General features: G+C 36.8%; 2 protein-coding genes across 6 annotated transcripts; one reads left to right on the top strand and one right to left on the bottom strand.

Annotated features, from left to right (window-relative positions):
• Positions 1-10,689: 10,689 nt before the first annotated feature.
• LOC139147465 (nuclear pore complex protein Nup50-like) lies at positions 10,690-28,031 on the bottom strand. 4 transcript variants are annotated; one of them, XM_070719705.1, is made up of 8 exons: positions 27,698-27,737; positions 26,548-26,654; positions 25,847-25,961; positions 25,279-25,325; positions 20,871-21,814; positions 18,191-18,272; positions 12,717-12,832; positions 10,690-12,409 (listed from the first exon to the last, which is right to left on the bottom strand). In XM_070719705.1, exons 3-8 carry the CDS (start codon positions 25,913-25,915, stop codon positions 12,144-12,146), a joined length of 1,524 nt encoding a protein of 507 aa, XP_070575806.1. In that variant the 5' UTR covers positions 25,916-25,961; positions 26,548-26,654; positions 27,698-27,737; the 3' UTR covers positions 10,690-12,143. The 4 variants fall into 4 exon arrangements, with proteins under 4 accessions (XP_070575806.1, XP_070576495.1, XP_070575048.1 ...); XM_070720394.1 differs by lacking the exons at positions 26,548-26,654; positions 27,698-27,737 and adding an exon at positions 27,949-28,031; XM_070718947.1 differs by lacking the exon at positions 26,548-26,654 and having other exon boundaries at positions 27,698-27,833.
• A 218-nt stretch (positions 28,032-28,249) lies between these two features.
• On the top strand, positions 28,250-100,366 carry LOC139149933 (PHD finger protein 21A-like). Of its 2 annotated transcripts, XM_070722392.1 has the most exons (12): positions 28,250-28,444; positions 28,860-28,892; positions 29,043-29,108; positions 42,631-42,708; positions 44,247-44,531; positions 49,868-50,002; positions 56,613-56,747; positions 57,080-57,140; positions 57,956-58,062; positions 71,148-71,291; positions 83,571-83,741; positions 96,926-100,366. In XM_070722392.1, exons 1-12 carry the CDS (start codon positions 28,376-28,378, stop codon positions 97,031-97,033), a joined length of 1,392 nt encoding a protein of 463 aa, XP_070578493.1. In that variant the 5' UTR covers positions 28,250-28,375; the 3' UTR covers positions 97,034-100,366. The 2 variants fall into 2 exon arrangements, with proteins under 2 accessions (XP_070578493.1, XP_070579248.1); XM_070723147.1 differs by lacking the exon at positions 71,148-71,291.
• Positions 100,367-101,774: the final 1,408 nt, after the last annotated feature.

Here is a 101,774-nt window from a genome sequence, read left to right as displayed (position 1 = left end):
ATGAGTCGATCAGACTAACAAGTGCAGTAACACGAGTAGTGGCACAAAATCCAGATTTGGTAGAAAAAAATCAAATTATTGGTTCCATGAATTTCAGGAAGTGATTGTGGCATGAAATCTGAGAATTTGGAAAGAACAGAAAGTATGCTTTCTTGTTAAAATTGCCAGGTTCATCTTTCAGACCTTTTTAGCTCCGCTGTCAGCGACGCGGAGCTTATCAAATAGGTTGATTTTCCGTCGTCGTCCGTCGTCGTCGTCCGTCGTCGTCCGTCAACAATTGCCTTCTCCTCTGAAACCGCGAGTCCGATTGCTTTGAAATTGTATGTGCAGTTCACTTGGGGTAACCTCACTTGAGTTTGTTCAAATCGTGGTGAAATTTGCATATTTGTATTTTTGGGGCATTTTTTGGTGTTTTTGGTAAAAAAATCTTCTCCTCTAAAACCGCTTGTCCGATTGCTTTGAAATTTGATATGCAGTTGACTTAGGGTGACTTCAGTCAGATTTCTTCAAATCGTGGTGAAATTTGCATATTTGTATTTTTAAGGCAATTTTTGTCATTTTTGGTAAAAAGATCTTTAAAAATCTTCTTCTTCAAAACTACCAGTCAGATAGCTTTGATATTTGGTACATATGTCCCTAGGGATGATCTTTTTCAGATTTGTTCAAATTGTGGAGAAATATGCAAATTTGCATTTTTAAGGCAATTTTTGCCATTTTTAGTCAAAAAATGTTTTCTCAAAAAGTACTGGTCTGATAGTTTTGAAATTTGGTATACAGGTTTCTACAGATGAACTAAGTAATATATATTGAATCTCTGATGAAATCTGTAATGTTGTAATTTTGGGGTAATTTTTGCCATTTTTGGTCAAAAAATGTGTATTTTCAAAATTACTCATCTGATAGCTTTGAAACTTGGTATACAGGTTCCTGCAGATAAACTGAATGATATTTATTGAAATTATGATGAAATCTTTAATTTTGTATTTTTGGGGCAATTTTTGCCATTTTTGGTCAAAAAATGTGTATTTCCAAAACTTGTCATCTGATAGCATTGCAATCTGGTATACAGGTTCCTACAGATCACCTTAATGATATTTATTGAAATTATGATGAAATCTGCAATTTTGTAATTTTGTGGCAATTTTTGCCATTTTTGGTCAAAAAATGTGTATTTCCAAAACTACTCATCTTATAGCTTTAAAATTTGGTATACAGGTTTCTATAGATGAACTTAAAAGTATTTATTGAAATTATGATGAAATCTGCAATTTTGAATTTTTGGGGCAATTTTTTTCCATTTTTGGTCAAAAAATGTGTTTCTCAAAAAGTACTGGTCTAACAGCTTTGAAATATGGTATACAGGTTTCTATAGATGAACCAAATTTAATCTTTTGAAATTATGATGAAATCTGCAATTTTTGTTTTTTGGGGCAATTGTAGCCATTTTTGGTCAAAAGATTTTACTCTCAAAAAACTACTCATCAGATAGCTTTGGTTGACATGTTCTTAGGGATGATCTGATGTGATATATTCAAAGTATGATGAAATCTTCAATTGTGTATTTTTGCAGCTATTTTAGCCACTTTTTTCTGGCCACTGCATTGAGCTATCAAAGATTTCCACCTTCTTCATCAACATGTATCAAAAATAGTTATTCTCTACATAAACACAGCGGAGCTATATCGGCCGCTAGGTCGCTTGTTTATAAATTAGGTTAAGACGAGCCAATTTCTGTAAACTTGGATGATTCTCATTAATGTAGCAATTAAATGTGTACATAGGGTGAGATGAAATAATGTTAGCTGCTGTATTTAAAGATTTAGTTGGCGATTCTGAACCAAAAGAGTCCTTAAAATTCAAAGCTTGTAGTTTGGATGGAACAACAATAAAAGGTGGGAAGTGGACTGTTTTGCTAAATTTTTAAACTTGACTAAACAATCAGTAGAATCATAAGACAATTTGTTTACAGTATTGATAAAGTAAAAATACTCATTAAAATGCTTTAAATGCGTGTTTAGATTATTGATAATTATGTCAATATCTAAGGTGAGTTTGCTAGGTGTATTTGACAAGTTTTAATAATGGTACAAGTTTATGAAGTCATACACAGTACTTATGTCACAAGATGAAAGAAGGTTGTTATAGGACTGTGATTTGGTTCTAGAATGAGCTTTGACTCTGCAGTATCAAATACTTGTATTGATTTGAATATCATTTCACCAATCAGGCTAATGTAGAATGGCTGACATGCTTCTGTTCAAAGGGGAATGTTTCAGACATAAATAATTGTGTCCACACTGCAATGACATCATCAGGGTAATCAAAACATGAAGTTCTAGGGGACTCAAGTTATTGCAGATCCAAATCAAAGTTGTCAAGAATAAAATGTTTTAGATGCCAATAGGTGATATACCGGTAGTCCTCTGTGTTTTCTTGGTGCTGTGACAATAATTTATGTGTGACTCACAGAGAATGGTTACTGATGTTGTCATTGAGTAGGAAGGACTGAGTTGTAATCTCAGTATGAGAGACAACAGTGTTGTCTGTGGTAGACTTGATGGTGGCAGTGATTCTAGTAGATTCATTAACAATTTTGCCAAAACCATGATCATTGACATAAATCACAACAGTTATTATAGACTCTGAGATGATTTATTATCTTTTCTGGACAAATCAATGTTGAAGTCTATAAGAACAATGGTTTTCATATCTTCTACAGATATTTTATCCATTGTTTTAGAGAAAGGGAGAGACACAAAACAAGTGTTATGATTGACATCTGGAGTACAATTTTATATACGATAATGTGTTTGGAGTAATAGGTTAATTCCAATGGCAATCATCTCAATTATGTAAGGATTGGATGTTTGAGATTAGTTGGAAGGTGAGTATATTGCCATTACTCCTAAACAACACCACCTCATCTTTTTTGCATAGATTTTCTCAGATCTATCGTTTCAAATGCAATCTATCACATCAAATGTCATGTCAAATTTTCAAGACCAGTCATTTCAATACCCAGCAATGATTCAGTGAAACCAAATATTGAAATTTTATCAAGGATAGCTCTTATTTCATCTTTTTCATAGACTACGTATTAACATGAACAATCTACTGAGCTTTCTTGAAGAGCGTGGATATTAATCTTTACGGCCCTGATACGGCTTTTGCGGCCCGAGGTCGTACGCTTGGGCCCGTACGCCGTACGACCAAGGGCCGCAAAAGCCGTATCAGGGCCGTAAAGGTTTTATCATATACCTTATGAAATGGTAAATGTGTAGTTTACATAATATTCAACATTGTTTGGGAGATAAAAATGCGTGCGATATCAAAAATTCATCGCCATTTGTGTCAGTTTTTCATAAATACGATGGCCGCTTCCCGTCGCGGATTGACATGCATAATGACGTCATTTGTTTACCAGCAGAATTCTAGAACGCGCAAAGCAACATCCGTACTGTACGTGACCAACAGAGATCAAGGCTGAAATCGAGATGTTAGAAGGACAAAAGCGTGTTGTCAGTTTCTGGTAATTTATACTGAACAGGCACGCACTTAGTATACACAGGATTTCACTAGAATTTAGAAATAAAAGCCGATGTCACCTGCACGGCTCCACTGTCGCCACGCGCAACTACGATCTGAACGAGCAGACGTTTCCTAATCTCGCGCTGGCTTTGTGTACGAATGGAACGTTTGCAGATAGCAACGCGCGTAGTAACCAGAATCGAAATAGTTCGGAAATGCACGCGATTGCCCATATTTGGGCACCGGGCCGGGGCGTGATACGTAAAAAAAATGCACGGATCTGAGGGCGCTTTCTCCCATAGCTTTACACAGGCACGTGAATGTAGGTATATGATAATGTCAATCAGAGCAGATCAGGTACATATCAGGTACATATCCGTACATATGGATAGATGCAGGGACATGGATGTAAAGATTAATGATAACAGCATCCAAGTCTTTTAATTGTAGGCAATACAGCTAGTTTTCAATCGGGTTCGAACCCACAACATACGGCATCAGTCGCCTAGCTGAGAGGCCACAGAGAGAACCACTCGGCTAAATCTCCACTCCCAAAAAAGAGTGGTTCAATAGCAGGCTAAGCTGTTACATTTTTCTGACTGAGACCACTCCACACGTTGTAGAGTTCGTGAAGCACTCACGCACGCATGCTCACTATCACACATCGCACATACAAACTTTATCGAGGCGAAGAAACGAATTTCATCACTTTAACTGGGTGAACGATAAGTTATCCAGTAACACAGCATTGCATGTTGCACATTGGTAATTAGGAGTAAAATTGTTGATCCCAGGAGGAGTGTTAGCACTATGTGACTGTTAACTGCATTATTAGTTTCACAATTAAAAGCTGGGCAAGGGTTTGGCTCAATGTTCCAGCAATGACACAAAATGTATAGTTAAATGAAGCAAGTGAATTAGAATAGAATTTGGAGATTTGGAGTGAGATACTTGATGGAATATCAAGTTTGTTTTGTACAGGATATTCTTGTACCTCTTGGTGGCTGGTGAGGTGACTGACATTGAACAAAGTAACGATAGAACAATGAAAGAGTTGGTGAGGCAGGTTCAATCCTATGTGGTGGTTGGTGAGTAGTGGTAATAACAGGTGGTTATAGTATTAAAGCAGGTGCTTGTTACCAACAGGTGGTTTAAACAGACTGATGGAAACGATGAAGTATTCACGACAAAAATAAGTTGAAATCCTGGTCTTGTACACAGCTTTCATGTTGAAGACTGTGTAAAAATAATAGGGCTATTATAACATTATGGAAGACCAGTCACGACGTGCGACATGCGAGTTTTTTAAACTGCGATCTGCGGTTAGGGTTAGGGTTACTTTCAAGGGGTTAGGGTTAATTAGGGTTAGGGTTAGAGTATAGGGTTAGAGAAGGGTTAGGGTTAGGGTTAGGTCGCAGATCACAGTTTAAAGACGCAGGTCGCATATCGCAGGTCGTGACCGGTCTTCCATATAATATGAACAGATTACATGCATGAGGCCATGAGCATAACCCAAAGGGATTGACTTTCTTGTGTACTTTCTTGTTTCATGCATGATCTCTAGATGCATCACATTAAAGCAGCCACATTTAAATTTCACGATGTACATTCTGACAAACATGTTTTAACTTTCATCAATCACCGACACATCATGGATACAGTATTTACATATTGGTCTCATATGAACTTTGACCTTTTGCACAGTACAATAAATTACCCACAATCCTGTTTGATTTGTACCAACGACGTTAGTTTTCTATAACTTTTTCAGTTCTGCATAAACGCAATAATGTGCCGTCTCAAGATAATTGATAAATTATATTAATTAAAAGTACGTTGAAATATTGTAGTATAAATTTCAAAGGAACCGTTAGATAACGATAAAAGTCACATTCTGCAGGTACTACACATGTCACAGTTTTGGGAAGCAAGTTTATATGACCAACTGAAGGGGTCTTTATCTGAAAAAAAGTTAGCATGTAAATTTCTTTAGTCTTTTCTATTTGGAAAAAATCAATACCCTTTGTTTCATAAAACAGGTGCAACTCGTCTCCCTACTTTCAGTCACTTTATTCTGTATGGCTGAGGACACAATTAGTGGAAAATTTACAAAAATACTATCTCCTCCTTGTAATCCTTTAAAATGGGAATTTAGAAGAAGAGTGTACTTAAAAGTACGTTTTCAGAATTTTTACAACTAGTCCGGGTATTTGTCTACACATGGGAGACATGGTAGACTTAACACGGGGAATCTACGTTGGTACAAATCATGATGAATTATGGGAAATCTCTAGGACTGTGTTTTGGCGCAGTTCCAATAACCCCTTCATTTAGAACCCAATGTGACTCAAAGGCTACGGTATATAGGTGATTATATCGGAGTTAATTCATACAGACTTTATGATATTTTCATCATTACATTGTTATACATCTGTTATCTGTGACTGCAGGGGCATCACATTAGTTGTGAACAACATAATTTTATAGTCACAAACAACATTCAGCTTCTAATTTCAAACATCACCGTCCAAGCAGCTGGAGTGGAGACTCGCATCTGATATAAAATATCATTTTTGAGGTGAGGAAAAATTTTGGGAATTGCCCAATGGACCCCAGAAACTATTACCCGGTAGGTAGGAGTCCTGTTCATGGGATTTTAATTCCTGGAAATGTTCAAAGTTATCAAACAGATATTCCATTTGGTGTACAATGTTTATGTGTGGGAGATCATTAGATTTAAGTGCACAACCCTCGATATTACGTACGGTATTAGGAGATTCAATGAAAATTTAGTTGTAAACTTTACAGCTGCACTACAAGTACGTAGTCATATTTATCATTGTAAACTGAATGGCCAAACTCCAAACATCTTTGGCCTTCTGATCCTTTTGAAAAGAATCTATGAAATTGGATTGTCAATAGCAACAAAAAACAAATTTGGCTTTCTTGTATGTTTGAAAAACTGAATTATCTATTTACACGGTACCAGATTTTTTTTTTCTGCATGTGTATTCTTTTCGTTGATCTGTTGTTACACTCCATCAAAAACAATTAAAATAAATTACTGATGTAAAATGAAATCATGTATGCTACTCTGTACTGTGTACATGTAAATAACAATGAGCTGTACCTATGAAAATCAGTGTTTTTGATAATCATGTTTACAGCATTTCAATGATCAGATTTTATAAACATTTAATGAAACGACACTTTTGTAAAAATGATATGATATTGTCTTAGCTCCTTCCAACAATCAGCATTTCAAATTAATTCAAAAGGGAAATCCTGGGGAATATTTAAAGGCAATTAATTAAAGTGATGTCTCATACATTCAGTTGCATTAATAAGAGTGAAAAGAGGGGTCGTTTTTATTGTGTATTCATAGATTTTGAAAAGGCGTTTGACAGGGTTAACAGAATGGCTATGTTTTACAAACTTTGTAACGCTGGTATAAACGGGAATATGTATCGTATATTGTACTCTATGTACCAGGAAGTAAAATCATGTGTCTTGACTCCTTCGGGTATAACTGACTTTTTCAGTTGTCCCGTTGGTGTTAGACAGGGTTGCATTTTGTCACCTTTTCTTTTTTCTTTTTTCATCAATGACTTGCATGAGGAGTTACGTACAGATCATATTTTAGGAGATGATGTTGGATGTGCAGTCGGTCTTGTTAAACTCTTCTACCTTTTATTTGCAGATGATCTTGTTCTTATGTCCTACAATGCGATTGGATTGCAGAGATTAATTTCAAAGTTGAAAGTGTATTGTGATAAGTACAAATTGAGGGTTAATCTAAATAAAACTAAAGTAGTTGTATTCAGGAACGGTGGCACACTTAGACGTTATGAAAAGTGGTTCTATGGAAACCAGGTTATTGAAACCGTTCCATACTATGTATATTTAGGATTAAAATTATCATCTAGAGGTACTTGGTCAAGAGCTGTAGAACAGCTTTCAGACCAGGCATCAAAGGCTCTCCATTCATTAGTGATTAATTTAAGGAAACTGGGTCATGTTCCAATACATCTGTGTTTTACAGCGCTGTAAGATATTTGATGCAAAGATTATTCCGATTCTGCACTATGGTAGTGAACTATGGGGCTATATTGAAGCACCAACCATAGAGAAAATACACATAAAATTTTGTAAATTTTTACTCTCTTCTTATTCATCACATATCCATGCCTCAATAAGAGGCGAATTGGGTCGGCCAACGTTAAGGGCCATCCGATTGGTTAGAATTGTCAAGTATTGGTTAAGGATTTTAAGGATGCATCCAAATCGCTATGTTGTTCATTGTTATCGTTTTCAATGTAAACTGACTGATGGTAACAAGGAATGCTGGGTAAAGAATTTGAAATCAATTTTATTGTATTATTGATTTTGGGAGCTGTGGTATAATCATGGGTTGGGGAATGAACCCTTGTTTATTAATTGCTTTCGTCAGCGATGTCTTGATATCGATTTTCAGAACTGGTCTGACGAAGTTGATTCTTATAATAGACTTGTGACTATAGGTTATTTAAGACAGACCTTGTACTTGAGCCATATTTAAAAATTGAAATGAAAATGGTTTTTCGATTAGCACTTTTGAAATTTAGAATATCTGCCCATTCATTGATGGTGGAAAAAGGTAGACACTTAAATATACAAAGAAATGATAGAAAATGTCCAATATGTCTTGATCTTATGGAAGATGAATTTCATTTTTATTCATTTGTCCGCTTTATGAAGATTTGAGAGAACAATATATCCCTAAGTATTACACACAGCAACCATTATCTCAGTATAAATTTATTCATTTCATGAGAAATAGAAAACCAGATGTTATTAGGAACACTGCTCGATATATATTTTATGCGTTTCAAAAGAGACAACTGTTTCTAAATGAGACTGACTGTACTTAAATATTTTCATATACATTTTGTAGTTCACGTTAAAGTTCATGTTGATCCCCTGACCTTCAGCGTACTAGAATCTTGTATTTTGTTTTTCTATACTGTACATTGGGCCGGTGGCCTGTAGTGCTTTAATAAAGAACTAAAAAAATAAGAGTGAAAAATATCTTATCATTTTTCCTTTGTAATATATATTGACTGTTTATCAATGTATTACAAAACACAAGTTCATGTTGCTTTTTCATACAGTTCTCATAGAAAAAATCTATGATATATAACATGTAGGTGCTTAAAGCATCAAAACTACACCAAAATGATTCAATGTGTGGGTTGTACGCCATATCTTATGTAAGTATGGGCTGGTTTTTTATTGTCAAAACATAGTGACCAAACCCCTTTGAGAATTTCCAAAACACGGGACCTCCCATCACCAAAATTGAAAATAGGGCGACATCCTTCTTAATTCACCCTCCTCAGAAATTGACTTGTCCCTTTTTGCATATATGCATCAATGTTGAACTCACTTATACATGCATCAATGTTAATGCCTACATATACATATATGCATAGATATCAGAGTAGAAACATAAAAGAAGAGGATAGAATTCACTGGCAGTCATGACGAAAAGTGAGTTATGGGGGGCATTCTGTTAATCAGAATGTCAATGCAGAACTATGGGACAAAATCATACATTTACCTTTTATTTAATGTAGTAATAATTAGTTTGGTAAAAAAATGTCTAAGATAATCCTTGGTGGTAATTCTTGAACTATATCCTAAAATCATGTGATAAATCTTGAAGGTAATCTTTTCTTGGCCCTATTGCTTTCTTTCTTGTTGATTCCAATTTCTACCACTGCGCTTCAGGTTTTCAGTAGAGTCATCAAACTATTAATGTGTCTGTTCACTTTTCTCAAAATGCTGTTCATAGATTCCTGGTTTACTTTGTTGCACAACTTTCTTGCTAATGTCCCTTCATGTTTGTTGATGTCAGATCTGTCCACACAATTTGCCATTGTATGTCTTCATCACGTCCATTTTCATACATGCTAAAGATTCTTACTGATAACGTGTTTATAGCCCTATCGCAGATCAGAGTAGTGATCAAATTACACATTGTTCTCTGTAGCACATATATTGGTGACAACCATTTACATGTCACTATTATAAAGAGAATCCGCGTTCAACCATGATTGAGTTTGCATCAGATGTCATGGCTTTATTGATGATATTGGCTTTTTCAATCAGAATGTATTTTGTAACTGTTATTTCAAAATTGACGTAACCTGCACTTATTCAGATTTTGCATGTGTGTGTTTGTCCAGGCATTTGACATGTGCGCCTAATAATTTTGTTGGTCAAATCGCTCCATCAGAATGGTCAAATCACTCCATCAGAATGGTCAAATCACTCCATCAGAATGGTCAAATAAAGCAACCCATACTTCCCATGATTCTCATTTTCTACTGGACCTTCTACTTTAGCCTTCTCAAAGAAACACCACTGTCTGGACATTGACACAAACCTTAGCAGGGCACCACCATGGCATGGACACAGACCAATTAGGGATGAAAAATGAAAAATAGATACAGAGAATTACTCTTATCATGTAATAGGCCTCAGTAATAGCAAAAGATCTGCACAATGAGGTCACTCAAAGCACCAACTTGGCACAACTTGTAGTGATGTCTATTGAGTTGACTAGTACAATTCAACTCTTATATAGAATGGCACTATAGTTGGTACAAGGTGTGGCAGGCAGGTGTATCAATCAAGGTTGCAGTGATACATATGTGGCAATGAATTTCATAGGTTCATAGATCCATACACATCTATATACAAATACACAATACATCACTGTAAGAGATTTATGTAAAATAACAAAACACAGAGACAGGCAAATAGAAGAGTTCCTGCCAAAGTAAAGTAGCATCTTATCGTCTTATATACTGTCAACCTTGTGTAAGCTTGCCTCTGATCTAAGGAAACAAAATTATTTCCACTTGTCAATCAGGAAGGCAGCTGTCAACAGCAGAGCAAAAACTTTTCTTGCATTTATTTCATACTCAACATGCATAAATATGTACACATACATACACACACAATCAACAGAAAAGACACAACAAAAGGGTTTGGCAGTATGACTCTAGATAATTACTCCCTCAGAAGGGGCTCTACACAAGCGCCCCTAAATGGACACATACACTATACAACAACATATATACACACATCTGAGTATCTGGCCAAACAATGCATGACTAAGATACTAATGAATTTATTTCAAAATTGGTAACTACAACATGGTTCGTGTTTTCCTTTATTAATATTCTGGAATTTGAAAATGTGGTAACATTGATCTCAAATGACTGAATTAACATGTTACCACACTGTCAATTTTAACAATTATTCAGAATTCTTTAAAAAATCTAGAAACAAGGCAGTTATCAAATTCTTTACAAATACGAACAATTAACAGCGACTTTCTACATACACAAGTGGCAAGAGGGGACCACAAGTTTGATCTATAACATCTGAACTTATCATTGATTCTATGACCCTTACAGTCTGCACACTAAAGCTCATGGAGACACAGATCACAGAGACCTGCTGCTAATTCTGCTATATCAACAGCAAAATATAAGAATATTTCTAAAAATATAAGAGTATTTCTGAAAACATGGTGATAAGAATTAAAACCCAAAAATGTCTACGCTGAATATATGTCATTACAAATCATTCTACAGCAACATTAGTCTTCATGATTTTCAGAGTTTTAAATATCAGAATGGACAAAGTGCAGTTTGCTTGCTTCAGTGTTCTGATTCAATTAAACAATGCAAGAGATATCAGAGAAGAAACTTTCCATTTTATAATCTGACACAAATTTTGAAACGATAGGATTTGTACAACTAACAGATTCAATAGAAAAAATAAGAGCTGCATTTATTTGAGGTATTTGTTCCCTGCATACATTTAATAAGCCATTCATCAACTAAAAAAATCATAGAAATTCATTCTTTTGGACTTTTTTTGTAAATAAACTTACAATGCCACAGGAAAATCCTGAAAACGAAATGACACTACAGTATCAAATGGTGGACTACCTGATTCTCATGGCTACAACATTTTATGAAAATAAGGCCAGTAGCAAACAAAACATGTCAAATGTTTTCTGTAAGTAGATGTAATATGATAAAACATTAAAGAGTAAGTCGTGTCACATATATCACACCTGAGACAATGTGTATATGATATTATAGTAAGATATCTCAGTGTGTTCTATCTCAATTAAATGGCACTAGTAAACATTGTAGATATTTGCAGTAACTCCTTCATTATTGTCACTTCAATGTAATTGTTATTGCATCCAGTTGTAGTACACAATTTATTGCCAGAGGTGTGTTGACACAGATTTTGAGGTGACATTGTACAATACCAACTAATGTAAAGAATATCATGGACAATAATCAACATGTATAGCTATTAGTAGGCACATGTACCAGGGACAGTGAACAGTTGAGTGTGTATTTAACATGTAAAGTACAAATTTTGATAAACCAAACACATTAATCTTTGTGAAAGTATTACAAAGGTGGTAAACTCAAGGTATTGTACTTCTAAATGATTGGAAATTGAGGATGATTATGACAAAAAATTAACTAGTATCTACCCAGTATGACTCACACAGTGTCTGTCTCTGACATATCTGATCATCAATCTGACTTTTTAAGTTTCTCCACTTGCTGTAAAAGTTCATCAGCCATTTCACTTGTTTTCACTCGTATGAGGATTGGCATTGCTTTAGCTTGACATCCATTGTTGCATACGTTACTTTCCTGTGGATTGCTGTATTTCTCACCACACTCAGGACATGCCTTGTAAATTGGTGGATTTGGAGCTGCTATTAACATCACATTATTTTTACCTTGTTTTGTAAAAGGTAAGGAAGCTGGTATGCCTATGTTTAGTAAAATATTACCTGAAATGAGAAATATGTGACAGCACCATGAATACATCACAATTTACACAAGATATATCAATATATAAACTTCTCATAAAAGTAACTGACTGAGTGCTCTTTACAAACTAGTCAAATATCACTACATCACTCTTCATTACAAAATTTCTGCTACAGGACATTGAAAAATGTCAACTTCATGAATTGCATTGTCTTACCTTGACATACACTAAAGTATAAAGAGATAACTACAAGTTGCGTATCAGGAAAACATTCTTGGAATGTTATTTCTAAAACGATATTGGGAAAGTCAAAGTTGATAACTCACCTAAATTGGTATCAGCTCTGATAAGCATCTGTAAAACATTAGCAGTCCGCTTTAGATGTAACATACCAACGCCTTTGTCTACAAAACTACCATCCTTCTTCACAAACAGCTTACATCTGTGATTGGATAATAATGAAAAGTAAAAACTTTTACTATTTGTGATTTTCATACATACATGCATCTATAAAGTGTAAGAAACATTGAGAATATTTTTATGAACAGTGTAACACCGTGTTCTCATCATGTCATTCCACAGTGATTCTGTTCAATATACATGTATATGATGTGACGCAGGAGTTATATAGTCATTCTACTGATTAGTCAATTTGAGAATATCTCTTGAAATTTGTGTGTCCTAATAAACATATACCATTTAGGACATAAATTTGTGTCCTAAACCCCAGCGTCGCTCACGTTGATTGGTAGGTCTTATGTCCCTGTGTCCCTTCTGCATTCATTCATTGGCTACCTATATGTCCTCAAGTCTCATTAATATTTACGGTTCCGAATCCAGTTCATTCATTGGCCGCCTTATGTTCTTGTCCCTGCCTCACTTTCGAGTGTTACTTGTCTCGTTCTGCCATGTGCTTATTACTGTAATGTACAAATGTATCAGTGCCCTTAGCAAAGCACTCCCAGACTCCAGGTGTTTCATTCATCACTTTCAAACAATGACTGACAGTAACCTTTGTGAAGCCGCCAATTATGATGGATTCAAACACAACGTATCGCCATGACACTCTTAGGTCAAATACGCACCTCTTTACGATTTCTAAATGGTCATATAATCCACCACCCCCCCAACACCCCCCGTCTTTGTTTGTCTCTGTGGTTACCGCAGCTCCTCTACCAAAAGCATAGTCAACATAACGAAAAAAAGAAAATCGTATTACTGCATGATCTCTACAATACCAATTTCTGTGTGTGCACACACACACACACACACACACACACACACACACACACACACACACACACACACACAATGTCGGCGTAGTTGCTTACTTCAATAGTACAACATACACGGAAAATATGTCATGATTTATTTCAAAGGCCTTCGCTTGTATATTTGCGTCAGAAGTCAACGCAAGACACGATACAATCTGATATGTCGCTGGGCTAGGAATGTGTATATTTCAACTATAATAGGCATGAACCAACGTGGTTAATAGACAGAAGTATCAACAATAAGATAACAGGGGCAGCAACATTCGCAAGAAATTAAAAAGAATTCCTCTGTTGAATGTATCGTGTTCTTTTTCAAAGTCTCAAGTTTATTCGGGAAACGCGCGGCATCTAGCAGGGTTGTTTCTGATTGCCTGGAGTTTTGTCAAAGTTACTTCAAACAGGTGCACAACAGGCACATGAATTGCCCTCCACAGCTAATGTCTTGTAATCTTTGTTTCGCATCGAACGGATCACAAGCAGATTTACCTTGATCATTTCGATGATATATGTACACCGACATTGGATCTGTAGACGATTGCGAAAATAATCATCAACAGACGTGAATGTCGGAACAAACTAATGAACTAGTCTAATTAAAGATGCTGACTACGTTATACATGTACATGGATCATCTGGAATCAATGATGCAGTCCTTTATTGTCAATTCGGAATTAAAGGGACATGAGCTGTAACTTTTGACTATTTTTTCAGTATTTTAGTTCTGTAAATCTACTATAGTTTCTCATCCTAATACCTGTGCTGTGCTAATTTAAAGTGTCCATTACTCTGCTTGTCAACACACCCAGTACATGTGTAATGACCATTGTTATTGTTGATAAATGATTCTAGTCTGGCCTTGAATACAGCATTCAACAATAATGCCTGATTATATCCATTTAGACTGCATCGACAAGGTATGCACTTGGTATTTATTTCACCATAGCCCAGGGATTAACACCAGAAACTGGAGTCAAAACGGAGAAAAATACTGAAAAAAGCTAAATGGGACAGCTAATGGAGCTTTTTTAATACACAATCCGATGGCAAGCATTTTGTTGTACAAATGAACCTGTAGCTGAAGAGTGTAACTCCAAAGTTGTATATTTTTCATTTGGTAAGAAGCAGCATATTTTTACTGACAGAAATATTTACAGCTAATAAGACCAATATTTCCACGTGTCGCATGTCCACGTGTCAGGGGAATGTAGACAACTTTGATGCCGGAGCTTCCAGACAATGAGATTAAGTGCAGCGCAGGTGCAAAGACAAATTTGTCTTCATAAATGTTGCTACTATGCTCTAGCTGTCTAGTAATGATTGGCTAGGATCACAGATGCGTTACAGTAATAAGCACATGGCCGAACGAGACAAGAAACACTCAAAGTGAGGCAGGGACAAGAACATAAGGCGGCCAATGAATGAACTGGATTCGGAACAGTAAATATTAATGAGACTTGAGGACATATAGGCAGCCAATGAATGAACGCAGATGGGACATAGGGACATAAGACCTACCAATCAACGTGAGCGACGCTGGAGTTTAGGACACAAACTTATGTCCTAAATGGTATACGTCTAATAGAACATGGATAACCTCAGGTTCAAGTCAGAAAAGAGACACAGATATTCTGAATATTCATTGCAGAAGGCAGTTATAATCAAAGTTAATTTTCCAACATATTATCTGCATACTGTGATCAATGAATATTGCTGTAGGTTCTGTGATTTAAAATTATTCACAGACTTTTTTGCAGTACCTTAACTGAAAGTTTTAAGTGGTATTCCTGTACATTAATGAGTTGATGTTCTCCAATTTTGTTAAATTTTTGTGTATCATACATGCTAAGAAATGCTACAAGATTGTTACTTCACAATACAGTACTTTACACTTTATTTTGATATTTACAAAAGCCATGAGTCATTCTATTATTACATGCCTTGTATATCAAACGTCACACGCTCTATGGCATTCAACAGTAACTTGTCAATGACATCACAGGCCATATAGCTATCATTTGACTGTAAGTGAATTCAAACTATTTTCAACTTGATAACTTTGGGATTTCATGATGTTCAAATGACATATTTCACGTAGAAATTTCGGTTTTTAGGAAATTCTGCATGAAAAATCAATACAGCACACAACATTCATTTAAATATATATCAATGCGCCATTCAAGAATGAAAATCATTGTATTTTTTGACGGATTTTTGTCTGACATGGAAATACAACATAGGACTTTCATTTGCAAATAAACTCAAACATTCGGAGTCAAAACTATGTAAGAGAGGCATGTAATAAAAATGGGCCGACTTGCAGCGATTTCGAAGCTGTTATCCAATTGGTTGGCAGAATCGTACCGTTATAATGAAATAATACAAATAAACTCCCTAAGTTGCTGTGAATAGTGACAATCGACCAATCAGATATAACCTTGCAAACACGCTGCGAGTCAGCCGATAAAAATACCACAATTATACGGTGTCGCTCAATTAATTTGACCAGAATTGGTATATACCAGTATGATCAACAATAAATGTTGTTTCTATCTGTTCAGTGGAGGAAAATTCTACGTTGATGTTATGACAATGATTTCTGCACAGTACAACCAGAAAAACAACCAGAAATACTTAAACCAGAAAAACAAGAATGACAAAAGTAATTAAGGTCTGAAACTTTAGGTAGTGGAGGTGAACTTTAGCAACATGCATAGCAGAAACAAGCCCCTCTTAGTTTGAGTATAGATGGTCTTCCCCCCCCCTCTACTGTCTATGGTTTCAGCAGGTCTGTTAATATGTAACAGTTCATAAACAATGACAGGAAATGACTCAAGATCAGTGGAGTTGGCCTGTTTCTTACTGGCATGCCATCACTCCTGCACATTTGCAGGATTTCACTTTTTCTTACCTCATTTGCACATTTTTGACACTGATGTGTTCATTTGAACAAATTCACATCTCAACCCTTGCATCTACCTGTACACCAAACACTGAGATGGTAGCTCTGGCGGTATGGGAGCCTTTGTGTCTGACGGACATACATCCGCACATACATGCCCACAAATATACAGACATACAGACACCACCGACTCATCATATAAGCTCTTTTTGGTATTTATATACAAAACCAAATATGAGCTAAAAACATTATAGCCCAAACAAGGAACTAATTACCCTTGAGGGAGGAGACCATTTGACCAACGTCAGCAGGGCAAATGGTCACCAACCCTCAATCACATAGTTCCTTGTTTGGGCTATAATATTATCATCATGCAAATTATCAATGATGACATAGTTCTGACCTATAATTAGTCATTACTGTTGGGAATCACGTGTATGGTGTAGCTCCGCCCACCAACCCTTAACTAATTATGTAGATTATGCATTGGGCGTGTCATTAGTCGTGTCATTCATTGATTCTAATGATTATTAATACTACACTGTATATATGGACCTGTGATAGTAATAAAGATATAGATTTGAACTCGGTCATACTTAGACACAACACAAAGCTGTCTCCAGCCTATTCTATCTCTCTCTAACCCGAACCTATCCCCAAGTGTGTACCCCACAATTACAGTAATAGTTGTTGACTAATAACTCCCTTTAAAATGCATGTTAAAAGGTTGTTCTTTTTATATGGAGCATTTCATAAAATGGGCACACTTGAAGAACACTAACATCTTCCTCATGATATCAATCAGAGTTTGTCTAAGGGTACCTTTTATGATGAATAAATACATGTACAAACATACCCCCTAGGATAGTGTCAAATTATAGTGTGGTTAAAGGCCAGGGACTGGGATCAAGTTTGTTCTACTCTGCAAGAGGATTATGGAGGTGTCATAGCCTTTTGTTTTCCACTGACATTGTAATCTAGTGAGTAAATTTCCTTGCAAGACAATCTGACGCCAACACAGGCCTTTAATCCTCTTTCTACCAGGCTTCATAGACAAACCATAGAAATAAATACCATTTGGGAGAAAGAGGATTAAGCTATACAAACATACCCCGTGATTTGTTACCCAAATGTTGTAATACATTACCTAAAAGTTACAATACGTTAACATAATGTTGTAATATGTTAACATGTTGTAATTGTTACCTTAATGTTGTTATACATTACCCAAATGTTGTAATGATATTACCTATGTTGTAATGTAGTGATACATTACCTATGTTGTAATTTAGCGATACATTACCTATGTTGTAATTTAGTGATACATTACCTATGTTGTAATGTAGTGATACATTACCTATGTTGTAATGTAGTGATACATTACCTATGTTGTAATTTAGTGATACATTACCTATGTTGTAATTTAGTGATACATTACCTATGTTGTAATTTAGTGATACATTACCTATGTTGTAATGTAGTGATACATTACCTATGTTGTAATGTAGTGATACATTACCTATGTTGTAATTTAGTGATACATTACCTATGTTGTAATTTAGTGATACATTACCTATGTTGTAATGTAGTGATACATTACCTATGTTGTAATGTAGTGATACATTACCTAACTGAAAACAAGGCATCATTCTCCTGAACTTCTTTCACTTCAACTTTTGGAACTTCACAATCTTCATCATCTTTTGCATCTAAAACATTCAAGTTACATTACATGATTTGTACTTCAATCATCAAATCTTTGCACCGTTCTCAAGGAAACAGTGTTGCCAACATGATTTGAATTGTGGTCTTTGACTCCGAGTCATTTTGTCCCTCAAAAATAGAGTTAGACAGGAATATTTCAAACCAACAGTACATGAAATGAGGATGTGAACTGCTCCGTTACGGAGTAATTGCCCTGCAAACATCACATTTGCTAAATGTAGCCAAGGCTCACCAGCCATTGGGTTCAGTCAGTGTGTGTGTTCACATGTGAAGTCATGATCACAACTCATTCAAGACCTCTTTTACACAAATACAAGCTTTACCATTTATGACATCATTATGGTAAAAAATTAGATCCTTAGTGGAAATAATGTGTACAAGACAAACATATAAACTTAGAATTCAATGTACTTTTGAAATTTGTCACTTTTTGAGCAAGGTCTTGGAGTTTGATTTGTAAGGATACAGATGAGAGCATTCCATGTCTAACATGCCACTACTTTTGAGGGCAGCAAAACTTGAGGTTCATGTATTGAACTCTGTTAACCTTTGTTAGGATATTTATAACAAGGAATACACGGACAGAATGTACACTGATTGACTTGTCACTGTTTGCAATGGACAAAGGTGCCATAAGTTTCACTCCTTGACTCCCTATTGCAACTTTTTCATTTAAAAATTTGGCACATATGAGTGTAAGAGCGTTACTAAAACCAAAGTGGTCAGTGTTGGTGTGAGTATGGCAGGTTTTGATATATATTCCAGGATCACTGAGAGCCCAGTGACCACAATACTGTCAGTAGAACAAAATGGATTCCTTCTCAATGAAATTACATGAAAAAAACAGGAGTAGAAGAGTCTCAGCACCAGGATATGCCTGTTATAGAATAATTTTCAATAATAGTGACAAACTCGTACATTTCTGTAAGCAATGGTGACTTTGTATGCAAATGAAGTATTTGAAAGTTACTGGCCAGTGCAAGTGTTTTGATTGCATAAGTTTCCTGCTGGGTGACCTGCTTATATCAGACACTGGACTGACTGTGTTCCTATATTGCTCTTTTAGTTTTTTTATTTCTTTTTATTTATCGTATTTGTTTGTACGGTAAGCAGGAATGCCTTTACATAGGAGCCAGTCACAAGTGCATCCCAACCTGATTTCCAGTCAAAGTCAAATAAAATAAAAAAATATGTTTACCCTTGGAGTGTAAACAATATAATCATTTACATAATACCTTTGATTATTGTTCCGGGCAATTTACAAAATGTCAAGAAATCAAGATTATCAGTACTTCAGTCTATACATATCACAAAGACATAGTTTTATATATCACAAAGACAGGAAAGTACGCCTATCAGTAATTGTGAAATCAAATCTTTTGTGATCTTTTCATGTATGCCAACATAGGTCACTGTGACATACTATGATAATTTGTCATCTAAATGCATAAACAATAGGAAAGTACTTTGTATTTTATTCAAAATTTATCAATAACATTTGCATTGTCAATTCTAGGGAGAATAGGTATATATGTACAGGTGCAGTGTTTCCGTTAACGCAAAATCCTGCGTATTTTACGCAAAATTGTTCGGAAATACGCAAAAAAAAATCATGACTGCGTAAACAAATACGCATTGAGAAATGCCGCCCAATGACACGACGTACTTGGCCCGCACTACATTGCCTGAACGTGGTTCAATGCAGGACAAAAATAGAACATATGCACCTGCTTGCAAGTGACATTTATCATGATATTGCAACATTTTAGACTTTAGCAGACCGCAGCACTTTACGCAACATTGTATTTCATCATCACAAAACGTCATGTCAATCAGTTCTGTATAGACAATGGCACTACAGATGCAAAAAATTCGAGAATCGATCGAGTCTACGTTGTTGGTAACACAATACAGTTAATGGTCATTACGTCGCATGTTATTTGGAAAGTGTTTACGGGTAACCATTTAGACTCTGTCGGGTTGCATTCTTGAGAGGTCCCGCTAGACTTTGAATAGTATCTGCTTTTTGTTGGCCCTTTGAAAACACTAATTTCATAGTCAGAAGGTATTTTCTTTGAACATGAACTCATTGGGCTGCTCAACGATCATATACGGGACATGCATCACGGCATGGCAAAACGTTCGGCTACACCTTGAAGTCCCCCAGGTTGTTGTTTTTTGTTATAGAGCATGCGCATTACAGGAAACCCCCAAGTTCTACAGAAAAGACTGCCCAGCACACATCAGATACTGATTCCTACCGTACGCATTTTGAATACATTGTACGCAAATAAAAACCCAGTTGCGTAAAATCGTACGCAAGTTTTGAAATTGTAACGGAAACGCTGCAGGTGGCAAGATTAGATAACTCATGATAGATAGACTGCAAAGTTTCACATGGTGATGGTGCTAACTTAAAGGTAGGGGACTCAATCCCAGGGATCAAGTTTGTTCTAGTCTGAAAGAGGATTATGAAGGTGTCATAGCCTTTTGTTTTCCACTGAAATTGTAATCTAGTAAGTAAATTTCCTGGAAAGACAATCTGACGGCTGAATCATGCCTTTAACAATAGAAAAACTTACCTGTTGATTGCTGTTCAGGATTGGAGTGTGGTTTGGTGAGACCAAATGAAAAGGTCGACTTAGAAACATCACTGCCCAAACTGCCAGTCAATGGATTCTGCTTGAATGAAAATTCCTTTTTGTCTGTTGAAAACTGAAATCCAGTTTTGCTCCCCGTGTTGACTGCTTCTGTGGATTTGGTAGAAAAGCTGAATTTGGAGGATGGGAAGTCTTTGAAGCTCTCACTCTTTTGTGCAGATGGAAAACTTGTAGCACTGAATGCAGTCTTTGCAGTGATAGATGGATTAAGAGAAATTGATGAACCACTGTCCTCTGTCATTTTACTTTGAAATGTAAATCCAGTAGAACTTGTAGAACCAGGAGTTCCAATATCACTTGATATAGAACTAGTGTGAACTTCAATCTTATTAGGCAATTCCTCCTGGGATTTTTCCACTTCACTGTCACTACTTGAAGGTGGGTACTTGGTTTCAAGAACTTTCAGATGTTTTTCATAATCTCTGAAGACTGGAGTCAGATCACAAAGTGGTGTTTCTTTCACATGTTTTTGTATCCACTCTGATACAGACTGGTTTAGATTTTTCAACTGTTTCCAATATTCTGAAGTGTAGCTAAGCTTGCCTGCTGATGAAATTTTTGGCGTTTTGCTGTCATCCACTTTGAAAGGTGTTACCTTCGTTTCAGAAGTGCTTTGTGTTACAAGTGGTTTAAAGTTTGTTGGAGCTGTTGAAATGGTGCTTTGAACAGCAACTAATGGTTTGGTGTTTGAAGCTGTTCCATTGCTAGTCGTTGTTAGTGCTTTGAAATCAGAAAGACTTGTCAAAGTTGATGTTTTACTGCTTGTGAAACCAGCAAAACCTGTGAAAGGTTTGAAAACTGCTTCAGGACTAGCAACATTGGTATCATCTGTCGCCATACCAACACGACGCTTAGCCTTCTTGATTCTGTAAAAGAAATAATGGCTACACTTTAATCAATAGATCACAATGTCAGAATGCTATTTCAGTACCAAACACATGTAGAAAATGCTATCAAGAAAATAACTTGAATACAACAATTAACAACAAAACAGACCCCACTTTCCTGCCTATCAGTGTAACTCCCTATTTTTATGTACGATAAATGGAAGGTAACAAGAAGCAGTGTTCTCCCCAGGCCGTTTAACAGGATCGGCCCCGATCCTCTATTTTTTTCGCCCGATCCTTTATTTTTTCGCCCGATCCTTTATTTTTTCAAGCCGATCCTGTTTCGTGTCCGCCGATTCTCTTTCAATGTGGCTGAAGACCTATTGTTTCTCGGCAGCGATTTTGTCACTTTTATTTCAGCGAGCGTATCAAGTGTGAAACGGTTCTAATGTTGCGATAACATGACGTGCCAGATGATTAAAAGGTTTATTCCATGGCCAAAATGTGTGAAATGGTTAGACTATTCTCCTTTCATGTCGATGCTTTAGGTGTTTTAGGCAGGGTTATCGGGTGCAAAGCACCCAAAGTCGCGCTTGTCCGCTTGTCTGTGAGGAGAATAAATAGGCCGGCCGTATTGCAAATGAACATCGGCTAAGAAGGATGAAACTTAAATTCAAAAAGCATGAAATGTGTTATGCTGCCGATCGTACAGATAACTGCCATTTTATACTACGGACATGGAGTATACTCAACGAAAGGCTCGGTGTTTCATCTTTGCAAGCGGGCACTCAGTCAAAGCATCTATACTATAGGCAACTGGTTGAACTGCCGTTGCCACCAATGTCTCGCACCGGTAAAAATCCGAAGGTCAGGAAAAGTGATTTCGATCAGAAGTGGCTGAAATCGTACGATTGATTGAGACAAAAATCAGATGCAAAAATGTATGGTACTGCCGTGTGTTCAGATCGTTGCGTGTCCGAGTTAGCCATTTCGAGATCTGTGTAGCAGTACGTCAACATGACGTTGAAGCCATGTGTGTCACCTCGTGTCACGCATTCGTAACTTGCATGGATTTGTTCGATTGACTTTATGAAACAATTGCACTTGATCCAGTTTCAAAACCCATGACCCGTTTTACAATATTCAAGGCACCATGAAATGAAAGAAAAAGGAACTACATGAGCTAAAATAATCATTCGTGTGATCATCTGAATACAGCAGCTATGTACGTACGGTTAGGGTATACGGTATAGGTTCAAAGGTCGCGTGTGTTCAAGTGTGCTCCACACAATGCACGGCCGCCGCCGCCGCTACGCAGTTGTCAAAGTTTCGTACGTTTGTCGAAGTAGAAGTCGATGCAATTTCAAATCTTGTTCTTGAAAATACCTGGTATCAATATTTTCGGGCTTCTCTTTATTATGAATTGAGTTTTAAAGTCAACATATTTCTCTGCAGGCATGCTCCTGACTCCGAATTGTAAGTGCAATATTCAGTCCCGTATGAACTTGTCCGTGTGACTATTTTGCCATGGACCGTGACGTTTAAAAAAGACATCCATGGTTTTAGAATAGCAATCTGGCTACAGACAAACATGTACCGGTAGTAACAGAGGATCACATAAAACGTCTGATTTTGAATGTTATTCTAGAAAGAACTGGAAGACTTTGAATGAAAATATGGATGTAATATATGAAGTGCTTAAAGTGCATGAAAGATCTTACTTTATCCTTTTATTGTGGGATTTTTTCTGATGCTATGAAGTGACTTTTGTCATAATTAACATAAAATTTACATAGTTATTGTTATGCAAATTAGCCGATCCTGTTTCAGAAATTTCTGGGGAGAACACTGAAGAAGTATTCTAATATGGTTGATTTGGTTAATATTCATACTTGATGGTGGTTGAGAAATTCCCAGGCTTGGAGAGGGTGTCACTGAAAATAAACTTTGGCAAAATGTTTTGTTTTGTACCTAAGATAATTATGTCATGAACTTCAGAGATAAACAGGAAACCTAAACTGTGATCATATATTCAAAAAATACCCCAATTATACGATGTTGTTCACATTTGATCAGAATTGGTACATACAAGTATGGGTACCAAAGATCAACAATAAATGTTGTTTCTATCTGTTCAGTGCAGGAAAATTCTACGTTGATTTTATGACAATGATTTCTGCACAGTACAACCAGAAAAACAACAAAAATATTTAAACCAGAAAAACAAGAATGACAAAAGTTGGACATGCTGCTACAGAGAAATAGATGTTTTGATCAAAAAAGGGCAAAAATTGTCCTAAAAACACAAATACTGAAATTTCACTACATTTTTTGCAAACAGTTTCTCAGCTTGTCAAAAGATGATCTGCAACATTTCGCGAAATCTAGCAGCAATATAAATCATAAGGCGATGCGTATGTTGTATTACATTGTATTGTATGTTGTGGTATTATCTTGAAATAAAAAGTAAACGTGGAACGAAGACATCATGTATGCTGCCGATCAACAGCGTAGCATAGCTTATTGGGAACTGTCTGTCACCGCACCGGCATTCGTTGGCTGCTCTCTGTTACCTCCATGGCTGCACGTAAAAGCAACTCAACTCAACTTTCAAAGATCAAACGGTCAGTATCTTGTGAAAACAGCAACATAGCAATGAAAATTGTTATTGTCAGCGGTAAAAACTCTTAACAGATGGAGCGTTAATTGCTTTAAACAAATGAAAATGCATGTGATGAAGAGAATGAAAACCCAGATCGCGTGCATGAATGAAAATATACTGTACACAATGGCGGATATGACATCAGAGTGGGACTCTCCTATTTTGGTACCGGGGGTATGCAGGGTCAGAGAACCCTGATAAACGTACTGAAAAACGTAGTATTTTCCTAGCGATGCTGTCATGGGAACTTTGATGTCTCATTGTTTTACATTTTTTAATAGTTTCTTTGATCTGAGCAGTTTTACCAACTGTAACGGTATATTTTACTCTCCTAACCTTTCTTTATTTGAGTTAAACAAGGGTAGGAGCTTATGCAACTTAGTGAGGATATACTAAATTTTGAAAAAATCAGTGGAGGGCTCTGCTCCATGAGTACCCTGTTTTGTCAATTTTTGGTGAACACAAACTCTATGTAAATATTATGCAAATGATTATGCAAATTAGCCACCCACTTATTTTTTTTATTTGTGGAGAACACTGAACATTCTAAAATAGTGTGATTGTGTTTCTGCCAGCCTTTTACTTGATCATCATTGACACTTATCTAGTCACTGTTTTTTTGCTGAATGATAAACCTTGCATACTTTTTTAACCTTTAACCTTTGTCCCTGGATTATATCTGCACAAACATTTGAATTTCAACCAAATGGAAAATCTTGGTGTACCACCTATTCCACTGTCAGCTGCTGCTGATTTTCTGATACAAGGTAACACAAGTGATATATTACAAACCACATTTACTTGTACACTTCTTTCTTAGGAATTAGAAAGCAGTACTTACTGTCTCTTTGCTAACTGGTCTTCACTAGCAACGACATAGCTACCTGCCTAAATACAAAAAATTAAAAAACAGTTATTTTTCATGTGTGGTAACTTGTATGTATATATACACACAGAGAGTAAACAAACCAAGGAGACAATTAACCTTGAACAGGCACCTCCCCTATTAAAGCTGGATTATCACAAGTGTATGCAAATGTACAAAAAAGTCACGCAACTGATTGGGCATGTTGTGTTTGGTCTCAGAATCCCATAATTTTGTCATGTTTCAGGCGGTAAGCATTCGCTATGGCTAAGGTGAACACACTCACTCATATGTTCAATTAGTTATGTCATTTCCGGTGGCAATGCCTGAAAATTCCGAAACGACCCGAATGGCAGCCAACTTCAAAGTTGCACAACATATTGCATTTTTATAACATTTAACCGTGTCGTTTCCTTGGGGTGATGCATTTATTTGATAAAGTAGCGATGGCAAAATCATATAGCATGGCTCATTTTAAGCAAAATTAACTTTGAATTTATGTGGGACATACACTTTAAGTCAGTCAAAACAAAGCTAGGCATACCTCTTCTTTTGGCTCCTCTTGGTCCCAATTTCTGTCAGTTAACTGTCTTTCAGCTGTTCTTTTTGCCATATTCTGATCTTCTTTTTATACAGAGATGAAAGAAGACCTTATACTCCTGTTGGGGGATATCAAAACATCAGTATCACTGGATATCAATTCAATGCCATCTGAAAATTTTCCATCAGAGGATGTAATATTTAGTACATGCCTCGTATGTCAAACATCATACACCATAGTATTCTATGGTAACCTTCAGATGACGTACTAGAGCCAATGTGATCAGTTCAGTACTGGCAAAATACAGAGTCAATTGGTAAGGCCAGGAAGAAAAAATAAATTGTTCATCGGAATCACCGCTTCTACTTTGGCATATTTGGATTTATTTTTTTTTGATCGCGGCAAATTATATAACTTCACTCTGATCACAGTACAGTGTTGTTAGACCATTGTGTAAAATGTGTAGAGACAGTGGTGAAGAGGCCATAACATGGGGCTAAAGTAAAATGAAAAAACTCAGATGCTAGGTCCCACCAGGAGAATATTAAAGTACAATACTGAATTGTTGGATTTCAGTGATTTGCTGTACATTTCAGTTTTATTCTGAGAGAATGTTGAAATACTCAGAATATGTTGTGCAAACACTAACTGTGAATGTAATGGCCTATGTTATTGTTGGGAAATATAGTATAGAATTCAATTACCAGTATCAGTGTTTCTTGTCTGAGATATTTCTGGTAAAAAGGGAAACAATTATCTTGCCTTGTCTGCATCTGTGCAATAATGTCAGAGAACCGCGTTTACCTTCGGCCTAAAAAAAAAATAAAAAAATTTTGGTCCAAAAAATCCGATGAACAAGATTTTTTTTTCTTTGGCCTAAGTGGTTAAATATCTACTGCCATTGGATCAAAAGTCAGATATACCAAATTACTTCATATAATACGAGTCTTAGTCAGTTCAGCTCAGTTCAGTTAGGGATTGAATATCCGTAGATAATAATATACTGTCATAGTCTTGAAGTGGTCCGGAAGTGTGCAATGATATTCCTCTTGAAGGTGTTAACATCTTTGGATAAAACAACCTCATCAGGTAAAGCGTTCCATTCGCTGACAACACGTATAGGAAATGAAAATTTTCTGATGTCCATTCTTGCTGTTTTCTTCTGTAATTTGGCGCTATGACCTCTGAGGGCAGCTTTTTGTGTGCATATTTCTAAGTCCACTGAGCAGCTATCAATATCATTCAAGATTTTATTAACTTGCAGCATATCACCTCTGACTCTGCGTGTTTCTAAGGTTGTATTGTCAGTCTGTCAGAATATGATTTCCCTTTGCATTCGCTAATGATTTTCGTAAATCGTTGTGTTCATAATTGTTTCTGTATACCATGGACAACACATAATACTGAGCAGAGGATTCTGTGAGAGTAAAAACAGGACAAAACTCGACAGACGATTCCGATTAGTTCTGTAGCAAACAATTTCTGTGGTTGGCGCAAAAGTGTTTCTCATCACACAAATTCGTAGGAAACTGTAGCGGTAAGACGAGTTAGCTACTGTCCTATACTCGAAGTCTGCAGGTGTGCAACTACTTGAAGACTACTGATCCTACGTACACAATGCATTTAGTTACTGCAGTTCGTAACATCGCAGGGTGAACACTATTACTGCGCAAACGCCAGCCATGTGTCCACCACATCTACAACATCCTTCATTTCATAATGATTCGATAAGCTAAAAGGAGAAACCAGAATTAGAGGAAGACACTTGAAGAAAATCATTCTCGTCGCAAAATTCAATACCGTCAATCAGTGTTACGTTAGCCAAATGTTTTTCCCAATCGCCACGGTACCTACCGAAAAGTGAGCTTACGGTTACAATTTCATGGAGGCCGCCATTTTGAAATCACGTTTACAAGTAGTCCTGTGATAACGAATGATCTATGTGCATGCGCGCAGTCTGTATCGAGAAAAACCCATCGTGAAATAAAGCAAAAATGCCCCTTAATCTTATAACTGTTAAATAATTCGAAAGGGAACTGCTGTGAAATTACAGCTAACTACCCTGTCATTCAACTTATCGAAAATGATAAATTTATGTTGCTCACCGGCGCAAGAAGGTAATCCGGACAAAGTTGTGAAAAGTTCACTCATCCGGGAACTTTTGACTTGGACACCGGTGCCGTTTTACTCAACTGCCCTGCATAAAATTAAATTATTCCGCTTGTAACTTAAAAATATAGTTCTATCATGTTTAAATATCAAACACCCCTGAAATCTCAAAAAATAATATCTTCTCAAATGAATTCAAATAAATTAAATATCATTACAGTAATTTTATGAATACAAATCACTACGACCGCCCAGAGGGGCTGAAAATGAAAGTTAAAGTTTGGCGTAAGATTGTGCTGCGGTCTTTTGCACTGTCTGTAGTATTACTTTGCTTCACTCCAGAGATTCCCCGGCGTTTTAATTTTACCAAAAACTTGGAAATTTAACTCAGATTTCAAGTTGGAGTGTGCAGGAGTTCTGTCCATGAAGATGTCGAACACGGAGCTTGAGGGGTTGCAGTCGCAGCTGAGAAAGGAGATCCAGAGTCATCAGGTAGCAAGTTGTTGTATTTTGTTGAGAATGAATGGTGAAAATAAGTTATGTGGGCCAGTACAGTGGAATTATGGTGGCCGGTGGTTGTAGTCTCATCGAAGAGAATATCATAATATATGCGTAACTTCGAGCCATGGCTAGGTATTATTCTTGCCGATGTGCCTTTGGACTTCTTTATCAACGATGTTTTTGAGCGTTATCTGGTAATATATCAATCGGTGCAACGAGTTCGGATGAGGAGTATCGAGTATACGTATTTCATCCGAGTTCGGAGAGTGATCAGTGAAGCATACATCATCAGATGAAATTTACATTCTCTTTTGTCCACTTGAAAAAATATATAAAAAAACTTGTTTCCCAGCGTCGTCTATCACCTTTACTGTCGTACTCTAATCAATGTATCAAACTCTTTCAGGTCATAGTTATGAAGATTCAAAACGACCCACAGGTAATTTTACATTAAAATTTTGATCGCACTGGTTGTCGAGGAAATTCTGCGTATTTATTGTGAACTTTGTGTTGACCTTTTCGTCCTCTCCTTTTGTTGTCACGTACAGTGTAAACAACTAACCAAAGTGTTTCTTTCTGCATCACATAGAATCCGGAACTACAGCGGCAACTCCACGAGCACCAAGCTAAAATTATGGCGCTGAGCGACAAACAAGTATGCCATATTTTCTTTTTTAATTCAAGACTCCCCGTAAAACATAAGAAAGACAGTGGCCCGCTACGTTACCTAGTAAGTTGATGTCAGGGTGGGCCTACAAATATTTGTTGTGTCTATTAAAATTTTAGCCAACATAAAAGGCTGTTTCATATTATCTGTGTATATTACCAAAATAATAATGTCATGGTTTGTCAGAGAGAGAAATAATCCACCCCAAGTTGTGAATTTAACAAACTGATGGTAATATATTCATAGTTGTTAACTCATTAACATATAGAGTTCAAACATTCTTTTAAGTGGTGATAACTCCAAATATTATTTCATGGGGGGAATTTTCATTCACGGTTCCAAATTTTTTATGTATTTGTGACACAAAATTGTTGTGTGGCTACGGTTTTTATGAGAGCAATATGATCAGTCACAAGGTAATACTGCATGCATCCACCAGTGCATGTAAAGGGTTGCATCAATATCATATCTGTGATCAGAGAGTTACAATTAGCAATTTTAGGTTAAAATGCATTGCTTTAAAGAAGCATATGATTGTATAGCATTTAAAGGTTAATTTTGGAATGTTTTAGGATCGTTTTACAGAAGTTTTATTATCCATTACATGTAGATATGGCCTTGGATACATGTAAAACTGACCAATGTCATTGAAATATATGAATTTGTAAATTATTATGAATATTGTGTTGTTGAGTTGTTGCTGCAAGTCATAGAACACATAAAGTGAATATGAGAGGGAATTGTGGTTGTCAAAATGTAAGTAATATATAATGGTGGTTCATCAGGAAAATATTGTCATGGTGATCTGCTGCTAGGTTGAAGGTCAGCTTTTGTAGAAGACTGCTCCTACAGTGACAAAGATAATAACAGGCCAATTGAATAGTAATATATACCTCTTATCAGAAGCATAACAAAAATACATATTACTGAACTTACTGTCGCAAAATTATTTCTAATTTTCAGCACACAACACAGTCTATTTTTATAGGGAGGCTGCAAGAATGTACTAAAACTTTACTAAAATAGAATGAAAAAAAATTTATGACTGTAAATATATTAATAAACATAATTAGATTTTGATTGTGTACATTTGTTCAGGAACACAAGTAGATATAATTTTTCATGACATCTTCAAAATATGAGAAATAGATGTTCTGAACTACCAAATTATGAATATCAATGTGCATTGAAGTTGTATCAAATCAAGTGCAACATTAGAAGCTACTGTAGAATGTTTTTTGCAAGTTCATGGAAAATTGAGCATACTTGAGATGGAATTCTGTATTGTAATGGTGAATGCCTACGTTATAATTTCATGTTTCTTATGAAGAAAAAGGTTACTTAAAACTGGTAATTCTGTAGTTATTGTAGTTGTCGTAATGCTGGAGGCATACTTGCATGATGTAGTTGTCAAATGCTGTATTATCAATTACAAGTTTTGTGGATTGTAATCTTGGCTCAACTTGAGTCCTTCCTGAACCTTTGAATTATATCTATGTTTATTTCAAAGCAGTATCAATAACTTCTGGCCAGCATTAGCAATTTATACTTTTTAGTTTCATTATTGTTTTACCTCATCAAATTTCAACCCGGATAGTTCTATTGTTTTTCCTCAAATCTTACAATATGAAAGTCCTTTTCGTAGGGTAGCCTTGCTCCGTCTGTTTGTCCTTTATTTTATCAAATCAAAGCAATTGGATTTCCATAATGAATTCTTGTCAAGGTAGTTGCATGTTTATTACATGATTGTAACACAAAGTATTTTATAACATGATGTCCAAATCTTCCCCTGCAAGTGAAGAGGCTTATGAGAAGTCCTTAGTCATAACACACATTTGAAGGTAGAGATAATCACATAACTTTTTATGGAGAGCGCTATGTATTATGTTATGTTATTCTAAATTAGATTATGTGCAACTGTACAAATTTAGATGATATTATTTACATACAGAGTATGTGACAGTGCTATTTCATTTAGCTGCAACTTCAATCACGAAGTACACATCTTTTATCAATAATTAAATCTCACACAGTGAAAGTAATATCACATGCTACTAGCTGTACTGAACAGGGTTACATTCAATTTGTCACTTGCTTCACTTCCAGTGCCATAGCAATGTGCAACCAATATGTATCCCTTTTGATAACAGTGATCAGTCTCAGTATTCCACTTCAACATCAATCTTTCAATTTTATAATGTGCTTTCTCCCTTTTGGATGCAAAACGTACAGAGGACACCACTTGTAAATGCCAGATACAAATGTTTATGTAATATGATAGCAATCACCCCCTCTGTAGGCCAGTATACACTTGATTTTGGTACACACGCATGCTATATATGTCTCGCATTGTACTCAAATATTGGATATATCCGTAGATATTATTGCTTAATTTTAGAACAATTATGCATCAATATGATGGCTCTACTTCATCTGTCAGACTGGGGGAGAATTGTGCTACATATATATGTAATAATGCTCAGTATTACCTTATCATAGCAGGTTGTTTATCCAACCATAAACTTCTGTTTTTCAAAACAAAAAAAAACTAATAACATCACAGTCTATGAGTGTTCTTGGCTAATAATCATAAAACTTCAATTTTATACTTTGGCAACTAATGATAAAAAGGCACTTCTTGAAGTGTTTGTATGGAAATTATGACATTTTGCAGGTCAGTTCAGCAAATGTTAACTTGACCTTGGAATAGTGTTATTCCAGATAGGGGTCCTGTGCATGTGGTTGCACCGATATTCCAGTTCCTTTATGTTGTTGTACATGTACAAATACTCTGTGCTCTTGGTGAAATAAGTCCAAGGTTCATTCATATTTTAATGATTGACTGTTTGTTCTTGAAAGCATTTGGAACATTGCAAGCATGATAGCCCCAGGAGTTCAATCCATTGGTGTGACCTTCAAATTACCCTATAGATCTTGTATGTTTTTCTCAGATTGTCATACTGCATGCTTCTCCAAATTTTGTCCAGATGGGGCAGTACTCTGAAGGTTATAGATGCTTTCTATAGGCCACAGTTTATTTGGTTTGAAAGATTCCCATGCAGCAATCCCAGTGACCTTATTAGCATATTTTATCTAGTGTCCAGAAGATGAAGTCTGATTTGGAAATTAATACTGTTATACTTATGTTGTATAGAGTAACTTGATATCATGAATAGACATTATTAGATCTTGTATGTTGTAAAATCTTTAATATTCACTGGTATAGTAAGTAAGTAAACATATGAATAAATCAAACTTTCAGCATATCAATATTTTGTCACAATATGTCCAAATCTTAGGTCTACTTTAAACCAGACAAATGGCACTCTATTTAATGACGATTTGCAGGTATGGCAAAAGTCTGTCTGGATTCACCTTCTGTCCATTTTTCCAAGAGTTGCTTTTTGAGAATTTTTCAGGTACTGGAATTTATGCCTTGCAAGTTGAATGTATTTTAATGAACAAGTATGTATTTTGTCGACAGACAAAGACAGAGAGAAGAGTTGGTAAACTTAAAATTGATTTGGACTGAAAATGTTTCCATCAACTTAAATTTTAGAAATACCATTTATGTCATGGAAACCCCATTCCAGGTCACGTACCTCATTTTAACTTCGATTAGGGGAGGGGGAATTGAAGGTAGTAAAATGGCAAAATATACTTGAACAAAATGGGATTCTTGTCATGGAATTTGAGTTTCTGATACAAACAAATTGTTGTTAAGATATTTTAAGTTTATATGATATTTTTAACATAATCAAAAAATTTAATTAATATTTATAATATAAGGCCTTGAAGGCATAGCTATACTATAAGCATTATTTTCACTTACCAAACCTGCTGTAATTACCATGTCAAGTGGGTGAAAATTCAAATAGATTTTGGCACAATACCACTTTTTACTAAATTGCCAGATTGGGAAGTTATTACATAGTCTAGAAGCAAGTGGGTTACAATATCAAACCATCTAGAAAAGCATTGCTGCCCTAATGCAGACATGTACATGTACTGTACAGTTCTGCATTATTTTATCATGTTGTAATTCTGTAAGTTTAAGGTGCTTGGTTGAAATGTGATAACGATGCATTGATTGTGTCATTGGATGGTTTATTATGTGAAGTGAAAATGCTTTATCATAAGTCACTTAACTAGTACATGATTTATCAAATATCACTCTTGAATGTATTTTATTCTTATTGACTGGAGTACCTCAACTTGAGCTACTGTAAGTAAAAGAGTAAATGTGATTGATCATAGGCCACAGAACTTACTAAATGATAATAATGTGAAATTTTATGACTTCATATTAAAGAAAGAGAGAATTTCACCAGTGAAGCAGGTATTTCTAAACCACCATTACAATGGTAGGATAAATTTATATAAGCAAACACAGCACTGCGCTATAACAGGGCTTTGGAACAGGTTTGTGTATAAAGTGTGCAGGATATTTCTTTATACTGTACCATACAAAAACATGTTTGCTGTGTTTTTATTCGCTCTAATATTTCCTTGTAAATTTGGTTTGAAAACGTCAAAGTTTATCCAAACCAATGGTAAGCTTAACACTCTTTTTACTGGGCTCCATAGACAAACCACAGAAATAACTACAACTTGGGAGAAAGAGGATTAATTATACATTGATTGAGCACCAATCTCCAACTATCAATAACTTTCAATCAAAAATCTATTCATGTCATTTAGAAATTGTAAAAGGCAAACAAGTACACTGAAAAAAAATAATTGAATGTTATCATGATTTTATGAATAGATGAACAGGCAGGACACAATAGAGAACATTGCCAGAAAGTATACCGTAGTAAACACAGTCACAATTTCTCAGCCTAACCATGAAACTCATTCTGCATTAAAAGTGGTATGGATACATACACTGTTGTATGGATTGTGTGTGACACTTGGTTTGTCCCTGTTGTTGCAATGCTATAAGATATTTGTCATGCGCAGGATATTGAAGTCCAAGAAGTAAGTCACATATTCATGTCATCACATTACAATCTGGTCATCCTTGCATTACCAAAGTAGTTGTACACCAGATAATAACAATTGATGATGTCATATTTTATCTTTGGCTTGGCAAGTGTAGCAAATTTGGCAAAAGTCTCCTTGCCAAATGCTACTTTCTTCTCACATTTTGCAATTTGGCAAGTAGGCAATACTGCTTATGGCAGAGACTTAACATTGCTAAATCATCAGTGTTATTTAATTTACAGTACTCTGTACTGTAGTAGCATGAAAACAGGCAAGGCAGCTCTACATTTGTAAAAATATTTCAAAGCTGAGTCTCATTCTGTGTTTCAAATAATATATGTGACAACTTGCACACTGTGAATCAATGTGCACTGGCTTTCCAGTGTGTGCACAGTGTACAGTAAGTGAGGCTACCCACAATTCCCGGTGATTTGTTCACTCAGACATTTTTTGCTAAAGGCTTTTTCAATTTTATCAGTTTCTTAACGATTTTTAACTTACAATTTAAGTTCAGGATTATTTGTTAAAATTATGTTCCAAAATTATTGATTATGTTTAAAATTCAAGAGTAAATTGAATGAGAAGTCGATGTTTCGAGGTGCTAAAAATTGCACACTTGCCTAGATAAAGTTATCAGCAACTAAGATGGTCTCATCATACCACCTGTCAGACATGCAAATTTCCTTTGTTACAAACATTAAAAAAAATCAATACCCTTTCTTTTGCCAACACAGATGCAACTTATTCCCTTAGTTTCCTTGGAAATATTGTGTATGGCTGTCAAAAATTTATGTCGACAAAATTACAAATTGCTATCTCCTCCGCGGAAAAGGTGTTGATCTTCTCATTATTGACAGTGAGAAATCAGAAAATCATGATAATCAGAACTATGTTGCCCGAAATTTGAAATATGGACCGAGTTGTTCTCTGTACAGAAGAAATTTGCTTCACTTCAGTGAGTGATCTCCGTGTGTACTGATCATGGAGAATTCTGGGTAGCCTCACTTACTGTGCAGTGTACAGAACGAATGGGTTACATGTTTTCAATAATTTCAAGTCATCTCAGCATCCCACACAAGTACTTCATCTTTCATTCTTTCAAGGTCATATTGCCACATTGTTTGTCTTCAGTATGTTTTGCCATCTTTACTATACAGAGTAATCACAGAGCAACAGGCTGCTTCCTACATGTATGCATCCAGCATACTAGTGAGGTACTAGGTGCATCCAGGTTTTTCCTTGAGCCCTGTGAGTCTGCATACAGATAGAATTATGTATGTAAAATATACTGTAAATAAATCTGTAAAGTTTAGAGACCCTGCAACAATCTTTATAATTCAACACTTGATATAGTTTGCTTACCAGTGCTTCAGTACTGTGGTCACAACTACATGGTATGAAGACATCCTTTTAAGATGGCCTATCGTTAACAAGTCTTTAGTCTGCCTGTAAATTTCTTGTTGTGTATAGAATTAAAATGAAATATTGGAATAACACTTATCACATACCTCTTCCAATATTTGTGAACTTCAAAAGTTACACTTGACCTCTGATATCTAATTCAAGAAATGAAAGGTGTATGTACATTTCAAGTGATTGCACACATATTTGGAATGGGAAAAAGAGCTTCAAATTTTGTTCTTTTGACTCAAGTACACCTACATGTGTACAACATTTCAGTCTTTGTAGATTGTTCTACTGTAGATTGCTTACTGTATCTGTGCTCTATGCTTTACCATATAAACAATATTCTCTACATTTTGATATGTTTGTGTATACCATTATGTATCTAGCTATTTATTTGTTTTTAGCTCACGTTTGGTATACCAATGTGAGGTTATCGTATAAGCTGAATCAGTTCATTTGCATCTGATTTGCATGTCTGTATGTATGTATGTATGTATTTATGTATGTCCGTGCACATCAAAAACACCTAAACCGCAGCACCTACTGTCTTAGTATTTGGTGTACAGGTGCACCTAGGGATGGAGATGTGAATTTGTTCAAATGAACTTGTCAGTGTCAAAAATATGCAAATGAGGGGAAAAAAAGAAAAAAACACTGCAAATTGCTAAAACTCTGTAACCGTTGGTTAGATTGGGCTGAAACTTGGTGTGCATGTTCCTTTATAGGTATTCTAAATTAGGTCTATAATTTGGGATGAAATTTGCATGTTTCTATTTTTGGGGTAATTTTTTCAGTTTTTAGTCAAAAAATGTTTTTCTCTGAAACTACTCATCTGATTGCTTTGAAAGTTGGTATACATGTTCCTCAGGATGACCTCAGTCAAGTTTATACAAATTGAAATGAAATTTTCATATTTGTAAATTTGGGGCAATTTTCCAAATTTTTGGTCAAAATGTTTTTTATTCAAAAACTACTAAGGCCAAAGTAACTAAATTCTTTGTTTTGCGTCCACTCTAAATGGGAAAAGGTACGCGTCTAAGCTGCTGAAAAACACACACAAGAAAATTAACACAATGTAATTTGATTGAGGCAAATAAAAAATTGTAACAAAATTTTAGTTCAGAAAAGCTAAGCGGCCATGTCCTAAAATTTCCTATTCAAATACACTGTGTGTGTTTTGCATGAAAATCTTAAAAACCTAAGCAGATGGGGACGCAAAACAAATAATTTAATTACTTTGGCCTAATCTGATAGCTTTGATATTTAGTATACAGGTTCCTCAGGTTGATCAAAATTAGTTTTATGAATATTGTGAAGATATCTCCAATTTTGTATTTTTGCTGAATTTTTTCCTTATTTTTCTCTTTTTAAGTAAAATTTCTTCTTCTCTGAAAGCGCTAGCCCAATTGCTCTCAAATTTAGATTGGATGTTTGTGAGGATGTTACCCTTCTAATTGTTGAAATTACGACAAAATTGGAAATATTACTGTTTTGGGGCAATTTTTGTCATTTTTGGTCAAAAAATCTTAAAAAATATTTTCTTTTTAAAGCCCCTGAACAGACAGCTTTCATATTTTGTGTACAGATGTCCAGGGATGACAATAGTTAGATATGTGGAAATTGTCTTGAAATATACAAATTTGTATTTTTAAGACTTTTTTGTCATTTTTGGTCAAGAAAACTTGTTCTCAAAATTACTTGTCTGATAGCTTTGTAATTTGGTACAAAAGTCCCGAGGAATGTTATTAGATAAATTTTCTGCTCAAAGTGTTGGGAAACCCCCAAATTTGTATATTTGTAATTTTCTCAGTTTGTGACCTTAAATGACCTACACCAACCCAGGATATGTTGTAAGACAGTTTTGAAGGCTGTGAATATAATTTTGTCGTATTTGGTATCAATTTGTAGTAAAATTTGATCCAGAAAACAAGGTAAGGTGAATTTTTTCATTGCGGACCAATTTTTTGCAACTTTTCTATGTAAGACACACAAGAACTGATGAGAAATTTGGATCTAGGATAATTCCAGATGTTTTAATCACGGCCCACAGTGGAAGGCATTTCACTATCTGTAACTAACTTAAGTGCTGTTTACATTAGAATGATAGTACTCATAGCAGTAATTAAAACATCCCAAAGGTTGTAAATACATTTCCTGCCAGCTGGTCTTATGTAAGGGGTTGAACATTTGATATTCAGGAGGGGGTAGGGGTAGAAGATTGATGAGGTAGCATTACTAACCAGATACCTTGTACATTTTTTCCCACTCTTTATTTTTTCCCTACTCTCCCACCTTTTCTTTTGGCTAATTTTTTTGTTGACATTTGCTTATGTATATAAGATCTGCTTGTCCCATTGCTATAGAAGTTGATATGCATGTTCCTAAAGATGACCTCCAGTACCTAAGTAGCAGACCTTATTTGCTTTTGTCATTCTTGTTTTTCTGGTTTAAATATTTCTTGAATTTACCAATTCAAAGCGAATTTGGCACACTGTCCTTGACGGTATTTTTGTTATTTTGTAAACTGAAGAATACCAATGTCTTCACAAGGAAGTAAAATGTAACAATCTTGAAATGATGCCTGTATGTTGTACATTTGCGTACATTTCTGCTCATCTTGATTGTGATAGATAGGGAAGCCTTGTCAAATCAGAAATAACAGATCTTATAAATGACAAAACTGAACAATAAAAATAGTAAATAACAATTAATTGTTTGGAAATTATTAATGAAATTGATGAATTTAGAATACTGTTTAAAAAGAACATCTTGACGATGATCTCTCATATACATGTATATTCAGGAGATTAATTGGTAAATGATAGATCGGCAGCTGATCCTTAAATTATGAAATTTGATGAAATTTGTAACATGACTGGAAAATATTTAGCTTGAAGTTGAATCTATCGGGGAATAATAGCTATGTCATACAGTAGTTGATGGTATTTGTTCAGTTTCTTGTATATTTAGATTAAAGCCCTATGGTGATACTCCTCAAAAGAATGATGACATTTCGCCCAATTCTTCACCAAGTTGCCAAGTGTGGATTGACAAGACTGCTTGTAACAGCATGTGTTTTTTTGGATGCCATGGCAAAACTTGCGTAGATGTTCTTGAGCATGCACAGCAGTGTGGTTACTTTGTTAGCCGGGTTGGGCATGAATACTGTGTGATTCAACATCATTTACCATGTATTATTAGCTACTATAGACTATAGTCTATAGAAGCTATTGGGATGGGTATCCGTCCGGCGTCCGTCGTCAGTCTGTATGTATGTATGTATGTATGTCCGTTTGTGAGGCGTCCGTCCACTCAAATATCTTGAGAACCGCAGTATTTACTGATTTGATATTTGTTGTGCAGATGAAAAATATGATTTCGAGAAACTAATTTTTTTAATTTTTTGATATTGTTGAAAATACGCAAATTAATGCCAAAAAAGGTGTTTTTGGTAAAAAATCTTCTTCTTCATAACCGCTGGTCAGACAGCTTTGTTATTTGGTATACAGGTCCCTAGGGATAACCAAACTTAGATTTGTTCAAATTGTGATGAAATATGCAAATGAGTATTTTTAAGGAATTTTTTTGTCATTTTTGGTCAAAGTTTGACTTACATTGTATGTAATTCTTGTACTGTATAAACCCTATCAATTCACCCAGAAAAAAATAATTAATATGATTTTAAATAATTGAATTAATTAGGAAATCATCAAAGCCAAAATAATTTTAGTGTGGAATTATCAGAAAGTACAACTTTTTTTGACAGTTCATAGTGAATTGAGGATTAAAACATGTAAAGGCAACTTTCCTGAATCCCACTTTGATATATTCTGAACCACCATTTACGTTATCTAAAAGAAATTGCTCATAATAGTTTGTCATGATAGGGTGGTCAAATAAATAGAGATAGAGAAAGTTCTAATTCCATTTATGGTTGACTTGGTAAGGATAAAATAAGATTACCTTTTGAGGAAAAAAATAGAGTGGTCAATTAAAAGAGTGGTCAAAGTGATAGGGTTTTTATGGTAAAGCTGGGCTGTATAAAGATTCCTCATGTGCTATTTATAGCAATTATGCAATCTGTGTAAACAGTGCATTGAAAGTGTAACATGATTCCTTATAATGCTTTTGATGACCTTGAACTTCTTAAGTTTCAAACATTTGTCTCTTCAGTGTGCTTTCTCTGAGTACGTACAGTCTCAACTTATTCAACAGAACTTACTTACAATGTTAATTTGAAAGTTAAAATGTGCTTGGTTAAAAGGATGAAAATACTGATATTAAAAGATTATATCAGCTCAAGATTCTTTATAACCTGACAGATATGCTGTTTTTTTATGACGTAAATCTTGATTGAAGCAAATCTTGTTTACTTTAATTAGAATGTAATTAATTCTCGTTTATTTGCTATTATAGACTAATATAGTCTGATGAAATATGCAAATATGTATTTTTACAGAATTTTTTCCATTTTTGGTCAGGCCATCCTGAAATGAGCTATCAAAGATATCCACCTTCTTCATCAATACATGTGTCACAAAAGGTTATTGTCTACATAATACAGCAGAGCTCTGTCAACTGTTGAGTCGCTTGTTTTTTTCAAAACCGCTGGTCAGACAGCTTTAATATTTGGTTTACATGTCCCTAGGATGACCTTAGTGAGATAATTTCATACAATCAGGATATACTTAATTTTGTATCCATGTCTATAGTAGCTTCAGGGACTTTGGCCCTATATTATTATAAATTGAAGATGCCATTTCAAACAAAAAATGAAACAAATGGACCAAAGTTAGCATTACTTGGGCTTTTAATCTTAATACTCAGGCAAAGTGCGCCACCAACAATGTATGCCACTAGCAGTCATAGCCGGCACTGATGTTGGACTCTTTCCCAAACAAAAAAAAAGTAATCTACAGCATATTCAGAAGTATTCAAATATGTCCCATGTTCATTGGTACATGTATTTCCTCAATTTACTAACCAGCTCACACCTATAACCTAAATTATTTCAAATATAACAGTGGAGTTATATCGGCCATTAGGACACCTGTTTAAACTATTAGTTGGCTTTGCCAAGATGTACACAGGTAAATGGGATGAAAAGCTTTAACCCTTATTCTGCCAAGCCTATCAGTTCCTGTCTGCTGAGTCTGTAAATTGTAGTGTGATTTAGTCAAGGTTTAGAAATATTGTCATCTGTGTGTTATGGTTATAGAAGGTTAAGTCAGTGAAATCATGGTTTCAGAGGCTTTCAAATGTTCAAGTTTTCATTAAAATATGGGACACATTATGCTCATTGGTTTTAATAAACTTGATCCGACTGTGAAATATGAAGTTTGGAGGATTAGTGTTAACATGACTGCAAAACACTCTTGTATCCAATTGAGGATGCCTCCTAGGGTGAAAATTATATAGTATATTGTGAGATTTGATGCCCCCTGTTTTTTGTCTCCAGTGTGTGCTGGAAGTACAAACTAGGGAGGCCAATGTCAATACTCTTTGAGCATGTGTATTATCACCTGACCTGTGTAGTAGACGGTTAAGGCAGTCAAAATCATGTTTATAGTATCTGTTTTCAGAGTCCTTCAAATGATCAAGTTTTGTTAAAGTGTAACAAATGAGAAATTTTATACCTCACTGGTTTTAACAAACTTGATCTGACAGTGATGGAGGATAGATGTTAACATGACTACAAAACTGTTAAACACAGTTATTTCAAATTGAGGATGCCACCTAGAGGTGAAAATTGTACATGTAGTATGTTATGAGATTCGATGATTATAGAATATTACGAGAATTGTTTTGGTCCCCAGTGTGTGTGCTTGAAGCACACATTAGGGAGGCCAATTGTCATCACTGTGTGTGTCCCTCCATGTGCACTTATTGTAATGTTTGTGGAGCTCATAAAAACTATCAGGCAGGAAGAGATGATTTTCACCAAAAACACTTTGTAGGTGAATATCTGGAACTGAGTGGATTATTTTGGCCATTGCTTGCACAATTTTAATACATGTAAGTGAATCTTGTCTAAGTTGGATATTCTTGAACAGTAACAGAGTAATGCAAAAAATTGGTGGAGTGACTGATTAGGCATCAGTGAATAGGCTGTGATGATGTTCTTGTTCATGGTTAGTTTTCACATTAGAAGTGATGGCATTTTCGAAAATTTTGCTTTGTTTGTGAGTAAACAAAGAGAAGTGATGAGCCTGCATAAAGTGATAAATCAATGCAACTGAGTTTAACTTACCATTGGGTAAGAGAGCAATTGTCTTCCCTGGAACCTTTATCAAGCCAAAATCAAAATATGGGAAATCACACAACAGCACACTGTTGAAAAAACACTGTAATATCCCCATGTATTAGTCATCATGAAATGCTAGACTTTGAAACAGTACTTATGTTTCAGTGTCTCTTCCTTTGTATGTAACTATTTGGAAAAAAAATGTTTTTGGTCATATTTTCAATGATGCACATCTAAGTATGGTGACTTTCCGTCGAAGAACGTTTTTCAGGGAAGTTTTATTACAAGCTGGTGTTCTTTAATTCTGAGGGTTTTTGAGTTTGCAGTCTCATTTGTTGATTGTTTTCAAATCATTGTACATGCCTTCACTCCAGTGCAGTCTTAAGGCAATTGTCATTGCCATGTAAATACATCATACTTTTCTGCAGTTGTTGGTTTCATCATAAATCAATTAATTCAACATGCATACGGAATCAAAGGGGATCTCTTTGAACAAGGATAACAGCAACTAAAAGACGTCGAACATTAATGATTAATGTTTTGTACCATACAGTGTAAAACAAAAATTCATAAATCAAGGCCCACACCCTAACAAATATGTTAATACAATGGCCAAGTGTGATTGATTAGGAGATAATCATTTGAATATTGTGGTTTTTTTGAGAAATTAAACCAGGCATCTTTGTCTTTTCATGGTAATTGTGAAAGGTACAATAAGTCATGTATAATCTGAATACTAACAATATTGCCAACATAGAGGAAAGGTCTCAAAGATCTTATTCATTGTTGAATCAATTGCTGTAAATTGGCATACGGCATCATGGTAAAGTGTTCTCTGGTGGCAAAGTTAAGGATCTACATTGTCTTTTTCAGAAAAAAGTTGTACAACAATTGAGAAAAGAACTTGGAGTGAAAAAAGATGAGAATGATTCACCTCAAAATTCTCTACAGGTAAGCTTGTGTGTTAATTGTATGAGATTTAGAAGTTAAACAATGAAAATGGGCAGCTGATGTGCAGCTGGCTTGGAAGGTTATATCTGATTGGTAGATTTTCACTATTAATAGCAACTTAAGGAGTCTATTGTGAATAATTCAATGATAACAGTAAGAGTTAGCCAACCAATTGCATAACAGCTTCCAAGATATTGCACATTGGCCCAAAATGGGCAGGCATCGTTATGTCCTTTACCTATGGTGATGAGATGTCTTATCAAAGATGTTACATTATAATATGCTGGAATCTGGCCATCTGATCGGCTTGAGCCAGGGATTGTATTCTCAACATGAATACCAGCGTAACATTTGGAAGGTTAGGCTTATTTTGATATTCAATCTTTGAAGCTCAAAGAGCTCAACAGGTCTACAGCATTAGGTTTATTTGATTGGTAAATTTTGCCTGGTGCAGCTTAGTGAACTCACTGATGAAGAGCTTTAAGCAGCAATGGCTATTGAACAACAATTATTTCTCAATATCTTTAGCATTTTTCAAGTAAAAGTTCAATGATCATCTGTGCACACACATGTGTGACTCATACTGACACGTTCATGTAGAGTTTCTGGTGAGGCTTCTGAACCGTCATCCCAACTTCACTTGGTGATTATTGAGGACAAAATATGCTAATTTTCACACCAGAGGTCTTATATCCACAACGAAATACCTTCGCTTGCCATATAACCACTAATAATTGCATGTAACATTGCCTGGAACACTGATTGAATATTGTCAGTCTGGCATGGAAGGAGGGTTTGTTCAGTTTGACTTCCTGAATCGAGATACAACTGGCAAAATTTTGGAAAACAAAAAGATGTATTAAAAAGTCAAGAGTTGAACACTGAGGACGCTGTGACACCCTACTTGGCAGTGATTCATTGATCATGAATTTGAACCAGAAACTTAACTGAAATGAACACGTCTGATCACAGTTTGGCAATAGAAGTTACACATAAGAATGTTGTAACAGGGTCAGACAGTTACAGGCTGGTGTCTTACTTCTGTTATGAGACTTGAAGTTGTGTTTAAGTGTTTCCTTAGGTGTACAAAATGTTTGCTTGTTTGTGTTTCTCAAGAAAAGATAGATAAAAGCGCCGACCGGGAAGCTTCATAGATAGAGTGATATATCATACCTAAATTGTCAGACCTCATGACAAGTTGGACAGAGCCAACATTTGAAAACACATCTGTCTGTTCATCTGTCTGTACCACAGCAATAGAGACAAATTTTTTTCACTCCTTTCTAAATGTTGATATTCATTCTCAGATTTGCCATGAATACAGTAGTAACAAATGTATAGTCTATGACATACTGTATCACAGAAACAAATCGGCAAATATGTGAATGGGAATGTTATTCTGTTGCATTCACTCATTACATCCACTGGGGCATTTTAAGTTGTCGCTTTGTATTTCATGGCATTCCGTCAAACATGAGGTCCAGAAAGTAAACCTTTGCTATAATTAACTAAGTAATAAATTTCATTCTGTTTTCCAGAAACCAAACACTGATTTGATGAATCCTAAACAAAGTGTGATTCCAACAGGACCATCAGCAATTGTGTCTCCAACAAGGAAACCACCAATTGTTCTCACAGTAGACAGACCTAAAATGGTGCGAGATGTTCCAAAACTCATCCCATCTCCTCCTGGACCAGGACGCATTTCCATAATTCAGAACAAGCCTACAACCAAACTTGGAAGTATTAGTGCACCACTAAAAGTGCCACAGTTGAACAAAGTGCTAGGGCAATCCAATAGACCACCACCTCTCATGAATCAGGTAAAATAACCAACCAAAATTGGATCTTTTTATTGTAAATTACATGTTTTGTTAATACAAAATGCTACCTACATGTATACTTGCCCTTTTAGCTCTGCTGTCAGTGACATGGAGCTTCAGGGCTCGAAAATTCTCGCCGCCCGACGCCCGTGACAAGTGAATTTCGAGTCCGGGCAAGTGAAAACAACATTCTCCCAGCCCGACGGACAAGTGAATTTCAATGAGGCCACTGTACGTATGCGCTGCCACTCTCTCTAGTTCTTTGAGTGTACCGCTTTCGATGGCCGGCTGATAAAATAGCTCTGTTCTGCTTGGTTACAAAATGGCAAAAATATTGACGTCTTTGCACGCTTTTATGTTTTTTTTTCTCATGAAATCATGTCACGATGCCTCCTCAATAGAAAACTACAGCTTTACAATAAAATGTTGTAAGGTGTTGAAACAATTTACCCTCCTTCCTACAAAGTTGCAATGTATTGAAACACTTTACTCTCCTTTCTACAAAGTTACAAATTCCCTGGTACGTGAAGCAAACATGTTGCTGTTCAATACTGCAATCAGGGTCCCTCTCAGTCCCTCATGGACGGACCATACTACAATACATCATGGACGTATAGCGACCGTGAATACACTGAGGCTTGGCTTTGCCTGTGTGAGTCCCGCGTACCGACGTCCTTTTTAGTCCAAGTTTTACCTACATTGCTTGAATCAAAATTTGGCCTGCAATTACTCAGTTTGATAGTAAAAACCATTATTTTAAAGGAAACTTTCACAAACAGAGTCAGAATACAAGGGAAAAGGAGAAAAACTTGAGGTTTTCTGAAAGGTCAAATCCGGGTCATCTTATGTGATGTCATGATGAAGACCCCTTAAGTACACAATTATGGTGCAAAAGAAACCACCTAGGGAGGTCTAATAGGTACAATCTTATGATGAAAGGTAATTTCTTGCTTTCCAATTTAATTAATGGCATTTAGCTTGACTGCCAGTTTTAAATTAAATTTTATTAACAGTTATGGCAAAGGGAAATTGCCAACAGTAGTTGCAGTAAGCATATCCATTTCAAATCATCACATTAATATTTCTGCAGTCACCAGACATTTCTTGATGATATCAAAATATCAAATGAAAATGTTCCTGGGCTACAATGTTATCATTATCATTAAAACTATTACTACTCTTTAAAACATTGGGAAATGAATTAAATTCATTGTGTCTTGTTTTAAAGGATTTTGACCTGACCCTTTTGTCTCAAGAAAAATACTTATGCTGAAGATGCTATTGAGCCTGCTTGATCACAACTATGACACAACACCACAATACTTGTATCTACACTGTCAAAATGCTACCAAATGCTTTCTTCTGCATAGAAAATTTGTATTTGTGTGGCTAACAAAACCACATAAGGAGCTTGTAGTGTATATGTATAATAAACTGTCATACTGTGAACACTGACTCAATGCTGCAGAATTATTCTGTATCTGTGGTAATATACACTTCACATTGCTACCTGTTTTTTGAATTGCCATCTAATTATTTCTTGTGGCAAAAGTTTACCACTAGAAATGAATAAGTATTTCAATCCCTTCAATGTCATAAAAACACAGAAAACTAAACAAATATTTCTTTAATGTAAAAACTATCATGAACAACATACAAAACATCTTGATTTGTAAAATTAGGAACTCCTGAATGCCGAGAAAGCTGTTGCTACACTTGAGATCATAAACTGTTTAAAAGTTGCTCAAAGTGGCTACAAGAGTTTTGATTTGGCTAATGAGTTGGCTAATCATTTTGGTGACTTAGGGGAACCCTGCAGTTTATGCACATACCACGTGGTAGCAGTAAACTAAATGATACTGAAAGTTTCACATGGGCACAATTTGACACAACACCGGTGGCCTATTATATACTTACCCTTGGTGCACCTACCTGACTTGCCTATTTAACACAAGGTACCAGGTCATGATGACACACAATGACAATGTACCGGTGTTGTTTTATTGAAATACATTACATGTCCCCCCAAATTTAATTTGTCCCCATTAAGACCTACTATGGGTCACTGTGTCCTCATGCTAGCAAAAGCTGGCTGAAACACTGTGCATGTATACGTTACATAAGATATTATTTTTGATACACAGACTAAGGACACAAATTTATCAGTAAGTTACAGCGACTGTTTCTTACAATGACATGAATAAAACCATACACATTTACTCCTTAAATCATCTGAAATTCAGGGCAAGTGAATTTTTCTTTTGGACAAGTGAAATTGAAAATTCACTTGCCCTATGGCAAGTGAATTTTTAAAAAAATTTTCGAGCCCTGAGCTTATCAGATAGATGGATAGTCCATGGTCCGTTGTCTGTTGTGCGTCAATATGCAGCTCCTCAGAAACTGGTTTTTCCATTACTTTAAATTTAGTGTGCAGATCTTAGGGATGACCTTTGTCAGAGTTGTTCAGATTGGGGCATAAGTGGGCATATTTGTATTTTTGGGGCAATTTTCCAGAAGAGTTATTCTCTCTATACCACAGCTGGGCTTTATCAGCCACCAGGTTGCTAGTCGGGAAATGTTTTCCAGTTTCAGTCAAACAAAACATTTGTCTGGACAGTTGAGCCATGGATAAATGTTAGCACTCAGGCAAAATGCGCCAGCAGTCACAGCCAGCAAAAATTTATGCTAGTAATGATCACAGGTTGGACTTTCCCTACCATATCTCCCGTGTTCGTCAGTATTACCTTTGACAAACCAGCCATTCTTACCTTAATTATCTTAAATATCACAGCAGGGCTACATCAGCCACTAGGTTGCTTGTTATTACCGTAGTATCTGAAAATGCACAAATGTCAAAATCTGGTATTTGCACATTACCATTCTGGAACTCGTTTGTGAATTCTGTTGTTTGCATAGAAAATTTCATTCATTTTGATATAATAGAGTGCTATTGATAGTTCATGATGGGAAGAGGTCATATTTAAATAGGCGGTATCGCTTGATACTTTCTGTGGCATACCTCTAACCCTGGAGGGACTGGCAGTAAAGCAGTTAGCACCTGTAAATGGGCTTGCATGCATAATGACACCACGGAATACCAAGCTGTCTAGTACATCATCAGGGAACTTCTGTTTCAAAGTCTTTTGAATTTTGCCAATAATCATTTCTGTTTAGGTTGGCTTCTACACATAGTGCAGTTATCAGCGCAGCCATGGAAATTCTCTATACCATAATACAATGTAGTATACCAACCATTTGTGACGTATCAGTATCACACAGTTATTATACACTATGCATATGATGAATCAATTGTCACGATCATATTTTAGTGGGGCTTTATTCACTTGATGTTTGTTGCATGATTACTCCTCGAATGAGCAATTTTTACCGGAATAGGAGTAAATTGGCCAAGACCAACAACTAGTGCCACAACACTGTTTCAGTTTTTCCTCTTCAACAGTCAGTGTATGTCGCATCTTCTAGCTATTTATAGTCGTTATCATTCTCACGAGTCACGGGACTGCCAGTTCGTATATGTGTGTGACGTAAAAACTTTCACAAGACTAGGGAGTTTATGTACTTCCAAGAAAGCGGTTGCTACAATGCGGAAGTACATGTAGTTTTAGCGAGCTATTGACAGTGAAGCAAGAGTCGACAAATGACTATAGGGTTCGTACGGTCCTGGAAAACCCTGGAATTTTATTTTAGCCCTGGAAAACCCTGGGAAAATGTGATTTAGCCCTGGAAAACCCTGGAAAATGAAGATACTTGAGACTGATGTAGTTGAACTTAACAAATCTGTTAATAAATATTCCAAGAAAGCTGAATCTGCAGGGAAATGTCTTTTGTCGCAAAGTTAAATAGTCTTAGAAGGAGTGCAAATTCTAAGACCGCAAAAGAGAAAAACAAACTGAAATACAATCAGTAGCTATACAGTTAGAAGAAAAAGCTCAGGAATTAAAGCAGTAGATAGGTACGGTGTGTCGATAGAAGTCGAGTATAAATTTGTTTTCATGGTCAAGAGCCCTGGAAAATTACTTGATTTTAGTTGAAATAGCCCTGGAAAACTGGTCAAAAAACCCTGGAAAGCCCTGGAATTTTATTTTTCCCAAGGTGTACGAACCCTGGACTAAAAAGAACCCGTATTTTATTCTTGTTTTACCACTTTATCAAGATAAAAATGAATTACGCCTTTATAGCAAATTCTGTTCCATTTTCTTTTGCCACTTCAGTTTTCAAATCACATTGGCAAGCATTAAGAATGGGCAGCACTGACACAGTGCTTATGCATGTCAAAGGACCCACATGTCTATGTGTTTTCGTTTCATCTGCACAACCAAAACCTGTCAAATATGGTATTTTATTCCATTTTATGGTTGTAAGTCCCCATGATTAGTCAATGACTGGTTAGTGTTGAATTTCTTCAAAACTATCAGTATTTGCTAAGACACGTTAGTGCAAACAGCAATTACAACCAGCTTGTAGTTCGCCAAAATGTGTTTCTGTCTTCGCGATCAGGTATCAGATATAACAGTAATTGTGCGAATAAGTTCCATCTTTTAACATCTGTTGAAAACGCATAAGCATCTCGAAGATGTTCCTGGCCAGTGATAAATACGTGCACTAGTGTACAAGGCAAAGTTTCCACCAGCAATGTAAAAATTTTCAAGGCGATTGCAGTTGTGGTGACTAGACTGAACGTGCACTCTTATTGTGTTGCTACGGGTTCACATGGGGTTTGTGCGTCATGCAATATGGCGACTACGCAATGTGCAATCCGATCTTCGAGCATACAAATCGTACTTCATAATGGGTAATTTTGCGTAAAGTGCGGGAGGTATCCGGCAGTACCACCTATTTCAAAATGACCTTCCCTTACCTACAACAAATCATGACACTTGTTTGCAAAAACATCACAGGAGAAGGGTTATCAAGTTGTGAATATAACTATGAGAAGACAAAACATGATGAAAAGCGCACTCCTAACCTTTATTTAGATTTTATTGATCCATTGTTACCTACTGAAAATGGTTGGCCATGTAGTTATTTCAAAATTTGCCAGTCAATCCTTGGTGTGCGGTTTTTAATCATCTTTCAGAATACTATCTACCATCATTTCAAGTTGTAGTTGTCAATTAAAAATTTTTTCCTTCAAGAACATTTATTGTAGAAATATGCATAAAGTCTTCATGTTGCTTAGATACACAGCAATTGCGTTATGTAATATAGCTAAAGACTGTCAATATAGATAAATAAATTGTATGACATATTAAGACCTGACATAATTTCAAAATGTTCATTAACTCACCCATAGTATTTTCATCCATGTTTTACAGACACAAAGAAGTACTTTCTCATATGTGAAGAGACCATCAACACCAAACAAACATACACAGAGAGTGAGTCCGTCAGACCTGACCAAGTCTGACGATATTATCTCCAAGAGTGTTGTCAAACCAGGAGAGGGCAAGGTTTGTAATACAAACTAATAATGTGGACTGAAGTCCAGCGGCTAAGAAGGTTATCATGTATCAGCTAGTTTTATTGCTGGTGCAATAAAACTAGGAACACCGAAGTCCCTATATACATAGGGAAACCGCTGGGAATATCCCTATATCGGCAAGTAATTAGCCAACAGCGGTATCGCTAGTGCATAAGATCATCATACAGTTTGTTTATCAAAAACACTGCGGGGTGCCCATGCTGTGTCTCATAGATAAAACACCATAGCAGAGGCTGTTCATTTTGCTTGAACGATGGTACAATAAAGGATTGACGTTTTGAGTAAAGTTACATTGGTAAATTTTGATGACCAGGGAACCTGTTGAAGCAACGTATTTGACAGATTTTCCCTCAAAATGAAGTAAAAGTACAGGAGAGAAAACAGTAGGTACAGTGTAATGGAGGTATAATTGTTATCGTTTGGCTTCATTTTGTTGTTCAGGCATGTCATTATAAATGCCGTCATTCCCACTATTTCACAAAAATTGTAAATTACGCCCAGCATTGAGGTGAAATCTATAATTTAACTTTTATTAGCTCATATTTGGTATTGATATAAATACCAAAAAGAGCTTATATGGTGAGTTGATGGCGTCTGTATGTCTGTATGTGCGGATGTATGTCCGTCACAGGCAAAGGCTCCCATACCGCCGAAGCTACCATCTCAGTGTTTGTGGTACAGGAAGATGCAGGGGTTGAGATGTGACATTGTTCAAATGAACATGTCAGTGTCAAAAATGTGCAAGTGAGGTAAGAAAAAGGGGAAATCCTGCAAATGTGCAGGAGTGGTGGCAGTAATTGAAACAGCCCACACATCTGAGTAAGAGGTTTTTGACCTGTAACCTATTTGTATGCAGGATACCTATTATATGCGGGAGTGGTGGCAGTAACTGAAACAGCTTATCAGTCATTTCCTGTCATTGTTTATTAACTGTGACATATTAACAGACCTGTTCAAATCATGGATGTCTATTTTTGTACATCCATAGGTTTGGTCATGTCCCTCCGTCTGTCCGTTCACACAGATATCTCAGAGATGCCTGGAGTGATTTCATTCAAACTTGGTACAAGGATTACTTCATATATCATACATATGCACGTCAATTTGTTTTTTGATATGATCCAATGTGGCCGCCATGCAGCATTTTATGACTTTTTCATGTACAGAGCAATAACTCAGACATGTTTCAACTGATTTTATTCAAAATTGATATAAGGACATTGACCTATGTCATACATATGTACGTCAATTTGTTTTGTGATACTATCCAATATGGCTGCCCTGCGGCCATTTTGTTACGATTTTTTCATGTACAGAGCCATAACTTAGGCATATTTCAACCGATTTTATTCAAAGTTGGAACAAGGACATTAACCTATGTCATACATATGCACATCAATTTGTTTCATGATATGATCCAGTATGGCCGCATGGCAGCCATTTTGTGACAATTTTTTCATGTCCTTAGCCAAAACTCAGGCACATCTCGACCGATTGTATTCAAACTTGGTACAAGGACATTGACCTATGTCATACATATGCACATTGATTTGTTTTGTTATACGATCCAATATGGCTGCCATACGGCCATTTTATTACAACTTTTTTCATGTACAGAGCCATAAGTCAGACAAGTTTCAATCAATTTTATTCAAAATTGGTAAAGGGACATTGACCTATGTTATACATATGCACATTAATTTGTTTTGTGATACTATCCAATATGGCTGCCATGCAGCCATTTTGTTATGATTTTTTCAGGTACGGAGCCATAACTGAGGCATATCTCAACTGATTTTATTCAAAGTTGGTACAAGGACATTAACCTATGTCATACACATGCACGTCAATTTGTTTCATGATATGATCCAATAGGGTCACATGGCAGCCATTTTGTTATTTTTTTCATGTCCTTAGCCATAACTCTGGCAAGTCTCGACAGATTTTATCCAGACTTGGTACAAGGACATTGACCTATGTTATACATATGCACATTGATTTGTTTTGTGATACAATACAATATGGGGGCGGCCATTTTGTTACAATTTTTTCATATATGGAGCCATAATTCAGACATGTATCAAGCGAATTTATTCACAGTTGATACAAGGGCATTGACTTATGTTATACATATGTACGTCTATTTGTTTAACAATATGATCCAATATTGCCACATAGTGGCCATTTTGTTATTTTTTTTTTTCATGTCGAGAGCCATAACTCTGGCAAGTCTCAACTGATTTTATTCAAAGTTGGTACATGGACATTGACTTATGTCATACATATGTATGTCGATTTTTTAGACAGTAAAATCAAATACGGCTGTGTGGCGGCGATTTTGTTACAATTTTTTCATGTACAGAGCCATAACTCAGACGTATTTCCACCAGTATAATTTAAAGTTAGTATAAGGACATTGACCAATTTCATACATATGCACATTAATTTATTTGCTCACGTGTTCACACACGTGAGCATATGGTTTAGCCATGTCTGTCTGTGTGTCTGTGTGTGTGTCCGTGTGTCTGTATCCCCATTATCTCAAAAACGGCTCTGAACGTATTTCAGTCAAATTCAGTAGACATCTTCAGAATTCAAATGGCTAGAACTGAAAAGGTTTTGGTGGGCGTGGCTTGCATATTAATGAAGTTATCACAGTTTTAATTTTTGTGATACATGGTAGTCTATGGGAAGCATGATGACCATGGTTTCTGGACATCTCGACCCCTAACCAACTCGACCCCAGTCAACTCGACCCGCTACCAACCTAACCCTGGTTAGACCTTATAGCCTTGCTCCTTCATGCCAAATATCAAAGTCACAGGTCTTGCCAATTTTGAAGATTTTTAAAGTATTATTTTTCTGATTTTTCTATGACCTTTGACCTCCCCTATACCCATGCAGCTAAGCTATGGCAATGGCTTATTCTGGCGTATGTTAAAGTCCAAGACAGCCAGCTTCTATTGGACAATGGCCAGTAGGGGACCAAATTGCTCTCCACAATTTGGGGATTCCACTTGACCTTTGACCTTGGCATCTTCCTGCAACTCATTTATTATGTGCATTTCTAATTCTGAGCCAGCCAATAGAGCTAGAGGTCTGATTTTGGTATATAAGGACAACTTAGCAATACAAATTTTTTGACAAAATGTCATGTGATCTCGATGACCTTTGACCTTAAATATGAGTATACGTCCATAACTCAGTAACCACAAGTGCTACACCCTTCATATTTGGTATGATGGGAGACCTTATGACATCACATCCTGTACCTCATTAATTATGCGCATATCTAATTCTGAGCTAGCCAATAGAGCTAGAGGTCTGATTTTTGGTATATAGGAATAACTTAGCAATACCATTTTTTTGACAAAATGTCATGTGACCCAGATGACCTTTGACCTCAAATATATATATATATGGCCATAACTAAGGATCCACAAGTGCTACACCCTTCATATTTGGTATGATGGGAGACCTTATGACATCACATCCTGTACCTAATTAATTATGCACATATCTAATTCTGAGCCAGCCAATAGAGCTAGAGGTCTGATTTTTGGTATTAAGGGATAACTTAGCAATACAATTTTTTTGACAAAATGTCATGTGACCTTGATGACCTTTGACCTCAAATATACATATATGGCCATAACTAAGTAACCACAAGTGCTACACCCTTCATATTTGGTATGATGGGAGACCTTATGACATCACATACTGTACCTCATTGATTATGCACATATCTAATTCTGAGCCAGCCAATAGAGCTAGAGGTCTGATTTTTGGTATATAGGGATAACTTAGCAATACAATTTTTGGACAACATGTCATGTGACCCTGATGACCTTTGACCTCAAATATACATATATGGCCATAACTAAGTAACCCCAAGTGCTACACCCTTCATATTTGGTATGATAGGAGACCTTATGACATCACATCCTGTACTAATTAATTATGCGCATATCTAATTCTGAGCCAACCAATAGAGCTAGAGGTCTGATTTTTGGTATATAGGGATAACTTAGCAACACAATTTAACTTGATTTTAGTCATTGAAACTTGCTATATACATCAAAGATACTGTGATATAACATTATTGAAAGTCAAAAGACATTTTTACTTCAGCCAATTCCTAATTTGCATATTAAATGAATTTTCATACTTAGGGATATTCATCTGAATTGACTCGATCAAAATTGATGTAACTTGCTATGTACATTTCAGACACTGTAATACAATATTATTGAAAGTCATTAAGCATTTTCTCTTCAGCCAATTCCTAATTTGCATGTTTAATGAACTTTCCTAATTAGAGATATATATCTGAATTGACTTGACCAAAAGTTGACAAAACTTGCTACATTTATTGCAGATACCATGATACAACATTATTGACAATCATTAAGCATTTTTACTTAAGTCAATTCCTAATTTACATATTTAATGAACTTTGCTTATTAGGGATATATACTGGGATTTACTTTATCAAAGTTGGCAAAACATGACAACATTGATGATTATACCTGGTTAAAACAATATCGAAAGTCATTTCACATTTTCATGTCAGCTAATTTACAATTTGCATATCTAATGAGCTTTCACAGCTCGGCATATATGGCTTGAAGGACTTGGCCAATGGTAATTACACTTGCTATATAAAATGGTGATACAATGACAGCAGTCAAAGAACTTTAATATTTTTATTTCAGCTAATTACATATTTGTATACTTCATGACCTTTGAGAATTAATCGGCGGTGATTATTGTTCATTATGTTGATCATAATACTTTCAATGAAGTTGCAAACATGTGGCAAAGGTTCAAATTTACACATAACTGTATGAAACACGTGAGCATTTTCAGTTCATATCTGGTTTCACGGCATGTAGCAGTATCATATCAATTACTGGAGTTTCATAATTAGGCTGATATGTCAAGAAATACTGCGTCAAATTTCATGAAACTTTGTACAGATGTTTAAGCTCACATTGCTTTCACAGTGACAAAGACATGTATTAGTGTCATTAAATTTTGTCATTGCATATGTAATGAACTTTCCTAATTAGAGTGATATATCCACAAATACTGCTTCAAATTTGATGAAACTTGATACAGATGTTGATCTCTTAGTGTTGTAAATAGTGCATCAAACTTTATGAAATATGGTACGGGTGATAATCTGTTAGTGTTAGGATAGTATGCAAAAATGTTTGGCAACATCCTGTCGATTAATTCCTAATTTACTCATTTAATGACCTGTTGTAATTAGGATGACGGCCTACATTGGTTTTATGTTTACACCACCATGGAACTCATTCTTGGCCATTGAGTACCATCTGTATCAAAGTATTTTTATTACAGACCTAATTAATGAAGAGGACTTTATTCTCTCTGAGGACTTGTAATCAAAGTACCCATTAACAAGTGGGGACTGTGTCATCAACGATGACTTCTTTCCCACGGCCTGGCCCACAGCCAGTGACGTCGACGTTTTGTACTTCAAATTCTGAGAGCTACATCAAACGATCGTTGGACAAGAAATTACTATTTTCAAATTGCTATCACCAAAAAATTACAGAGAAATGAGACAACACAATGATAAAAAAGGCATATCATCGATGGTGTTGATAACCTACATTTTGCTTCTAATCTACCCAGCACAAACCAAGTACCTTTTAAAACTACGCAGAACCAACTGGCCCGATTTCAGCTCGCCCAATACCAACTCGCCTGAATTCAATTTGTTGGGCAAGGCAACAAATATTTTTCTAGCAAACGTAGACAGACTTGCACTGTGCACTGAAAGGAATAGTTTGTGATATCTTTTCCAAAACTGAAAAAATAGTTAAAGAAGTAGCCATCTCTCAGGCAGTACGGCCAAGGCAAACCTGAGCGTTCATACTGACTAATGGAGCATTTTCAAGGAAAACGGTGATGTCAAGGAAAGGCGATGACTTAGTTTTTAAAGTTGAAGTAAATGCTTAAAACTTTGGTTGTGTTAGTCAATCTATCAAAATATTTTTGTTCCAATCGATAAAATCATAGACAGTCTCGATTCTACCATCCATAATTGATGTTTACAGACTCAATCGACAACCAGGAGAGGTAAATTTACAACACAAGGTATGCAGTATGAACGTGTAATCTCAAACAACGGGCGAGTTGGTTTCGAGCCAATCTGATTAAAATCAGATGTAGGTTCCCTGGTCATCAAATTTTACCAATGTAAATGTGTGGCAGGATACGCTTACTATTTTCGAAACACCTGACATCACTTCTTGGTCTTCTGGCCTGAGGTCCATATATCTTTCTTTCATGAATATGACTTTGTTTGTGTACCGTCTATTTACAGTCTGTTCTGTGCTGTTTTGTGTCTATGTTTACAACTATTGTCTTACGAACTCTGACCTAATGTCATTGGATTATGGATTGGTATGATTGCGATTATTTTACAAAAAACATCAATCCTTTATTGTACCACCGTTCACGCAAAATGAATAGCCTCTGCTAAGCAAAACCACAAGATATCAGCTATTAAATTTAAGTTGATTGTTTTCATCTGTAATGTGCAGAAAGTGGAATTCATGGCAGCATTGGGACTTATCACACCAAAAACTCTGGAAGAAATTCGTAGTAAAAGAACAGAAAGGAAACGAAGAAGTACAGCAAATCCACAGTTCAGTAACTATGGTCAATATGAACCTGATGTAAGTATCACTAGTTACGCTTGATATATTCATCACCCATGCTTGTGAAAATGTCATCATACACACAATGTCAGTATTACTCCAGCATTTGAACAAAGTTAGGATGATCTGACATTTTAACCATTATTCTGCTAGACCTATCACAGTAATCACAGTATCTGTATTTTCAGGATGCCTCAAGTCCGTGTGCAAGATATGGGAAATGTCATGCCTCACTCGTTCTCAGACAGTTGTCATTCTGAAGGTTTTTACAACAAAAAATTCATGAAATGTCAGCGTAATAAATAGTGGATGATGCATTAACATTTTAAATATCTCATTTACTTCCATAGCGTAAGCGTCATGTTGGATCATATCTCAGTGCACATCCTACCACTGAAAGGAAACGGAGAGGTTTGTTGACAACGTTTTATCAATTCACAACACATGTCTAAACAAGATTTGCCTGAAAGATGTTGATAAGTCAAAATGTGTCAAAGTCTTAGCATCACCAACCACACTGCAATGCATCACACAAAGCACAAACCACTCAACACTACAATGCATCGCGCAAAGCACAAGCCACTCAGGCAGGAGTAGTATAGATTGTATTGTTTCCAAATTAAATGTGCACATTTCATCAAAGTGGGTTACTGCTACAATATCAACATTTGTGTCTCTGACATAATATATGGTTTTCCCCATAGCTTTGGCACCCACAAAGAAAAAAATTTACAAAATCAGCAATTGTCATTGAAGAAATTTCAGACACTGAGACAAAGCATTATAAAAAATGGGGACATATTGCCAATGTTCACATTTACAATTGTGCTTGTGAAAGAGACATCATAACAAAACAATTACATGCTACTTTTTCAGTAATCTTCATGCTAACATTTATTCATCTGTCCCCATATTTTACATGTTAATTTAAAGCCCTTTGATACCTAATTAACCTTCTATGCTAGCTGAGGGGTCCATTATAACACTGATGTGTCACAATTTTCTCACAGCCTCATGGGCCCTGGCCTTGCCAGTGAGAATGACAATGCAATGACAACGTTGCCACGTAAATACAACATAATATGTATTGTATCGTGGGACACACGAGTCTGTCTCTTATCAGTTAAGTTTATTTCAGTGTATCTGTTTGGTACATTTGAGCCACTGAATAGAATCAGAATTTTCAGTAACTGATATTGATTTTTGTTTTTCTTTGACCTGTTAAGGTCGTCCTCCAAAGTTTTCAGATAGCAGACCTAGCTCACCAGAAGATAATGAAAACTGTGCTATTAATCAGTGTTCAGTGAAAATTGCCAAATCACAGCTGAATGATGTAAGTATTAAAAAATAAACTATTAAATTTCACCACAATGAGTTTTAATTTGCTTTTAATACTGAACCATACTATCACAATAAACCAACTAAAAGCTGAATTCACATACTGTCTTTTTACACGAGCAATCCAAAATTTACCAAATTGTCTGCAGAAACACAGAATATTTTATTAACAAAGAGTTCTTATCAGCGTACGTGTAAACTTAATTTCACAGATTTGACTGTATACAATAACACCAGAAGAAATAAAAGACAGTCACACATTTACACCACGCACCTTTCTTACAAAAACTTGTTCATTTTCAATGCCGTATTCAACATTTCCAGTAAATTACATTGCTCCAACAATGGCTTTGGTGACACACTGGCATGCCACACTTAGGCTTACAGTAGATTTCTTGTAATGGACCTTTTCCCAGTTATCCCAAAATGCATTGCTGTGATTGTATCAAACACCATATACACATTCAAAACAACAAAAACATACCGATTTTGTGTTGAACAATGGATTGCATTACAAGAATGGCACAAATTTACAATGCCAAAAAACTTGTTTATTTTGTATCCATTGGCAATGAAAATGTAGGTCAGGGTGTAACCTGCCATAGTGTTCTGCAAGTAACATATCTTACATATACCCTACAGCTAAAAAGTTCTATGAGTAACATTTTGTACACCCTAACACATACTGCATCGTGGAACTGGTAAAAGAACTATTGTTCTAATATAGAACTCTGTGTGTTATAGGCACAGATAAAGGGCTTATATAATGAAGTATTACCATGCCCCGTATGTGTGTACTGTATGTAGCACATGTGATTTTCTTGACTTCTCATTTTAATATACAGCTATGTCAACAGCCTAAAACTAGCTTGTAAATTATCTTTGACATCAAACAAAGTTTGTCAATAACAATACTATACCTTAAAATAAGTGAAATGTTCATTGATAATATTCTTGTTAGAAATCTAATACCAAGTAAGATAAAGATCTATTCCAGATGTATTTCCCTTTGTTGGCAGTGTCATTCACAAAAATTCAGGCAGTTCACATAGCCTATGATGTGACCTGTTTTCAATCAAATACAAAGACAAAAGTCATTAATCAACAGCTGCCAATCAGATTCAAATAACTGAAGTGCACTCGAAACAATCATCTATTTATGTTATGGTTCTAATAAAACAAACAAATCGATACTTTAAGTACTTCCATACCTGGGTTGGTAACACTGCTGGTGGACAGAATTGTCCCCGAGGTTATCGTTCGCCCAGTTAAAGCGATGAAATTTGTTTCTTCGCTTCGATAAAGTGTGTATGTGCGATGTATGATAGTGAGCATGCGTGCGTGAGTGCTTCACGAACTCTACAACATGTTGAGCGGTCTCAGTCAGAAAAATGTAACAACTTAGCCGGCTATTGAACCACTCTTTTTTGGGAGTGGAGATTTAGCCGAGCGGGTCTGTCTGTGGCCTCTCAGCTAGGCGACTGATGCCGTATGTTGTGGGTTCGAATCCGATTCAAAACTATCTGTATTTTCTAACCTTGGTTGGTAACACTGCTGGTGGACAGAATTGTCCCCGAGGTTATCGTTCGCCCAGTTAAAGCGATGAAATTCGTTTCATCGCTTCGATAAAGTGTGTATGTGCGATGTATGATAGTGAGCATGCGTGCGTGAGTGCTTCACGAACTCTACAACGTGTTGAGCGGTCTCAGTCAGAAAAATGTAACAACTTAGCCGGCTATTGAACCACTCTTTTTTGGGAGTGGAGATTTAGCCGAGCGGGTCTGTCTGTGGCCTCTCAGCTAGGCGACTGATGCCGTATGTTGTGGGTTCGAATCCGATTGAAAACTATCCGTATTTCCATGTACAAGTACAATATTTTATCCATTGTGATTAGCAATTTAAGTTGTACGTGCTATGAAATAATGTAGCTATATCATAGCAATACAAATTTTTTTAGCTCTGCTGTCAGGGATGTAGAGCTAAATTGCTAAAAATCGCTAAAACTCTGTAAACACAAATTCACAAAGGTAAACATGGTTATTTGCCACTCTAACAATACCGGAGTTGTGTATTTTGTAAAATATATGAACAACACAAATAATGCAGACAGTGAAACAACTTTGAATATCTCTATGACATCAATGGTGAATATCTTGCTTAGTACTAAATGTCATCGGTCACCGTTGGCAAGTTTTGGGGAGCAAACAGCTTTGGCTCTGCCTGTCCACAGCCATTACTCTGACATGCCGAGACCAATTTCGTTCAAAGTTAATGGAAAGACAATGTATTATGAGGAATATATGCATGTGAATCCATGCCGTAATACGATTCAATATGGCCACCAGGTGGTCATTTTGTTGCAATTTTTTCACGTCCAGAGCCACTACTCAGCCCTGCCTTAACTGATCTCATTTAAACATACAAGTTCAATGTTCAATGTGTGTGTTTATGTCATTTTTAGTCCCCATGGACACAATCTGGGGGGACTTATAGGTTTGGTCATGTCTGTCCGTCCGTTCACGCAGATATCTCAGACATGCCCAGGTCAATTTCTTTCAAACTTTGCACAAGGATAGTACTCTACCCCATACAGATGCATGTCGATTTGTTTCACAATGTGATCAAATTTGGCTGTGTTAGAGGACTTTTTAGTTTACACCTCCATAGACTCCCATGTATAAGTCAGCTCTCCATAGAATCCCATGTATAAGGCCAAGTAAAATAAAAATTTAGTTCTCATTGTATTCATATTGCAAAAAAGGATGCAGTAACACCGTTTTTAGTCCCCACGGATGAAGTCCAAGGGGCTTATAAATTGGGTCATGTCCCTCACGCAGATATCTCAGATATTTTGACAAAATGTCACGTGACCTCGGTGACCTTTGACCTCAAATGTACATATTTGTCCATAACTCAGTAACCACTAGTGCTACACCCTTCATATATGGTATGATGGGACACCTTATTATGCCATATATTGTACCGCATTAATTATGTGCATATCTAATTTTGAGCGAGCTAATAGAGCTAGAGGTCTGATTTTTGGTATATAGGGATAACTTAGCAAATTTATTTTTTCAAACAAAATGTCATGTGACCTTGGTGACCTTTGACCTGAAATATACATATTTGTCCATAACTCAGTAACCACAAGTGCTACACCCTTCATATATGGTAAGATGGGACACCCTATTATGCCACATATTGTACCTCATTAATTATGCACATATCTAATTTTGAGCGAGCCAATAGAGCTAGAGGTCTGATTTTTGGTATGCATATCTAATTCTGAGCAAGCGAATAGAGCTGGATTTCTGATTTTTGGTATATAGGGATAACTATAGGATAGAAATTTTTTGACCAAATGTCATGTGACCTTGATGACCTTTTACCTGAAATATACATTTATGTCAATATATAAGTAACCACAAGTGCTATGTCCTTTATATTCAGTAGGATGGGAGACCTTATGACAACACACGCTTTACCTCATTAATTATGCACATGTCTAATTCTGGGCAAGCGAATAGAGCTAGAGGTCTGATTTTTGGCATACAGGGATTAATTAGCATTACAATTTTATTTTCAAAATGTCATGTGACCTTGATGACCTTTGACCTTGATTATACATATATATGCATATCTCAGTAATCACAAGTTCTATACCCTTCAATTTTGATAGGATATTAGACCTTAAGATGTCACATCTTGTACCTCATTTATTATGCGCATATGTATTTCTTGGCTGGCCAATACAGCTAGAGGTCTGATCTTTTTTCCCGATTTAGAACCATAACTTAGACATGCCTCATGTGTTTCAAATTGGGAACAACGACATAGACCTATGTGATCTCAACATATACACTCCAGTGATACTTCTTAAAGACCACATTTCCCTGCCCCATCAAGACTAATACTCCTATTACAAGTGGGGACTATGTCATTGTCAATGACTTGTTTGTTGCGGTATGATACAATGTAGCTGCCTGAGGGACGTTTTCTTATGATTGTTGTATGTTTTGGTAGCCATTACCAGACATGTTTGAACTAATGTAATTAAAAATTGCTAAAATATTCTTTGATAAATATGCAAATGCCAAAATCAAGATAAGGCTGTTATGCAGCCATTTTGTCACGAATTGATCACGTCCACGGCCATTATGCAGACATACCTAAATAGACTTCATTCAAAGTTCTTATGAGGTCAATCAGTGTACAATATCATAGATATTCATGTCAATTTGTGTTATGATACTATCCAATATGGCCGCCAGATGGCCATTGTTGTGATTTTTCCCAATTTTGGAACGGTTACTTAGATATTCATGAACAGATTCCATCAAATCTTTATACAAGGACAATGTAACTGTTTCAAATGATCATATTTTAACAAAAAAAGTTTCTGTTGATTCTAATATTGTAAGACATATTGTTACATTCAGCCAATCCTGAAATTCACAGCAGAGCTATATCAACTGCTGGGTAGCTTATTACATATAGTCCTACAATTTGTAAACTTAAACCTTCATTGTGCAGGTAGCAAAATAACAAGGATGTTACTTGCTTATAAAGATCTTGCCGTAAGTTGTTTAAAAGACTTTGTACTCAAATATTAGACATACCAAGTTCTTCCTCAGTGATTACCTCTTTATATATTCCATCACATGTAAGTTAGATGGTTACCATATTAGGAGGCATTTCTTGAATCAAAGTGAATTATTGGAATTTGTTGATCTACTGTAAATAGAAGTACACTGTAAGATGTACACAGTCAGTACCAGTGACATAGCAGTGCCATTGTTTCTCCCAATCATAGATAGTGCCATTGTTTCTCCTAATCATAGATAGTGCCATTGTTTCTCCTAATCATAGATAGTGCCATTGTTTCTCCTAATCATAGATAGTGCCATTGTTTCTCCTAATCATAGATAGTGCCATTGTTTCTCCTTATCATAGTTCATGGACCAAGAAGAAGGGCATGCAACTGCAATATTTTCTGTAAAGTAACCTCTGTTGTAAAACTCTTTAATCCAACAAACCAATTAGTACGTAGAACTGGTAAATTTTAATAGAGCAGCCAGTTCCCGGTTGGTGATAATATATCATGAAATACAAGAAGTGACTATGCAAAATAACTTTGTTTAACCTTGTCAACGAAGTTCAAAATCCCATTCCTGTTGTTCACAAGCAGTTACATGGTAGCTTTGGAGCAGTTTTGCTCATGCATGACTTCAAAATGGCTGCCTGATAGCTTTGAGTTGTTTACAGTGTGTGACAACAAGGGCTCAGTAAGTGAGGCTACCCACAACTCTCCATGATCTGTACACACGGAGATCACTCACTAAACTGAAGCAAATTTCTTCTGTACACAGAATAACTCAGTCCATATTACAAAATCTGGCAACATAGTTCTGATAATCATAATTTTCTAATTTCTTACTGAATAATGAATAATGAGAAGATCAACCCCTTTTCCGCGGAGGAGATAGCAATTTTGTAATTTTGTCGACATAGATTTTTGACAGCCATACACAATATTTTCAAGGAAACTAAGGGAATAAGTTGCATCTGTGCTGGCAAAAGAAAGGGTATTGATTTTTTTAATGTTCGTAACAAAGGAAATTTGCATGTCTGACAGGTGGTATGATTAGAACATCTTAGTTGCTTATAATTTTATCTTAGCAAGTGTGCAATTGTTATGTAGGTCATTTCCCCCACACTCATCATGACCTGAGTTCAATTAGTCTAGAACATTCCCAAGGTCACTGCCCTTGATGACCTCACAACCTTGAATTCAATTAGTCATGTTTGGAATGTTCTGGAAAGTTGATTAGTTGTGTAAGGGAGATAATTTTAGAACAGTAATTAGCATGTCAATAAAAGTTCTAGATTGTTCTTACACGCCTTTATAAAAGGGACGTGCACAGCTTCCAGTCAGACTTTTGGGATCGTGTCTCTTGTGTGTTACTAAACTCCAGCAGTAGTCATTCTCAAGACTTTTCAAGACCTTCACTGCCAACGCTGGATTTATACTGTGGACTTTGTGCAGCTTCAAGCCTGCAAGCCAAAGGACTGTTCATTCATCCAACTGACTGTTACAACTCTGAGACTGGAGCTTTGCCGTCCCAGCTGAGATAAGTAGTCTGTACACTTTTAAAGCTTGTACTCTATCCCTGACTTAGCAATTAGTTTTATTTTCGTAATAAATTTTGTTTAAACGTTAACTGCTGAGTTCACCCTTTTGTTCGTTTTCTCTGCACGTAACGAAATTGGGGGCTCGTCCGGGAGACGAATATTTTGAGCCGTTTGACAACATTTGACAGCCTTTTCAAAACTACTGTATACTGTGAACTCAGCGAAATTTAATCATGGCGGAATTTAAACCAGACGAATTTATGGATGACCTTGATCAGGACACATTTAATTCCCTCAGAAAAGACAACCCCATAACACTGGCTAATTTCCTTAAAGTAGAAGTCAAAAGATCTATGCGCAAGAGGGAAATACAGTACCGTATTGCCAAACATCTAGTTGATTTAGGCCAATTTGAGGAATCCACCCTGAAAGATTATGAGCCCGAGTCTACCTCTGAACTCAGAAAATTAGAATTAGAAATGCAGACAAATTTGGAGATCAAGAAACTAGAATTACAAATGAGAGAGAAAGAATTACAAATGGAAGAAAGACAGAGAGAAAAGGAGAGAGAATTGGAAGAACATCGACTACAGTTAGAAATGAGACGTTTAGAGCTTGGACAGTCAGGAAAATTCTTCCCTTCAGACAAGTTTGACATCACTAAGCATTTCAGGTTAGTTCCCCCTTTCCAAGAAAAGGATGTTGATAAATATTTCCTCCATTTTGAGAAAATTGCTCAGAGTCTGAATTGGCCTAAGGAGTCCTGGTCTATGCTTTTGCAGAGTGCTTTGGTGGGTAAAGCCAGAGAAATTTACATTCAGTTGTCAGTAGAGCAGGCTTCAAATTATGATTCTGTGAAGGAATTAATTCTCAAGGGCTATGAGTTGGTGCCTGAAGCTTACCGTCAGAAATTTAGGGATTGTGAGAAGGTGAAGGATCAAACTTATGTTGAATTTGCTCGAACAAAAGAACAACTGTTTGATCGTTGGTGTTCTTCTGAAAAGGTCAGTCAGAATTATGACAAATTACGACAGCTCGTTTTGATTGAGGAATTTAAAAGGTGCATCCGGAGTGACATCAAGACATTTATCAATGAACAAAAGGCAGATACATTGGAGGTCGCTGCACGTTTGGCCGATGATTATTCATTGACCCACAAATCTTCATTTCTCAGCAAACCATCCCAGTCCTTTTCATACAGAAACAATGCAGGTAAATTTAACTCCTCCTTTTCATCCAAGAATTTCTCAAAGGAAAGTAGGAAATCAAATGACAACAGTTCACAAAATTCAAGTAACACTTCCACATCATCAGATCCCAAGTCTCAATCTCCTTCTGACAAACAGTTCGGTACACTTTCTTGTAATTATTGCAAGAAAGACGGCCATTTAATGTCAGAGTGTTTCAAGTTGAAAAGAAAACGTGAAGGTCAAAGTGGTCAAAGTGGATCTAAGCCCACCGGCTTTATTTCTTCATCAACTCAATTAGAGTCTAATAATGTGTGCAACACATTTTCTGAGGTTAAACCCCTCTTATCCCCAATTAATGAGGTCAAGGTCAATTCTTCTCAAGATAGCATTATGGGTATTTTCGAACCATTTATTCATGATGGTTTTATATCACTTTCTAGTGATTTCTCTTCCGCTACCCCTGTCAAAATTTTAAGAGATACCGGGGCTTCCCAGTCTCTTTTGTTGGCAGATACCCTGCCGTTTTCTGAAAAGTCATTTTCAGGTTCTAAAGTTCTTATTAAGGGGGTAGATTGTAATGACTACATTCCTGTTCCTCTCCATAATGTCTATTTGTCTTCGGACTTTGTTTCTGGACCTGTGACTTTAGGTATTAGGCCTTTTTTTGCCTTTTGAAGGGATTCACCTTCTTCTTGGAAACGACCTTGCTGGGGACAAGGTCATTACTAATCCACTTGTGACTGATAATCCTAGTTTAGATCAGAATCCAGAGCCAATAGAGGAAGAAATTCCCGGCCTTTTCCCATCATGTGCCATTACTCGAGCCATGTCAAAGAAAACTTCTGAGAATCAAAATACTCTCAAAAATAATGTCACGGATGTTGACTTAAATGACACCTTTCTCAGTCAGGTGTTTGACACGGAGCATTCCGTTATCCCTCGTGGATTTGAAACTTCCAGTAAAACTTCTGCTGACCAAAGTCAGACATTTTCTAGATCAAATCTCATTGCAGAACAACACAAAGACCCAGATATTTTGTCTTTGTTTGACAGGGTAGATGATGAAGGTAAAACTTCGGATAGCTCTGTTTCCTATTATACAAAATCTGGTATTCTCATGCGTAAATGGAGACCTCCAGATGTTTTGGTTGATGACGATTGGGCTATAAAACATCAAATTGTGGTTCCAAAGCCCTACCATGCTGAAATATTGCGCCTAGCCCATGAAACCCCCTGGGCTGGTCACTTAGGAGTCAGGAAAACTTATCATAAAATTCTCAGTCACTTTTATTGGCCTAATCTCAGGCAGGATGTAGCACATTTCTGTAAAACTTGTCACACATGTCAAATGGTAGGAAAGCCAAATCAGACTATTCCAAAGGCCCCTTTACAGCCAATTCCTGCATTTCAAGAACCATTTAGTAGGATACTAATAGACTGTGTTGGGCCCCTACCAAAAACAAGATCAGGAAATGAGTACATGTTGGACAATTATGTGTACATCAACTCGGTTCCCCGAAGCCATACCACTGAGAAATATAAAGACAAAGACTATAGTGAGAGCTTTAGTCAAATTTTTCACTTATTCGGCCTCCCTAAATGTGTCCAGTCTGATCAAGGCTCCAACTTTATGTCTGGAATTTTTCAACAAGTAATGGATCAGCTAGGCATTAAACAGTATAGGTCATCCGCCTATCATCCAGAAAGTCAGGGTGCTCTTGAGCGATTTCATCAAACTTTGAAAAACATGATTAGGACCTACTGTTTTGACACAGAGAAGCAGTGGGATGAAGGAATTCATTTTTTGCTCTTTGCTGTTAGAGAGTCAATTCAAGAGTCTCTTGGTTTTAGCCCATTTGAGCTTGTATTTGGACATACAGTCCGTGGCCCACTCAAGCTCGTTAAAGAGAAATTCCTATCAGACGATGATGATTGTCTGAATATTTGCAATATGTCTCAGATTTTCGTACAAAACTCTCTAAAGCATGTGAATTAGCCAAAGAAAATCTTGAGTCATCTCAGCAGTCAATGAAAACCAAATATGATAAAAGCACCTCAAAACGGAAGTTTGAACCCGGTCAAAAGGTTCTTGTTCTACTTCCAATTCTGGAAAACCACTCCATGCTCGTTACTTTGGGCCATATCTAATTGATAAGAAATTGAGTGATTTAAATTACATCATAATAAACACCTGACAGGCGTAAACAAAAACAGCTATGTCACATAAATATGCTTAAGCCATATTTGGATAGGGATAATCCTACTATAACTCAGCCTGTCAGTGCAGTCAGTTCAAACCATTATGAAGATAGTGATACTGAAACTGACTTGAGTGAAAATACTCTAAACTCAAAGCTGGGCTCGGTCAAGCTTCAGAACTCAGAAATCCTGGAGAAGCTGGAGTCTACAAAGTTGGCACACCTCCAGCCAGAACAACAACAACAGGTGAAAGAACTGCTCCATGAATATAAACACCTGTTTCAAGATGTGTTCCAACGAGGACAAACGTCATCTATCACGACGTTGATGTTGGGGACAGTAAGCCTGTAAAACAACATCCATACAGACTGAATCCAACAAAAGCGAAATATCTCCAGGAAGAAGTCAAATACCTACTGGACAATGACTTTATTGAACCCAGTAAAAGTAACTGGAGTTCGCCGTGCATACTTGTTCCCAAATCAGACCACAGTTATCGTATGTGCACGGACTTTAGGAAGGTCAACACCTTACAAAGACAGACACTTTCCCAATCCCGAGGATGATGACTGCATCGACCGAGTGGGAAAAGCCAAGTATGTGACAAAATTTGACCTACTGAAGGGATTTTGGCAAGTCCCTCTGACGGATCGTGCTCGTGAAATATCCGCCTTTGTTACACCAGACGGATTGTTCCAGTACAAGGTGATGCCATTCGGAATGAAGAACTCTCCGGCAACGTTCCAACGGATGATCAACGACGTCATATCCGGGCTAGACGGGTGTGCAGCCTACGTTGACGACGTCGTCCTGTATAGTGACACCTGGGAGGAACACATCAAGCTCATGCGGAAGTTCTTTGAGAGACTGAGCAAAGCAATGTTGACTGTCAACCTTGCCAAATCTGAGTTTGGTTGGGCAAGGGTAACTTACCTCGGACATATTGTAGGACAGGGTGAGGTAAAACCTGTTGATGCCAAAATCAGTGCCATTTCAAGTTTTCCCATACCAAACTGCAAACGACAACTGATGCGCTTTCTCGGTATGGCTGGTTACTACAGAAAATTCTGTCCAAATTTCTCCACAATTACTGAGCCTTTGACTAACTTACTTAAAAAGAAAGTAAAGTTTGTTTGGTCAGAGCAATGCCAACAGGCATTTGATACACTTAAAGCCATACTGCAAAGTGCCCCAGTGTTGTCTGCACCAGATTTCATTTTGCCATTCAAATTAGCTGTAGATGCTAGTGATACGGCTGCTGGTGCTGTTTTATTGCAAGAGGATAGTCATGGTATAGATCATCCTGTTTGCTATTTTTCACGCAAATTTAACAAATCCCAGAGAAACTACTCTACAATCGAAAAAGAGTGTTTATCTTTGATATTAGCTTTACAGCATTTTGAAGTTTATGTTACTTCTTCAAATCAGCCAATAGTGGTTTATATTGATCACAACCCTCTTGTTTTTCTGCAGAAATTTAAAGGCAAAAATCAGAGATTGCTAAGATGGAGTTTAATGTTACAGGAGTTTAATCTTGACATTAGACATATCAAAGGCAGAGACAATTTAATTGCAGACTGTCTCTCTCGTATTTAGAAATTATTGTTGTTCACTTTCAAGAAATTTTATTGTTGTTCACTTTCAAGAAATTTTACTTTAGAGTAAAACAAAATTTGAGTACTTAAATCCTTTTCAAGATTACATTTGTAAAAGAAAGATTTTTCTTTGAAAAATTTTCTTTTTTGAAGAGGGGGTGTGTTATGTAGGTCATTTCCCCCACACTCATCATGACCTGAGTTCAATTAGTCTAGAACATTCCCAAGGTCACTGCCCTTGATGACCTCACAACCTTGAATTCAATTAGTCATGTTTGGAATGTTCTGGAAAGTTGATTAGTTGTGTAAGGGAGATAATTTTAGAACAGTAATTAGCATGTCAATAAAAGTTCTAGATTGTTCTTACACGCCTTTATAAAAGGGACGTGCACAGCTTCCAGTCAGACTTTTGGGATCGTGTCTCTTGTGTGTTACTAAACTCCAGCAGTAGTCATTCTCAAGACTTTTCAAGACCTTCACTGCCAACGCTGGATTTATACTGTGGACTTTGTGCAGCTTCAAGCCTGCAAGCCAAAGGACTGTTCATTCATCCAACTGACTGTTACAACTCTGAGACTGGAGCTTTGCCGTCCCAGCTGAGATAAGTAGTCTGTACACTTTTAAAGCTTGTACTCTATCCCTGACTTAGCAATTAGTTTTATTTTCGTAATAAATTTTGTTTAAACGTTAACTGCTGAGTTCACCCTTTTGTTCGTTTTCTCTGCACGTAACACAATTTTGAGCACCTCCAAACATCGACTTCTCATCCAATTTACTCCTGAATTTTAAACATAATCAATAATTTTGGAACATAGTTTTAACCAATAATCCTGAACTTAAATTATAAGTTAAAATTTTTTAAGAAACTGATAAAATTGAAAAAGCCTTTAGCAAAAAATGTCTGAGTGTGCAAATCAAGGGGAATTGTGGGTAGCCTCACTTACTGTGAAGGGAATTATGTAGCCAATACAAAGGTTGTTGACCAGATGCCACCGTTTCCCTTTGATAGTGGCTGCAGTTGTATGACTTTCTTCCACTCCACTGTCTACATTGTATTTAACATCTCACTTGCCACTACTACCAAACCTTGTTTCCTTTTCACATGCATGCCTTACTTTTGTTTCTGTTTTACACTTTTTTCCCTCATGACCAACAGTATAGCGGTATAAACCACACTCACCAAGAACACCACAATTCCTTTATCTTTCCAACAACTCCATCATCAATATACTAACATCATACCTACAGTCAATCAGTTGCTGTATTGAAAAAGCAACCTTGTCAAAAATTAGGTTATTCTCAAGAAAAACCGTGCCACAAAGTTGCCATCATTTGATGTGTAGACCTGAGAAGTATTTAATTCAGCTAACTGCAGCATATGGTGCAAAGTCAGTGTGTTTGATAAGTACATCATCTTTTAACCCTTTGAACCCGGCTCGGACAGAAATGTCTGATGACGTCATAGAGTACTAGGGGCTCAGGGTGCAAAGGGTTAAATCCTTGGATAATTCATTATGCTTCCCTATATAGACAATTTTTTATGTGACACAAAACTGATCAACATAAATGTCAAAAGATGGTGACTTTACCCATCAATAGGTGTTTATTGTAGTGTTTTTGTAAATGTAAACAATTGTTAGGAAGTTTGTGAATTTTGATGAATTATTTACAAAGTAGATTCTACCAAATAGTCTCTTTCAATCATAATTGATCAAATAATGTTCTTGTAAGTTTGGAATATAAATTCAAAACAACTTAGTGAAATTCAAGTACAAGGTTTAATTGATGAAATTACAAGCATGTCCAAATAATTTCTTCATAAATTTCAAAATAATATTTCTTGTTTCCCTGTGTACCCATCTATCCCTGTTCATTCTTAATGTTTACCTGTAGTGCATGCATTTTACTATTTCTTTTATTTGTGTGTATTTATTTCACCATTATTTCCTTGCCTCATATAGGGCCATGAGGATATCTGTGCTGTGTGTAAACAAAGTGGTGAATTATTGATGTGTGATACTTGCAGCCTTGTATATCACCTTGGTTGTTTAGATCCCCCTTTAACTTCTATCCCTGCTGGCATATGGATGTGCCCTCAGTGCCAGGTATTTCAGTTTTGTTTTTCTTTCTGTTTTCACTTTCCCTCTTTTCTTCCCTCTTAGTGAGTTTCATTTGATGATTAAAGGGACAAAGTCGGCCATTTTCTACAAATTTTTTCGATAGCAAAATTCCTCAGTCAAATCAATATTCGACCCAAATAGTGACCATAGATGGCTTCAAGGATATAAAAAACCGCCTTCATGCTCTTTATAGCAATGTTCGATGTTGGTCTGGGCGTCCAGGTGATTTGAATTAACCACCATAGGTGAACCCCATCACATAAGCTTATAACGAATTACTACGCACACTACTTCAGATCATCGTTTGGAAGAGTGCGTGAGCGGCCTGTAACCTTCATACAAACTTCAGTACAATGGATAATGAGGAGCACACGCCGAAACAAACTACTGTAAAATAGTGAAAATTAAAAGGGCATGTGCTTGTTAGTTTTACTATCGAATGACACAGACTGTGAAACAGAAATAAAACCAAAGACCCAATGGTTCTATGATAAAATAAAAACCATGTAAGATTGCTACGGTGATACTGATAGTGAAACAGTTGCAGAGTAATACATTTTCTTTGCATTTTATGGTGAGCAAATGATCTTGATCATAAACCTACATCTTCGTAGACTTTTATTGAGGTCATCTTTCTGCCATTCTGTGGGTTTTTTTTCAAACACAAAGAGATCCAGATGATCACTTGTTGAACTTTGAAACATCGCACCTGGAGGTGCGACTGAACATTGGTGACATTGTGACACCGCCGAGTCCTATCGATCGTTGGTTACCTACTGACACACAAAGTCATTCTGTGCAAGTGTTATTGAACGGGGGATTTTTCAGTACCTAATTTAATTATTTGTTACAGTTAAAAGCTATTTCGAACCATAAGTGAATACATGGATGGCAATGACTGCGATTTCAAATTACAGCAGTCGCCCTTGTCTTCCGGTCACTCGCATCGCATGGCAGTCTTTGCAGTGTTTGCTGCACTGACTGATGGTTCGCCCAAAGTCAAGAACACTAAACAAATACAAACAGCCGCTTATACAGGAAATCAGCCTTGATCAATACTTTCTGTGAATACCGTAAAATTCATGCCATGAACACAAACTCATTGTTTGAACCTTTATCTTAGAGAGGCCCAGTCGCCTGGCTTTCCTCGGCAGCTGAGCTACAAGCTGGTCAAGGAAGGTGTTCACCCTTCGATCTATGCAACAACCCCATTAGTGCGTCGGTCTGCTATGTTTATTTAGTCCTTCATTGTTGATCCTTGTATGCCCACAGACTTGGAGCAAGTCTACCTTTATCTGTACAACTTTGTGTTCGCTGGTACAGCTGAAACCACAAGACTGATTCCCCTAGACATGCACCAAACTAGCAACTGGAGGCCTATAGCTGGTAACACGACACTCAGCCCTGCCATGCAGAACCATAGAGCGTTTCTTGCTCCATGGCAGAGCTTACATGTAGTAACTACTGCAGAACGTTTTTGTATGGACGAAGCCCGGTTTTCAAACATATACCCGGGAGTGAATTAGATTTCTAGGGGACGAAGTTATTTGTCTCCCCGTTGTTTCATTTAGACGCGATAAGAAAACATTAGAAGTATGTCTCGCCGTATTGAAAAAATATCGTATGGCAAATTCAAGCAGTCATGACCAGTGGACCGGGCATACAAAGCATGCATTACCCACAATGTACGCGTCAGTTGCCAAAGTATATTGCTTCAATCTTGCGATCACCTCAACACTGCCGTGACAGTCTGCTGAAGTTTATTCTTTCATGTTACTTTGTTTTGATATTTCTATGCCCAGAGTGAATTGGCAAGTCTACATGGACGTACTCAACGAAAACAATTCCACTATTTAGGCAATAGATCACAGTGAGAGAGACTGTGAATTGGTACTGTCATCAGCCAACTGCTCTGCGATTGCTGCAGCTTGTAGGCTTTTGAAATGCCTTTCGAAAAATGTGCTCTTATGCAGCAAAGAACGGTATATCGAAGAACAAGATTGGTAGTCAAGGTCTGCATGCCAAGCTGACCGTCAAAATGTAACTTCAGCAAACGGCACCGATAGTAGGAGAATCCCAAACGCTGTGTTCTCAATCACAAGCCATATAATTATAGGCATGACGTGTCACTGTGTGTTTTTTTTTTCCACGCGCAGATGCCCACAGCAGTGAACAGCTGAGTTAATGGTCATGACCATTTATTCTTTCTCGCGATGGTTTTTTTTATCTTGTTTAAAACCGGGATGGAATATATGCATGGTCACCCATTCATTTAATATTTTCCAACATGTCAAACAATATAAATAGTCTCTGGTATCAAACAAAATTCATGAAAAATGGCCGACTTTGTCCCTTTAATACTTTGCTTTGGAATCAGAGAATAGTAATCAGATTGTAAATTACATGTGACTACAGTAGTTGAAAATACTCAATACCTTATCTTTTTACAGTCACAATTCAAATGTAGAATACTGACTGCCACCTGTAGGTAATATCATATGAAATGCAGTGAGAAACTTTTTAATTACTGACTTCTACTGCCAATACTATGTTGAAATCATTAAGGCTTCAATAGTGCTACCCACCCAGATTTTATCAGTTTTTTTAAGAAACCGCAATGATTTTAGAGTCTGCCCATGTATTAAATTTTAGTAACAAGTGAAAAGCAAGGCTGTATTTGAGGCAAGCAACTAGTCAGCTGTATGTGTTGAATGGCGGCTTTCGCTTGCCTTGCAAAGTAGAAGACACCGATAATGAATAAATCAGTACATAAAAATAGGATTATAATCAGAACAGTACAATAATAATGTATGATAAATGGAAATTTTACGTGTGGATCAGGGCATGATACAGGTTGATTTGTACGATATTGCTGTAGTTTCACCAGTGATAGCCTGTTCATATTTTTTATCCATTTTCAAATTGTTCAATAAATATTTTCTCTTAAAGAAAAGCAGCTTGATAATTTTTAGCTCACATTTGGTGTACCAATGTGAGGTTATCGTATAAGGTGAAGTTGGTGGCGTGTGTATGTATGTATGTATGTTTGAGTGTACATATAGTATGTCCGTCAACATCAAAAACTTGTGAACCGCTGCACTTTTTAGCTTAGTATTTGCCATGTGAATGCATCCTAGAATGTCGATGGGATTTTGTTCAAATGAAGTTTGCAGTGCCAAAATCGATCGCTTTGAAAATTGGTATGCAAGTTCCTTAGGTGGACCCTATACAGTTTTACGTATACTGTGAATATATCTTGAATTTTGTATTTTTGCTGAAGTTTTTGGTCATTTTCCTCATTTTAAGTGAAAATGCTTCTTCTCTGAAACCGCTGGCCCAATTGCTCATTTGCGTTGGATGTTTGCAAGGGTGTTACCCTTCTAATTTATTGAAATTACGTCAAAATTGGCAAAATTATCATTTTGGGACAATTTTTGTCATTTTTGGTAAAAAAATTTTTAAAAATCTTTTAGCTCATATTTGGTATGTTTATAAATACCAAAAAGAGCTTATATTGTGAGTCGATGGCGTCTGTATGTCGGTGTGTATGTATGTCTGTATGTATGTGCGGATGTATGTCCATCACACACACAGGTTCCCAAACCGCCGCACCTACCATCTCAGTATTTGGTGTACAGGTAGACCCAGGGGTTGAGATGTGACGTTGTTCAAATGAACATGTCAGTGTCAAAAATGTGCAAATGAGGTAAGAAAAAGTGAAATCCTGCAAATGTACAGGAGTGGTGGCATGCCAGTGACTGAAACAGGGTACTCCACTGACCTTGAGTCATTTCCTGTCATTGTTTATGAACTCTTACATATTAACAGACCTGCTTAAACTAAGAGGGACTAGCTTTGTTGAAACATTCCTCTGCTATGCATGTTGTTTAAGTTAACCTCCAGTAACTAAAGTTTCAGACCTTATTTACTTTTGTCATTCTTGTTTTTCTTGTTTAAATATTTCTTGTTGTTTTTCTGGTTTTACTGTGCAGAAATTATTGTCATAACATCAATGTAGAATTTTCTTGCACTGAACAGATAGAAACAACATTTATTGTTGATCTTTGGTACCCATACTGGTATGTACAAATTCTGATTTGTACATACCAGTATGGGTATTTGTATGCAGTGTACCTATTATGTGTAGGAGTGGTGGCAGTGACTGAAACAGGCTACTCCACTGACCTTGAGTCATTTCCTGTCATTGTTTATGAACTGATACTGATACATATTGGCAGACCTGTTGAAACCGTGAAGGACTGTGTTGAAACATTCCTCTGCTAAGCCTGTTCCTAAAGTTGACCTCAGTACCTAAAGTTTCAGACCTTATTTACTTTAGTCGTTCTTGTTTTTCTGGTTTAAATATTTCTTGATGGACCCATTCAAACCAAGTATGAGCACACTATCCTTGATGGTATTTTTCTGGAATCACTTGTCCAACTGTTTTGAAACTTGGTATGCGTGTTCCCAGAGTAAGCTTAGTTAAGGTAGAACTGCACATTGCCAACATAGTTTTTAGTCCCCATGGACACCGTTTCGGGGGGACTTATAGGTTTGGTCATGTCCGTGCGTGCGTCCATCCGCAGATATCTCAGAGATGTCTGGAGCTATTTCATTCAAACTTGGTACAAGGATTACTCCTAATGTCATACATATGCACGTCAATTGGTTTTGTGATACGATTCAATATGGCCACATGGTGCGGCCATTTGTTGTGATTTTTTCATGTATGGAGCCACAAGTCAGCGACATCTCAACGGATTTTATTCTAAGTTGTTACAAGTACATTGACCTATGTCATACATATGAATGTCAATTTGTTTTATGGTAAGATTGAATATGGCTGCATGGCGGCCATTTTGTTATGTTTTTTTCATGTTCGGAACCATACCTCAATTGATTTTACTCAAAGTTGGTAGAAGGACATTGACTTATGTCACACATATGTACATCGATTTTTTTCACGATATGGTCCAATATGGCTGCATGGCGGCCCTTTTGTTACAAGTTTTTCATGTCCAGAGCTATAAATGAGGCATGTCTCAACTGATTTTATTCAAAGTTGGTACAGGGACATTGACCTATGTCATACATATGCATGTGGGTTTGTTTCACGATATGATTCAATATGGCCTCATGGCAGCCATTTCATTTCAGTTTTTTATGTCCAAAGCCACAGTTCCTCCACACACCGGTTAGGAAACACCTTGGTCCCTATTTTCTCAAGTATGCATGATCTTTGGGTTGACGTCTGTCAGATTTGCTCAAATTATGGTGAAATTTTCATTTCTGTGATTTTGGGACAGTTTCTCCCATTTTTGGTCAAAAAATTTTCTCCCAAAGTTCTTGTTGGATTGCTTGAAACTTGATATGCCATGCATGATCCTAGGGTTGACCTCTGTCAAATTTGTATAAATCTGGTGAAATTTTCATATTTGTATCTTTTGGGCGCATTTTCCCATTATAGGTCAAAAAATCATTTTCTCCCAAAGTTCTACTTGGATTGCTTTGAAACTTGATACTCTTGATATTAGCTCTATCTTCTTTTGGATTTCTTAAAATTGTGAAATTTATATATTTGTGTTTTGGGGGCAATTTTTCGCATTTTTTGGTCAAAATATCATTTTATCTGAATTTATTGATTGCTTTGAAATTTGGTATGCTGGTACTCAGGAGCTATCTTAGTTGAGTGTTTTCATATTGTTGTGAAATTTTCATATTTGTATTTTTCAGGTAATTTTTCCCATTTTGGTCAAAAAATCTTTTTCTCTGAAATCGTGTGTCTGATTGCTTTGAAACTAGGTATGCATGTTCCCAGGGGTTAACTTGGTTGAGTATGTTCAAATTGTGAGTAAACATGCAATATTTATATCTTTGTGATAATTTTTGCTGTTTTTGGTTAAAAAAATGCCAAATATCTCATCAGTGAATTCTCTGGTTGAATTGCATAAACTTGAGAACCACCTCACGTTATACCTTTGTATTTGGTTGTCGGTACATCCTAAAGTGCAAATGGGAATTCGTTTGAATGAAGTTATCATTGGTAAAAAGTATGCTAAGTAAAAATAATGAGCAGCAAATGAATAAACTTTGTGAAAATGTCTGTAAGTGTGAATTTTATATGTTGTGATATTCTTACAGAAACACAACCAAAACCTCAAAGCCAATAATAAGATTGATGAATCACCAAATATTGCTTACATTAATTCGATGTAATACAATATCACAAAAGGACATCTAACTTGATATGGCAGATTGTATCACTAATTTTGATGTACCAGGCTGCATGGTATTGTGTATGTGTGTGTCCACTGTAACAGTTGTCAACCATTACATACTTCGCCCATAGACCCTCGGGAAAAACGGGACAGGCAACTGTGGTGTTTCTTTGTACGAGCTAGCTTGGAATATATTAAGTTTGTTTGCCAAGCAGTCCCACACAACAATACTTCATATGTAGATTTAATCTCATTAACAATCAAACTGACATTGTGCATATGTACACTTTGCTCTTGCATGGCATGTTCCAAGTGATGACATAGGGGGTTTTTTTTGTACCAGTCATATATGCCGTTCATACACAGGCCATTAAAACGCCTCTGAAATGGTTCTGGGCCAATACTGGCATAGAAAGTTATGTGTGGACGCTCCGAAGTGGTTCTGAAGCGTTTCAGATTTGAAACGGTTTAGTTGGCCCGACCTGAGCCGTTGTAGGGATTAACTCTATCCGCAACTCGCTGTGTGGATGGACCGAGCTGCTTCAGAGGCATTTTAAACGCCCTCACGCGACAGGTATTTGTAACATAAAACAAACAACAACCGACTGCTGCCGAACACAGCTCTACATCTCGTGGAAATAACTGGTCAGATGACGAAATAAGTTTGCTGATCTCAGTCTGGGCAAACGAAAGCATTTAAACAATGCTAAACGGAACGTGTTGCGACAGCTAAGTGTACAAAAAAATTGCAGAAAAGGCTCTATAGAGAGGTTTAAACCAGACAGCAGATCAGTGCCACCGTAAGCTCAAGGCATGAAGCTAAAATAAAAAGCAGTTGTCGACAGCAACAGACGGACTGGCAGAGGCAGGATATCGATGCCTTTCTTCGAAGAACTGTCTCAGATCCTCAGTAATCCGCCGTCTGTCAATCCCAGTAGAAACACCAACAGAAAACCTGTTAGCTATGCTAAACATTATTCTGAAAAACAACACATTCGAATTTAACAATAAATTCTACAAACAAACAGGCGGGTGCGCAATGGGTTCGCCATCGTCACCCAAGATTTGTCGACATCACGTTTCACGAATTAGAACTGAATATCATACGTGGACACACAACAAAAATATCACTATGGTGTAGATTCAGAGACGATATTTTCTTAATCTTCCTTGGAACAGAGCACGAACTCCACGAATACACAACAGCAATTAAAAAATGCATTCTAGTTTCAAATTTTCATATGAAAGTTCTTCACACGAAATAACATATTTTGACCTAGTGATTTACAAAGGTCAACGATACAACAACTAAAACATACTAGACACAAGAACGCACACAAAACCAGCAGATACATTCCAGTTCTTACACAGAAAATCATGTCATCCAAAATCGACTTTCAAGGGCCTGATAAACGGCAAAACATTAAGGTACATGAGGACATGTAACAACGAAGAGGACTTTAACAACAAAGTCAAAACATTTAATGAAAAATTGCTACAACGAGGATATTCACAACAAGAAATATTGAACATCAATGTGGAAACAAATTACGCAACACGAAGAACACATTTAAATCACAAACACACAACAACAACACTATTAAAGTGATATTTTCAACCACATGTAGTCCAAATATCAAAACAAAAGACATCAAGCAAGCACTCCTGAAGAACTGGGAAGAAATAGAAAAAGACCAAACACTAAATTTATTCACGATGAAACTGATCATCGCATACAAAAGAAATCCAAACATTGGCGACACGCTCATAAATGCACAAGTACACAATCTTACAGAAAAGACCGAACAATATGAAACATAATCAACTGACTCAAATATAAATATTCTAGCGTCCTTACTGGACGAACAAAACACTGACAATGATTAAGCCCCAAACCGTGAAACAAAAATCCAAGCAGAGAAAATATCAAAAAAACGACTGAGGAAGAAATCACACACTGGTTTCGAAACGTAGCATCAAAGGATCACACTGTCATTCGACAGCCAGATTACGACTACGTCTTGCCATGGCTTATATCTACACCAATAGCCAAAGGCACAAAATAAAACATGATCACAGAGAACGAAAAACTAGTGTAGGTGATGTGTGGAGCAGCTTTCCCTTTATTACAGTTCTGAACGTATCAAACTCTAGGGCTAAATCCGTTCACAATTGCATTTGGTCTGCATTCAGATCATTAAGGCAACAATGACTCGGTCTGGACCGCATATGCAGCAGGTAAAAAAACAGAAGACAAGCCAGTACGAAATAGTACGAAATTTCAGCTGTCTTGTTACAATTCCGTATGCTTGGCCATACACACCTTTTGAACTCAAGAGGGTGCATTAAGATGTCTGAAACACCAAAACAATGGCTTAATTTTGTTGGTGTTGACGCAAGCTGACTCAAACTATTAATCACCTGTGTTTACAAATCACAAATAGTGTTGCAATAGCGTTTCAATTTTTACCTGTCTGAATGTAGCAATTGTGAATGTTCTGATAACGATGAAGATCACGTTTTGGATTCTAGCCGAAGCCAACAGGAAAACACCTGACGATAAAAACTGTGTACATTTAGCCATAGACGGTACAGAAAATTCTTTGCTTGGTATCGGCATCTAAAGTTTACATTCCCTGCAAAAAAAAATTTCTGATAACAACAAACCTTTACAAGTTAGACCAGTCTAGACTTCCCCAGTCCTGAGAAACAAAGATCTGACCTTTATTTCATCTGTCACGCAAAATTTGACGAAAATCAGGGTATACAAAAAATGACTACTTTACCGGAGCTCAAGTACACGACATCTAACGTTTTGTTTTTATGAAGGCTGCCAGTCTCAGCCCAGCTAAATGTCATTGATTATTGTTGCAATTTCAAGTAAACTTTCAGCAATTTCAAGTCCAGCCCTGATGTGCTATAAATGAAAAACTGTGATAATTCCTGCATTATATGGTTCGGTATTATAGAGCAAAATCCTTACAGACTACAATTTGTTGCAGTTTTCATTTACTCTTTCAATGTGTATGTGCCTCTTTTAAAAAAGTCTGTGTACATGTCATAGATTCCTTCTATGAAGTAGAATGATGATTATACTCATTACAGCAAGTCTGTACCTCAAAAAAATGATCAAAAACTACTCAAAAAACCTCAATTTTTTTCGTGCTAGCTAAACAGCTATGGCAGTCATTTTCCATTAGTCTCTGAACTGAATAGGAGCTAATGCTTTTCATAGTAGCATTGATCATAAAATGAATTGTAATGGCGTTACAAGGATGATTCCAGGCATTGTGTGCTTGTTGAAGATGCTTTGTTTTCAATTAAGAAATAATCTCAGAAACATAATCCACGATTGGTTGAACCATAGGTAGCAGATAGCTGTATGGTATTTTATTTGTGTTAGGGGAAATTATGACAGAATTTCCAATATTATTTTTTAGCTGCCATAGACTATAGAAGCTATTGGGATGGGTATCCGTCCGGCGTCAGTCTGTATGTATGTATGTATGTATACATGTATGTATGTATGTATGTCTGTTTGTTAGGCGTCCGTCTACTCAAATATCTTGAGAACCGCAGTACTTACTGATTTGATATTTGTTGTGAAGATGAAAAATATGATTTTGATAAACTAATTTTTTTTTTATTTTTTTATATTCTTGAAAATATGCAAATTAGTGCCAAAAAAGGGGTTTTTGGTAAAAAATCTTCACCTTCATAATGCTGGTCAGACAGCTTTGTTATTTGGTATACAGGTCCCTAGGATAACCAAACTTAGATTTATTCAAATTGTGATGAAATATGCAAATCTGTATTTTTAAGGAATTTTTTTGTTATTTTTGGTCAAAACTTTATTTCATCAAAACCGCTCGTCTGACAGCTTTGATATTTGGTATATAGGTTTCTACGGATGAACTAAATATAATATATTGAATATAGGACGAAATCTGCAATTTTGTATTTTTGGTGCAATTTTTGGTCAAAGAAATGTGTTTCTCAAAAACTACTTGTCTGATGCCTTTGATATTTAATATACAGGTTCCTAGGGCTTGTCTTAGTGTTATATATTGAAATTTGATGAAATCTTCAATTTTTGTATTTTTGGGTCAATTTTTGCCATTTTTGGTCAAAATATTTGTTTCTCAAAAGTTACTCATCTGATAGCTCTGATATTTGGTATACAGGTTTCTACGCTTTATCTTAATGTAATATATTGAAATTATGATGAAATCATCAATTTTGTATTTTTGCAGCTAATTTTGCCATTTTTGGTCAGGCCATCCTGAAATGAGCTATCAAAGATATCCACCTTCTTCATCAATACATGTGTCACAAAAAGTTATTCTCTACATAACACAGCAGAGCTCTGTCGACTGTTTTTTCAAAACCGCTGGTCAGATAGCTTTATATTTGGTTTACAGGTCCCTACGATGACCTTCGTGAGATAATTTTATACAGTCAGGAAATACTTAATTTTGTATCCATGTCTATAGTAGCTTCAGGGACTTTGGCCCTATGTTTAAAATATTTTCATTCATTTTCGGTAAAAATATTTGCAATGCAGGTTGCCTAGAATGTTGTGATAGAAATTTGTTCAGATTATCAGTCTAGGTCATTTCCAAAATTGGTGACACTATACCATGATATTTTTTTCCTATCATTATTCAATCAGCGGCCAGTACACCATCAGCAAAAATTTGACACCAACAGCTCCAGGTGTATTCAAGGCAACCTCCTCATGCGTCCATGGTTACATACGCCATAGTGTGTTGAACTCTATCTTGCTATAAACTCTTCCACTGAACCATTTACATAATTTTTTCATGTATTATCATAGATTTGTGTCACAGTTATTATCAATTTTGAAAGAGAGGTTTGGCCAAAACACTTGGTGTTGCACATTCTTGGGAATATGGATGTCTGTCGGGAAATAAACAATTAATCGCGCCGTATTCCGTCGTAATCTCAAAGTTGTATGGCCACTCTGTCAACACACATTTTAGATTGCATACCATTTTTAGTCTGGCTTAGACAACCAAACCCCATTTATAGCTTTTATGTCTGAATGTCCTGTGAAATATAAATCTCGTACTTACACAGATTGTTCAGAAAACTCCACATTTATCAAGATGGCAGCTATCCAAAACTCTACGCGAGAGAGATGAAGGAAATTAGGAAAGGGGTAATCCAAAGGAATTGTAAATATCTTGGTTTCTGCTTTGCTTAATGGTCTTATTGTTTGTCAAAGTGTTCTTGGAGAACATACGATCATGTTCATCATGAAAGAAGTGCCAAGTTTATGATTTTACGGCCTACATGAGGGCTGAAAGTAGCTGATAGTGATTCATACAATGCTGGTAAAGCTGCAGTGACTGCAATTTTATCGATGATGTAATCCGATAGATGATTAGCTAATCATGGAAATAATATTATAATATAGTGACCAATTGGGAGCACTTACAGTGATACCTGTCAAATATATACGTTTATTCTCGTTCTTATGATTGTAAGTCCCTATGATCATTCAATGACTGGTAAGCATTGAATATCTTAAAAAATATCAGTCTTTGCTAAGATTTGTCACCACAAATGGCAATTAATACAATATCAACTGAAAAAATATTACCACAAATACTGTATAGTAGACCCATGCAGCCAGTTAACTGCTGCACCCGCAGCATTACCGCGATCATTAGTTGTAATTGGGCTTAGTAGTGGTGTGAATGCTTCACCTCCAGTCTGCAGCAATGAGTTTCTCATGAATATTCACGGCACCTGAGCTGCGCTAATCCTTGCAGAATACGAGACAGGGGAATTCCGTGGGAGGTATCTGGTGGTACCACCTATTTGAAAATGACCTCTTCCCTTAGTATCTGGTGTACAGGTGCATCCAGGGATGGAGATGCGAATTTGTTCAAATTAACATGTTAGCGTCAAAATGTGCAAATGAGGTTAGGTGTCTTCAAATTCTGGTGAAATTTGTATGCATGTTGATAATTCTCACAACAATATTGTCTTGTTTTTTTAAACCTCATTTCAATGATAGGCTGGAAAAGAAGGACAATGGCCAGGTACCTTAGCAATTGTACATTCCTATATTGCCCACAAAACAACAAGAGAAGAAGAAAAGAGAAAATTAGTGAAAAGACATACAGAGCTGCAAACTGAGCGCACTCAGTTAGAAACCAAAGCACAACAACTCAAAGAAAAAATTATGGTAAGTCACTTTGTAAACTGCCAAGTTTAACGATATGGTCAAATATGGCCACATGGTGGCAATTTTGTTATGTTTTTTTTTCATGTCAAGAGCCATAACTCTGGCAAGTCTCAACTGATTTTATTCACAGTTGGTACATGGACATTGACTTATGTCATACATATACCTTTTGATTTTTTAAACAGTAAGATCACAGTGTTTTTGCTAAGGTTGGGGAACATTGGTAAATGATTTGGGAACCCCGGTAACATTTCTACTGTCCCCTGATCTGATTGCATTGATATACCAAGGGGAATCCCGGTAAAATGACTGGGGAACCCTGGTAACATTTACCGGGGTACCAGCCCTAACAAAAACACTGGATTAAATGTCACTGCGTGGTGGCGATTTTGTTACGATTTTCTCATGTACTGTACAGAGCCATAACTCAGACATATTTCCAACAGTATCATTCAAAGTTGGTACAAGGACATTGACCTATTTCAATCATACAGTACAGTTCACGCAGAACCTGTCATTGTGCTCGCATTTTGCGAGCACAATGCCAGCACTCTAAGCGCATTATGGCCAGCACAATTGGGTGTGAAGTGCCAGCATTTTACGAGCACTGTGCGAGCACTTTACGGGCACTGTGCCCGCACTGGACAAAATGTGCCCGCACGATGCGGGTATTGAACTCAAAAAATGTGTGCCCAGAGGTAGTTGTCGGTGACAACATTGCTACACTTGCCTAACTGAAATAGCGGCGGCTGGGAGTAACTGAATAATCTTGAGTCCTAAAACCAGCTCCAAACTCTCTTTGTCTGCCTAAGGCAACTCTAAAATCCATAAAAAAAATCTTAGTCGTAGACAGGTCACAGTAAGATATTATCACATGCGTACAGTATGCGTACAGCTCTGAAGAAATCTACCTCAAACTCTGCTGGACCTCGACACTAGACCTCTCACGGATCGTGGTCTAAGGTTGGAACACGGACGTGTAGACCGTGGTTGGACGTGCTTTGTGAAAAATTGCAACAAGTGAACATTATTGTGGCCATTTACAATAAATAAAGTTCATGATACGTATTAGTAATATCACAGGCACAGACCACATATGCCAGGGGAATTTTCTGAATGAATTCGTCATTTGCCGTATAGTAGACATCGTACATGAACTAAAGCATGATTGCGAAACCTGATACATAGAAGAACCAGATTGTAAACCATTTTATATTAGGGAGGGTGAAGAATAACAAGTTTTGAATTGTTTCCCGGTCAATTTGTTGTATTTGAAACAACGCATCCTTTTTACACAGGTAAGGAAACGAGAGCGCCCAGGAAATAACAACCAGCATCGAAATAAAATTTGTTTTTGAAATCAACAGCTTGTATTTTTGTCCTGAACTTTTTACGATTAGGCTACACGAACGACTTTGCTCTGGATCCGACTGTCTATAGTAGACACTGCAGTTAGCAATATAGAGTCACTATCATACTGAAGTAAAGTCAGCGGTGATGGCGTAGGAAAATGCAAGTGTTTTCATTGGCTTACTGATTTTTCGTGCTAATTCTGCCGTGTTTGTCGCAAAAAAAAATCGAACTGAAGTTTCGAAGGTAGCCGAATCGGCGAACCATTTTGCTGAGATGCCAAGTCCGAGTTTTGTAGAGGGACCGTGGTCCATGGATGTCACGTACAAAACTACATCCGCGGTCTGTCCGGTGCTTGTCCCTTTTCAAAAATATCTGAGCCATCACGCATGCACTGTGTTGAAAGAGGGTCAGTAGTACACTCTACGACTAAACCAGGCACTGAGATGCCAGAATGTGAAACGAGAAAACCCAGTTCCAAAAGACCTAGAAGTCGCGAAAGTATCCAGACTGCAAACTGCATGCCCTGTCCGATTGGGCATTTCCAAGCAAAATATGGCTACCGCTAAGCCCGAATGTAGTCATCGTGTAAAATACAATTCTAGGCTTCGGTGAATTAAAGCAGGCGGCTTTATCCGACCGGGAAATATGACGACAGAAGTTCTGAACATTTATACAGGTCCTGTATTGTATTACGATGTACCGTCCCTCCAGTTTAGTGTAGAAAGTTAAAAGCATAACATTTTTTTTAAAAAAAGTTATATCGATGCGATACATACTATTAAATCTGAGACTCTTTCTGTCAGTTTTGGGCTGCTGGTCTTCACAGCAACTTGCGTCTATCTGCTTTAAAAAACGTTCAAAATTTTCGGGGTAGACTTGAGTCGATAGTGCACCCCTGCGTGAACGTCCTTGGACCAGAACTGCGACCTTTGTTTCGTGACGAGTCAAACATACATTGAAATGTAAATGTACCAAAATTTACAAATTGAAGTGACTTGACTGAAGTAATTTCGTGGTCAACATGTATTTGACGTTCAGAAGTGACAGACAAAAAACGTGAATAATTCCATTTTGTCGAATTGAAAGCCCTCTGTGGGACCGTGGTCCGATAAAGTCCCATGGGAGCATAATGCTTCGAGGAATTCGCCTGCTATTCTTGGAAACTGCTGGTTTCCATAGCGACCATGCGACGTATAGACCTTTGACTGTTGACCGATGCGGTCTCGTTCAATAGAGAGGTTAAGATTTCACCCGTAGCGAGAACGTAACGTAGAGTGGCTACGCGTTCCGTACGCGTAACGTTCTGCACAGGTTCGGATTAAGACTTGGCCGGCCCCGTTGCTTTGCTTTCCACGGCAGCAGTAAGTGGGTAGCCGAGCAAGGTTCACATGTCTGTGTTCACCTAACGATCTACATAACAGCCTATCACTAATGCGACAGTCTACTGAAGTTTACACATTCAATTCGCTGTTTTGCTTTTTATATGCCCATAGATTTGAAGCAAGTCTAGATTACATGTAAGACGTGTGCGTGCCGACTCACACAGTCGCATCGTCTTAAGGATTTTGCTCTGATATCAGGTTAATAGAACACAGAGAAAAAAAATTGAAAATACTGAAATTTTACTTTGTGTTAGGAAAACTGTGTCAAAGCCACGGAAGTAAAACAAACGACAATGCTAATTTCAGTCACCGAATGATATCGGCAGTGCAGTGTATGCGACGTCTGCCGCCGCGCGTGTGCCGTCGTCTGCGAGTGCACTGCAGGAGGTAATTTTTCCTTTTTGTTACCTAAAATATCTCAAAATCAGACGGCGATTGATAAAACCAAGAACAACAATACAAAACGAAAGGAATGTTAGTTTTGATTATCAAGTCTATGGCGAAGCGAGCGTGAAAATCGCTCTCGGAAAAGGTGTACGAGAAAAGTGGCTCTTTCACGTAGAAAACGACTGCCAAACGACAAGAGAACGCGTGACATCATCAGAACATGATGAGAGCGCGCAGAAAGTGATGACGTATCCGTTCCCGTTCCGTTCCCGTATGAAATCTTAACCTCTCTATTAAACATTTTACATGCCGAACTTTCACTTTGAACCAAAGATTCGAGTCATATAAAATGATGAAAATAGCAAAAAATACCTCAAAAGTTGTCATTGTCTGAGTAAAAACGCACCATACATTTTCCCATACATATCAAGGCTATATACTGTCAACGTAATTCAATTCTGCAAACTCAAAGACGACGAACATGTTCTTCAATAAATCGCATAACCCGTGGAGAATGTGTCATAAACAATACATTTCCAGAAGTTCTCCGAATGGTGAAAATTGGTGTCATACATGCATCTCCGCGTTAGCGCCCCGACCGAAACTTTTTATTGCAGTTTTAATCAGGTGTAATAGAGAGGTTAAGATTTCATACGGGAACGGAACGGGAACGGATACGTCATCACTTTCTGCGCGCTCTCATCATGTTCTGATGATGTCACGCGTTCTCTTGTCGTTTGGCAGTCGTTTCGACGTGAAACAGCCACTTTTCTCGTACACCTTTTCCGAGAGCGATTTTCACGCTCGCTTCGCCATAGACTTGATAATCAAAACTAACATTACTGTCGTTTTGTATTGTTGTTCTTGGTTTATTCAATCGCCGTCTGATTAGTCCCCGCGGACGAAGTCCGGCGGGGACTTATAGATTGGGTCCCGTCTGTGCGTCCGTCCGTCCGTCCGTCCGTCCGTCCGTCATCAACAGTTTCTCAGACACTGCTGAACCAATTTCGTTCAAACTTGGCACAAAGGCATAGCACTATGACCTACAGATGCACGTCGATTTATTTTGTGATACGATCGAATTTGGCCGCGAGGCGGCCATTTTGTTGCGATTTTTCATGTCTTTGGACCATAACTCAGACATCCTTGAGCAGATTATGTTCAAACTTGGCACAAAGGCATAACACTATGGCTTTCATATCCATGTCAAATAATTTTGCGATATAATCCAATATGGGCGCGAGGCGGCCATTTTGTTGCAATTTTTCATGTCTTTGGACCATAACTCAGACATCCTTGAACAGATTCTGTTCAAACTTGGCACAAAGGCATAACACTATGGCCTACATGTGCATGTCAAATTAGTTTGCGATACGATCCAATATGGCCGCGAGGCGGCCATTTTGTTTGCGATTTTTCATGTCTTTGAACCATAACTCAAACATCCTCGAACTGATTCTGTTCAAACTTGGCACAAAGGCATAACACTATGGCCTACACATGCATGTCAAATTATATTGCGATACGATCCAATATGGGCGTGAGGCGGCCATTTTGTTGCGATTTTTCATGTCTATGGACCATAACTCAGACATTCTTGAACCGATTCTGTTCAAATTTGGCACAAAAGCAAAACAGTATGCCCTTCATATGAACACCAATTTATTTTGTGAAATGATCCAATATGGCTGACAGGTGGCCATTTTTTTGCGATTTTTTCATGTCTTTGAACCGTAACTCAAACATCCTTGAACCGATTTTGTTCAAACTTGGCACAAAGGCAAAGCACGTACTATGGCATGCATATGCATGTATCAATTAACCTTGCGATAGGATCCAATATGGCTGCAGAACTGCCATTTTGTTGGAATTTTGCATGTCTTTGAAGCATAATTCAAAGGTCATTACACCCATTTTGTCCAAACTTGGCACAAAGATCAAGCACTATGGCATACATGTCAATTTACTTCGTGACATGTTCCAATATGGCTGCCAGATTGTAAATTTTTTCCAATATCTCTTAATCATATGCAAATATTCCTTAACCAATGTTGTTGAGACTTGGTACAAAGATAAAGTACTATGGCATACATATGCATGTCTACTAATTTTGTGCTATGATCCATATGGTCAAGAGACAGCCATTTGATTTCAATTTTGGTGTGATTTTTTTATGTCTTTGAAACATAAACATAGGTCACTGTCCCTCGATGGACTGATTTTGTTCAAACGTGATACGAGATAAAATACAATGGCTGCATTCTTGTGCACATTAATTGTTTCATTATATGATCCGAAATGGCTGATTACAACAACATACCCAATCCCATAGCATTTCGAAAATTCCACCAAACCATGTGTATAGTATGTGCCGTCATGACACTAGAGGCAGTGAGGGCATTGTTATGTGTGATGTAATCAAAAGTTCCTTCAGTGGTCACTACCGGCAGAGATGAGTCATTTATTACACGTTCCTCAGATTACTTTATTATGCAAGTCACAGGCCTGATGCACCCATTGCATCAATGTCATTCCACAGCGACCTAGACCACAGCTACCTAGACACCAATGATTATAACAAAATGGACAAGCGGGGACTGTGTCATCAACGATGACTTGTTTTGAGATAACCTCACTTTTAGGTAACAAAAAGGAAAAATTACCTCCTGCAGTGCACTCGCAGACGACGGCACACACGCGGCGGCAGACGTCGCATACACTGCACTGCCGATATCATTCGGTGACTGAAATTAGCATTGTCGTTTGTTTTACTTCGTGGCTTTGACACAGTTTTCCTAACACAAAGTAAAATTTCAGTATTTTCAATTTTTTTCTCTGGGTTCTATTAACCTGATATCAGAGCAAAATCCTTAAGACGATGCGACTGTGTGAGTCGGCACGCACACGTCTTACATGTAATCTAGACTTGCTTCAAATCTATGGGCATATAAAAGCAAAACAGCGAATTGAATGTGTAAACTTCAGTAGACTGTCGCATTAGTGATAGACTGTTATGTAGATCGTTAGGTGAACACAGACATGTGAACCTTGCTCAGCTACCCACTTACTGCTGCCGTGGAAAAGCAAAGCAACGGGGCCGGCCAAGTCTTAATCCGAACCTGTGCAGAACGTTACGCGTACGGAACGCGTAGCCACTCTACGTTACGTTCTCGCTACGGGTGAAATCTTAACCTCTCTATTATTCAGACAATCGCCGGTTCAGATTTTTTAATTTTTAGGGGGTGGAAATAAAAACATTATCTTTGAAATCCTTGTGTGAGTCTCATTTATTCAAACTTTTACTCATAATTCCTTCTTCAAATTTGGTGGCCCTTAAAAGGCCAACTTGTTATGTGGCACATTGACTTTATTTTGCTTTAGTTTTTGAATAGTCAAATGCATTGTCGACATTTAAAACTGCGTCAAACAACGATTTAATCGCAAGTATTTTTAAATCGTACCGACTGTAACACGAACCTCGGAAAGTTCGAGAATTTTTGGTGCTGATGTATCCGTGGATCAAGGCTGATACCAGCATGCATTGTCAAAAAACATCCAGTACGTTAGTGTTTCTACAAGTAGTGATACGTCTGCATTACTTCAACACTAAAATGTCGCGTTCTTTGACACGTTGATGCGAGAAGCGACATCGTTCTTTCGTTACGACTACCCATTGCACTGAAGTTATGACTGAAGTTGGCAGTGGGGAAAATGCCGCCAATGGTAAGAGTACCCATGTTTCAGCGTGGTTGAGTTTATCTAAACAATAACCCACTTGCAGATTCGAAACGTTAAGTTCGTGGATTTATGATTTCTTCAAAAATTACGGAATTATTTTTGTAAAAAAAAATATTTATTCCTTTAAAAGTGTTTCCAAACTTGATAGTATACACCAGCAATGTGATCGCAATTATTTAAACAATCATGCGGACGCGAATCTTTACTGTAAATTGTTGCATACTTCGATGACCTTTGTGACCCATTGCCTGATCATGCTGATTAGTGCGTACCCGCGTAGACGCTATTGAATAGGCCGAGGACAATGTCTGCTCTGGGTGGCGATTGCAACCCACGTCAAGTCTTCAAGGTCATCTGGATGACAGTGTAGCAAAATTTGACGTGTTTCCCGGGCAACTCTTCCGTTTCGGCCCCAAGCTTTTGTTCACAATGTCGTTCTTCTGGTACCTCGATGTATTATTCGATGTGGAGGGAATGTCGTCGCCCGAACGACTGTCTGTCACAAAATAAAACGACACTGAAGACCTGTGGTGACGTAATAGACTTCACTGTGATATACTAATAACGTTCAGAGTCGGAGTACGATTTAGAACACACTGCACCGCGCGTATTTTACAGAGTTTGATTTGATCAACGTAAAACACGACATGAAAAAGACATATTTTTCTGCAGCAAATAGTTGGGGGCGGGAAACATTTGAAATTCGGTTCGTCAGGTGTCGACTCGAACGGAAAATACTATCAGAAACTGGCACAGTGTTTTAGTTTTCGTCACTAAAAGTTGGGTTGGAACAGTTTTGAATATCGGACTTTTTTGGCATGGTATTGTCTGACATTATCACAAAAAAGACGTGATATTTTTTCAAGATTTTTGGCCCGATTTCGTTCGGAGTGCATGGGAACAATTTGACAAATGGACCTTATCGGGTATTAGCTCATATGTAAAATATAAGCAGAAGCCGTATTTTTTTGTAGTTTTTTTCTCAGATGGTCGTAATGACCCGGGAAACAAATTTTAATGTTGGACTTTATCGTGAAGCACCGGTGGCGATGAAAAATTACGCGGCGTCACCGTAGTTTGTATGATTGCGTTGGCAGTATGATGATCATGACTTTCTCTACATCGACTACCATGTTGTCCATTTAATATTTTTCGTACGGAATATCCGAGGAACGTATCAAAACTTCATTGAGATTTCGGCATGATCGGCAAGAAAACAAGTCGAGCGCTGTCGCCCAAAACGAATATTTTGTTTTCATGTCTGTGGAGAAAATTCAAGTTATTACTTACGAACATGGTCCGTTTACTCCACTCACATTAATCATTTTATTTGTGCCACTAATAGTGATAGTTGGCTAGAAAAAATGCTGATAGAGACGTTCGGCTTGTGAAATCATTGAAATTTACGAGGACAGGTTTACGAAGCAGAACCTCAATCGCGATTTTTGTGCTTCTCAGTTCAATCGTTCCGTACATCGAAAGGAAAACCAAACCATATAAGAGTATGCGTCTTGTAGAATTTTGGTCTTTCCAGGCGTCACACAAAACAACCTCACCTGCATGTACAATACATACCGGTAATATCATTGTGATAGAGGGACCGCGATTACTGTATATCAAGAAGTATGACGCGCTACAGGGGAGTAAGCAACGAAACGTAATTTCTGACCTCCTTTCATTTAATTGTATGGCATAAACATGATAATGTGAACCGAAAATGAGAGTCACGATTACGATTAGGCATGAAAAAGAGGAAGAAAGCCGTGAAACTGTCACAGAAGTTCAGAGCATTTTTAGTTCTAAATCGTCTTTTTTGACAATTGAAAAAAAGAATATGAGCTCGTATAGACTAGAGTGATTCAAGTTCACAGGCATTCACCTCTGCCGTGATAAATCGTCTTCCTGTTATAAAGTACACATTTTGAAAAATAGAAAACAGATCAAGAATTTTTATTGTTGTGTTGACTTGTCTTCTACGATGCGTTACGGTTATGGCAACAACTTACATGTACCTATCGTCATCATCACAGCCTCACTCAGTTTCTTCAACACCACGTCTCACGACCAGTGATGTCATCTTTATTTGAGAAATTCGATAATTTTCGATCGGACTTGATCTTCACAGCGCACCAAATCAGAGTAACAATTTCACAGTAACAGATCATGCATTGTACGTAAAGAGTTTTCACTTTACCCCCGGCCTAAAATCGTACTAGTATTTGTAAATGACACTAAACGTCGCAACTCCCACCCAATCAGCAATGGGTCGAAGTTCGGCTGAGCCGATGACAAAACCCAGCACTACAGTATCCACTTGTACGTCCACTTGTTGCAATTTTTGTCCACAAGAATGAAACTCTTACAACTTACATTCTCATGCAACAACGTTCAACTCAGCCATACATTCAAGGTCAAGGTGTGAATGTGCCTCACATTGCAACAATGCCCGCACAGTGACGATGCGCGAATCGTGCCCGCACACTGCGGGCACACTGCACTTTTTCTGCCCGCATACTGCTGGCAATGATGCTCGTTTCGTGCGCGCACAATGCACTTTTTATGCGGGCATTGTTCCCGCACCAGTGACGGGTTCTGCGTGGACTGTACTGTATGCTCGTCAATTTGTTTCATGTCATGTAGCAGTATCATGTCAATTATTGAAGTTTCGTAATTAGGCTGATATGTCAAGAAATACTGCATCAAATTTCATGAAACTTTGTACAGATGTTACGCTCACATTGCTTTAACAGTGAAAAAGACATTTATCAGTGTCATTTTAATTAATTTGTAATTGCATATGTAATGAACTTTCCTAATTAGAGTGATATATCCACAAATACTGCGTCAAATTTGATGAAACTTGGTACAGATGTTGATCTCATAGTGTCGCAAATACTGTATCAAGCTTTATGAAATATCGTACCGGTGTTAGGATAGTATGCAAAAATGTTTGGCAACATCCTTTAGATTGATTACTAATTGACTCATTTAATGACCTTTTGTAATTAGGGTGGCAGCTCAGATTGGTTTCATGTTTTCACTACCATGGAGCTCATTCTTGGCCATTAAGCGCCATCTGTATTGCAGTATTTTTATCACAGACCTAATTAGTCCCCACGGACCACGTCCAGGGGGACTTATAGGTTTGGTCATGTCCGTGCGTCCGTCCGTCCGTTCACGCAGATATCTCAGAGACGCCTGGAGCGATTTCGTTCAAACTTGGTACAAGGATAGTACCCTACCTCATACAAATGCACGTCGATTTGTTTCACAATGCGATCAAATTTGGCCGTGTTAGAGGACTTTTTAGTTTTCACCTCCATAGACTCCCATGTATAAGGCAGTCCATAGACTCCCATGTATAAGGCAGTCCATAGACTCCCATGTATAAGGCAGTCCATAGACTCCCATGTATAAGGCAGTCCATAGACTTCCATGTATAAGGCAGTCCATAGACTCCCATGTATAAGGCAGTCCATAGACTCCCATGTATAAGGAAGTCCATAGACTCCCATGTATAAGGCAGTCCATAGACTCCCATGTATAAGGCCAAGTGGGGACTGTGTCATCAACATTGACTTGTTTCTCATTCCTTGCCCTTATGTCTGTATTTGTCAATGTTCTAAAGTTTGATGAATAATACGATACTCCTCAGTTATTTTGATCACCTTTTAAGACAATATTTTTTGACAAATACAAAATAGATGGACTCGGATAAAGTTTGTGTGCACTGTGTTATAGCGAGTATGTGAGTGCGAGTGCTTTATTCGCCTTACAAATGCAAACGACGCAGTGTTTTAGATCAGGTGACTGACTTTGGTTAACTTACTTCCGGGTTTAAAGGCGGCGACGTGCACAAGTCTGGGCACCTTGAAACACTCGAAATTTCAACCCCCAACGTTTTATTTTTACAAAATGAACACGTAAAACTACTTTCATGATGTAAAATTTCCAGATCATGGTTTAAATCATCACCAGAACTTGCTTTTATGGATGAAAGGGCAAGGTATGCAAACCTACTTCGGCTAATGCAACACTCGAAATACAACCCCGACGTTTTATTTTTAGCTACTATAGACTATAGTCTATAGAAGCTATTGGGATGGGTATCCGTCCGGCGTCCGTCGTCAGTCTGTATGTATGTATGTATGTATGTATGTATGTATGTATGTCCGTTTGTGAGGCGTCCGTCCACTCAAATATCTTGAGAACCGCAGTACTTACTGATTTAATATTTGTTGTGTAGATGAAAAATATGATTTTGTGAAACTAGTTTTTTTAATATTTTGATATTGTTGAAAATAGGCAAATTAATGCCAAAAAAGGGGTTTTTGGTAAAAAATCTTCTTCTTCATAACCACTGGTCAGACAGCTTTGTTATTTGGTATACAGGTCCCCAGGGCCAACCCAACTTAGATTTGTTCAAATTGTGATGAAATATGCAAATCTGTATTTTTAGGAATATTTTTTGTCATTTTTGATCAAAATTAGACTTACATTGTATGTAATTCTTGTACTGTATAAACCTTATCAATTCACCCAGAAAAAAATAATTAATATGATTTTAAATAATTGAATTAATTAGGAAATCATCAAAGCCAAAATAATTTTAGTGTAGAATTATCAGAAAGTTCAACTTTTTTTGACAGTTCATAGTGAAATGCTTACCATCTTGGAGGATTAAAACATGTAAAGGCAACTTTCCTGAATCCCAACTTTGACATATTCTGAACCGTCATTTATTGTGCCCTGTATGTCATCTAAAAGAAATTGCTCAAAATAGTTTGTCATGATAGGGTGGTCAAATAAATAGAGATAGAGAAAGTTCTAATTTCCATTTATGGTTGACTTGGTAAGGATAAAATGAAATTTCTTTTTGAGGAAAAAAATAGAGTGGTCAATTAAAAGAGTGGTCAAAGTGATAGGGGTTCATCCTGAAATGAGCTATCAAAGATATCCACCTTCTTCATCAATACATGTGTCACAAAAGGTTATTCTCTACATAACACAACAGAGCTCTGTCAACTGTTGAGCTGCTTGTTTTTTTCAAAACCGCTGGTCAGACAGCTTTAATATTTGGTTTACAGGTCCCTAGGATGACCTTAGTGAGATAATTTCATAAGTCAGAAAATACTTAAAGGCGCCCTTCTCAATCCCAGGTTCTCGCATTAGCAAATGTGTCAATAGCTCATTAACAGTTTGTCATTCTTTTGTTTTCCATTGAATATTTTATCAAGTACATAATATTTATATTAGATAAATCTGATAATTGAGTGGGGGCTTTAATTTTGTATCCATGTCTATAGTAGCTTCAGGGACTTTGGCCCTATTTTTACATAATGAACACGTAAAACTACTCTCCTAACATTAAATTTCTGGATCGTGGTTAAAATCATCACCAGAACTTGCTTTTACTGAGGAAAGGGCGAGGTATGCACACCTACTTTGGTTAATGCAACTCACCCATAGCGCGAGGCAAACAATGTAAACACGCATGCAAGGGTCAGGTGGTACTCTGGCAATAACCTTTGACCCAACTTGATCAATAGGCCTCTGCACTGTTTGCTACCCAGAAACCTAGTCAACTTCAATGGGTCGAATCTCCTCCTTACAAGGCTTAAGCCTAATCCGAACAATATGTAATCAAATTATAAGGTAAAAATCTAATACTAAATGTGTCCTTGAAACAATTTTATGCATGCTAATGGATAAGACACAATGTTTGTTTCAGCACTTTTACAGTCGTAGCCTACAGACTAAATCTGAGTCTAAGGCAAAAATCCGACAAATATGCCTCTAAAAATTCAATTGAAAGGTCTTTTTCGGCTATTAAGGTAAGAGATGCAGTTTTGTGGCCCAAGTCTCTTTTTTTTATTAGAAATTGATGATTTTTGGATGCTTAAAAAAATACAGCAACTGGTTTTTGAAAGTTAGAGGGCGCTCTTGCAATTCAAAAGAAAATTTCATTAACATATGCAAAAGCACAACCCAGTTTCTCAACTGGTGGGGATTTGGCCGAGCAGTTTTTACTGTGTGATGTCTCCGCTCGATGACTGGGTGACGTACTTTGTGAGTTCGAATCCGATCAAAAATCTACTGAATTTTGTTTTAGAATTATAAAGAAACATAGCCGGCCTATATATCATTGTATTTGCTACATGGCATGTTCTGGGGAAAGAACTGTCCAGATTTCAGGTTGTATGGCTTGTGTAATAACTGGTAAATTACTGATTTGGTATGATTTATAAGTGAACAAGTTTTTATCAAAATTTTTTCCATACTTAGTAGACTTTTAAGTCTCAGTGTTCTCACTTTGTGTTGCAGCATGAAATGAAACTGAAAGCACAGCTTCTGGAGAACAACAAGAAAACACAGACCGCCATTGACAAGCTGAAAAACTTCCTCAAACTTTTCCAAGTGACACCATCATAGTACTGCTCTGCACTCTACCCTGTGACCTTTGACCAAGCACCCATCTGAGGGTGGATGTACGATGATGATATTACACCATCTTTTTTTATGAAATACATATTTCACACGTAGTGAATGATTGAACACTACTATGTTCTCTTTTGATACAAAGTATAAAGAGTGGAAATTTTGATAGGGGCTGAACAGTCCTGCATTTGTCCATGATCAACAACTAAATCTACGATTCTACTCATTATTTTTTATATGACAAACATTCAGTGCCTGTAATAGAAAAGTATAGTCAGTTTCTGTTGAACAAACATTTTATTTGAATGAAGACTACAATTTGTTGATGATAGGATGAACTTGTAGTCATGTAAAACACATACCAGTTACACCTTGTTGAATCAAAGACCATGAAATAATGATAGGGTGACCTACTTTGAAAAAGTGGTTGAATTTCAAAGATGTTACAGAAGAACAGTGGATAGAACACATAATGCCAAGTAATTTAAGTAACCCTAACATGTCTTGTAAATGAATTACACAACAGCAGGTCTTTTCTGTAGCACAAAAACTTGAATAGTAGGTAATGGAATTAATTCCATAGTATAACAAATAGTAGGTAATGGAATTAATTCCATAGTATGACAAATAGTAGGTAATGGAATTAATTCCATAGTATGACAAATAGTAGGTAATGGAATTAATTCCATAGTATGACAAATAGTAGGTAATGGAATTAATTCTATATACAGATATCATTTTGGGAATAGTGTAGACATGGCCATAGTGAAACATATCAACATTGTATGTAACCAGATTTTAAATCATTGAATACCAAGATGTTGGACTTTAATTCACCAACTAGCTGCAGCCTTCATAAACTTAGAGCCTTCACACACTTATTTGCTTGTAAAATAAATACTGTGTAACTGAATGCATGTTGATCAGAAACTGACAGTACAATGCTTCAATTTTGATATCACCAAGATAAGAGAACTAGCTGTAGTATTCCAATGACATTATCTCCTAAACAATTGTGTATGCAGGCATTATCCATCGATTTGGTTTCTCTTGTTATTGTGTGATTTTTCTAATTCATTCTGTCAACATTTGTCATGAAATTTAAGTCTCAGAGGGGAATCAACCTTCTGAAGTTTGTCATTTGATATGACCTAGTATTGTAAGAAGTATTTTCAAGTTTCTCTGCGGTGTTGTCATTGGCATCATGATATTGCATCATTATTTGTTCTTTGTTTGAATTTGATATGTTAATGGATGTTAAGAAATAAGAATTTGTATATTTATAATTACAAGACTTTGTAATTGTGACCACTATTGTATAAATTATTTGTACTCTTGAAATTTGACAGGATCAATTATCACTGTTTTTTGCTTTTACATGAAGTATGACAATTGCTCCCATATTCTTGCCAGGTTCTTAAGCATTGTCTTCAGCCAGTGTTCTCATATTTTCTCCAATGGAAAAGCATTCAGCGAATCCTTTACAATCCTTGATTATTCATTCAAAAGAACTCTTTGATTTCTTTTCATAGAAGTCCACCATAAACTGAACAGTAAACAGTAAATGTTTAGCAGACACTACCTTAACATTATGCCATTCAAACAAAGCTCAGAGAGAAATTCTTGTTGTTCTTGTTGCCAATCATTATAAAGGCAAGTCAAGTTGAATATTTTCCTGTATACATATCATTGATACTGTTGTGTCATGTTGTATATTGCGCCACTAAATTTAACTCTGATATGCAATTTTTAGAGTTTCATCAAAGAACTTCTTCGTTTTCATTTTCAATAGTTTTTTCCTTGCTATTTTTGATATCACTACTCTTTAGAACATTTCCAATGGTAGATAGCTTTCAAATCTCAAAGCAAAATGAAAATCTATGAAAAACACTTTCAGTAACTTAAATTACATGTTGAAATACTCAAAAACATGGACACATTCAATAGAACCCTGGTTCATTTTGAACTGAAATATGCAAAAGTAGTAATTCAAAACAGCTTTGACTTCAAGAAGTTGTAATGACAGTTATTCTGTATGGAATCAGTATGCCATTGACTGTGATCAGATACTGCAGTGAACAGAATAAGATACTGCAGTGAACAGAATAAGATACTGCAGTGAACAGAATAAGATACTGCAGTGAACGAAACCAGTATTCCATTGACTGAAATCGGTTACTTCAATGACTGGAATCAGATACTGCAGTGAATGGAATCAGCTACTTCAGTGACCGGAACCAGATACTACAGTGAACGGAAATCAGATACTGCAATGACTGGACTGATTGGACTGTCTCTGCAGTCACTGCACTGATTGGACTGTCACTTGCAGTTACTGCACTGATCAGAGTCCACACGTTAAAACCCTTATGTGATTGTTCGACAATTCTTTTTCAGAGAGCACTACTTTTCAAGTTGAGATTAGAAAGTATCATTGATGAAGGAGCATTGTCTGTGTTTTGTTGAAAGGTGAACAGTGATCTGTGTCCTGTATTCATAAAATGTAATTTTGTGGAACCATTCATGCCTGTAAAAAGGGTAACTGATTTTGGACAAAGTTTTCTCCAAGAATTGTCCTTTGTTGCATGCAAGTGTATGTCAATACTGTGTCATGTCATTTACTGATAGATAATACTTTGATCAATCTCAGAATTTCACAAGTAGGTGATTTAGCATTGCAACTTCACCCAGCCATCATGTCATTGTCAGAACTTGTCAAGAAAATCTCAACAACTGTGACTGAGTATAAAAGATGTAAATTTCAAAGACGTTGGTTAAAGAATCTCAATTATAGGAAAAGCTGCCTGACATTATTGTTGAAATCAAAACTACCATTGGAATGAATACAGTTTTGTGCAAAACTGTCTTTCAAAGGACATTCTCAGTAACAATATTTTAGGATATTCTGGAGAGCAAACATAGTTGCAGATCTTCAAAATAATCAGGTTTATAGTGATGGTAAATTTAACTTTGTGTATATTAGCAAATCTTATAGCACATAAATGGAATGAGTTGCTTCTTTGGTTGAAAAATTTAATTATTTTTGGATAATTCCTTGAACTAATCGCATAATTCATAGCTACCCTGTTATGGAGATGGAAATAAAACTTGTTACATGTTTGTGCACAAACAGGCTTTATTGGCAGTAACTTAGCCCACTGTCAGTATCATCATTAAGTTGTAATGTTTACTTTGTCAAATTTCAAAATGTAGGTCTTCACTCGATACATAGTAAGAATTCCTGCAATTTGTAAGTTGTTAATATATATTAGTGGAATTAATTGTAAGAAGAATTTCTTGAAAAAATAAAAGTTGTGCAATATTGAATGAGGAGTTACTATTCTGTGTGTTGTTGTTACCAGTTCTCATTGATTGGATTTCTGTTGTTAAGTTTTCAATGAGGCCGTGAAGTCTCTTCGTGCTTGTCTCTACAGCAAACTTTCGGAGTTTACAAACCCACTTTAAGTAACAAGGTTGATGGAATCATGTTTGGCATAGTGTATATAGGATCAGTACCCAGCTAGGGAACCAATGCTGTCACATCTTTGCATGTGTGCGCAGGAAATTTGTGTCACATGATATTCAACAAAATGCTTAAGTTTATGTTAGTGTTTTAATACGTATCTGATCAAACTTTTAAGGTAACCAGTTTATTAGTTCCAGAGACCAGCTCTGGAACTGTAAGTTTTTGCTCACTTTCCTTCTTTCTTTCTTTCTTTCTTTCTTTATCTATCTCCGGTGTTACTACCATAGAACATGCTATACACAAATTTTACCTCCATTACCCAGAAATCATTGCGACACTTCTATGATGTCATCGCTCAGCTTGAACGGGTTAAATGGGCATTTCTTGTTTATTTCTTTATTTTTTCTTTTTCATTGCACAACTATCATATTGCGTTCAGCTATTATTAATTCTAGCTCTCTTTCGGTTTGTTCCTGTTGCTTTTTGATTTTTATTTTTCTCCAAATACTCGCCGTACGTGGCGCTATACTGTTACGGCACTGATCTTGGCGAATATGTTGAATTTTTGCTTTGAATTTTTGCTTTGCGAGGATTCAAGCATAGCGACCGTGCGTCATCGTCCAAGAGCTTAGATATTGTGACGTTCCGGAGAGCGATCGCATTTTGAAGATGGGTTTTATAACATAAGTTTTGCCGAAGATATTTGTATACATATACGAGGCTTTCACAGGATTCTCCCCAGCCCAAAACAGCATCGCGGCCCACGACGCGAGTGTATCGTTCAACAAGCCCGCGACGCTTTCGATCTCACCCGACGCTATTATTCTCGACCGCGGAGTGACGTCAGTAGGTGAAACGCATACGAGCGCGGTGAATGAGAGATCAGACGATACAGAAGAGCGAATGACACAGAAATTGTGTAGGGAAAAGCAGAACTAAAAGTTATGTCATTTCGGTGTAAGTGAAACTTTGAATATTGTTTTGGTGGTTCAAAGTCCCTCGTGGGCTCAGCTCTGGGACTATTCGCCCCATAGACGAGTGTACAGAAAGAAGCGGGAAACAATGAGGTTCAGCGGCAAAATGTTCACAATGGCACGGACTGGTCAACTTCCGTACGATCACACGAAAGGAAGACAGATTTATTGCAGCTTCTTTGTTTTACAATGTCACTAGTTATTACTCCTTTCAATTTGTATGAATAGTGTCAACAACAGAACAATTTCACACGTCCCACCCTTCATGGTACCGGCGCGGCGGCGATTATACAAC

The sequence above is a fragment of the Ptychodera flava genome, chromosome 1, assembly GCF_041260155.1.
Source record: "Ptychodera flava strain L36383 chromosome 1, AS_Pfla_20210202, whole genome shotgun sequence".
NCBI classification, from domain to species: domain Eukaryota; kingdom Metazoa; phylum Hemichordata; class Enteropneusta; family Ptychoderidae; genus Ptychodera; species Ptychodera flava.
Note: the sequence above shows the minus strand (reverse complement) of the source record. Positions and strands in the feature narration are given on the sequence as shown.

Coding starts and splice junctions, on each gene's coding strand:
- LOC139147465 (XM_070720394.1), bottom strand. CDS start 25,915: ATGGCAAAAAGAACAGCTGAAAGACAGTTAACTGACAGAAATTGGGAC. Junction 25,326..25,846: donor AAGAGGAGCCAAAAGAAGAG/GTATGCCTAGCT, acceptor TTTTGTATTTAG/GCAGGTAGCTATGTCGTTGC. Junction 21,815..25,278: donor GACCAGTTAGCAAAGAGACA/GTAAGTACTGCT, acceptor TTTCTTTTACAG/AATCAAGAAGGCTAAGCGTC.
- LOC139149933 (XM_070722392.1), top strand. CDS start 28,376: ATGAAGATGTCGAACACGGAGCTTGAGGGGTTGCAGTCGCAGCTGAGA. Junction 42,709..44,246: donor CACCTCAAAATTCTCTACAG/GTAAGCTTGTGT, acceptor TCTGTTTTCCAG/AAACCAAACACTGATTTGAT. Junction 44,532..49,867: donor CACCACCTCTCATGAATCAG/GTAAAATAACCA, acceptor CATGTTTTACAG/ACACAAAGAAGTACTTTCTC.